Source organism: Ctenopharyngodon idella, chromosome 22 (assembly GCF_019924925.1).
Source record: "Ctenopharyngodon idella isolate HZGC_01 chromosome 22, HZGC01, whole genome shotgun sequence".
Lineage (NCBI taxonomy): Eukaryota > Metazoa > Chordata > Actinopteri > Cypriniformes > Xenocyprididae > Ctenopharyngodon > Ctenopharyngodon idella.
Genome location: NC_067241.1, coordinates 22,040,742 through 22,145,750, shown reverse-complemented (window position 1 = coordinate 22,145,750; position 105,009 = coordinate 22,040,742). Strand labels below are relative to the sequence as shown.

Sequence of the window (105,009 nt, the reverse complement as noted above, 5' to 3'; positions counted from 1 at the left end):
ATTGTTGGCGTGAACTGTTCTTAACTGATGACTCTAGAACTTAATGTGAAAACATCCGAGAGACAGATTTCTACAACTGCTTCAGTATTTGGGCTCAATAAAATTGCATGTTACTTAATGCAATCTACATAAGCAAGACATGGTTCCTGGAGCAACATCCTTTGTTGGTCATTCTTATAAACCAATGAGAGCCCTCTGATTTTAGAGAAAAGTTCTGAGTTTAGAGGAAAGGTCGGATTTTAAATGTTTCAGACTCACCATTACTATGCTCAATGGACAAAACTTTTGGATTTAAAATGTTAAGAAAATCTCATCCATACGTATTTGTATACTATTGATCCTGCATAAGGGGTACAAGTTTTGTTCCTAGAGTTCAGAAGTAGAATTTGTGCATTTGGCTCTGGATCTCAGACTTAATGACAAATTACTTTTCTATCCAAAGCCACACTGAGGCTTTAATTATGTTATAACCAACGGTAACCAGCTTTAGAGAACAATCATCAACCGAGCATGTCTAATCAAGTATCAAAGCACATCTGATTCCTCAAACACCAACCGTTTACCAAGAACCAAATGTTTATAATTAACTAAAGCAAATGTGATCAGGGCAGAAGCACTGTCGACTGTATCCCATAGAGCACTGCAACATGTATCCTGCAGATGGACAGGACAGGGTCGGGAAAAAAGTTTATTGACCTAAAAAAACAAAACAAAAACAGACCGACCAGATTAGTAGTATCAGCTATTCAATCGTTCATTCAACCAAATGAAATCCAAACTTTCCAACTTAGAATCGCAAGATGTTAATCTGACAGTCAAACACAAACCTCATTTGAACCTGAACGCTGAAAATATAAAATGATAAATATTGAATAATACAGTTAAATGCAAACAACATTTGAAATCAATGAACTTTACTCTCAACAAGGTTGTAGAAAATTGGCACATAATGTTCTTTGGTCACGCAACATCGCTCAACAATTGTGAGAAATCTGAAACAACTGATACTGACATACAAAAGGACAAACATCTACAGAAAAAGGATCAATATGATGGATATACTTTGTTCACGAAGCTCTTTACAATTGCACATTTTCATGCTTTCCTCCAATCTAATCCTGATTTGCAGCCATGATTAAATGCCATTTAATCAGACTGATCAGTCTTGTGATAACGTGTTAAATGTCTGAAGGAAATAAACTGGTTCTGGACATGTAGATAGGACAGATCTTTGGCCACTCAAAGTACACCAATGCTTGTGAAAAAGTGTGTTGTATATACCCTGTGTATGTATGCATCCTTTTTATACATGGTTTTATACATGGCTTGTATGAATATGTGTATATGTATAGTTGTAGTGTATGACTGTCTATCCCTCCGTCTCTCCGTGGACGTTCTCCATATGGACTTTGAGGTAGTCGTTGCGGGTGAACTTCTTGTGGCACAGAGAGCATTCAGCCATGGGTCTGTTGGGATTATGGGTCAGTTTGTGTCTGATCAACATCTTCTTCAAACTAAAGGACAGGTCACACACCTAGAAACACACAAAGAACACAATTTCAACCCATTAAGAAAACATGATGTAGTTTTTTCGATGTTTAATATCTATATCCCAGTTTGAAGTCAACATGAAATGGATTCTTGGAGAGTAAATAGATATTTTCCTACTGTCCAGGATTCATCGGTGCATGTTATTCTAAAGAAAATGAATGTTTTGGGGGTTTTTCTTAATTTTTCATTTATACTCTGACATTTTGTCCCTCAGGCCATGTGGGCTATTGGATAATATTGAATGTGAATATTATCACATTCAGGTCTGATTGGGATGTTATCGTCCTGACTAGCTAGTTATTTCTATAAGGATGTATTGTACTATGGTGGCTAAGCAATGAGTTATGTCGTTGTATGGGAAATGCACCCCAGAACACCTTAGAAACCATCCAGAAACCAACTAGCAACATGATAAAAAAAATGCTTTAGCCACTGAATAAGCAAAGGCCTGGCAAACCTACATTGTGGCTGTGACTTTTGTAGACTTTTTTCCAGGACAGGACATAATAAATTAGTCTAGTAGCCATAAGTGGATTTATGTTACATAACCCATAAAAAAAGACCCATGAGAGGAAGGTTTTTATTTTGGAATTCACATTTAGTGAAGCGGCGCTTGTTTACAGACTTGATTCTGTAATGTTTTGTGTGTTAGTATGACTTCATGCCCTGTGACCGCAGAGAGGAAGTGAAGGCAACGCTCAATACATCAGACCAGACACACAAACAACCAATAACTGAATGAATAAAAACACAACCAAAGAACTGCAAGCCAGGGTCAAATCTTCTAACTATGCCATATGCTATTGGTTGAGACCCACACACACACACACCAGGACCATTGGAAATAACACTGCCAACAAAACACGCACTCAAAAACAGCCAGTTTGCAAACCGAAGCCAAACCGAGCAGTAAATCGTATTCAGTTAAATCCTGCAGTCAGAGCAGCGGCCTGGTGCCATGACACACACACACACACACACACACACACACACACACACACACACACACACACAAAAATCAGATATACATCACCGATAGAACACAAATCCATTTCACATGATAAATCAACATTATCTTCTCAAGAACACTCAATATTCTTTATCTCCATGAAGAGACAGTGAGAGATATTGCAGCTGTCACTTTCTTCATAAAATGAATGTAATTTTTTGTTTAAACAGCATGAAAATACATTTAACGCCTTGATAGACGACTTATTAGTCTCAGTCTCTCACATGAACTGCAGATATTAATGACTGTGGGCACATGGTGTCAGAATGTTGTATGCTGGCCATGTGGAAATGTATCAACCGTTAGAGATTCTGCTAAACCTCCATGGCACGATTAAAAAAACACTAAGCAGAAAACTATAGAATACTCTGGAAGAGTGAATCACGGCGTTTGAAGTGTAGAAGTTCTTTACGGTTGAAATACTGCAGCTTGGTTGCCAGGCAATGTAACAACTTTATTTTTTAAATTACAAATAACCTTAATATTGGTTTGTATTCCAAAAATAATAATAATAATAATAATAATTTCACATGAAAAAGATTTGAAAAGAGGAAGTAATTGACTGGATTTGTAGTACTTTATTAGTAATGTTGTGATATATTAATACAATGTAAAATATCTGTTGTCTATGTGAATATACAGTAAACTGTAATTTATTCCTGTGATCAAAGCTGAATTTACAGCATCATTACTCCAGTCTTCAGTGTCACATGATCCTTCACAAATCATTCTAATATATTATGAATTTAAAAGAACAACAGTTATTTGAAGTAGAAATCTTTTGTAGCATTATAAATGTCTTTACTGTCACTTTTGATCAATTTAATGCATCCTTGATGAATAAAATAATTCATTTTGAAAAAATCCTACTGACCACAAACTTTTAAATGGTAGTGTAAAATTTATAAATCATTTTGGGGTGAATTTTCAGATAAAAAGAACCACTTTATACTGTAATATATTGTTACTGTGACAAAATTAATCAAACTGTCATATAAGATTTTGGTCATACCGCCCATCCCTACATGCAGGCTCATGTTTGTGTACTGTATCGCTTTTACTCATTCTTTAGACTAATTCTTTAGACAGATGAGATGATGTGAATGAGAAATGAAAAAGCTAGCAAAACTCCACATTAACAGTGTAAAAAAAACATTATTTTTATTTTATTTTGTGTGTTATTCAGTCAGCTTGTGGCCAACACTTGCATTCATTTCAGGGGTCTCAGAGCATGAATTTTGGCCCATGTGTGAAAACGCTAAACAAACCCAGACCCTCTCAGATGTCCACAGCACACAGTGTGGTTCGCTTGTAAAGTTCTGTGTGAACACATCATGCTCAAGTTTCACTTTACTGTCACATTTGTTTAATTCCATTACACAATAGCTATTGCAGGACACCATACAAAAATAATTAAACACAATACACTGGAATGCAGTTTGAGGAAAGAGTAGTCAGCATATAGAACAAGCAAACACCCAAAAAATCGACAAGTGTTACAAAATTGTTACTATGTTGTACATTTTAGTACTGAAACACTGTATTGACTAATCAGAAGTCAGGACTAGATCTATCTCTTGTGAAAAAGAAGTGTGCTTAAATGTATCGGAAGTGCACTTGTAGTGTAAAATATAGTTAAAATATAGTTTAAAAAACTGTATTTACAGATACTATATTAATAAACTACTTCTGTACTTAAAGAGAGCACACTTTCATGACTATGTATAAAAGTGTCCTTCACCATAATTAAAAAGTCACTTTAACTCTTTCAGAGCCTCTGCTTTTAAACAGGAAATAAATAAATAAATAAAAATATTCTAGCTTCATGCATTCTTTTTTAATGAAACTTGAATGTGGGTAAGTTTCATGAAAAAAGCAACATTTTGAACAAAAAGCTGAGAAAAATCAGGTTTTTTTTTCAAAGACTACGTCTGGAGTAGATCGCATCCATCAAAACCCCTGAAGCTTCAAAGTCCTGGGTCGACATTTCATTTGGTAACGTTAATCAGTTTTGATTTATATGCTGTTCAGGGTTTTATGATAGCATTATTTTACATGTGCATAAGAAATGCTTCTGTTGCTTGTTTCTGATTTTTTTGCCTGTGTTTTGAACAGGAGATGCATAATAGCGCCCCCTACCGTATAACAGTGGAAACACGGATTGCCAGCAGGGAAGCATTGTCTTATAAATGATGGAAAATTCTGTCAATGGTGTGGAAAGTGTTAAAGCACATTTTAAATCATTACATTTTAATCTTTTGACATACTTTAAAGAAGTACACATATTTTGATGTGTTGACGAACATACTAGAGCACATGTAAAGTACTATAACTATAATAAGATTATAATTGTAACTGTAGTATGTTATTCGATGTTAAATTTAAAGTTAATATATTTTAAATGTACTAAATTGCACTTATCATTACAAATGTGTAATTACAGATATACTGTACGTATATCTGATTACTGTAAGTACACTTTAACCATATTTCAAAGACAACAGAATTATGAAATTACAAATAAAGAAGTACTTAAGTGTGTCAAAAAAGCACTCTACAGTTCAGCTAAATGCATATAATATAAATTTAAACTAATATATTTTGTTTAATTGTAATTAACATCCATTAAGTGTCTGAAAACATTACAATCAGTTCACACTTTAGAATATTCTTTTAAATATATTATTTCTGTAATAGGTACTTTTTAAAAGTATGCTAAAATGTACTTATTTTTCACAAGGGATTCCATTTTGTATGGAAACACAACAGAATAACGAGATCTAAGCCAATAAAGTTCCTTTAGAGCAGAAGTGCAGCAATAACCGTTAAAGTGTTTCAAAATGTTCAAATCGTCTTTTTGACATTTCACAAAATAACACCACAAAGTTCCTTTCCTTTAACTTCAACAGGAGCCGTGAAAGACAGATGTGACCACCCCACAAACCACTTCAAATGCAGTCAAATGCTCAGAGAAAGTGAGTCAATAATAAATGAATTTGGAGTATAAATGTTTTCTGGCACGTTGAACTTCAAAAATTCTGCGCATGAAAGAAGTGCCGGAATAATTTGCCGTCATCAATGGAAGCCATTCTAACAACCGTCATCAGAGCGCCAGATTTCAGACCAAATCAGTCCAGGCTTAAAAGACTTGTCACGTCAAATGCAGAGAGAAAAAGCAAGGAAACAGCCAATTTCATTCTCTTATGGTCTTTAAAAAAGTCAAAACTTCGAAAGACATACTTGCAGCTTGCCATATAAATCAAATAAATACACGGGAATGTTTCTCATTTACTTTGGTGAAATGTATGTGTAGAGACTCTCTCTCTCTCTCTCTCTCTCTCTCCGTGTGTGTGTGTGTGTGTGTGTTTAGATTCCTCAAGAGTCTCCTGCAGAGTGTGTTCATTGCTGGCAAAGTGTTTCAGACAGAAAGGAAACTGTTCATGTGTGTGTATCTTTATATCGCTCTCTGATTCACGTGCTGCCTAAAAGAGAACAATATTAAAGCATTCAATTGTAAGTCTAATGGTGAAGAATAGTAACAGCACACATCTCCTCAACATGCTATGGGATTTGAGGAATCATTCTTGTCTGTAGCACAATCAAATCATGCAGCTTTTTTACACTGTAAGTGAGCACATTTACAATTTGCATATGATAGATATAGAAGGGTTCGACATTAACACTTGTCCGGGACAAGTGGATTTTTTGAAGGGGCAACTGAAAGAGAATTTTACTTGCCTGACTGAGTCTGATTAAAACATCAATAACAAAAATAAATAAATAAATAAATAAATAAATGAAAGAGTGCTGTTTTCCATAACGATTGAAAATGTGACACTGATTTCATACAGCTGTTCAATAAACAAGTAGTTAATATTAAGTCGCTTACATTTTAGACGCAATATTGACTGTTTTTGTTCTGTTTCAGCAGTGAAAACAGCTCTAAACAAAGCCATGTTTTCATTACTGAATGAATCAGAGTTTTGAACGAATCGGTTGAGTCAAAGATTCAATGACCCATTCATAAATAGCTTCATTCTTTAATGAATCAGCCATTTGACCAAATCGTTTGAATTAATGATTCAATGACTCACTCATTAAGACGGTCACTTGCTGCCACCTACTGGCGATTTAGTTTCATGTTTAAAATACTGATATAAATGTTACACATATGATGGTAACACTTTACAATCAGCTCCCATTAGTTGATGCATTAACTAACATTGACTATGCATTAACAGTGGGCAGTACATTTGTTACAGTATTTATTAATTAATGTAAAAAAAAAAAAAAAAAAAAAAAAACTGTTCATTGTTAGTTCATGGTCCATTAAATAACATAAACAGACCTTTTGATTTTAAAAATTCATTAGTAAATGTTGAAATTAACATTAACTAAAATTAATATATGCTTTGTAAGCATTTTTCATTGTTAGTTCATGTTAACTAATGCAGTTAACAAATGGAAACTTTTTGTAAAGTGTTACCCATATGATAACATTGCAAATATCTGATTGGCTCTCCAACCAAGTAGGTGGCAGTATTGCACCTTAACGCTGACTGACACATGTCATTTTGGGGTAATGGGCGGGGTTCTGACGTTGGCGATGACGTAACGCAAAGTATCCCCAGCTAGAATAAAAATAAGTGGGCCATTCACGTATTTGTCGGATTGTGAGCAAACCTGTCGCTACTACAACTATGAAACTAAAAGCTACTGAGCAAACAGAAAGAGGAATCAATTCGGTGTTCGAGCGCTGTCTGAAACGTGCTTCTCTCTCTCTCTCTCTCTCTCTCTCTCTCTGCGTGCGGGCGCTTCGGGTGTGGCACAGATTACAGCTCGCGAGTCCCGATTTTCGCCTCTTCTTCCGCTTTTAAAAAAATTCCTGCAAAATTTAGATTTTTGTTTAAAATAGTCTAGTGCCAGTGTGGGAGTCTTTTGGATTCAAATGAATAATGCTCAGTAAGATCAGTGGCCGGTCGCATAAATGCTAATCTCACAAGTTATTTTCTTCAAGACTTGTCATATTTTTTAAGTCATTTACATAAAAAAGTATTGGTCTAAATTGATTTAAAAAAAAGTAAGACTGATTAGCCCTAACTGCTAGTTGGTCAGATTAGTTCTTAAGACTCTATCTTAAGAAGGTTATCAGTGAGGAATGACTTCATTTTAGGTCTGTTCCTCACAAAATGCCATATGACTTTAGAAGACTTGGATACATAATTTTTATGTAAACTGATTGGCTGTTTGGCTGGACTGAGACTGTGACGCAGAATGGACACAAATGCCTTTTCAGGGATGGTGAGAAGATAAGAGGAGCTCACAACTGGTGTGTTTTGGAGCGGGCCGGTCTGATTGTGTGTGTCTTAAGGCGCTGAAAGGTCAGAGATGGGTCAGTTTGTGCAGGGCGGTTTCGTCCTTGTGTCCGCCTGGCAGGACGTCCTCCTACTGTGGCTTTGACACCACAGTAACACCCTCACACACACACATGCAGACAGACAGCTTGAGTGTGTGCTGGTTTATGTGGCGCGCAGCAACGAGGGCGTTCTGTTCGGTGGTCTGATGCGCGTCACGGTGCTGATTATGTGGACTTGGCGTGGGCCGCAGGGTTAAACTCAAGCCCGGCTTTAGCTCTTCCAGCGGTCTTAGACTAAACCCCGCTGAACGTCACACACTACCCACAAGCCACCTCTCTCTCTCTGCTCTTCCACTGGGATGTGGCTGCGGTGTGTTGAGAGCGGTTGTGTGATAGTCAGCCAGAATCAGACATAAAAAGAGCCTGTGTTTGTGTGTCAGAATGCAACATTATGCAATGCGGTTTGTGTGTGTAACTCACGTCGCACTGGAAGGGCTTCTCTCCGGTGTGTGTGCGCATGTGTTCATCCAGACCGCGCTTCTGACTGAAGGCCTTGTTGCACTCGCTGCATTTATATGGCTTCTCCTGTAAGAGAGAGAACAGTAAACATACAGAAATACTCGTTTTTGTGTAATTATAAGATGAGTGCAAATGTTGTAATTACCAGTGGAGAAACTTCTGAGTTGGGGGCTTGTCAATTAAAAAATCATGGCAAAAGTTACATACTAATAATTCATTACTAAAGGTGACGTGTGTAATTATTTTAATTCTTAAAGGATTAGTTCACTTCAGAATTAAAATTTCCTGATAATTTACTCACCCCCATGTCATCCAAGATGTTTATGTCTTTCTTTCTTCAGTCGAAAAGAAATGAAGGTTTTTGAGGAAAAAAAAAAAACAGGATTTTTCTCCATATAGTGGACTTCAGTGGGGTTCAATGGGTTGAAGGTCCAAATGTCAGTTTCAGTGCAGCTTCAAAGGGCTCTGCACGATCCCAGACAAGGAATAAGGGTCTTATCTAGAGAAACCATTGGTCATTCATTGGTCATTCAACCTTCAACCCGTTGAACCCCAGTGAAGTCCACTATATGGAGAAAAATCCTGGAATGTTTTCCTCAAAAACCTTACTTTCTTTTCGACTGAAGAAAGAAAGACATAAACATCACACCAACATCGGCTCAAATAATTGCTTGATGATGTGACAGGTTTGTCCAACAAAACTACATTAAAATTTCCCATCATTCATGTTCCAGCATTCTCTGCATTCTCATTTTTTTAGTACAGAGCCCCAGACATGACAAAAAAAAATAATATATAGATATCATGGCCACAAATTAAGATTTCATTCCTACAACTTAATAATTAATTTTCTCGTTTTAGTTAAATCATGGCTATGTACTAATTGGTGTCCTCATTTTAATTTATTAAGATTTTGACCATCAACAAATTAATGAATTATGGGAACAAATTAGTACAATGTGGCAATGATTTAGCTTAAATGACGGAACTAATTAATAAATCATGGGAACAAATTTATAAATTGTGTATAAATTCATGTCCACATTTTTAGTTCTGTATACAGTATGACATGCAGAGAAACACGCACACACACACACACACACACACACACACACACACAAAGATATACAAAAATTTATAACAATATTAAAATGAATGAATCAAACGTATAAGTCGTGGGAACAAATTCTTAATTCGTGACCACAATATCTTTTTTTTTTTTTTTTTTTTCTCACAGGCCATGATAGCTCATGTTAGGCTCTGTAGCTTTATGATTTTGTCACCAGGTGAAAATAGAAAAGCATATGAAATTGGCCTACATATCAAACTCATTCCTCCGAAATAGGGCGTTTGATATTAAGTCATAAACATAACATGGAAGTAGTCTAATCAAAACAAAAGAATTATATTGTGAACTATAACATTTGATGTAGGATTTACTTTGAAATTGCTAGTAAATTTCACAAATAATTAAAGAAATTTTGAAGTAGAAAGACTAAAATACTTTTTTCTTGTAAAACGTACTCCAATGAACGGTTTTATTTACACCTTCGAAAAATCTTTTCTTCACTACAACTGAATTTAAAATGATGAAAAATTAATTTCTACTTATTTTCACATGGTATCAGAACTAAATGTGAATCAAGCCATGAAAGTTGAGTGATTAACACCATTCACTACAGACTTGCTTTCCACTTGCTGATCAATATATATAAATTACACATATACTACATAATATTCTATAGCTATATTACAGATCAGAGTTTCTGCAATGTTTCAAATCGACACGCCCCTTCCAAAATCACAACTCATGTATCATCTAGATCATCTCTCTTTATTACATACTATTACAAAATCTTTTCGACTCCACTTGAAGGGCACATATACTCTACGGGAAGGTGGTCCTTTTAGGAGCAGGATTGGACACTCATGTAGGACTTTCCTGATTAGGACCTGAAAAAACCATGTGAGTGTGTAATACAAAGAGATGCTGGAGGGACTGCCTATAGTTATTGTGTTTTTGAAGAGACTAATGAAGAGCTGATACATTCAGAGAGAGACAGAATAATCCCTCAGGCATGAACATACATCTATATGTTTGCAGAAACTAGAGATCCCTATCTCTCTCTCACACACACACACACACACACACACACACACACACACACACACACACACACACACACACACACACACTGAAGATGGTCTGGGATAAACAAATTAAGTGCCTTTCATGTGTTACACACCTGGAACTCATTTCACATGGACACACGCATACATTTACTTATATAACACACTGAAAAAACACCACAAGTACATACACACTTACTGAATAAAACACACCTGGACATAATAACATACACACACTTTTGATGTCCTCCCTGTGTTGAGTCTTTTTTTCCCCCTTTTTTTTCATGATTTACTGTTTTTAATGTTTCTAAAAGAAGCTCACCTTTTAATCAAAAATACAGAAAACAGTAATATTGTGAATTATTATCAATTTTAATAAAACTTATTTTAATAAAATAAAAAATATTGATGAATAGAAAGTTCAAAAGAACTAATTATTTGAAACAATATTCTGTAACATTATTAATGTCTTTACTGTTACTTTTGATCACTTTAATCCATTTTTGCTTTATAAAAGTATTACTTTCTTTAAAAAGCCTTTGAATGGAAGTGTATATATTACATAATTAATATGATTTGTTTGTATATGAACCAGTTTTCCAAATGTGGATGTGCCCATTGTCAGATTATCTTCACAATCAGCTGAGTGAAAACACACAAGAAGTGTGTGCAAGCAGATGTGTGTATTAGAGACAGATAAGGTTTGTGTGTTTGTGTGTGGTTCAGGTAAACCCTACACTACGGGGACAAAATGTCCTCACAAGGATGGCAATACCAGAAATCTTTGTCATTGTAGGGACATTTTTTTGGTTCCCATGAGGAAAACGGCTTATAAATGTAAAAATGCAGAAAGTTTTCTGTGATGGGTAGGTTTGGGGTTAGGGGAGAGAATGTACAGTTTGTACAGTATAAAAACCATTATGTCTATAAAACATGGAAACCCAACATGCGTGTGTGTTGAGCAGTGTGGTGAACATGTGTATATATTGATAGTCCACTCACACTTCCAACACCCAGTTATCACGGGAATGGGTGGACACGGGAAGAGAGAATCCTGGGAAATGGAGCAGGGTAAGGTGTGGTCACACCACACAGGATATGCAAGGTGCTGAGGATCAAGTGTGTGTGTGTTTGTCAGAGACGTAATGGATATGGGCCTGGGCCAGAGTGGACACGTGTGTTTGAGTAAGAGAGGCAAAAAGATTTAGTGTAAGATGAGAGTTTTGGCGATTATAGAGCATAATACATCCAGCGTGTAGCTGTGAGGCTCCCTTGCTGAATCAGATCAGCAGTAAAACCGTCAGCTGGGACTATCAGCAACATGACCCCCACAAAAATACGTCAAGGTCAAGAGTCACAGACTACGACATACATTAGATACTTACAATACTTGAATGTTTTGCTCTACAACATTCATGCGAATTTTGAAGCTGTTATGTTAATTTAAGGAGGATGTTGTGCTGAAATACAGGTCTATAAAGTGGGCAGCACTTTTACTGTGTGTCATGCAGGCCTAAACAGAAAGAAATATCTGTCACTTAAGAGGATTAGCACAGTTCTGTCACTGCTTGTTCTCATTACAGCATCACGACTGCTTTGTTTTCATATGATGTCTTAATGGCTGTGTTTCTGTGCTGTGTCAGTCCACAGCTCATATGTTATGCTGCAGAATTACAGGATCACGGTCCATATTTGGCAAAGAGATCTAATGATGTGCTGCATCTGTTCTGTTTTCTTAGGTTTTCTTGGATTAACGCTGATGTTGCCACTCTGTCTGTGTTATAAATCTGAGAGACAATGCTATTCTAAAAGACTGGGGGAAAGATGGGAGAAGTGATACAGTTCTTTCAGGAAATGATGTCATAAACAACCACGCCATCCATCATCAGAGATCAGCTTTCCAAAATTATTTCTCAGATTCTATTTAAAGCATTTCTTAGCTCCCACTATGCAATTTTTCCATTCAATCATTGTTAGACTCATTTACATAACACTCTGAAATCTAGTTGGTGTGTGGTTACAGGTAAATGCTAACAGCCATACCGACTCAAATCCCTGCTGTGTTAATGATATTACAATCTCTGTGAACAATACATAGTTTCAAAGTGGGGCAGCTCTCATGGTCTTGGCACTGACCAGTGTATTCTTTCTCACCTTCAATTCACACTGACGAACTCATATACTGACAATTTTGGCACTTCTTCTTCACGTTGATTTGCCAAAATGAAGTGCTATAATATGTGAAGGGGTCACCCCTATTTTGGATCATGGGCATTTGGATTTTACGGTAATAACAGGGATGTAAATGTTTAAAAACTCTCACATCTGTTAAATAAGGGGTGCAATAACGAGCTTCCAGCATGACAGCCATACACATTTGACGTGTAGTACATCATGTCATTGTGTAGAACGTTTTGTCATTGTGTACTACGTCACGGAAGTTAACACTTTTTGGATGTACGTCGAATGCGTATGGCTGTAACGCTGGAAGCTAGTTATTTTACTTTATAAAATTTTAAATAAGGATACTTATCTTACACAATTGCATCGATTCGCTTAAGAAAGCCTTTATTAAACCCCTGGAGTTGTATGGATTCATTTTTTTTATGGATGTATGCTTTTTTTTTTTTTTTTTTTTGTCTTCAGAATTTGGGCCCCCATTCACAACCATTATAAACCTTGGATACCGTTATAATCTAAGGATGCTTTTAAATATATCTTCGATTGTGTTTGTCTGAAAGAAGATAGTCATTTACACCTAGGATGGCTTGAGGGTGAGTAAATAATTGGATAATTTTTCATTTTTGGGTGAACTATCCCTTTAAGACCTTACTCTGATTATGAGAAATAACTGCATTATTGGTGCACATGTAAATGTAGTCACTGAAAACACCAGATTGTGAGACAAAGTGCTGTGCTTCACAACTCAAATTGCATGGTTTTGTGAAATAAGAAGAACTTTCACATACATGCACACGCAGAGCAATGCAATGGCAATGAAAACAGTGAGAGAGAGATGGGGAGGTGGATGAACAGTACATTTATAAGTAAATGTGTGCATGTATGTGCGTAGTCTTACCCGAGTATGTGTACGTATGTGCATTTTAAGGCCGTCGTTCTTGCTGAAGGCCTTGTCACAGTATGGACACTGATACGGCCGCTCACCTGAAGTCAAACAAGGACAAACAAACATCAGACTTCCAGAAAACAATGAAATGACAGCAGGTAAGAAAGCATCTGATCATAGCCATGAATATATGTTTGCATAAACTAATTGAAAACAATTAGAAGTACTTCAGTTTCTACTATAAAGCGGCTCTCCAGTGTGTTCATGTTTTTACTCAAGGATGTCTGACCTTGATGGACTGAACAGAACAGAAAGAAGGCAGAGCAGCAGAGCCACACCTACCTATTACAAAATCACCATGGACCAATGGGAGTTCTAAAGTGTTTACCAGCTGGAGATTTGGCCATAGACTGTATAAAACATGTATGTAGTGTCTGTGACGTCACCCGTAGGTTTCTGAAGTGCGTATTTGAAGCCTAAAGTGGGCAGAGCTGGCTGTCGCCATCTTGGCAGCGCGTCACCGCTAGTCACTCCCGGATAACTGAAAATGGGCAAAGAGGCGGGATGTGGGTGGAGCTGAGGTGCCGGGTTGCTGAAATCACGCTCGCCTAGCTTAATGTGATCAAGTTAGCTCAGGCTAAAGAGCTATCTATCTATCTTAGATACTATCTAAAATATTAATAGAGATAACAAATTATACATCATTTGAAAGTTCTAAAGGTTTACTGCTAATCTACTGTACGGTGTGTTTTAGGATATAGATGCTACAGCAACAGTAATATTGTAATTTGACAACACGCAAAATCAAAACGGGACCTTTGTAATGAAATAGCAACCGCGACATGAATCCAATCCGTCGAACTTGGGTAAAATGTCCATTATAAGCGTCCACTGAAAAACATTTTTCAATGAAAAACATTGAAAAAGCACTTTTTGTCCACAAAAATCCATGAAATATTGATATATTGTCCATTGTTTGTGTCATATTTCTCCTGAACGAACTGCTCTCCATCATCGTTCTTCAAGAAATTATGCAATCTGAGCAGCGTTTATGTTGTAAAACTGTATATGATAGTATACATTAGACTCTCACAAAATGAGCCCATGTCCAAAGTGCTGTCAGATTTTGTGGTGTCTTAAGAGGCATATTGTCCAGCCATTGTCACTGTAGTAAATCTGACAGAAAAAACTTTTAGCCAATGTTAAGACGATCCAACAACATGTGTTCTGTTTATCTTCCGATGCCAAGTTCAGCGGCTGGAATTAGCTGAGGTGACGTGATGGCTAGCAATCCACCTGTCACTCAAGTGGCCACACCCTTAATGCACCCTTATGCAGAACTTTATGACTTAATATAAACAGATGAGTTATAAAAAAAATTCACCCCCCCTCACAGTTGTAATAAAAAGCTAAATTAGCTATATAGACCAAAACCATTTTTTGTACCAGGCTGTAAACATTTCTTTTTTTTTCTGCTGTAAAGTTGGGCATTTTAACATGGGGGGTCTATGGGATTGACTTCCTTTTGGAGCCTGTCTCTAGCGGCCAGTCATTGAATTGCAGTTTAAGTCACTTCCGGGTTGGTTTCAAGAGAGAGACCGGAAGGTTGCTGCTTGGATTTGGCAAGCTGTTTTGAACTTCCAAAATGAACAAACATCATTGTGGCCTCGTATAGTAGTATATCGTAGTATATTGGTAGGCCTGTAGTATATCGGTGCCTTAATTCAGTTACTTGGATGCTAGAATATGTTCTCAGAATAAGACTCATAAACACAGACCATGATGTGGCATGATTCTTTTTGGGGTGTTTTTTAGTAACACAGTCAGTTACGTCATTGTTTAAGTCAGTTGGTTTTAACTCCACAGATCTCCATCTGAGCAAGAGTGCCAACAGTCTAATTGATGATCAAGGCACATAATGGCATCACGATCACTCCTAACGTTCTGCACCACTAGAATCAAAGCTTGGAAAAAAACTGGAATCTTCTGCCTTTTTGGATTGAGAATGTTTTGATGCCAGGCATAATTCGGGTTTGGAATGGGAAACTTGGCACAGAACTTCGGAATCTGCACAATATTAAAGGCTCCAATATGTTGTGGGATTCAGTGCAGAAAGTGTATTCAGCACAGAACCAGCAAAATAATACATATTTGATGACTGACTTTGAGGGTATAAATGCTGCACCTTAAGGCTGGATAACTTTTGTAAAAAAAAATCGTTCCTTGTTTTTGATCACAAATACCTTTTTTAGCCCAAGATCAAGTACAGCTTGACTGGATACATGGATACAGCAGATTTATGCAAAACAGAATAGGCTTTAATCTTTATGAATGGGAATATATATGCGATTTGGTCCAAAGAGGGTCTAGATATATGCTGTCTGATCTTTGACTACATGAAGTCTGGAATAATGTGTCCACAAGGAATATAAAATATAAAACAGGATTTCCAAATCAATACTTCATGTGTCTTTAGATTACCAGTCTTCCTCTACAGAAATGTAAAACCAAACACACAGGGTTTTTGTGTCTCTATCTCCACCATCTTGAACCGCAGAGACCTGAAGTGGGTGGAGCCGGTTAAGCCACGCCCCTCTGTGGATCAAAGCGTTGCTGAGCTGAATGGGAGAGATGCTATCTGAGCGCGCTCAGTATCACCACAAAGGAGGAGTGACAAGCTGTCAATCAGAGAGTGGACAAACACGTGGGTCTGCTTTAGATAAAGCTGATCCAGGTTTCAGATAGCAGAGCAGTTATGATTGCCGCTCTACAATCCTGCAGTGTGAGGTAGCAAATACCGCATCACTGGAAGCTTTCAGTACTTCTGAATTTGCTTAGTCAAAAAAAAATGCTACTAATTAACTTAATCGGAAAATTGCATTCCAAGGTGAATGCTATAAATAGTAGGGATGTCACGAGCCGATCTCAAGGATGGTAGTAGGTGTACGATCTCAGTAGGTGGCGATATGCACCCTCAAGGGGGTTTGCCAATCGCCGACTGCCATTAAAAGGAAAAGAAGAAGCTCAGATATGCGTGCGTGTTTCAAGCTTCCGTGTTTAGCATATTTGTGTGCATAGATGTGTGTGTACGCTTATAAATATAATTACTGTAGAATCACTCCATAGTGATAGATGCCCTTTTTTTACATTTGAGCCCCTGCCCCAGAGAAACTCTATGCATGGACCTGTGTACATTGGATTGATTTTAATAACTTTAATGTACTTGAAGTGTGCACCAAGCATGAGGAAAATACAAGTACTGGATCGGGACTCTGTATCAGCAAATACTCAATATTCAATGACTGATCGGATCAGAGGCACATAAAACCTGTTTGGGACATCCCTAATGAATATTACACATTACTATAATTTATTACAGTAAATCACTGTTGTCATTTAGGTAATTAAAACTAAATATATTAAAAAAAAAAAATCCTTAAAAGTTGACAATTTATTTTCTTATTTATGGATAGTTGCTTTAATTATTTATATACACATTCAAAGCCATTCCACACAATTCCACTGATTTTTGCCACATATTCAGTGCAGAAAATGCAAAAAAAAAAAAAAAAAAAAAAAAAAAAAAAAGAGATTTTATGTGGGCCTACTCATTTCATGAGTGTAATTACAACATGGACACTAAAATGTAAAGTGTGATCAGACAGTGTCAGACTTTAAATAATGTGGTTACATTTGCAATAAATGAAAATGGGACATCTCTCCACAGATTAAGGCTTGTTTCACACGGGTGTCTGCAGCATGTGTGTAAGTGAAGTGTAATTCATTTCAGTGCCCATATTAGCAGGATACAGTATTCACACTGCACACATAAGCAGCTCAATATGGCATCGCAGAAACATTGCAGGGGTTAAACTGCAAATAAGAGTTTCAGTGCTGAAAGCTATTTACAGTGTCACATCCTGACTTAAATGAAAATAAATACAATGTAAAAAAACAATACAAATCTCTTTACTGACACAGTCTTTTGTAATATATTGTATTGTGTATAATTAGTTTTGGATCCTAATGCAGACAAATTAGATTTCATGATAATCAAGTAAGTAAAAATTATTAATGGCCCATTCCTGATTACCATGTTAAAACTGTTACACTGGGGGAAAAATAAAAATAAATAAATAAATAATAATAAACAATAATAAATAATACGTAGAAAGACTGAAATATATAAAAAAAAAAAAATTAAAAATAAATTTTCTTGTATAAAATAAGTATTTTCTTGTAGAACACACTCAAATAATCTTTGTTTTATTTACAACTTTGAAAACCTTTGCAGTGTATTACTGTTTATAACTTTATTTTCTTTATACAGCCACAGGTACAGGCAATATTTGACTTGACAAAAAAACAACAACAACAACAAAAAACTTTCCGTAGAAGAGGATACTTTACGCTAATGCCCCCTATAGTGCCCATTACAACTAAGTAGAGTATACTGTGCAATATATATTGCAGTTTGATAGATTTATTATTAAAAAAAGGGAATATGCAACATACAAATTAAGCTTTCCATGATGTCAGCAAAAATATTTCCCCAAATAAGGCACAGAGTTAAAGATAAAAGTTAGCTCATTGGCACAGCTTCTGTTGCTCTGGCATGTTTTGTAGGAATTATTTAGAGAGTTTCGGAAAATACGTAAAATATCAAGCTCACATAACCGTGAGATCCAGCTGTCACTAGCAGGAAGCAGAGAGAAAGCCAGGCACGTGAAACAAAGCTCTATTCTCATTACGGGCCTTTCTGGGCTAATGAAATAAGGGTTTTCTGGATGGAGAATGGCTCCCTTTGGAATAGGTAATGCGTCTGGCAATTGGGGCAGCCCCACAGAGAAACGTGAAATGGCAAAACATAACTTAATAAGACACTGCCTTCAGAGAGATGCCAAGTGCTGTGTTCCTGTGTGTGTCCTGATTGTGCAACAATCCAGTTTCTAATTCGCTTTCTTGTTAATGCAATCTCAGGGGAATAATTGTTGAATTCAAAAAAAACTTGCGTAGATTAATTAGATAAACGAAGAGATTGGCGAGAAAAACTTTTTTGCTGCCCTTTGAATAATAAGGTTAATTAGCTGAGCTTCAGGGGGAATGCACATGTAAGATGTTCATTAAACATGAGACCGCTCTCCAAACGAGTCTGCCGAGACATTACAAATGATCCGTTATGGTGCTGATTTGATGGTGACAAGCTTCCCTTGTACTTCCAAAATCTGGATGTAATGCACAACGCAAAAACCAATGCGATCCACTTAGCAAAGTCCTTCATAATGGAAAAAACGCGCCTTCCATATACTACAAAAGCATCTTCCTGATGGAGCCACCAACCCTCATCTATGTGACTGGCATTAGGACAACATGCAAACTAAACAACCTTATACAACTTTATACGTGATGACATATTTTTCGCATGTGCATCTTGAAACGGGTCTTCACCAGCCACATCTTAAAACACATTTAACATCCCCGAATATCTCTCAAGATTAAGTGGTTTCCTGCTTTGGTTTTGGTCTGTATTTTGGTGTGTATTTCTGCCATCAGGAAACGTCCTCACCCTATAAAGCTATTCATCACCACTGCGTCCGTTGCAGTCATGTTGATTTGTCTTGCATGTTTTGATGCTAATTTGCAACTTTCATTGAGAATGTCAGTGTTGGTTTACAGGTCAGCATGTTGACAAACAAGAAAATGTACTTCACAGATGTGCTTGGGTGCATCAAGACTGATCTGTCATTGATGTAACAAGTGGGGTATTGGGTTAGACCTTGTCTTAGCCTGAAGGACCTCTGTAGAAGACATTAGAAGAGGGATCCAACAAGATAGGGTTCAACCCCAGACCCTGGGTCGAGGGATTTGAGCATCTGTCAGGTCTGTAAAACAAGGATTATGTCAGGACAAAAAGAGCCTGTGCTTTCATGAGCAGATGGTATTGAGGAGGACCGTTCCTGGCTGAAGTTCTGCCGCTTCTTCCACAGTCTGATGGACTATTGTCTTATAATAGGAGTCTCTAATATGCGGAGACATATCATTGTTCCTTCCCTTTAGGATATTGGTCTACACTGAGTGCTTGGTTCAAATCTGATGCGAGAGCAGCATCTAGCTCCACACAACATTATATAGGGGCGTTCATTCAGCTTTTGAAGAGACACCTCAAACACCCTTCATTCTGTTCACTTTGCTCTCTAGTTGTCTTTGAACATAAGAACGTGTCCTGTGTGAAAGGTCCCTAATGCCTAGTTCATACTACAGGACTTTAAACGTTGGCAGATCGCTGTGCTGTTCAGACTACATGACTCTACGTAAATGATCCACAACAGGGGGTTACACACAACACACGACAACAACTCTGTCTCGACTTTATCCGGTCCCCAAACCACATTTCATCTCAAAAGCACATGCGAGAAGTGGAACCCCCCGACAAAAACACACGCGCACCGAAACAAACTTGCAAATACATGACCAACCAAATATAAAACACATTTTTATTCAGTTTCCATGAGCAAATTATAACTGAAATACACATATGCAAGTGACCCTTGAAAACATTTTAACATTCTAATTTTTTTCCGTTCAATGATGCGCTTGATGAATTAATTAGCTACACAAAAGTTATTCGTGTTTCGCAAAGAGTCACAGACAGACTGCAAATACATTACCAATCAAACAACAACACACTCCATTCATGAGCATTGTAGGGAGTCGTGCTCACGATGATATCTGATGATCAGTAGTGGTTCACTAAATAATTTAATTCATTAAATACCTATTTACAATAATAAAATAACTAGAGAACTGAATGATTAAAATCAGCTTGAAAATGCTATCTCATGAAACAAAGGAGAATTTAAAGGTAGCCTATACTGTGTTATTTCATCACTCAATCGTGAAAGTCTGGTGGTTGAAAGCCGATCACCCGCTGATTTGCCCCCGATCATAGCCAGACCTGATGGTGAGCACACTAACTTAGGCTTAAAATCCTGTAGTGTGAACTTGGCATAAGAGAGTGTGTTGTCTTGATAGTTGTTGGATTTAGTACTAAAAGTAAAAGTCTTTTAGTAGAAGTAGGGGCCGAACTGATATTGAAATTCTAGCCGATAACGATAAGCTGCTAATTATTTTTATGTTATGGCTAATGACAGGCAAATGGCTAATATTCAATTTCTTTAGTATTTTGCTAGTATTTTGTTTAATATATATTACTAACACATTCCTAATTTAAAGGGAAATATTAAAGAGATATACATCACCCAATAATAAAAATTCTAGAATCAATTTACTCCCACTGAAGTTGTTCAAAAACTGTATGACTTGTATATTTTTCGACCATACAATGGGAGTTCAAACAAAGGGGCTCTAGTGTTGTTTGTTTCCCAGCATTCTTCAAAATATCTTGTTCTGCTGAAATTCATACAGATTTGGAGCGACATGAAGGTGAGTAAACGATAACATGGTCTCTTTTGACTTGGGCCAGTGAGTATCCACATAGTAGCATGCTAAAAAAACTACTCAACACTGTAGTATTGTGGTGGTGTAGGCAAACATCACTCATATTTTCTTCCAAAACTGTGAAAATCTACTTGTTATTTTGATTTATCCAGTGGATCACTATCTGAGACCCTAGTGTGTGTGTATGTGCGGAAAGGGGGCTAACTGATTTAGCATGTGTTGTAATGCGACACCCTCTTTGTGTGACCCGAGTGTCTCTGCTCTCTTTCCAGATCCCCGGCGGTCCCCTGTGGCCCCAGACACCCCTGTCTGCTAATCGATCCGTTTGGCACCCCCCTCATGTGAGAGTGTGTGTGTCTGGTGAACAGATGGTTGTCCCTGTCACATGCCGAGCATTGTGCTGGTGTTTCAGGGAGATCTTTGTAGCTCAGGGCCTTCAGTATGAAAGACATTAGGCCTGTCCATCACACACTCCATCCTGGCTTCCTTATTTCATTCCAACATCCAAAACAGACTCACCCATGCAGGTTAACACATTCACACACACAAGGATTGTAAATGTAGGCTTGAATGCCGTCGGGTATGGACCGGCAGACTGGAATGGTGCAGTAATACAATATTGATGGGTTTTGACCGATAAGGGATTGACTTTGATCAGTCACAGACACACCCAATCACTTCATACTTGACCTGGTGATTACTGACAGACCTCCACAGCTAATGCTGCGGCCGCCACACATGCTTAAATGTTACCATGTATGCGCTGTGTTCAGTACATGCAGTCTTACACACACTGCCGCCCAGAACTGCCGTTTGACGACTCAGTGAATAGTGACTTTTTTTTGCTGATGGTGTTTTAAATGACAAAGTGTTTTGATTTATTGCCTGAAGTTTTCATGTGCTGACAGTCTGAAGGCCTGTTTACACCACCATGAATGTACGCCACAAAAATTTGGTCCGGTTTGGATAAGCAATTTGGACCAATATGGAAAAAAATGGCAGACATGATGAATAAAGATGCAAAGTCTCTTTGAAAGTAGCAAGTATGCGAGGGCTTAGGGTCCATTTGGGACAGGGCCAGTGACAAGAGTGCCTGTTCTGGATACTTTGCTTAGAAAAATATTCTGTTTGTGAGCACCACCAAATTGTAGATCATAGAACAGCAGGTCAGTGACCAAAAGCTTGAATTTTATTGGATGACCTGCTTTTTTTGCAATGCGATGTCAAAAAAAAAAAAAAAAAAATCGGTCGCACTGACGCCATGTTTGTGCTGGTCTGCAACGTGTCATTAAAATGCTTAAATCGCACCGAATTTTCACGCAGAACATTCATCTAAAGGTCTTTGCAATTCGTGTCTGAAATTTTCGCACGTTAAAAAATAAATACGACCTCACATTGTGTTAATCGTGTTTTACACACTGCCTCCGAAACTTTCGTCCATCATAAAAAAATTCAGATCAAGTTCGATTTTCTGCATTTATTTTGAGAGATGTTTTGACAATTCAGAGCCACCGTACAAGCGAACGCCAAAATCCCGAATGCCATCTGACAAGTTGATCCACGTAGTCTACAGCACAAAGCAGTAGCACTGTATGACAAACAAAGCGCGGAATACAAAGAGACAAACTGTGTCAGTAGCAAAGCATCAAACTGAGCCACTGACATCCTGATGTAAACTTTAAAACGCTCGGGATAACCACGCAGCTCCTTGATGAAGTGGAACTCTCCTTTCTCTCTAAGTAATCTCGGGATTGGATGGACCTAATATTTCCTCTTTCTTTTTCTTTTTAAGAAGAGAGAGGACAACTAAATCATGTTCACTGCTTGAAGACTCCATTTTGTATTGTTTTGGGAATTTTTTGGCAACGGATTCATTAATACGCATCGGACTCAGTGTGCAACGTCTCTGTGCTTGACGAATTTTTAGGATCACGAATACAAAAAAACGCATACGAAAATTTCGGACTCAGCGTGCAAAGGCCTTTAGTGTGAACAGACCTTACAGGTACAGTTGCATTGTTGACATGTTGAAACCCTCTCAAAAAAGTTACGTCTCTAAATCTGTAGTCGCTTTGAAGCACTGCAACTGCAGACATTAAAGGGTTAGTTCACCCAAAAATGAAAATTCTGTCATTAATTACTCACCCTCATTACTCACCCTAAGACCTTTGTTCATCTTCAGAACACTAATTAAGATATTTTTGATGAAATCTGATGGCTCAGTGAGGCCTGCATTGCTAGCAAGACAATAAAAACTTTCAATGCCCAGAAAGCTACTAAAGATGTATTTAAAACAGTTAATTTGACTACAGTGGTTCAACCTTAATGTTATGAAGCGACAAGAATACTTTTTGTGTGTCAAAAAACAACAACAAAATGACAACTTTATTCAGCGATTTCAAAACACTGCTTCATGAAGCTTCGAAGCTTTACGAATCTTTTGTTTCGAATCAGTGGTTCAGAGTGCATATTAAACTGCAAAAGTCATTACGTCATCAAAACATTAATGACGTAAATGACATGAAATGTCTATGGTGGACATGATCCTAAATCAGCTGAATTACACATTGATCAGTTTGACGAATCCTTCTGATGAATCCTGAATTCTGTCTTCAACATATGACTCATTCACTGAACTTCAAGTTCCATGTCAATGTATCATTACAGTAATTCAATAATGTCATTAGACTGCTTATACTTGCTATGCCACAAGAAAGCAAAAATATATTCTTTTTCACAGTCATGTCTTTGGTCATGGTTACCCTCATATTTTAGCTTACAATAAGACCTATTGTTATGCAGTGAAATTTAGAAGTAGGCCTACCCAGTATAATTCTATTAGAAGGAAATATTTATAATTAATAAAGGAAATATATCGTACTTTACGTTTTTAGTGGGTTTTGAGATTGAACGTTATTTTTTCCTAGCATGAAAAACTTTGGGAGCCCCTAATTCAAACAACCCTCCAACTAATCAGCATAGTCCTACTCCCAATGTTGTCATCAAATCCATCAACAGTGGCAGCTACAGTAAATGAAGAAAAATATTTCCCAAACACATCTTGAATCTGAATTCATTCAAGTGGAAAAAGCTGTTCTGTTGTTTGGATCCAGTAGTAGGCAGTTCAGTAGAGATGTTTATATCACACACATACTTAGTTTTACTGGACTGGATGGATTTCACTTTCCAGATGTGGATGGACAGTGTGTGTGTGATTGTCTAAGTGAGCACCGTTAGACTACTGTGAGGACATAGGCTCCTGCAGCGATAACATCCTAAAGAATTACCCATCACTACACACACACACACACACGGCTTCCTTTAGCATTACAAGATACATGTGCAGAACTTCCTACAGCTGTGCCGTAACATTTCATACTGCTATCCTTCCACATCTGAGCACCATAAACATGTCACTCCAGCCCTGAGATAATACGACTTTGTCTCCTCAAAGTTTAATTGTTGTGTGAAATCACTTATCGGATTTAAATCAAGTAAAACCCTGTCTTAAATCAAGCTTTTGATTGATATAAAGTCTGGTCCAAAGAACCGTCCACTTTGACATAAAGAGACCGTCTGACTGACCAGGGATGCCATAAGTATGGTTAGCCAACTATGGTCGCAATTTCCGTTGTTACCAACATACTTCCACGATTTGATGTTTCCTGACAGCTCCAACGAACATTCTCAAACAGCATCACAAAGTTGTGTGGCTGGAACTACAGATCTGGACCATTGGCGAGAAGCATAATTTCTTGATAGTATATGGATTTAAATCGATCATGCTCTTGAGCAAAATAAGCTAACATGCAGTATAATCTATATATTTAATTTCATATAGACACACATTTTGTTCAGTGTCTTTTAGTTTGTCAGAGAATAAAAGCACCATTTTTGAAGACTGCGCATGTATGAATCTGAACCCTGGAGTATGACATAAGAGGGAACCCATGACTGAACCAGATATCTGGAAATAAAGCAAAACAACAGAGAATAAAAATATGGAAGGGTCCACAGGGTCCATGTTCGTTATTTAGAGCAATAATCTGACATTCTGACAATCTAATTAAATTTCAGACCAATTAACTGGCAGCAGTTATTACTTTACCACAACAGTTCTACTGTTGAACTGCTGGTTTCAACGACGAATGTGCAAAAATTTGAACAAGCTACTCACAGCTGTTTCCTGAAACCATACCTAATTATAACCTAATTTCTCCAACAATGCATCCTACACTGATAAAAATTAATCATTGAGACTGTAAGTGTAACATAAATAAATCATTATTTTTTACAAATAAATATTTGTTTGTTAATTTACTTGGATAACTTGAGTAGCTCACTTAATTTGGATTTGTAGCAAAAACATATTTTGGATAATTATATATTGCACGTCTTATCTTGAGTAATCTAGACAAGGCTTTGTAAACGTGCATTTCCAACATGCTATTTAAGTAACATTTACTTAATATATTTACTGCTGGATTTGGCTGATGCAACGAACCCTTTTCACATGGTGACAACATTTTTTTTTTATATATTGAAACATAAATCTAGCAACTTTTCTAATATTTCATATTTTAGGGTAATCTTTTAACAGCGTTGTCAACAACAGCCGTGACCGTTGTTGTTTTGCGCCGCACCGCAACAGCTTGAAGCAGTCATCAGTCCATACACTGCGACGCATCAATGGGAACTTTACAAATCCTGACCACTGTTGGAAGCTTCGGAACCACGTGCATTACCTCAGGTATACAGGGCATTCGTTTACTGTCTTATCACGCTGCACTGCATCATATAGTTCACTGATTGTAATGGTTTCTTGCTTTTGACGCGTCACGATGTGCTGCTCGCATCTTGCTGTAATCTAGTCATGGATTTTTTTTTAGTTTTGCTGCTGAAATCTAAGCACTCACTCAAAACGAGGATGTTTGTTTGTTCTATATTTTATTTAAATGAACGTTTATTGTGTATAATCTACTTACTGGGGGTAAGGAGATTTCTAGTTCCCAGAATGCTTTGCATTGGATTTAATTTGAAGATAAAATGTTGAATTTGTTTATCTTCATGTGTTTTTAAGCAAGATAAATAAGTAGAAGACTTGTTATTATTGTTTAATGTTCTATTAAGGTGGGATTTAAAAAGGTTTTTGTCATGTTGGGAGTTTTGGGGGTTACCGTCGTGGTGACGAGTGGAGCTTGACGTTAGGTTGACAACAGGTTAGTGTAGCGCGTTATAAGAAACACGTTACTCAGTGAGTGATTGTTAGCAGTGCTATAATTTCTACAGCATATTGTTAACATGTGTGCATGGTAAAACGAAGTCAGTTTACTGCAGTTATTATGGATGTATTGGTGTATACTCAGTCAAATTTTGTTTCTGCAACACAAATTATTTGAATTATTTTTATGAGGAAAATTGAGTAGACATTACTTAAGGGTGCATGCTGAAGACTTGTAAAAACCAATTGGTCAAACACAAATTAGATGAGTTCAAAATACTTGGAAGTCTGATGCAAATAGTTGTCTCAATTTTTTTTAGTAAAACCAAGGCGATATTTTTTACAGTGTGCTAGTTATGCAGAGAGAGATGTTGTTGTACATGACACACATCCCAGTAAGTTTTGTTTTTAAGTGTTATTTAGGGGTTTGTTTATCGGATACAATTGATACCACAATAACACACATTGCAAAACAAATCAATAAATTATAGCATTGAGTCTCAGACTATGCACAACATTGAAGAAATTAACAGAAACTTTCTAAACTGTGCAGTAAGAATTTCCATCCGTCAGGAAGAAATAAGCACTGACTACTTTATGGACATACAATATGTCTGACAACATGGAATATGTTGTGCGACTAAAGCCATAGTAACCTTTCAGCGATTTCATGCAATGAACCTTGCAAACCCTGACAAATCCAGAGATCCGTTCATCCTGAGAAATGCTCATTCTAAGACCAGTATCCTGTAAACATTACTTTGTTTTCCAGTGGACTGATTAAAAGCTGTGCATAGTGCACCCTGATTCCCGGAAATTATGAAAAGCCAGCCCATTAGATTAGAATCAGACGGGATTTTAAGAATGCTATTGGCATTATTGTGTGTAACATCCATCAAGCATTCAGTGAGAGGTCCATGGGCGTTTGAGGCTAAGACTAGTGAAACTCCTGCTGTTTTAGATAGACTGTAATAAATTTATAAATACCAACCTTATTTGTGTTCGACCTCCCTGATTCAGTTCTCTAATAAAGAAGAACATGATACAGATTTTTGTAGAAAAGAAATGTTGATAAGGAATATTGCTTAGACACTAGTCAAGCTGGCCTGTATATGTAGGTTCATGTCCACCAGACACTGGACATTTCTTCTGTGTATTAAGTGAATTATGAAAATATTGTTCATAGTCTGACAGAAATTGACTACAGATAGTGACCATAGAGAGCATAGTGATACAATTTACTGTCCAACAGAGGGGGTTTTCAAAATAGGGTCTGAGGGTGTCCATGAAAAACTTACAAGATTGTATTTTTAGAACTATCAAAGGTAATGTGTTAACTTTATATCTTAAAGCTGCAGTTCAGTTGTTGTGTTTATGAGTGAATTGTATTATTGACTACTATTTGGAAAAGTGTTGTGTATGATGTAATGTGTATGGAGAATGGAAGTGAAAAGAGTAAAACAGGATGGATAAGGTTCGCTAAGCCTGTCTCGTGTGCTTTATTGTCGCTAACTAACAGATACCAACAATCAATTTGGCCCTTTAGCGGTTAAGGCGTAAAACAGCAAGTTACTCAGGAAGGAACATTGTTCTGATAAGTACGTGAGTTGGGCATCGCTCTGAAAGGAAGAATATGATGTTTTAAGGTGTACTGGTGTAGGTATCATTTTATAAGACACTTGACCCTTCGCAAAGACCCTTCACTTTTTTTAAGAAATTCTAACAATAAAAAAACATTTTGTGGCTCTTTAATGTGTCGTGACAGATCGCTGTAGCGCCTCAGCTCAAGCAGCTCGTGAACCGATCATCTCTTCCTACTAGTTAATTTATAGCATCAAATAAACATGAATGAACATGAGAAGGAATGTTGTTTCAAATGTGGAAAGATGTCAGTGCCCACCATTTTTCAAGTTCAAGTCCACCGAGGTTAATCATCTTATTGGTTAAATCGCTTGTCAATAAAACTCCCAGCGAAGGGTCAATTGACAGTAACAATGTCAAAAATACCACCCTTCTAAAAGAAAAGACACAACGTAAAAAATAAATGAGTACCTGTACATAACAAATATCCGTAACTTTCTGATTCATTGAAAATGTTATAAAATCATAAATATTAGATGAAAAACAAAGTAAACAAAAAATTTGATTATTTGGCTAATCAAAAAAACACCAAAATATGCTATGGCATGCTACAATCAATACAACAAAATTAGCAACACAGAGGTAGCCAGAAAGTAGGTGGTAAACAAAACCAAACAGGACGTAGGATAGACTGGACGTAGGACTTTTCTAGTTAATGTTAGAGAAGTTTGTTCAGATCATGGCTAATGTTTTGTGTCACTTTCACCAACGACCATCAATAACATGAGCACTGACCTCATGGCTGAACTACTTTCACTGATGAGGGCACTAGACTAATGTGGCTTGATCTGTCCTGAGGGCAAACACATAGGCTTTTCCACACACGCACACCTTACACATGGCGACTCTACAATGGCTCTTTTCAGTTTCACGTAAATGAGATGTAAAACCAGGGCAACTTTAGCTTGTCCCAGGCCTTGACACCTCACATGATGTCATTCAGCCCTTCACATTCCATAAGTGTTTCCTTTAGGTCCTCCTGCATTCCGGCTGCCAACGGCACCACGCTAACCCAGCAGAGTGTGCAAACTAAGACACACGCAAACATGCAGACAGAACATCCATTCACGTCGGGGACCTTGGATCTGTTTGGATTGTGTTTTTAGTTTGACCTTTAAAGAGAAACACCCATTCCATCTTAAAACAGCCCAGTCTCTGTCGACTTTGAAGTTCTGTACTGTATTTGGCAATCTTAATGCTGTGACGCACCAAGCCGATGGTCGGCCCATGTCGGGCTGTCATTGAGTGTCTGTAGGCCTAGTTTCTGCAGTGCATTTTGCACCAGTGGCACTAGTCGGACTCTCATCGGCAGCTTTCCGTCCGATTGAGCATGTGGAAGTGCCGACGGTAAGAGAGATCACTCTGATTGGCTGTTTAGCTTAGAAAGCAATGTACTAAAGGATAAATAAAAGTGACTAAAGCAAGCAAATGACAAAGTCAATAGGGCAAACATAGAAGGCTCAGGAGAAAGTGTGAAATATGTCTATAAAAATTTTAAACATGGATACTTTATTCTGTATATGAGCTATGAGCCACGTGGCTAGTGTTGTTAAACTCATCGCCGAGCTCCGCGCCGAAACCGATCATATGCGTGCTCCGCGTGTAACAATTGCATTTTTCATGTGTTCGTATTCAAACTCCAGTTGTGACGGGCATCACGGGCAAAATACAAACAACACTCAGGTGCTGCTGTGCTGAGGGAAACATACACAAGGCTCGCGTGTCCGAACGCATAGGTGAATGAACAGCACTTTTGTGACATTTGAATTCTCCACTGTAATGCGATCTCATGCAAACATATTTTCCATTTGTGCTGGTGGACAACAGCAAAACAAACTACATGCACCCAAACTTCTGCTCTAGTCGCGTTGCAGGAAAAAGCATTTTTGTGTTGTAGCACTGAGGAAACAAGCACCTACGACCCATGTCTCTGAATGACAACAGAGACAGAGGCAAGAGAAGTGATACTTCCTCATGCATATTACCGCAATTATAATCTTATGCATACTACAGCGCAGTGATTGGATTGAATGAGCTTTATGTCATGAATAAATGCAGAGAAGCATCAGAAACGGTTGACGTCAGCATGTTCGACCAGCCCATACTGGAGCCAATCAGCACTACCGGATCTTGCCGGTAGTACACGATGACGTCAGATTTTGTAACGTTGCTCCGACTTTGCTTTTCAAACCGGAAGACAGAAATCGCTCTGAATAATGCAAAAATAACTAATTTCAACTTTTAAATAAAATTAATGAGTACCTTCAGTGTTTTCAATTATGTGCAGCCTATACATATCTGTTCACAGCTCAAAAAATGTGTTCTGGGGTTTCATGACCATTTACATTAGCAAAACTGTCTGTTGTAGTAGTGTAGTGATGTATGAAGCTCCACTCATACAGAAGTCACTTTTAAACCAAGCAACTTTCTGTTGGACAATGTGGTGAATTCAAGAGACCAACTTGAAAATTAGCAAAATCTGTGTGGGGAACTTTTTCGTCCCTCACTAAATTGACAATGACAAAATTTTGCAGAGCAATGGTAAATGTGACCGCACCTTCATTCCTAACCTGGCTGTATGGTGTTATTTTTTATTCTTTGGAATGCAGAATTGATTAGAATTTTACAGCTTTGATGGAGGGAAGGATTTATCAGTGAAAATGACTTAAATTATAGACTACTGTTCACACAAAACTATTACATGGTTTCAGAAGATTTGGAATATAGTGCGCAAGTTATATGGATTTCTTTTATGGTACTTTTAGGGTGCTTATACAATAAAATCATTCATAGAGCTGTTTGGCAGTACAGTTGTGACGTTATAAAATGGAAATTAGGTGAGGTTATGTTTTTAAAGGTAGTTTTTGTATACCGCGCTGGCTAACAAGCGGAATCCCATGTGGCGCCTGAGGATGACCTCATCAACACGTTGAGCTCAGTAAAGCTCACGCCAGTCTGGCTGTTGGAGAATAATGCAAATCCCCCTGTTCTGTGCCCTGTCAACTCCTAACCCGGCATTACCAAATAAACAGCCTTGATCACACGTATAGCACATTCAGCTTTGTCTGAAAAGGCTGTGTTGTCACCACAGAAATGAAAAAGAGTTAAAATCACAGCTTTGCGGATGTTAATGTGCGGGTGGAATGAAAGTGTTGTGTTTAGCTGAGCTTAAATGCGGATCTGAGAAACAGATGGTTGGGTTTATGATTAGGTTTAGATGTTTTAATTAGGTATGATTTCATTTATAGGAAGTACTGGGTTGAGTTTAACTTTGGCAAAAGACTCTGAATCAAGCTTCTAATCAAGCAGGTTAACCAAACAAACAATCATGAGATTAACCCTTTGAACCAGCAGAGAGACTGTCAGCACTGGGTTTTAACCCCGTCGAGCAGAGGTGAGCTGGGGGAAGGACAGAGGAAGACACAACTGCAACAGAAATCAGTTGCCCTGCTAAATCCATTGCTGATTTCTTCAGTGGTTTTATCTTTCAACACATATAATCCTATGGTGACCTAAACCACACAAATTTCACTGAAGTTCTGGTTTTGTTGTGTGGTAATTACCAAAATATTGGTTGATGTACTGAACAATCATGATGCAATCACAACAAAGTTGTCTGCAATATAAAAACTAAGCCACTGAGTCATTTTCATGTTTTCATATGCAAATATGAGATGGTTATTATAATAGCATCTCTGCCACATCAAAACAGCAAAAGTGGCCTCAGAGATGAAAAAGTTAAAGTTCAGTTAGTTTCTCGGAAATTGTTTTGTGTAAACAATTTTGTAGTTACATTGTAGTTAATTTTGTAGTTAAACAAATTTGTAATTACACATTTGTAATGAAGTTGCAATTTAGTGCATTTTAAATATATTAACTACAGTTATAATTATAATCAAGTATTTCACATAGCAAAATAAGTGTACTTTTTTTAAAGCACAACAAAATATTATCAAAACATGATTTAAAACGTACTTTGACAATTATTAATTTGACAATCAATTATATAAGTGCCTTTTTCAAAAGTGTATTTAAGTATTTAAGTGTACTCTTTTTACAATGAGTGACCATTTTTTCATTAATATAATATCAGGAAGCTTTTTTTTTTTTTTTAAATATACCTTTAAGAATTGAAGTACACTACAAGTGCACATTCAATACAATTAAGTGCACTTCTTTCTCATAAGGGAAGTAAAGCTCTAGGCAGTCATGCAAGTACAGCTCATATCTACTTGAACCATTTTCCAAGCTTATGTTGTATTATCATGTCAAATCAGAAATAAAATTTGGAAACAACAGCTAAATTTAGCTTTTGTGCTCAAATGAATCAATTACATGTGAATGATCTGCCATTACAGTGGCGTCAAGACCAGGTACAAAGATACCAAACTGATGTTTTTGAGCATGTGGCTCTTTAAAAGAAGAAGTGCAAATAATACAAGTCCAGCTGAAAGAAAGGAAAGTCGGATTTACAGGCAGCAGAGGTCAGAGGTCACAATGCTGGATGCCTACAAAGAGTGTTCTTTTCTTTCAGGCGCATCACTCACTCTCACCATGTCTACAGCATTCCAACAGACTCATACAATGTTTCTACTCCACTGGGCATGTTTTGGCCTTGTCGAACTATGTGTGTATGTGTATGTGTATGAGTGTGTGTGTGTGGGGTAAGGTGCTCGTATGTGGGTGTGTGTGTTGTAGTCTGTTGTTATGGCCGCACACAGGAATGTCGAGCTCTCCACTATAAAGGCTCCTTAATGAACATGCTCTCTGTCACCATGTCCATACTGATATTTCACAAAGAGAAAGACAGAGCAAGATATGTGCTGTTGTGGGTGGCATACTATGTACACTTCTGGATAAGTCAAAGTCTGTTGTTATGCCACAAAACAAGTATCTAAAGGTTTAATATTTTAATAAAGTATCTATTGTTTTTACATATACTTAGCCAACCTCTGAAGATAGATAAGCTCAGGATGAATAATAGATCAGCAAACAGTGTAAGTGTGACTGGTGAGGAGGCACTGACCTGTGTGGCTGCGGATGTGCACTCTCAGAGTGCCGTTACTGGCAAACTTCTGGCCGCAGTACGGACAGATCTTCTCCTTTTCTCCTGTATGGGTCTAAAAGAGTACGAGAAACAGTAAAACAGAGTATTAACATTTAAGAACGATCCTCTAACTTATCTGTGTTTGAAAACTGATGAACTAAAGTGATCCAAACTGACCCAATCTGATGTGATTCAAACTGAGCTGATTTATACTAAGGTGATATGAATGAATTTGAACTGATCTGAACTGTGGTGTTTTGAACTGAGCTTATGTGATCAGAACTGAAATGAAATTATCTAAACTGAGTTGATCTGAACTAACCTGGTATTATATGATCTGAACAGAGGTGATCTGACCTGAACTGATACGAACTGAGGTGATTTGAAGTAAGGTGATTTGGAAATGAGGTGATCTAAACTGATCCGAACTCAAATTATCTGAACTAAACTGATCTGAACAGATCTGAACTGAGGGGATCTAGTCTTAACTGAAGTAATCCAATCTGGTGTGTACTGAAATGAAATGATCCAAACTGAAGTGATCCAAAGTGATCTGAACTGTTCTGAAATGACTTGATTTAAACTGAATTATTATATGTTAACTTGAACTCTTCCTCTATAAACGAATTGCAGGACTTACATTTTGGATTTTTTCTCATGCAAAGCTACTGTATGGCTTTAAAAGTCCTGAAATAAATTAATAAATCTGAGGATCAGTAAATGATAACGCCATTTTCACAGCCATGGTCACTATAAAAGTTGTGTGGTTGTGTTGTTAATTTTTGAAAAGAAAGTCATACCCAGTTTAGACTGACATCAACTGGTATGACTTTTGTAAAATGACAGGATTTTCATATATGGGTAAACTAAGTCCTTCAATCACTTATGTAAAACGCAGAGCATGTATGTTCTCATGCAGATCTTTATTCATAGTGATGACATGAGCGCTATTGTTAAAGTTTAAGGGAAACATATGAATCATATCATTTTTGGGCTGTATTCCCATAAAGCTGATGTAAACAGGGCTTATCTCAGAGCGCTGGAGGGAATAGCTGCACCAGCTCCTCCACCTCCTGCTATTTTATCCATCTCTTTATCTTTTTCCTCTTTTCCTCCCTTTTCCCTCTCACTTCCTTTCCCGCCTCTTATCTCTCCCCTCCCATCTCCACTTCCTCACCTCCATCACTTCCTCTCCTCTCCCTCTTTCTGCACATACTCAAAGTGTGGAAAGACAGTTTAAAATACCATTACTCTTTCTGTCTAATGCCTTAAAACGCTCCCTGTGATGTTGTATAAAAACCTGTACACGCACGCGGATGCTCACACGTGTCCACCAGATGCGTCTGTATACCATTAGTTTGGGGTTTGTTTGTGTCACGGAGCTGGACACGGCATTTAACATTTTGTAAAATACTTAAACAGTCAATTTTATGACTATAATATGACTGAATGCCTGAATATCGCACGGCTTCCTTGAAAAACATTAATCACAATTTCCACAAACATTTGAAGCAGCACAACTGTTTTCAACACACACATATATAGTCAAACCAATAATTATTCAGACATTTTTGATATATTTTTACTAGTGGGTGCAGGACACTATAGATCATTTATATAAGTGAGGATAGCAAAATAAAGGAAACTGTGACATATTATACCCAAAAATTCTTCATACAGTGGACTACCAGTAAAATTGATAAAAATTTGGAACCAAAAATTATTCAGACACTTTGACCTGACCATGTTTTGCTTAAGTGTTATCTGACATAATTAAGATGAATTTAACTCTAAGATCTTGTCATATTTTATTACCAATTTTTTTTTTTTTTTTTTTTTAACTATAGTGAATAAACTGTATTAATGAATAAACTGTTCAAGTTGTCTGAATAAATTTTGGTTTGACTGTGTGTGTGTGTATATATATAATATATATATATATATATATATATATATATATACAGTTGTTAAGTAGCCTATTATTAATGTTAACTATATGTCAGGGTCCTGATCACCCTTTTGGGGGCTTATTTTTGCGATAATGACCAGTTGACTGCATATTATTGCTTACATAACCGTATTATACACACACTCTCGTCTTAGGTGGTGAGAACGGTCACACTCACTCATTCTCACATACGTAATCCCATAATAATACAGTAAAGTTTCAGTTGTCACAGAATCCATCAGGATAAAACAGCTTTTTTGCTCAAAATGTCAAGAAAAGAAAGCCCAGAATCCCTCTATCATGACAGTGCGAGTGTGTGTGTGTGTGTGTGTGTGTGTGTGTGTGTGTGTGTGTGTACGGTAATGTAAGACATTATTTCTACATCTCACACTGCAACAAACTAAGGACCAGCAAATAAATAAATAAATAAAAAAATAATAATTAAAGGAACAGATTAAAATGTTGTCACTGAGCTTGATACTGTCCATTTCCATTCATTCTTTGTGAGGAAAAGCACACTCAGGACATAAAGCAATTACTTATGTGGCCTTTAAAAGGGTTGAAATGACAAAACTCAATAAAGACTCAATAAATGATGGAATTTTCATTTTTGGTTGAACTTTTCTTTTAAAATACCATACTGTGATGTAAGTGAAATGTGTTTAGCTATGTTATTTTTTGTTTAAACATGTTTCCCACCCATGTGGTCTTAGTTATGCTAGCACAAAAATCATTACAGAGAGCCTGAAAGAAAGTTATATTTGTTTGAAAGATTATGAAAACTTTGCAATAATGGGCAGTGATGAATTATGCACAAAATGTAACTTTTAAACCAAGCAGCTTTCTATCTCGAACCCATTGTGAAACCTGTGTGGGGAAATCTTTTGCCCTCACACAAAATTCAGTATTGGGTGGATTCCTATTGAAATAACTGGATTTTGCCTGCAAAAATTTGCGGAACTACAGTAAAAATGATCGCACCTTTACACTCTTATTGGTAGCTGACAGTATTATAAAATATTTAATAAAGGGACAGGGCATATGTAGAACTTTATCAATAAATGGCATTCAGATTCTTTGGAAATTGCCAGAGCTTAAAAACTAGCATTTTTTTTTTATTTGGAATATTTTATTTGGACAATTATTATGAACGGTTTTGATTTCATGATCACAATAAGTACTGTTTAAGAGTGTCATATCAGTGATGGTGTATCTGACATGCAGCTGGGCTTCTGTCAGACAGTAATGGAATATGGTAAAGGTTCTTTACTCTTGTGCCAGCAGCAGGTCACATTTCAGTCCTGTCTGAAATTAGATGACACAATGTCAAACTCAGCCCAGGATATCTCTACTGTAATCACATACACTGCTTTAAAACTATACCGGAGTTTGGTGTCACTGTGCTACTGTTCATGTTAAGTGGTTTACCTGAAGTATAAATCTGAGATGAAATTGAATATGAAGTTGATGGTATGTGAATACAATCATCCTCTGTGTAGATGGGGCAATAAATCATGATAGAGCTGTGGTACGCTTTGATTGGAGGGAATGTGCAGGATATAAGATGATTATGGAATTGAGTTTCACCGTGTGGAAACACACATTGGAAACATTACCTTGCTGAAATATGTTTGAGCTAACTTCAAAAAAAGAATAAAAGTTTTTTTTTTTTTTTTTTTTTTTTAAATTAGAACTAAAAGTGCTCTTATTAGAAAACACAGATCATAACTGCATATTTTACATTAAAATAATTCCATTTCGGTTCAATAAAACACACACTGGGTAAACTTCACGAAATATGTCATATTTCACCTGATATTGAAGTAGAGGCCTATTGATCGCTCAGATCACTCTTTTGTAACATTGACCGACTGACTGTACATTATCATGCTTATTGTTTTTGACCGTAGGATGACAGAAGATTAAGATTTCAGGGTTAAAATCAAACAAAATCAACATGGAGCACATGCACTAACCACTGCACCAGTTCTGACCCTTGTCCAGTGTGGACAACAAGTCTAAAGTATTTACCCTCTCCATCATCACACATATGCAAACTCATGACCAGACCAAGACTGAATCTAAAGACATTTAAAAGTTGTAAAATGTGTTACACGGAGCTGAGAGTATTAAGAAGCGGTCACAGTAGCAAAAGATTTACTGTCTATTGTCCGCAGAGCTGGGTTGAATATATTGATTTTTCGATTTTAATTGATTCTCCGATATCGGTTCTTAAATCTCAAGAAATGTTTTTTTGGTCTCTGCTGTTTTCAGTTGATGCGTGAATAAACTACTGAACTGAATGAAAAACCTCCCATCCATCGCAATAAGTTTTGTGCTTTGTTACTTTTGATATGTCTCAGCTTCCAACACTCTTTAAACTAAAGCGACAGATCACAAGTGGAGGGTGAAGCAATCATCTCTTCCTCTTTACTTCTAGTTACAGCATGAAATAAACATATATGAACATCAGAACTAATGTTCTGTCTCGAGTAATCACTTAATCAGCGTTTCAACCACCAAAAGACGTCAATAAAACAGCTGGAAAACAATTATGTCACGTAATGTCACATTTACCTTAGTTATTCAGTGACCATAAACTCATTAGTCAGCTAGAAAAAAAATAAAAATAACTACAGTGAGGAGCATTATATGCCACATATTATATATTCATTACATTTTAATTTAATCTGTGCTTCAATACAATATGAAAAAAGTCTGCCATGAAAGCAAATTTGTTTATAAAAGCCACCATTTAAAAAAAAAAAATCTAATTGGAGTAGAAACATAATTATGTTTCTACTCCAAATACGTACCAACTGACAGGGTTCCTGTATGGTTTACAGCGTTAGTTGAGAAAGATTTTGGCATGTACTATATCTAATATATATCCAAATGAATCAATATCAAATTGAATCGAGATCGGAACTGGATCGAATCGAAAGTTTGTGAATTGGAATCAGATTGAATCCTGAAACTGGTGTCAATGCCCAGCCCTATAGTCAGTAGTGTTGTTAGAACACGCAAAATTCTGGATCGCATGATTTTCTATTGAAATGACTGGATTTTACCCATGAAAATTCGCAGACTAATGGTAAATGTGACCTTTACGCACTTAATAGTAGCTGACAGCATTGTTAAATCAGCCAAAAAGTATTAAATAAACAAGCACACAAAGTGGCAGAGCATATGTAGCACTTGAATAAACAGCATTCAAATTATTCGTAAATCAGCTGAGCTTTTTGCAGAGTTACAGATTCTGTGTTTTACACTGTAAAACTGAACAGTGAAATTAATTAAATGGAATTAGTTTGTTTCACTCAAATAATAAAGAAAGTTCATTGTACTTAATAGAAAAAAGTTGCGTGAAATCAAAATTTCATTGTAGTAAACTGAACTTAATATGATCGAGTTGAGTTGCAGCAGATTTCTAATTCCCAGCATGCTTTGCATGACTGTATAAATGACTGTATAAATAAAAGCTGAAATTAAGTGTTATTTTGTGTGTTTTTGCACAAGATTAACATAGGGCGACATAAGTTAGTATTTAATGGTTAGTATTTAATAGTATTTAATTTAAGTTCTACTAACTTAAAAAACAAGTTAGTTTACGTTTTGAGGTAACAAGTTTCCTCAAATGTTTTGAGTATCCTGAACTTATTGAGTTTTACAGTGTACGACACTGATGAGATCTTGGATTATTCAGTTCTTTAGTACATTATGTCTGTGAATATGAAATCACCTTCTTGTGGCTCTTGAGCACAGATGGCGTGACAAAGGCCTTCTCACACAGGTCACACTTGTACTTCTTGTGGCCATCATGTACGACCTGAATGTGCACATTGAGCGTGTCCTTACGCTTAAAGGTGGCGTCGCACTGGTCACACTTAAACGTTCTCTCACCTGGACAGAGAAGAGCAGAAAATAGCAGTCAGTGGCATGGTAAACATCGCTTTATAACTTCACACCCAGACTCCCTGTGAGACACTAAACTTCAGAACAATGTTGACAGCCATTGTTCCACATTTGAAAGCATGTCACTCAATCGTAGCTTTACAGGAACTCTCTTTGTGTCCGAATCCACTTTGCTGCCCTTTTTTTGTCCCATTATCCTTTTATGAGCCACTTTTTTCTTTAGAAAAAAGGATGTCAGCCCTGTATATCCAGTTGTTTTGGAAGATGGAAGGGTATAAAGAAGAACGATAAATGATCAGGTAGAAAAAGCGAGGAGCTGTTCATCTCTCAGAGGAGGTCACAATTCTTTTCAGAAGATGGCACTCTGTTCGTCTTCCAAAGCTTTCTTTAAATCCCGCAAAATTGTAGACGCCAGGAAACGTAAATATGTGCTGTGAAAACATCTATAGAGGCTCTTGTGCTCAAACAATGCCTTCTGTAACAAACACACAGAGTCTGTGCCAAAACTCTTTAAATGGTTGAACAGAGTCCAACACGTCACCGCATCTAATCACCAGCAGAACAGACTGAATGCTGGGTTATAAAAACCCGGACTATGAACAATGTCTTTAAATTAATGGGCACGCAAGGCGGCTGTCATCACATGAGATGCTGATCTTCCTGTGTTTCCGTACCAGTGAATCTCTCTATTCATGAGGTGGTTTTGTTGGCATCTGAACACATGTCAGAGCCCATAAGTTGGTGTGCTGTGTTCTGGAAAGAAACTGGGAATGACGTACTGTGACTCCATCTTTGATCACACATGATTGGAATTACTAGTCATGTAAGCAGGTCGTGTCAGGTCAGCAACTGGTTCACAATCCACAATGGCTGTAATGTGAGAGATTGCTGATGTGTTTGTAAATTCAGTCGGTAACAAAACACATGCAAGATTTCATTTCAGATTTTGATGACATGGGAATTCTGGTGATGGAGGTATTTGCTCTCCTGGTACTGAAAGACTAACGTGTCCTACGAGCACCAACAGCATTCTGCATCACAACATTTTGGGTAGTCGGTCCAAAATCACTTAGTAATTTGTGTTTTGTTACTTTGTGCAGCATTTTGCTTCAATGGAAAATCATTTAGGAGTTTGAGTCAACATGAAATGGCGAACATTTGGCGAACATGGCCGATTTCAAAACACTGCTTTGGAGCATTACAAATCTTTTGTGTCAAATCAGTGATTCGGATCGCATATCAAACTGCCAAACTGCTGAAATCATGTGACGTTGGCACTCTGAACCACTGATTCGATTCGTAAAGCTCCGAAGCTTCATGAAGCAGTGTTTTGAAATCAGCCATCACTAGATATTGTTAAAAAGTCATTATTTGGGTTTTTTTTTTGGCACACAAAAAAATATTCTCGTCACTTTATAATATTAAGGTAGAACCACTGTACTCTCATGAACTGATTTAAATATGTTTTTAGTACCTTTATGGATCTTGAGAGAGGAAGTACCATTGCTGTCTATGCAGGCTTCACTGAGCCATTGGATTTCAACACAAATATCTTAATTTGTGTTCCAAAGATGAACGAAGGTCTTACGGGTGTAGAACGACATGAGGGTGAGTAATAAATGACATTATTTTCATTTTTGGGTGAACTAACCCTTTAACATGACAGGTGAGCAGAAAAGTCATGTGACTGAAACAGATGAATGTAATGCTGATGTACATTACCCTTCAAAAGTTCTGTAAGGGTAAAAGTCTCTTCTGCTCAAAGCTGCATTTATTTGATCAAATATATAGTAAAAACAGTAATATTGTGAAATATTATTACAATATAAAATGTTTTCTATGTGAATATATAGTAATGTGTAATTTATTCCTGTGATCAAAGCTGAATTTTCAGCATCATTACTTCAGTCTTCAGTGTCACATGATCCTTCAGAAATCATTCTAATATGTTTTGATGCTCAAGAAACATTCATTATCAATGTTGAAAACAGTTGTGCTGCTTCATATTTTTGTGGAAATTGTGATGCTTTTTTTCCAAAATACTTTGATAACTAGAAAGTTTAAAAGAACAGCATTTACTTGAAATAGAAATCTTTTTCAATCAATTTAATGCATCCTTCTTAAATAAATATATTAATTTCTTTGAACAGAAAATCTTACGAACCCAAAACCTGTGAACGATAGTGTATATGTGATATAAGCTAAACTTTTTATTTATAGCAATTGCAATATGAACAATGAAAAATAACATACAGCAATTACTCTACAATTTGCAAAACATATTTGGAAACAGAAATGGTGACTTCTGGTAATCGCTCAGACGGTCAAGCACAATGCCAATAATAGCAAAATATTGGTTGATTTGTCCATAGCTTCTGCACTGTAAATATTGAACTTTGCTAAAGTGTAAAAGACACTGCGCCAAAAGACCCCGATTAAGATCTAAACCACACACACACACACACACACACACACACACACACACACACACACACACACACACACAGGGGGGTGTTTGTGAAATATTTGTGAAGGACTTACCCCACTGAGCCACTCGGGCCTTTTAAAATGATAATGTGTGTTTAATAGATGGTCACAAAAACAGCTTTATTTCATAACCAAATATTGACACAGATGGATCAGATTATGTCACAGTGGGCCACACACACACGCACACGCACACGCACACACACACACACACACTGTAAATACAGCACACATCAGAGTAACCACACACAAATCCAATCCCGGACAACACTTTGTTTCTCTCTGTGCACGTCCTCTCCACCAGATACATAAAAGTGCGTTAGTCCACTAGTTCTCAGTGATGTGTGTGTGTGTGTGTGTGTGTGTGTGTGTGTGTGTGAGAGAGAGTCTCTGGGGAGGACAGCAGGAAATTCCTCTAGCTCAATAATCTCAGTGTGATCAGTCTAGACTGGGCAGAGCAGCGCTGAGATCCATCCTGCCCGGACCAGTCGGCTCCATGAGCCCCTGCACCCGCAGACACAGAGCCCAGGGTTCAGGGGGGTGCTGGGGGCTGATGGAGAGGCTCGGGTCAGTTTAAGCTGAAGCCTGGACACATTTACTCTTGAGTATTCACACAAACACAGAGCACTCGTGTCTGATCACACACACTTACTGTTATGAATGAGGAGGTGGCGCTGTAGTGAGAACGGGGTGCGGAATAGGGCCTTACACTCCTCACACTGGAAAGGCCTCTCCTCTGAATGAGTCTACAGACAGAAGAGCAGGGCAGACAACTGATTTAGTTTTTTATTAACGGGTCAAAAACAACATATATAAGGGACTTGAGAGTGACTGACTGACTTGGACTTGAACCACCCAGAACACCCTAGAAACCACAAACACCAAAGACTAGTGTGTGCATGGGAACTTTTTTCAAAGTAAATGTTCACTTAAGATATTAAATATATTAAACATAATTGTATTGAACATACAGTACAATTTCATCCTGCTGGTCAATACAAATCATGGGATTAATTGTGATTATTTTATTCTATAGACAGCACTAGCTATTAAACAAAAAGTACCCCAAAAAGTAATAATAATAATAATATTAATAAAGATTTGTCCATATTCTGGACACAATTTTTAATGTTTTTGAAAGAAGTCTCTTCTGCTCACCAAGTCTGCATTTATTTAATCAAAAATACAGTAAAAATAGTGAAATATTACTGAAATTTAAAATATCTGTTTTCTATGTGAATATATAGTAAAGTGTAATTTATTCCTGTGATCAAAGCTGAATTTTCAGCATCATTACTCCAGTCTTCAGTGTCACATGATCTTTCAGAAATCATTCTAATATGATGATTTGTTGCTCAAGAAACATTTATTATTATCATCAATGTTGAAAACAGTTGTGCTGCTTTTTTTGTGTGGAAACATTTCATGTAAGAATGATGTAAAAATCATGTAGAAATGAAGTGAATGTTTCATTTCCTAAATCAGATCAGCAGAAAAGTCTTTGCAAATCAGCCATTGTCACTGCAAAGTTATTACATTTTATGTATGTTTTTTCTTTATTACTAATTATAGTCATTTATTGAGAAAGTAAATGTTGTCTTATTATCAATCTAGATCTGAATGTTTCTTTCTGTGCTCTTTTCTCTATTTCACACACTCTCTGTTCGGAGCGTTGTGGGGTTTGGGCTTAATGTTATCTGCAGGGTGTAAAGGTCAGGGGTTGTGTGGGGTCATTACAGGTCAGGGTTAGGCTGAAGGTTTTGATTAGGCTCCACAGTGGCTGATTGGGCTCCAAGATCTCCATTTAGATAAGATGCCAACAGTTTATTTGGCCAAAAATCTGTCAGATTAATCCATCGGTCTCTCTGTCCGTCCAGCCATCTGTCTTTCCTGTTTAATTCTGCCTCTCTGCCTGATTTTAAACTGGAAGATCGGACACACAGGACAAACACACAAGCTGATCAGTACCTTTTTATGGTTTTTGTAGACATTGCGGTGAGCGAACTCCTTCCAGCACAGCTTACACTTGTACGGTTTATCTTCACTGTGGATGATCTTATGAGCAGTGGCCTGATCCAGACGCTTAAAGCTTCGGCTGCAGATATCACAGGTGTACGGACGCTTTTCTACAGACACAAAGACAACGCAACACCAACATCATGTTCTGCTCATGTGTTGTTTGTATATTATTTGTATGCATGTGAGTGTTTGTTATTTACCAGAGTGTGAGATCATGTGTCGCTTCAACTGATTCATAGAGATGAACTTTTTATCACAGGCAGTGCAGTCAAAAACTTCATGAACCTGAAATACACCAAAATTATAAGATGTAAGAACTGTAATCCACACACATACAACAATTCATACAAAACAATACTTAAAAGGATGTTTCATCCAAAAATGAAAATTCTGTCTTCAATTTTTCATCCTCATGTCGCTTCAGACCTGTATGACTTTACTTCTTGTGCGAAATACAAAAGATATTTTGAAGAATTTTGTTGACAGTTTTGGTCACCATATACTTCCACTGTATGGACAAAAAATATCTCTGTTTCACAGAAGAAAGAAAGTCATACTGGTTTGAAACCTCATGAGGGCCCTTTAAGAGTAAAACAATAACTTTCAAACGCTGAACTTTCAGTGTCACAAATTGTGTTTAGTAACCACAAAGTAAAAAACACTGACAGACCAGACCAGAACCGAATGCTCAGTGTATGAATGTAATGACCAGAACACATCTGAGGTCTTTTAACGGACCGTTGAGGGTGATTGCTGAACTCTTGGGTGGGATTTAGTTGCCTGTTCTTGTTGTGTGACCTTGAAAATATCCTTAACCCAACTCTCTCTCTCTCTCTCTCTCTCTCTCACACTCACACACACACACACACACACAGATGGAAATGTAATTATACTTCTGAGCGGTTTTGAATAGCTCCTCTGCTAAACACAATTCTGCTCAATGGGAAGAGTGCTTCGGCTGAAAAATGTTCACATTTCAGTCTGTCTGAACACTTCAGTCAGATTTCTCACAAGGAATCGGGAGGTACAAATTACTGTGAACCCTAGCCAGTCAGTTTCCGTTGAAAATTACAAACGGTCAATAATAAAACTGTCAAATTTTCTCTGCTACTTCATCCAATATGATGAAAACAAGGCGCCACATGTGTACATGACGTAAAACCAGCGTTGAGGTACTTTGTAACACTATCTTTGCGAGCTACAAGCTACTAATAATTTAAAGTAGTTAAACTACAGTCAAGTTACTCTTCTGAAAAAGTAGTGTTTGCTACAAAGCAAGCAACTAACAAAGTATCACCTACATTGAAGCTACTTAAAGTGGCAATGTCTTTTTAATTGCATGACTTCTTTTATATAGTATTCATACAGTATTTATTTCTCCCAACAACTTCAAGTCTGATCATTAATCTTTTTAAATGAAATACAAATCATAAAAATAATAATATAACCGAGTCTTTATATGCTGTACCACTAGTTCTATCAAACAGGTTGTTGCTGGAAAAGCATCTGAGCTACTGTCATGCTAGTGACATCAGTAGTATTGCAGTTCCACAACACTGTATAAAAGAAGATTGCACGTAATCGTCAAATTAAGCACTCGTTGAAGTTTTATACGACAGTGGATAAGTCATTGATGTAAAAAAAACTGCCACAACTATAAATCTGAGGGATTTTTCCAGTGGTATTTTATTGCCCTTCAACAAGGCCTTTTTGCAGCAATGCTTCCTTATAATTCTGTTTTGTTAATATTTTAAGGTGTCAAGTACATGTTGTGTTTAAAAATCGTCTGTGTGAGAACCTATAAAGACTTATACAGGGCATACAGTATACAGGATGGGGTAAGCTGAATCACAAATTGCAGAAGTCCACTGGACTCTGTGACGTCATATTTATAAAGGTATAGTTCACTCACAAATTAAACTTCTGTCATTGTTTACTTTCCCCGATATCATTCCAGACTTATAAGTCATTCGATCATCTCATGAAACAAACAACAGAGTTGGAGGCACGTTGATATTTTTAAAAAATATAATCCTATGACAACAAAAATCTTACCATTAGTCTTATGCATTTGGAACGACATAAGGGCGAGTAAATGATGACAAAAATTTTTAGGCAAATTAACTCTTTCAGTAAAAACTGACCCATCTTACTCCACTCTCCTCTCCTCTCCTCTGTGAATATATCTGCTTTTGTATGGTCATTTAATGTGAAATGTCACTATTACAGCACTGAAACTCTTGAAACTCTCTTCTCTTAGTGTCTTTAAATATTAAGAGCAGAGCTACAGCTCAATTTATAGCTCTAGCAGCTTAGTTTTCTGTGAAACGCTTGGCACTTGTAATCTTCTCATGCCAGTTTGTGAACATATAGAGAAATTGTCTGCATGTAGAAGTGACTCTAAAGAAAGACATTGAGCTTCCACCCTCACACAGCAAATCATATTTGCAGGCTTTCCAAATGACATGGCTGGTACGAATGAACTGCAGTCAGATGGACATGGTCTAGTGCAAAAAGAAAGGTTGGACATCTATTACTCAGACAAAGATGGAGAGGGATGGAAAGCCAGGAAAAAGGTCCGTGACCAAACTGTGTGTTTGTATAACAGGCAGCCCAGGAAATCAAGTAAGGCCGCAGAGATTTAAACTTCATTCTGCTGAAATTAAACTTAAATTCATCATGCAGTGGGGGAGTTTCATTTTTTCCTAACCTACATAATGCCAAAATTCCTCCATCAATGAGTTGAGACGCATTAGTTGTGCATAAATTAACTAAAATGTTAAAAGAATAGCTTCCTACTAAACATCCTTTTAGCTAGACAGACCTTCTTTACAAACATTATAAACAGCAACTTAAACAACACACGCACTCTTTTTTCTACTGTAGAGACTAACAAACCCCCCAAGTCAGATTCCCAGTGAACTGCTCTCCAAAAGCAAATGCAATGAGTTTGTTTCCTTTTTTCTGAGAAAATCAGTAATATCAGAAAGGGGATCAGCACATCCTTGTGTTGCTCTGAGGTCAGAAAGACTTGACCACAACTTCAGAAATTAGTCATCATGTCTGATTTTGAGGCAATTGAAGGTAAAATCTTGGAAGAAAATGAACAGCATCTTAAAACATCAACCTGCTCCCTTGACACATCCCCACTTCTTTTTTTTTTTTTTCAAAAGTGTGTTTAAGAAGCAGATTTCCTAGAAGTGGTAAACACCTCACATCTTTCTGGGACTTTTTCCAAAGTACCTGAAAACTGCAGTTGTTAAACCCCTCCTGAAAAAGAGCAAGTTTTCAACAAATTCTTAAGCTCAAATGGACACTTGGACAATTATCAATCTAGTTTCCAACCGCATCATAGGCCATGTTTACAGCTTTTAGTAGACAAGGGAAAAACATTCCTGTTTACACCTGGTGTTTTAATCCATTTCTTTTGTCCTTTTTCCAACCACTTCTGTCCTAATTTCTTTGAGCAGAGGGTCTATGGGTGGGTAAATGTATGGGTAAATGTTGGGTGGGTAAATGTTTTTTCAGATCTTTAGATGTAATGGATGAAATAAACTCACACAAACATATAAACATGGAAGGAGACAACAGAAAAACATAAGGAGAGCATCAGCTTTTGTTTCTGCTCTGACAGCCGCAAGACCAGCCGAACACTGTGAGTGTGTGTTAGAAATCAGGAATGGTGAGAGAACATTGTGCTTGGTACGTTTTTCATCTTCAAACCAAACTTGGGTCTTCAGCCGACAAAGTTTAAATCCCATCTGCCTAGAGTGCTTCCCATAATATTTATGCATTAGGTCAGTAGGTGGAGAGTCTTTTGTGTCTGTTTGAACACATTCAACCACATGAGAGTTTACACAACAAAAGCAATCCGGTCAAAGGTGTTTTCAACTACCTCTGGAAGTGGTCGAAAGTGAACAAGCTCAAAAAGTTTTACAGCCCGTTTACATCTGTATGTAGCGTTGTCCACTTGTGTTTGGATTGACCAAAATGCTTCTTAATACCAGGTGTAAACAGGGCCATATTACAGAGACAGTGCTCATAAATATAATAAATGATATTCGCTTAAATACTGATACAGGCAAAATATCAGTGCTGGTACTACTTGATCTCAGTGCTACATTCAACACTGTCGATCACAACATACTTCTTGACAGGTTGGAAAACTGGGTTGGGCTTTCTGGGATGGTCCTCCAATGGTTCAGGTCTTACTTAGAAGGGAGAGGTTATTATGTGAGTATCAGTTACCATAAGTCTGAGTGGACATCCATGACATGCGGAGTCCCTCAAGGCTCAATACTTGCACCGCTTCTGTTCAACCTATATATGCTGCCACTGAGCCAAATAATGAGAAACAACCAAACTGCATATCACAGCTATGCAGATGACACCCAGATATACCCAGATATATATCGCCAAATGACTACAGCCCCATTGACTCCCTGTGCCAATGCACTGATGAAATTAAAAATTGGATGTCCCAAAGCTTCCTTCAGTTAAACAAAGACAAAACTGAAGTCATTGCATTTGGAAACAAAAATGAAATTCTCAAGGTGAACGCATACTTTCACTCTAGGGGTTAAACAACTAAAAATCAAGTCAGGAATATTGGTGTGATTTTGGAGTCAGACCTTAGTTTCAGTAGTCATGTAAAAGCAATATCTTGCATATTATCATCTCAAACAAATTGCAAGAATTAGATGCTTTGTCTCCAGGCAAAACTTGTTCATGCTTTCATCACCAGCAGGGTGGATTATTGTAATGGACTCCTTACTGGCCTTCCCAAAAAGACCATTAGACAGCTGCAGCTCATACAGAACGCTGCTGCCAGGATTCTGAGCAGAACCAGAAAATATGAACATATCACACCAGTCCTCAGGTCCTTGCACTGGCTTACAGTTGCATTATTACTTGTTTATAAATCACTCAATGGCCTAGGACCTCAATACATTGCAGATATGCTCATTGAATATAAACAGATCACTCAGATCATTAGGACCAAATCACTTAGAAATACCAAGGGTTCACTCAAAGCAAGGAGAGTCTCCTTTTAGCTTTTAGCTTCCAGAAGCGATCGGATGTGCTCCAATAGTAGCCACATTCAAATCCAGACTATATCTATCTTATCTATGTATCCTTCTCTTTTTAGCACTGTTTTAAAGGGGACCTATTGTGTCTGTGAAGTTTCAGCTCAAAATACCCCTCAGATCATTTATTATAGCTTGTCAAATTTGCCCCTATTTGGGTGTGAACAAAAACACGCCATTTCTGTGTGTGTCCCTTTAAATGCAAATGAGCTGCTACTCCTGGCCCACTTTCCAGAAGAGGGCGGAGCTTTAACAGCTCGCGCTTCGGTTGTTCAACAACAACAAAGCTGAAGAATCTCACGCAGCCAAAATGAGGACTGTCAGTAACGGTGTTCAGCCTTACATTGTTCAAACCGGAGTCGGACACTGATGGAGAGACTCAGGAAGATGTTACAACTTTTAGAATGCAACTGGACGTTTCTGAATGGTTAATCGACTAGCATGTACCGTCTTGTTAATCTTTTGCGCAAAACCCGTATGGACAGCCACTATACATAGCATACCTGTTTGCCAAACAGAGCCATACACACCAGGCTAACGTTTATGATTGCTATCAAATGCTGTGAATGGTCTAATATTTTTTCCAAAACATCGCTTGGACAGAAACGCTCCTTTTTTAGCAAGCTTGCCAGGGACAACTTGCAGGCTATCCAAGCTAACGAGACTCTATATAGTGTTCTGTGCTCATCTGTCCAACCAACGACAGAACAGTTAGCATGCTTTGCTCGAACTTTTGCTCGAAACAAAATGGCGGCGCCATGGGTGGAAACGTGCAGATTAAGTGGTGGTAATATTATAATGAGATCTCCTTTCTACATTACAAGGGGAGCGAAATCTGAGCGGCTCATTTTTCCACATGCTTGCAGAAAAAAGGCTTACCAAAACAAAGTTACTGGGGTGTCCTTTTGCACGTTTTCTGGGTTGGTAGATGCACTGGGGACCGATTACAGCACTTAAACATGAAAAATTCAGATTTTCATATGTCTCCATTAAATACATTGTAAATCAATTTGTTATATATATTATATATATATATATATATATATATATATATATATATATATATTATTCTTTGCTTTTAATGTTATTTTTATTTCTTATGCATCTGTTTTGATTATTTTTTGATTATTATTTTTTTTTTTTTTTATGTAAAGCACTTTGAAATGCCATTGTGTATAAAATGTGTTATATAAATAAATTTGCCTTGCCTTTTGATATAGAATAAATGTTTGACTAAACAGATAGATGTAAATCTTAATTCAACATACTGCAACTGTAGTATATCACTAGTAAATATTCTAAATATTATAATATTACAACATAATATTAATTCATTTAAATGTATCTTTGTTTAAGAGCGAGTAAGTGTCCAATAAAACAAAAGGACATAGAAGCGCCAAACAGGTTTGGATTTAACACTACCTGTGGGACGAATTTTACAGAAACATTAGCATTTCCTCTCTAGAGAGACTGACCGCTGCCGCACAATCAGAAACACACACCAGAGCAGCAAATGCAGATGATGCTGGTGCAGGTTGAAGCCAAATACAGACAGCTGTGACTGGAACGGCTCGCTCTCACAACGGCTGCACTGATAACTGCTGATGAGTGAACGCTGACAGGAGGAAGTGCCTGTGTTACGTCAAGTTTAGGCAAAGAGAGTGACGATAGCATTCTCCAGGCCAAAACAGAAAGGGATGTTGGTTTGGTGGAGCAGTGGAAGCTCGGGATGCATTCCAATCATAAGAACATTAAACCTGCTTTGTGGTTCTTCACCTACCTCCTTCAGTCAGAAAATCAAATTACCTTCATTTGTCCTTCTCAACTCACTCTGCCAAGGTTTAGCATTGCGGTTTCATTTAAAAGCATCTAAAAAGTGGTATATATTTTGAAAAGGATGCCCACACACCAAACCATGAATATTCCCAAGAGAAAATGGACCAGGAACAGTCAAGAGAAGCTCAGAGCTCTGATTTTTGTGGTGATTTTGGAAATGACGATGATGATGAAGTCAGCGAAGCTGTTTGTCTGATATTTCTCAGGTCTTTTTGCAGAAGGAACCCTGACGCCAGCAGGAAGGCCGGGCAGTCTGGTCTCCCAGCTCTTAAATTTCACAAGGGCCACAGGGATGAGCTTGTGAAACAAAAGACGACCTTTCTGTACACACTCACACCAGTGGAAAACCTTACAACATCAACATGAAGCCCACCTCCTACTGAGAGACAGACGGCATACAAGAGTGAACCAGAGTCTAAGATGGCCAAATTTCATTTGTTCATTTTTTTTGTTTGTTTTTTGAGCTTTTCAAAAACAATGAAACAGATGAGGAGAAATTATGTACATGGATCATACAGCAACCAAAGAAAGAGAAAAAGAGGAAGTCAAGAACACAAGCGGGACATGAGAGATGGACAGATAGAGGCCTTGTCCTAAATGGCACACTTGACATGGATTTATCATGTAGTGACCTTCAATTGTGACTGTAAGATGTCCCATTTGGCATTTTAGTGTGATGTTTTAGTCATATTTAAATGTGAATTTAATATTGATTTGAATAATTGTATTTTTGTGATTATGCAGTTGCAGCGACAGATGTTATGTTTGTGTATGTGGCAGACATGTTCACAAGTCCCTAAAGGCCAAGTCCAAGTCAAGCCTCAAGACTTTGTTCTATTTTTAGCAATAGTTCTTTCAGCTAATTATTGTAATTAACAGTATTTTGAAGTATCAACTTAAATTTATATAGAATTATAGATTTAGAATTGTTTTTTATTCACAAAGGTCAGCGGTATTTGCCTATCACAATTAACACTGAGGTATTACCGCTGACCGTAAACTAAATATTGAAATTTAAAGAGCCGACTCAGGTGTCCTGATCACAATGGTGGATTGGTGAATGATGTACGGCCCAGGTAAAGTATGTCAGATTGTGGTTGTCTAACTGCATCCTTCAGATCCAGCCTGCAAGATGGGGAACTGCCTGGTGCAAAGCGTTTTCAGCATTACATTTTTGAGCATATTCATTCATTCCATTACCTGATTTGCATAATTCCTTTAGTGAATCGAATGGTAGAAGCATGAACTCAAAGTATGGAGAAGTACAAGGGCTGAGGGTGCCATTTAAGACAGGGCCAGAGAAAGGGCAGATGGATAGATGGCATGACAGAGGAGAAAGATTAAAGACAAAATAGACAAGCGAAAGGTAAGAAATATGAAGAGATGGACTGGATGAACGATAAGAGGAGATTTATGGAGGGATGATCTGACCTTGCGGTGCTCCTGCAGGTTGAGTGAGGATGAGCACTTCTTACTACAGATGGTGCATACCAACTTCCTGCGAGCACTCCCTACACACACACACATACACACACACACAGACAGATCATACATCACATGAGCAGTGGGACACATCCTGATGGCATGAGGAGATGCTAATGGAGACACTGCATCAGTTCAAACTGTCTTTCAAATAAACATCAGGAAGTCCTTAAATAAATCAGTTCCTGGTTCAGCATAAAGTACACCACCAAGACAAAAGCAAAAACAACTCTACTTAACAGGGGTGAAAGGTCAGCTAACATGTAGTAAGTGGATACAAGATACCTCAATAACAGTTCTTAAAGCACTGGTATTTTAAAAGGCTTTAAAATGCCATATTCTACACTCTGTAGAATCAACTTTCTATTATAAATCCACTTTAATGTCAGTCAAGGTTTCTTGCTGTAAAAACAGCTGTAATTTAGGGTACGTTTACATGACAACAGTGTACTAAAATGGAAATGTTTTTCCTTTGTGTTTTTTGAAAAGTTTCACACACAGATGACAACATTATCAAAATGATCAGTGAAAACGACTAAAACACTGTACTCTGCTGCCAGAACAGTAGTTGGCAATGTCACTTTGTAAAGAAACACTACCCGTCTGCACACATATGCATTCCTCTACGTATGTTTTTTTACAAATTCACATTTTTGTAGTTTATACGGAGACGATACCAGTATCGTTTTACAAAAATCTGCACTTTAAAACCCCGTTTCAAAAGTCTGCATTTTCAGGCCCCCAAAACATCGTGTAAATGAACGGCCAAAATACATCAAATGTTTTCCGTTTTCAGTTGTCGTGTAAATGCCCCCTTGGTGTTTTAGTTATTTTCCACCCTCTCACTGATCCTTTTACTTTTTTTTTTTTTTTTGGTACTGTATCTTTAAAATTTCAATATGTAAATGACCTCTCTTGTGATTGGTTAATTACAGCATACCGGCAAGCTGTTGAAATTTAATAAGTGTTGCTATGTAACTGTGGCCTATCACATGTTAATGAGGTAATGATTGTGATGTCATATCTAATCTTGATCATTTTGTTCACAAGTGTTAAGGCGGGGTCACATTAGCGAAATTAGGTCAAATTTTGTGGGCAAAGAAGGTCCGTTATCAATAGTGTTTCAAACTAAGCAGCATTATATTGTTCAACACAGCGAATTCAGACTTAAATGTCATGCAAAATCTGCATGGGAAACTTCCAGATAGCATGGATTCCTATTAAAATAACTGAATTTCACCAATGGAATTTCAGCGTACAGAGGTAAACACAACCGCAACCTTACATCGTGTCCTAACCAGCTGCGACGGCGATACACGATATCCTATTTTAGAAACGGTTTTTATTTCTGTGACGTCATGGCTGGAATAACAACATGAAAATGATGACAATGATAATCTAAGATACTGATTATGTGCTTTATTTAACGTTAAAAGAATTTGATGTGAGTTTGAATATAATTTTGCGTGACCTTTATAGCCATACTGAAAGGGACAATGATTCACCTCAAACTGTGAACTCAGTGTGAACAAACAAGTATATTCTATGACAAAGATTATTTCAGTCACTCAGTATTTATTTTTACATTTGATTATGTACTTAACCATTTTGTTGTGAGTGCAGTGTGCTTGCGAAGAGACTCCGCCCACACGCTCTTCTGATTGGCTGTGATTTTTGACTGATTTTGTGACATTTTGTGGTGTGAACAGACAAACTGCTAGTTGCTGGAATCTTATCGTATGTTACTTGTGGTTTTGAGAATATTTTAACATCTGGAGTGATTCATCATCTTCGAGTTGGCTTTGATGTGAACATCAGAAATTATTTAAATAAATAACAAATTATTTAAATAAATAACAAATAAAAATCAGGGTTCAAGCGCTTTAAGACCTTTAAGCACATGCATAAAAAGGTATTATGTTTTATTTAGCAAGCCTGTAACTATCTCGATCATCGATGGAAAAGACCATTTACAGCCAATACAGGCAATTTACTATAGGAAATATGTTTTTTAAAGCTTAGTTATCGAGGTTGTTCCAAAAAACTAGGACTAGCTCGCCAAAGTTGGTTTTTGAAATAATCTCCAATATTTAACAAACGATTCGATGGACAGAGGCAGTCCTTAAAAGTAATCAGTGTGCCTCAGAATGAGGCGTTCTACCATGTGGTAATGCATGTGAAAAATGCGAAGGCAACCCCGGAGGCCGATTTCTTTCAAATTTCTCACAGGCCTCTAGGGCTATGAGTCAAACAAGCTCAGCGAGTTTTGTTCCGATCGGCCTCCGTTAACCTTGTCTGATAGCTGCTCAAGCTTCATTGGCTGATGGCGGACATGTTTTTGAGATGCGTCAATGTCCTCATAGACAATCCTGGCACTTCAGACAAAGACACTGCATGCCAATTTTCAGGATGATCAGACTAACGGTGAAGAAGTTATAGCCATTTTCATGTTGTTTTTGCTGTTATAGCGCCACCAAGTGGCCAGTCACTGCGTCCTTTTTTTACGCGACCGCAGAAAGGGCTCTTGTATAGGTGTGCTGAGCTTGGTGAAAAAAATCTCATTCCGTTCACGAGTTCCGTTCATTTTAGTAAAAGTGGCTCCTCCCACTTCAAATGTTTTAGTGGCCCTTAGGGACTGTGAATCGAAATTTCAACTTTTTTTTGATAATTATTGACAATCAGACTCCAGAGACAAAAAAAAAACTAGGACTAGTTCACAAAAGTAGGTTTTTCAAAAAATCCAAAGTACCTAAAAATTTCACCAGGCGATGATGCATCTTGTCCGACTTGAGCCAAGGATACTGTATAAGACACTTGAGCCTACGGTTCAGGAGTTATGAGCCATTTTGTACTTTTGACCGCTGTAGCACCCCCGTCAGGCCGATCAAGGGCGAGCCTTGGTGACGTTATAGACGGTGTGAGTACTACCAGCCCTCAAAGTTTCAAGTCTCTACGACTTACGGTTTGGTCTGCCAGATCACTTTTAGGGGAGAACGCTGATCCTTGGAAGTTTTAACAATTACAATAGAGTTTCAGCACTACACACTCGAACCCCTAATTCATAGCAAACCATTCACGCAAATTATATTTGTAATTTTTTTTTTTTTTTTTTTACTGCAAATGAGAACAAAATAAAATAAAGTGTCTAGAGTAGCTGTACAGTGTAAAAAAATAAATAAATAGAAGGTGGTGTCCGTCAACTAAATATGTGCTGCATGTTGTCGGCATGCAAAGCTTAGAAAAATGTGTTAATTATAATATAGTAATAATAATATAGATATCTAGTTTTGTACCAGCTTGTTTAATTTTTTTTTTTTTTTTTTTTTTTTTGAACTCTGAAAGCTTGACATGGTGACGGCACTATCACATCCCTCAGCGCATTTGAGGAGCCGATTCAAAGCCAATATTTTCAGCCCAGAATAGAAAAGACTAGTGAGAGAGTTTGCATTGTCAATGTTTACGTCTACATAGTACACCAAAACATTAAAAAAATTCTGCTTTCCATGTCAACTTTAAAGGCTCTTATTATACCAAAACACGCACAATCATTTATGTAGCTATAAGCACTTCCACAAGCACTCAGTAAATCGTTCAGCTTTATACAGTTTGGATTCATTTGCAAATGACTGATTCACTTGCATGTGGTCAAACTGTCCAATTATAAATACTGACAATAATATTGAAAACATCCTTTCATCAGGCGATTAGGGGTCTTTGACTAATTTTCTCAGATGTCTGTGCTTCTGGCAGAGAGACAGACGCTCTGAGAGTCTGGTGAAAAGATGAGTGCAGAGAGGGAGGGAGCACTGAACGTTTATCTGACAGACAGAGGGGATGAAGAGCGGATCAGAAACCCAGAGATTAATGAAGATGTTAAACAGCCGCTGATTAGACTCTCATTACTGACGGGTAATTTCACACTCGCCTCAGTCTCTAGTCTGTGTGTGTGTGTGACCAACCTGTGTGGACGTTGGCTTTGTGTTTCTTCAGGGCGTCTTTACTCTTGAATCTCTTCCCACAGCTCTCCGCCTTACAGATGAACCGACCATCTCCTTTACACGCCTCTTTATGCTGCTCAAAACTGTCACACACAAACACAATTTTACTTTAAAATCAACATAAAACAGTCTCCAACCCATATTGCTCCTGTAATGTGATGTATTTCCAAGTGAAACAGGATATAGGGATTGTGAAAAGTGGGCATTGCGCAGTAGAATAGAAACAGGTGACATATAGCTGGTATGGTATGGTACGGTACCTGGACTCTGAACAGAAGCTGCTGTGACACAGGACACACTGATGAACTTTTGAAGGGTCTTCTGATGAAGCTGAGCTCTCTGTACAGTGAAGAACACTACAAATAAACAGGATGTGAGCATTATGAGACACTGATATGCTGTATACTGTGAGTGCGAGTGTGTGTATGGTACTGACTGGCGCTGCAGGGCCTGTTTAACAGGAAACTCTTTCCCGCAGGAGCTACATTTAAACTCTTTGTCCTCGGTCCTTCCTCTCTGATGAAGACTCTGAAGATGCTCCGCTAACACGTCTTCACTGGGGAAGTTGCTCTCACACAGCAGACACGGGTAATCTTCATTCTTAATCACCAGATCTACACACACACACACACACACATCTATCAACTACTGCTCGACTGATATGAGTTTTGCAATGGCATATATGAAACTGCCATATTAATCATAAAACATAATGAGAGCAGTGGATTCAAGGCACAATATTAAGCACATTTTTGTTATATAATAAATAATAAATCTTTTTTTTCTTGCAAATAATATTTCAATGTCTGATTTTTGAAAGTGTAGATTAGAAAAATTCAGGCAGAAACGTGTATCTTTATAATATCTGACTGATGACTGATCATGTTTGTTTAGCCCTATAAAACCTACTTTATCTTTATCGTATTTGATACACAAATTTCTAAGGCCTCTAAATTATCAACATGATCAAAACTTTGCTGAAAAACCTAGAGTAAACACAAGAATAACTTATATTAAATTAATATTATACTAAATGCTATATTAAACCCTTTTTAGAGAGACAGTAAACACACACCTGTTTCTGTGCTGAGGTGTTTGCTCTCTTTACTGGTCTCATCTTCATCTTTGATGTCCTGATCTTCCTTCAGGTCCTCCTCTTCCTCCTCCATGTCACTGTCCAGGTAACCAATCAGAAGCTCTGTATCCGTCTCGATGTCATCAACAGCAAGATAGAAGATATTTTCTCCATCCTGTTAAAAGAAAGAGTGTCAGATACTTCATTCAAGGATGCACGAAACTGGTAACAAAGATTTATATTTAAAAAAAAAAAAAAAAAAAAACTGTTCTTTTGAACTTTCTATTCATTAGTTTGGTGGTTTCTTTGTCCCCATAAAACAATATTGAATATTTCACATAAAATTTTAATAAACTTTCATGGTCTTTCATGCATAGATGTACCCCAATGAACATAAATTCATAATGATTAGACTTAGCACCTAAGAATATGTATTAAAAAAAAAAAACATTTTGAAGCACTTGACAAATTCCCATGTCCCTGATCATATATATTTCCAAATTAGCAATTTTATAGTAATATACATACATATTTACTTTTCTCTTTGACATAAAATACAAATTATTTTGATTGTGATTGGACAATTTATTTTTTTTACTGTGAAAAAACGTTAAATTAGTTTATGTCCCTCAAACTCCAGTCCACCCTTTTACATTGGTGCTAATTGCCCTTTAAAATCTTAAGCATATTCCCTAAATCACATGACATGCTAGATGTGACATAATTTCCTTAGAGGGAAGAAACTCCAAGAACAAAGTATTTGTTATAAACTTTTCTCTCTGTTCCTCGTTTTTAGGTGACTTATCTAATAGCGTAAAACATAACATGTCCACCCTGTTGTGTAAGTTTATACTGGACATGAAAATGTTTGTTTATTTTATAAAACAGATTTTAAATATCTACTAAAATTCTTCTTGTTAATCTTCTGCTAGCATGTTGTTCTTTCTTAGCTAGTAATGGCCTTTATTATCTTGAAACGTCCACCCTGTTACACACTGCATTGTAAATATGTCATGTAACAGGGTAGACAAACGCCACAGAATGTGAAATTTGAAATATTTGTTTAGGATTATTAAGTTATAATAGCCTCAGCTTGACTACGATATTTTTGTGACAGACATTTTCTCCCTCTGACAAGACTAAAAAAAATAATGTAATCTTAAAAAAATTTTTTCAACAAACCTCCTCAGTTCAAAATCTGTAGGAACTGTATGAATGACCAAACAAACATAAACATCAGCTCTTGGTATCAGACAAATTTCTTTATCAGAATCTGTAACATACCTTTTGAATTTTTAAATTGCTGATGATTACTGGATATGGATTTTTTTTTTTTTTTTTTTACTGTGATCTTGAAAAGAAAGACATTCGATTTGTAGACGTCAGTCGTCTTGAAGTTAGATTTAAATGACCCTATTAAATGTGTCCAGTAAGATTAAAAATGCCCTCAGTTATAAATGCAGCTCAAAGGATTCAGCTTTGTGTGGCCCACGTGTGCTCAGAAATTATGACTTTTCCATTACTTTTAACATTTTTGTATTAATTTCCAGGCTTTTGAAATCACCTTATTTTTCCAGGTTTTCCATGACCATAGGAAACCCGTGTTAGTGAACGCCTACACTTTATTAACTTGAGTTAAAGCAGTCAGCAAAGTTTGACAGGTTCATTTTCAATATATAAAAAAACACTACTAGCATCAATTGTGTAAATCAAATGTGTCTTATTACAAATGGAATAAACTGAATTAGACGTTGAAAAGCAAAGATCCAGGTGTCAGCTGACACTGAACAGACAACACAACAGAGAGCTGCTGAGAGGAGTAATCAAACATTCACACGAGGGGAAGCGTAAGATCAACAGAGCTTCCTGATTAAGGTCAAAGGGCAAACACTTGAACCCCTGTTTAATGGCTTTATCAGACCTTCATTTCCTAAAAGGTCATGCAGAAATAAGCACAGTTGCTGTACATTATGTTAAAAATGCAGCCACAGATTTATCCACAGGGAGATGGTGAGAGAGGTGTCATTTGTGATGAAACACAGACTCAGCTCTCTTGATTTGGCTGTAATGGCCATCAGATCATCAACATCTCAAACTTACCAGAGACCACAACTGGTAAAAACTGATTCACAAATCCTGTGATGCTTTTACAAATGATTCTGCATCCATCTATGCAAAAAAAATAAATAAAATAATCATAATTGTCAGTGTAACCATTATCATGCAACCCTAGGAACACGTCTAACTTGTGGAATCATACCGCACTGTTTTTGTTGCAATCAGTTCTACAGTGATCTCTCCAGTGAGCTATTGCACGTTTTAGCGTAAAAGAATCCCATCTTGACATGTTGAGATGAATCGTGAAATCACTGTGCAATCACAGCACTATTCTCATAATTGCATTTGAGGTGCTAAAAGTGCATTAACACTGACTGGAGATTGCCAGGTCATCGCACTATTAGTAGCTCCTCAACTGTCGTATCCAACTCATGTCACCTCAAATGTTTATGCCTACATGTGTATGCCCACATGTCTGTGTGTGCGTGTGTGTGTTATTCATCTAAGGCTCATTGCACTTCTCTTATCTCCGTACTCTTTGGTGTTTTTAGATCTCTGGCACTGAGAACGCACATCAGCACCGCTAGACATAACAAACAACTCACTCCATCTCATTCCCTCTGCTGTCTGCTTGTGTTTCAAAGCCTTATGCAAAGCTGCTGTCACACTCTGTGACTCTGGTCTAAAGCCTAATGAGTGCCCTACGTAGGCAGCATTTTAAGCAATCACAGGTGTGCTCCTTATGCGAAGGCTGTTGCAAAAGGCAGGCGTTCTATAATTTGAAGGCTGCATCGCATGTGTTCTTCACAGAAAAGGCAATCTTAGTGGAAAAATCCATCTAAAATGTCAGAAGTGAGTAACAAATGACAAACTAATAATGAAAAATATAGACAAAAAAATTTCAATCTAATTTTTTTAATCAATGCGAAGAAATCGCATGACCAACTTGAACTCGTTGCAAAATATGCGTGGGGAAATCTTTCGTCTTTACGCAAAATTCACAATCACAAAATCTTCGTGGAGAAATCTTTTGTCCTCACATAAAGTTCACAATCACAAAATCTGTGTGGGGAAATCTTTCGTCCTTACGCAAAATTCACAATTACAAAATCTTCGTGAAGAAATCTTTCATCCTCACGCAAAATTCATAATCACGTAATCTGCGTGGGGAAATCTTTCGTCCTCATGTGAAATTCACAATCACGAAATCTGTGTGAGGAAATCCTTTGTCCTCACGCAAAATTCACAATCACGAAACCTTCGTGGAGAAATCTTTTGTCCTCATGCAAAATTCACAATCATGAAATCTGCGTGGGGAAATCTTTCATCCAAGTGTAAAATTCACAGTCATGAAATCTGCATGGGGAAATCTTTCGTCCTTGCGCAAAATTCACAATCACGCAATCTTTGTGGAGAAATCTTTCATTTTCACGCAAAATTTACAATCACAAAATCTTCGTAGAGAAATCTTTCATCCTCACGCAAAATTCACAATCACGAAATCCGTGCTTCCTGCTTCTCGGCTGGCCAATCAATGTTAAATTTGGCCACGGCACGAGTCACAACCTCCACCAGATCCTCTGCCTTGATGCTGACAATATCCACCTTCTCAGAGCTAGATAAAGTCAACATCGGGCCTTCACTCAAGATGGAAGAAGCCGCTGAGCAGACTTTCGGATCCTAAGTGACAGCACTGGAGCCCACAGCTGAGAGCTGAGAAAGGGACGGGACCGTCCCTTTCAAGGTCCTTTGCAAGCTTCATCCTGACCGCTCTCATCAAAGAGGGCCAGGCAGGAGTGGAGCATTCTCAGCGGTAGCTGATCACAATGAGCACAGTCAGTCCCCTCGAGAGCTGACTGTGCAAGCTCCACTCCCAGGCAGCTCACACATAGATCTAAATTGCTTATTTTCCATTTTATAGAGCTAATGTAGATAAATATAGCCTTATGGGACAAACAGACACCAAATAAGACAGACATTATTCAAAGAGGGCTTGCTAAAGACACAGAAACTAACGCTGTCCTGGGTATCCTTTATAGCTTCCGCAGTACGTCGTCACATGTCACAGGGTGACATAGAGCCAATCAGAATTGGAATAGTTGCACACATGCTTCAGACGCAGTCATGCTGAGGTGTTTCCCATAGCGTAGTCATTGGACGCAACATGGAGCTCCCTCGAAAGGGAACCGTCATCCTCACGCAAAATTCACAATACATGGGGAAATCTTTCGTCCTAACGTGAAATTCACAATCACAAAATCCCAAAACAAAATTCCCAGTGTGGATTCTTATTGAAATTATTATATTTTGCTCACAAAATTCGCCGAACAATGGTAAATGTGACTGCATCTTTAGAGGTGGAGTCCAACTCTACTGAAATCAATTACGAGTCAAGACTTTACACTGACATACTTTGATGCACACACTTTTTGTGTATGTAGAGTGTTCCAAATAAGTCACTCAAATAAAGTTCCTTAGTAGGCAGTACACAGTGTATTTGAGACAGTGTAAAGAGATCTCTGTGGTTATCAGGTTGTGGCATCTTGTCATACCTGAATGGCGGCCAGGTTCTTCTGATCCTGTGAAGGGGCCTGATGAACAAAGCGAAGCCAGTTAGCATGACGAGGGTTACTAGCATCCAGGATATACAGCACGTCACCTTTATTCCCTCGAACCTGCAGAAGCACACATATTCAAAGGTTACACACAGGTTAACTCACAATATTAGATTTTTTAATATATATATTAAGTTGATATTAGATATTAAATTTTTTTTATTTATTTTTTTTATTTTTACTTTTTCTTTTAGTGTGTAATATAGCTGTTCGTACATGCAAACAATCTGCAGTTACAAAGCACAAAGTCCACACCAAAGGGAGTTTCTCTTCAACAGAGAAACACCTGCCTGAAACGGCCCGTTTGTAGTTCTGCCATTATTTCTGTGACATAGCTACACCACCATGTAACACATTTGCATAATGGCCACCTACTGGCTACTTTGGTCCGCCCTCAAAAAACAGCTGGTTTTGTGGAGATTGTGGTTTTTTTTCCGCTACAAAGGCTTCCAATACTGACGGCATATATTATATATATATATAATACTGTTTACAGCAGCTCATTAAGCCTCGGGAGCTGAAAACCTATTATGGTAAAGGGTGCTACATTTCTGACACACATTCTAACCAATCACAATAAACTGGGCCAGCTGACCAATCAGAGCAGACTGTGCTTTTTGGAAAGAATCTGCCATTTATCACCTATTAGCCATAACATAAACAATCAGCCAGAATTTTAGTATTAAATCCCTACTTATCATGCAGGTACAATTACATTCTTTATGTATACAACCAGGTCGACAAGTCTATCCAGTGACAATGTATTTTGACGTACCTACACAGCAATCAAGCACTTTTTTTTTTTACTAACAAATTTACAAAAAGCAGTATTAAATGGAGAGTATCTGTTGCTGCAGTGTACACAAGTTCTTTCAACATCTGTAGCAACAGCCCAGCTGCCATGTGTCCACTGTATCATATTCTCAAACAGGACATGTTTTCTTCATATATGTCTAAAACTCCAGTGGGGTCTTAAATCTGGAACATCGCTCTCTTCCCACAGGCATGCTCTTCACCCAAATCTGATGAATACCTACATTCCACTGTTTTTGGATACAAATTATTATTTTGAGACATTTCTCGGTCTTAACGTAGTTAAACGCCAGCTAATAGCGACTTATTCTGACTAATCTTGAAAGGTAAATTCCCTGAAATTGCCTGCATCATAACACACGAGCAGCATGAAAGAGCGGCACAGTGAAGGATTGCATACTAACATGATATATCATAATAATTATATGCACAAGTGTGTAATTTAAGAGTTAGGCTCACTATACTTTGGGCAGAAAAGTGTCATCAGGGCAGGCAGATCAGTAAATCACAGCTCTAATGTGGCTGAACACGACCTGATCTGCACTATAATTAAAACTTTAATGCAGCTGAAAATAAACTCAAATGTTTCAAGAGCAGATATTTGATGGGATATTAGATACGGCATGCACTGGGAGGCGCGTCTTGTTCCCGTAGTTCTGTCTGGCCTGGGAGAGTCAGTGTGAGTCGAGTTCATGCTGGCATGTCTCGTCCAATTAATGGTTGCCTGGAGATGAGCAGTGATGCGTCTGTCTGAACAAGAGGGGCAACAACTTCTCCAAGACGGTTAAAATTCAGTCAGACCTCAAAGATCTCTGTTTGACAAACATCACTTAGTGATCTGAGTAAATCTCTTACCCAAAGTATTAAACTTTGGTGTGTAATGCATCCCACACTGTTCGTGCTACAGACATCAATACCTCAATTCATGTGACATGATGATGAGAGGAGTTTTTTGTCTGGTGAACACTTGCCATTGCCAGTAAAATGGGTGAAAACATCCCATAGATTTAAAACAAAGGAGAGAATTGAGGATTAATGGATACTGAATGAAAACAAACATAACACATAAAATGGTGTTGAACTTTATTACAAAAATTGAAAAACAGTGCTGAACCATGACAAAGTACTGTATTTTTAAACATAAAAAATAATTCATATATTAATTATATCTTGATCATTCATAGTGCACTGACTAATGTTAAGAGATACAACTTTAAAATGTAAAAATGTATTAGTAAATGTTGAAATTAACAATGAATCTTTTATTAACCTTAGTGTTACAGACGGACTCTTATTGTAAAGTGTTTCCATTTCATATAAATCCAAACAGTCATGCTTAAAGATGGCCATTTTTAAATATCAACACAAACACCATAGCATTGAAATTAGACACATGTAAATTGTGTACTCTCACACTTCATTTCCTTCTATTTTAGAACACTTGATGATTATCTAATCAAAATAACAAAATATGTATTACAGTGACCATAAAAAAGAACTGAAAGCATTCAAACTTTCTGATTTGTTTATATGTTTCTGTCGGTTGCACAACGATACTATTGACACTCGTTAAATTTCTAGAAAAAAAAGTAAAAATACAATGTCGAAAATAAAAACATTAAATTCTGAGAAAAAGTCGAAATAAAATATTGAGAATAAACACGCATTCAATCAGTCACTGCTGATAGAGGACATGACAGAGTTAGATCACTTAGTCAAGCTATATTTTAGGCTTTCTTTCAATAACAATTCTCGATTCCAACTTTGGCCATACTTTTATGTGTATTTGTTCGTTCAAGCTCAAGAACAGCAGGCCTATTTGTGCGCTCTCTGCATGCACACTATGGATGAAGCGCTGTATGCCTCACACCAGACGTTGCACATTCTCAAGTTCAGGGCGGCAGTCCAAAACAGTGAATCTAATCACCATACAGGCAAAAAGTTCACTTCAAGAATGAAAAAAGTGGCATTGATGTGTTTTACTGTAAACGTGCAAACGGAAACAGAAAGGACAATATATATTATATCTAATATATATTATATATCAGACTTAAATTTGCACCACTTCTGATGCGTGTGCAAAGTTTCATGAGTTTTCGAGCATGTTTGGGCCCTCAAAAATGTGATTCATTTTGGAGAAGAAGAATTGTCTGAGCAATTACAATAGGGTTCTCACACCATCAGTGCTCGGGCCCTAATAAAGTACTTTACATGTGCTTTAGTATGTTAGTCAACACATCAAAATAAGTGTATTTCTTTAAAGCACGACAAGTGCACAATCAGTACAATTAAGCACACTTATTAGCTACTACTAGCTACTACCTAGCAAACCATACATCAGCACATTTAAAACCACTCAGGACACCTTAGCAACTGAATATCACCCTCTTAACAACAACTCCCAGCAGCCTAGCATGGTCGCGGTGAGTTTTGTGCAACCACTCACATTCTCTTCAGAAGAACATCAATGTTACACAGTCATAAAACAGCCAAGACATAAACTAGCATCTAGCATTTTAAAGAAGTTTTATCAGATATGAGTTGCCTTTGAAGTGCTCCCAAGTGACACAAAAACAAAAAGCTTTGTGGCGACACATAGCAAATGCATTGTGGGTAAAGCAATGGAATCATTGTTGAGTCTAGTCACCCACCTCCCACATCAGTCGTGGATCCATGCTTTCATCCAAGTCACTCAGCATCCGCTTTTCACCTGCAAACGGCCCAAATTTCTCGCCCTGTGAAAGAAGAGCAAGAGTGTGTGAGAGTGTGTTGTAGGATTGGGCTTTGATGTCACATCCAGCAGTCTGTGTGGGATCTGAACATGATCAACTCAGAGCGTCACACATTTAGGCTGTGTTCACACTTGTACTTCGGTTCTCTATTGGTCCGGACAAAAAAGAAAACGATACATTTAGCCCTGTTTCACTTAGAATTCACAGTGTCACTTCGACCAATGAACCTAAAGATACAAATCAGCTTTTATGACATATATTTTGAGACTGAATTGAACCAAGAAGAAAATGCAACATTGTAACAAATCAAGTTTCCTGTTTCGGAACAAAGCAAACAAGTCTCAAATGCCCTGTTTCCACCTGGTACTGAGATGCGTTTTGGTCGATCGAATCAGAAGTATACGAGGGAGACACATTCCCGTTTACACCTCGTATTTTAATCCGTCTCTTTCGCCCACTTTCAACCACTTCTGTCATGATTTCTTCGAGGGGAGGGTCTATGGGTGGGTAAATGTATGGGGATTTTTTTCCAGATCTTTCGATCTAAAGGATGAAATAAGCTCACAAAATTTACATATGAATGAGACCGGAGATGACAGAAAAACATACGGAGAGCATCAGCTTTAGTTTTACACCCCATTTACACCTGTATTTAGTGTCATCAACTTGTGATCCGATCGACCAAAACACATTTTGTCTAACAAGTTTACACAGTTCTTCCTCTCCTATAGCAGCGAATGAAGGAAAAATTCCATTCATTCGTTGCTATAGGAAAGGAAGAATTGTCTAAACTTGTTAAATCATCAAAATCAACAACATGTATGTTAGACCCTATACCGACTAAGCTATTAAAAGAGATGCTTCCAGAGGTCATAGATCCTCTTCTTAATATCGTTAATTCATCTTTATTACTAAGATACGTACCGAAAACTTTTAAGCTGGCTATTATTAAACCTCTTATTAAAAAACCACAACTTGATCATAGAGAGTCAATTACAGGCCGATCTCGAATCTTTTCTGTCAAAAATACTAGAAAAGGCAGTATCGTCACAACTACGTTCCTTCTTGGAAAGAAATGGTATCTGTGCAGATTTCCAGTCAGGATTTAGACCGTACCATAGTACTGAGACTGCTCTCATTAGAGTTACAAATGATTTGCTCTTATCATCAGATCGTGGTTGTATCTATTAGTGTTACTAGATCTCAGTGCTGCTTTTGACAATATCGATCATAATATTCTTCTGAATAGACCCGATAATTATGTTGGCATTAGTGGAATTGCATTGTCATGGTTCAAATCATACTTATCTGACTGTTATCAGTTCATAGTAGTAAACGAAGAGATGTCATATCGATCACAAGTTCAATATGGAGTACCGCAAGGCTCAGTACTAGGAGAGTTGCTTTTCACTCTGTACATGCTACCCTTGGGAGATATCATTAGGAAGCATGGCGTTAATTTTCACTGTTACGCTGATGATACTCAGCTCTATATTTCTTCGCGCCCTGACGAAACTTACCAATTAATAAAATTAACAGAATGCATAGCTGATATAAAAAAATTGGATGACTAGTAATTTCCTACTACTAAATTCAGAAAAAACAGAGATTCTAATTATTGGACCAAAAACTTCTGCACATAATAACCTAGAATCCTGTCTAACACTTGATGGCTGCTCTGTTAAGTCTTCGTTGTCAGTTAGGAACCTGGATGTGCTCATTGATACCAATCTTTCATTTGAAAGCCACATTTCTAGCATCTGTAAAACCGCATTCTTCCATCTTAAAAATATATCTAAAATACGACATATGCACTCAATGAAAAACGCGGAACAGTTAGTTCATGCGTTCATGACCTCAAGGTTAGATTACTGTAACGCTCTACTGGGTGGTTGCCCTGCTCGTCTGATAAACAAACTACAGCTGGTCCAAAACGCAGCAGCTAGAGTTCTTACTAGAACCAGGAAGTATGCCCGGTTCTGTCAACACTGCATTGGCTCCCTATTAAACATTGTACAGATTTAAAAATCTTGCTAATTACTTACAAAGCACTAAATGGTTTAGCTCCCCAGTACCTGAGTGAGCTCTTAATGCATTATAGTCCTTCATGTCTATTGCGATCTCAGAATTTAGGTGAGTTGATAATACCTAGAATATCAAAATCAAACACAGGTGGTAGATCCTTTTCCTTTTTAGCACCTAAACTTTGGAACAGTCTTCCTAGCATTGTTCAGGAAGCTGACACACTCCGTCAGTTTAAATCTAGACTAAAAACATCTCTTTAACCTGGCATACACATAACACACTATCTACTTCTATAATTTAAATCATGTAAATTGTTAGGCTGCATAAATTAGGTCAGCCGGAACCGGAAACACTTCCCATAACACCTGATGTACTCGCTACATCATAAGAAGAATGGCGTCTACACTAATATTAGTCTCTCTATGTTTATCCCGAGGTTTGCCGTAGTCTGTCAGAGCCAGGCCATATCCAGATGAGATGAAGGACCTGCGCCTAGACACGACGAAAACGCATCTCTGAAGTGTCAACTAACTATCCCCTGCAAAGGCCTCCTTCCCTTTCCTTTCCCTATGTATAGATAAAACATTATCAAAATGATTCCAGTCCGCATAGATCCACGGACACACCAAATTTTTCTGTATTATGCGGACCAGACAAGTAGTTTGGCAATATCACTTTGTAAAAAAGACCAAGCATCTGAGCACATACACATTCAAATGTGCAAACCTATAGATTAAACACGTAAATGAACGGCAAGAATGCATTAAAGGTATTCGGTTTTCAGTGGGAAAGGTGTCATTTAAGCGGCCCCTAAGTTAATAATTAACAATTTTTACAACGGAAGTGATTCAATCAAAACCTACTTTAGCTCGATAATAATATTTTCTTAGAGCTGCTGTAAAGCCAAAACAATCTCTGTCAATTAATTTTCCTATTATCACTGTGAAGCTGCTTTGAAACAATCTGTATTGTGAAAAGCGCTATATATATGAAGATGACTTGAGTTGACATCTTAATACCAGGTGGAAACAGGGTGTAAAAAGATGCATCTCAGAATACAGTTTCAGAACATGCAATATGAATACAAAAATGGTCTGAAGTCTTGAGATGGCATTTCCTAAAGCTTGTGTAGATGTTTTCAATGCTTTTGGTGATTTGACCCAATTAAAATCTGGCAAATCGAAAAATCAAAACAATCAAAGAAAATGGAACAGGAGATACATGGTTGAAACTCATGAAGAAATGTACAGGTTATATTTCATGTTTCGTACATAGCCTTGTGAAAAAGAAGTGTGCTTCAGTGTAGTGAATGTCCACTTGTAGTGTACCTCATATCTTAAAAGTTATATGTTTAAAGAAAAAACTGTACTTGCAGATAATATAAAATTAAAGAGAGCATACTTTCATGACTGTTTCTTAAGACTTTTTGCACTTTGTAATAATATCAAATAAAACGTTTTACTTGAAAGTACATTTTAAATCATTGTTTTAATAATCTTTTGTCATATTTTAATGAAGTGCTCTTATTTTGATGTGTTGACTAACATACTAAAGTACATGTGAAGTACATGATTATAATTTTGCATGTACTGTGTAAAAAAAAAATGTAAAAAATATTTATTTTATATATTTTTTATTTTTTTTTAAATCATGAAACTTCACATTTTCATGTCACTACCGAAACAGTGTATGTTTTAGTCCATTGGCTGAGACTGATTTTAACCACACTTCTACATTTTTGATCAGGAAATATTCCTGTGTCCCTCCCTCTCATAGCCTCTCTTTCATTGTAGATAGGTACCATTATTTTGAGTTAAATGTGTTCAAAAGTCTGAAAATCTGTGTGTAACTTTAAGGAACATCACTACCAAATACCTTTTTTTCTGCAATTAAGCAAACTTTTTTGGGTGTTATTCCATAAAATTTGGATTTTATGTGTGTACAAATGTTCAGAACAGTGCTAGCTAACCATGTGCTGATTAGCATCTTTGAGCTAGGCTCTAAAGTGTCTAAAATTGTCACTACCAAAACAGTCACGGCCAAAACATGTGGTGAAGTTTAGGTAGTGAGAAAAGGAAACACATAATCATTTATTTGGGGGAAATAAACAAAAATTAATTACAAAGAGACTTCACATTAGTATTTTAATTTGGTTTAGTAGTGTTTTAGTATGAGTTAATGTTTTGTAGTGTGATGTGGTCACTACCAACACATTACTGTCACTACCGAAATGTGAAGTCACGACCTATACATGGGATGTTTTGTCAAAAATAAAGTATATTGAATTATCAACTAAGATGTTATTGTAGTGTTTAATTCAATGTATATTCAAACTAATGAATCCTTCACTTTGAAATCAGTATGACAAACTTTATGCCTTTGACAAAGAAAGATTGGATTCAAAATACAACAAATCTCATAAATTACACTTGAAATATTGTTAAAATTGTAATTGTTATCAATTTACCTGTGAAAACGTTTTTTAAAAAATTGCAAAAAAATATATTTACAAGGTCAACGTAACCGTTCTTATTAAATTATTTATTATTGTGTTTCGGTAGTGACAAATTTGGGGAGAGGAAAAATATTCCAAAACTTTCTGAAAATACAATATGAAAATTAACTGCACAATTACTAGAAATGTGTACCTTGGATATTATACAATTTGCATACAAAATTTGTGGAAAAATACATTTTTTTTCAAGACGTTTCCAACTCCAACTTTGAACCAATTCTGTAGAATGGCCCATATATACATATATCTATATATATATATATATATATATATATATATATATATATATATATATATATATATATACATATGGGCCATATCATTCATTCAAAGTTTAGTGTATTTTCTTTGGTTGGTGTGAAATATGATCTTGCAGGTTTTGCGATGTTCACACATTTCATCTTTTAGCTGCAGAGGGTAAAAGAGGGTAAAAGTCTTGTAAACAGATATAGACCCCTTACAGACAATTACCACAGTAAACACAGTCACAGCCAAATACCATAGTAACTATATTTATTGCTTTTGCTGGAAAGTCATAATAACTTAATATCAAATCTCTTTCTAACAGTGTAAAAACTATTTCTGGTATTAGTTTCATTTACTTTAAATGGTAGAGGAGGCTAATATCACGTAACCGTGACTGTACTGTATTAACAACAATAACTATAGTAAATTTATGGCGGAAACGGTGGCTGGCATGGTGATTTTTTGGCGGAAACGATGGTTACCATGGTGATTGTTTGTAAGGGACGTGGCAGCACACGTAAGCACATATACACAGAGGAATGCAGCTAAAACCAGGCGTTTATACTTCATACACTATGAGCAAAGTGAAGATATTGATAAAAGAAGCATTTTTCCAGAAGTTACCACTTTATCTCTCATGCTGAGGTTTGTTTTATACACACGAACCTTCTTGACTGCTCTGGAAGTGTACAGCCCCATCCCGTCCTGAACTTTAGAGGACTTCAGCACGAATCTGTCCGGCACGTACATGCCCAACATTCTCATTACTTCAGAAAGACGCCTTTCTTCGGAACAAGACAGAGGAAACGCGCTCGGACACACGGTTAGGGGCTGGTTTGATGTTCTCAGCTCGCCGTGTTTGTAAATCTCAGTCCAGTCTGATCTTCCATGTTACTGTCCGTACAGGAGAGGGGCACTGCGTTCCGATTGGCTCCTGGCCGTACAGGGAATGCGATTCTGCGCTCTGATTGGTGGAAAGTTTATGAACGTTCACGTTAGTATCAGTAACAGAGAGAGTTTATGCGATCTGATTAGTGAGATGTTTGTCACCCCGAGCTACATATTTTACTTTCCCGGGGAAATTAAATATTTCATACTAAATAAAATAAATAAAACTAAAATCACGAATAATAATACTACAAATAATGATAATATCAACAACAATAATGGTGGTGTTAATAATAATAACAATGATAATACATGATGTGCAATAGTACATTTTGAAGTAATTGTTTGTGTTAGTTTATGTTTGTGGGGGACAACCAGTCCCTGTGACAAGGAGGGCTATTAAGTACCTCAGAATTTAAGCAATGTTCCAGATTTAAACATATAACAGCATTAAATTAAATAAAGGGGTCATGAACTGCGTTGTTTTATTGTTTTATGTTTCCTGGGTTGCACTTAATGTTAGTATGGTTTTTACATCCAAAATCATTATAATTTAGAAATAAATTTTTTTTTCCTACCCTGATTTTAGCCCTCTGATTTGAACGCTCTGTTTTAAGGGGCGTGTCTGCTGTGAGACTTCAGTGTAAACGCCCACTGCTGTGATTGGCTAACATCTTTCTATTTGAAATAGTTAACTATTACAGCTTTCAAGGTTAACTAATCGTGAAAAGTGCTGATTATAGCATTACATTTAGATCTTATATTTAGATCGTGGCATGAAAGGTTGCAGTGATGAACACTGTAGCCGATCAGACATGTTGTTGAGCGCATGAAATCTCACAGTGATCTCGTCATTGCAACTCAATTTCTGCAAATTAATGAATGCTTTCATCATAACTAACAATGAAAATGCAATAAAACTAAGATATTCGTTGAATAAAACAGGAGTTTTGTCGCGAGTCCAGAAAAACTCACGCTGTTTGATTGACAGCTCCAGTGATTGTAAAGAGAGCATTCTTTGATCACTTTCTATATATAATTTAATCACCGTTTAAATAACAGATTATTTTCATGCTGCTAAGAGAAACAACATGAAATTGAGTGTTTAGTCACTGGTTTTATTTACTGACACATAGACAAAGAACATCTGACTGTACATGAATCATTACATATCGGATCAGGCATTAGAATTAACACAATTACTTACATGTTGTTGCATTACTGTCAAATCCATATCGTAAAAGTCTGTTTCAAAGCCTGCGCCGAAATGCAATTGATTTACCAAAGAATCCACAGTGAAACGTACCAAATACAAATAAATAAAGCTCAACTGAGACATTCACATTGTTGAAAATAAATAACCATATTCCTAGCATTAGGATCCTTTGAAAGGTAATTTTATTTTTAGTCCTGTATCTCTCTTCTCTCCTCCTCATCTCACTAACACACCAGTGGGTGGGGCTAACGTTGTAATGATGAAGTAGGCGTTGATTTCTTCTGCGGAGGCGGCATTTCACCTACCTATGTCATACATTCCAGGATCAGTCGTTCGCTGGGCCTGGTGTCAATAAAAGCTTTTATTGGACTAACAAGCAAGTTTTTAGTTCTGAAACTTACAGGATATTCTTCTAGCACAGCGACCTCTTATATATCAAAAGCTCAAGGAAAAGTTGATTTCTCAATTCATGACCCCTTTAACATTACCATTTTACTGACATGTTATATTTACATCTGACATCCAAACAGAGCTAATGCACCTCAGTATGAACATCAGCCTCTGCTCTGACTGTGTGGTCTCTGTTTCATGTACACATTGTGTTTTCTTTAATTGATTTTCAAAGCCATTTGATTTAATGCTCTATAAACAAGGTGGTCGCACAATCAGCTACAGTAATGGAGGATAGATGTGCATATTAGTTGCCGTTAACAATCGCGGCTCTGTGTTTGTGTGTCACATGTTTAGATGCTGTTTACTGGCCCTTCATCAGTACCTACCCACATCTATTAAAGACAGGTTTCTGCAGAAAGCAACTGAGGGAAATGGGCATACAGACAGCAATGGATGATCAGATCTAGATGAGAGCGGATACGAATACAATCACAGACACATAGGGCTTTTAAGGCCAGGCCCATTAGACTAAAACCACTGTGGGTAATTCGTACAATCACTTAGTACATTTTATAGGGTTTGTACAATTGTGAGTTGTGTATATACAGACCGGTCATATCCACAACCACATTACTAAAGGAATTTCAACCTTCTGCATGATCTGTTATGAAAACCAATGGAGTTTGGCAGTAAGATGAAGATTGTCAAAACATCTCTTTTTGTGGCTGATGCAGAAAATAAAGGCTGGAATACACACGACTTTTCAAATCGAAACCGATTTTAAAACACTTTAATACACTTTCCAACATTGTAAATGGTTACAAAACTGGGCATTATACACTAAATGACCGAGGATCACACACTAACACGCTTGAACACAACAAACCCACACAGAAACTTGTGGATCTTTGCTAGAAGATGCATGACAATTGATAATAATGCGTTCTAAAATTGGATCAAAATATCAAACTGTTACTGCTGATTGGACGGATTCACAGTCTGAAACTAAAAAATATGTGTCCGTCATGGCCAATATCTGAAGACTGACTTTTGGCACCTTGCATCGACTCTGTCAGACTGGAGGAGGCAAAAAAAAAAAATCATTGTGCAGTTTATTCTATTTAGTTATTTTGGTTTGGAACAACATGAGTATGAGTAAATTATGACAGAAATGTTATTTTTGGCTAGTTTTTTTTTTTCTTTTCTTTTTTAATATGTCTCAGAAAAAGAGAGATGTTCTCAGAATGGTCATGTGCTGTTCACTCATTTTACTGCAATGGTTTAGTTTAACAGGATCATCTGACTGTCTCTATCGAATTAGGAAGTCCATCATTTCATGCAAAACATTGCTTAGAATATGGTTAGTATATTATATTTGAATATGGCTATTTTGAAATGGGGAACCATCAATGTGGATACATGATTTTTTCCATCATAACAGTGTAGTTACTGCATCTGCCAGCAGGGGAGACAGTAACAAATTAATTTCTGATCAACTGTTACCTGTTCGTAAGAAAGTTCTTAAGCAAGCTTGTTTATTTGAGACTTTGGTAAACTGGCATAAACATGAAATCCTTTTCTAGTCATGTGTAGCCATGGAGAAATATCCACCAAAAAAGTTTGTGGTTTAGTGTAAGGGAGAACAGAGCTTTATAGAAGTATTTTTTCATTGAATATCTGACTTTTTTTTTTTTTTTAATCAGTGACACAAACAATACAAAACATTTTTAAAGTGCCCCATTATGCTTTTTCAAATATTACCTTTCATGTAGTGTGTAATAGAGCTGTTTGTGAATGTAAAAGCTCTGCAAAGTTTTAATGATCAAAGTTAATGACAAATAAAGTTATTGTCTCATTAAAACAAAGAATGGATTCTGAACTTCTGAAATGAGTCGTCAGCAATTCCAGTCTCACTTCCTGTTACATACTTTAACAATGTAACACATTCGCATAATGCCAGTCTATGGTCTTCATTGGTTGCCCATGAAAAATGTCTACTTTGCCCTGCCCTCAAACACTGTAGAAGAGTTTGGTTCGTGTTGTCAATAAAGAAAGCTGTTTTCAGCACTGCAAGAGGACTCGCGCTAGAATTGAATTAAATCCGTTGATTTTAATTAAAACCAACGTCATTGTTACTGTTCTTATCACTGTGTATTAAGCGCTGACGAAGCTGAAATTCAGATATTCTAATGGATGTTTGGTTTCTGACACATGCTGTAAGAGGTAGACCAATCACAAAAGACTGGGTCATCTGACCAATCAGAGCAGAGTAGACCAATCACAACAGACTGGGTCATCAGACCAATCAGAGCAGAGTAGACCAATCACAACAGACTGGGTCATCTGAGCAATCAGAGCAGAGTAGACCAATCACAACAGACTGGACCATCTGACCAATCAGAGCAGAGTAGGCTCTCGGAATGGAGGGGTTTAGAGAGACTCTTTTAGCCCCTTTCCACCAGCACGAACCGGGTGTTAGTTCAGAGCTAGTGCCAGTTCAGAGTTGGTTCAACTGACGAGCCTTCTAAGAACCGGTTTGCCTTTCCACGGGCTAGAGAGCCAGCACAGAGCCAGGTTTTACGTCACTGTATACATCTCATATTTCACAGCAAAGCTAGCGCCAAACACAAACACACCAAGCTTGTTCGAGATGCATCGGCTTTCCGCAGAGTGATCGGCACATGACATCAAAGCACCGCGAGAACGATCCAAAATGTCGTATGCTCTACAAAGGCTCCCGCGGACCTGGGGCACTCCGATGTCACCTGCCGATCGGTCCGCGCTGCTCCGATGTATCTCGTACAAGCTTTCCATCAACAATGGCGGACGCTTCGCTACTATTGATGCTCATGGCTTTGCAAACCTACATCGGTATCCGAACACGGCTCGCCGTAATTTGTATATAGACGGAGATTACAATCGAGCTGCTATTAGCTCGATTAGCTGCTATTTCAAAAATGGCGGTCACAAGTTTCTTGTTGGTCACGGTAACCCCGCCCAAGCCCCTGACGCAAGCGGTTCTTACTTCTAGCCCAGCAATGTTTTGGTGCTACTTACGAACCACTTTTCCTGGTTCGGAGCTGGTGCTTTGGGTGTTGAAAGACAAAGAACTGATTTGAAACTAGGCTTTGGCTCCGAACCAGCACTCAAACTGCCTTGGTGGAAAAGGGGTATTTGATGAATAAGGTGAGGCTGCAATGTTTATTATGAGAAAATGAAAGTGTTTTCTGACCTTGGATGCATGTAAACCTATTGTAGGAGACTCCAAATCAAAATTAGGAACCTAAAAGCACTTTATATATCCCAATAAATCGTTTTAGTGCTTTTTAGTCCATATCTTGATTGTTTGAGATATGATAAACGAACTTTTAGATACACATTTATCTTATTCTCTTTTAAGAAAACAGAACAGTGATGTTTTACTGTTCAAACAGAAAAATAATGATGAAAAATTTTGATTAAAAAAATCCAGTGTTCCAAGCCATTTCATAGTATAGTTTACTCCATTTTTCCTCATTACAAACTGTGCAGCTTTGATATTTGTATTTTTGAATTATCTCCCACTTGTGGATGCACATTAATGGAAGTGAATAGAACACAAAGTCTAATATGAAGGGCCTAGTCCCACCCGACTTCCTGTTTCAATAGGAAATACGTCAACAAAGGGAAGAAAACTGGGCTTTTCCGACCATTTCCTGGAGTCTTTGGAGGCTGCTGAATGCATGTGTTGAAGAGTCTGAAAGTGATCTCTGTGTGGCCCATCTTTTTCGATCCCCTGACCCCCAGTGACCTCTGGGACCTTGCTGACCCCTGTTGTCAGAGTGCCTGCAGTGAGGACTGTGAGGATGGAGAGTTGCAGCGATTAGGACTCAGTGACCCTTGACCTGACCCTACACACACTCACACACACACTTGAGCATCAACTTTTACTCTCTCAGCTAGAGTCACTGATCACAGACTAACACTGACCACACACACACATTTCAACTGAACTAAAAGTTTGCATGAAATGCTTTAATGAAAACAGTTTTCTTATTTGTATTGACGTATTTCCTTTTGAAACATAGTGGAGGCAAAAACCTTGTCTTTTTGTAAATAGCCAATAGCCATTAGTTTATAACATAGCTCAGCAAAATCACGACTTGCTATCGGTAGTCAATGACAGGTGGCTTGGGGGAGGGACATCCTTACGGAGTATTTGATTGGACAAACAAAATGATTCATTTAAAGCAATTAATATTTTCAGTTTTCCCAGAATTTATGCATAAAGATGATTAATTTACATCAGAATTTGTTGGAGTTACCATAATTAATAGAATTTCTTAGAGCTTATTAGCATTTTAATAAAGTTTCTGTTTTGTAACCAGAGTTGGAAATATGCAGTTTTCAGAGTTTTTTTTTTTTGAATGGCCCTCTAAAATCTCAAAAATGAGATCTCTGTAACATTTTCAACAGTTTCTCCTAGTCGTAAATAAGGTTAACATCCATCAAATAGAGACTTTTAAGTCTCCTGCTTCACACTTGTCTCCTGAGACAAAAACTAACATTCTCATATTTGTCTCCTCTAAAGATTCAGAAAAGATCTCAACAACATCACACACTGTGCTCAGATTTTAGAAGTGGATAGAGCTGTATAGTTTGTGTACATAGGGCACATCATTTGTTCTCGGAAATATTACCTGATGTACCTAATGCCTTTATCAAAACTGATTTAGGCTACAGACGTCTTATTACAGGAACAGCAACCCTGGAGCTTTCTTTACCGAAAGGCACATTGAATTGCTTTTGACTCAAGCCTTGACTAATTTGATTATTAATATATATATATATATATTACATGGTAGAAATGTTTGAATACATATTGAGACATTTGAATTGGTACATACTTTTTACATTTACATTTATTTACATTTATTCATTTTGCAGACGCTTTTATCCAAAGCGACTTAAAAGTGAGGAATACAGCAAGCGATTCATCGTGAAGAGGCAAATAGACATAAGAAGTGCACACAATACAAGTTTCAGACATTGCTTAGAGTAGCATAAGCTAGATTAGGGAGGGATTAAAAGAAAGTGAATGCATAGATTTTTTTTGTGATGAGGTTAAGTGCTCACGACAGAGATGAGTTTTCAGCTGTCTTTTGAATATTGAATATTGGCGGGGAGATCATTCCACCAGCAAGGAACAGTGAACAAAAATGTTCTGGAGAGTGATTTTGTGCCTCTCTGTGATGGTACCATGAGCCTTCGCTCATTTAGCGATCACAGGCTTCTGGTAGGGATGTAGACTCGTAAGAGTGAGTGGAAGTAGGAGGGTGCTGAGCCTGTGGTAGATCTGTAAGCAAGCGTCAATGACTTGAGCAGCAAGTGGTAGCAAGTGCAGAGAGATGAAGAGAGGTGTGTCATGGGTCCTTTTGGGCTCATTAAAGACAAGACGTGCTGCAGCGTTCTGAATCATTTGTAGAGGTTTGATTGTGCATGATGGCAGTGCAGCCAGAAGAGCATTGCAATAATGAAGCCTAGAAATGACCAGGGCCTGGACGAGAAATTGTGTTGCATGTTCTGTTAGAAAAGGCCTGATTTTCCTGATGTTGTGTAGTGCAAATCTGCATGACTGAGCTGTCATTACAATGTGTTCTTTGAAGGTCAGCTGCAAAGATTACTCCAAGATTTCTGTCCGACCTTGATGGGGTAATCGATGATGTACCTAGATGGATGGTGAAATCGTGCTGAAGAGTCGGATTGGCATTGAAGACGAGAAGCTCAGTCTTTGCCAGGTTGAGCTGCAGGTGATGTTCTTTCATCCATGCCAAGATGTCAGCCAGACAGCTTGAGATTCGTGCCGCTACTGTGGGATCATCTGGATGGAATGAAAGGAAGAGCTGCATGTCGTCAGCATAGCAATGGTAGGAGAAACCATGTGCCTGTATGATGGGATCCAGTGATGTAGTGTATATGGAGAAGAGGAGGGTCCAAGCACTGAACCCTGAGGAACCCCCGTGATCAGTTGATGAGCTTTGGATACCTCCCCTCTCCAGGCAACCTTGAAAAACCTACCTGTGACATAGGATTCAAATCAGTGAAGTGGAGTTCCTGTGATGCCCAGTGAGAAGAGGGTGGACAGAAGGATATGATGATTCATGGTGTCAAAGGCAGCAGATAGATCCAGCAGAATGAGAACTGATGATCTGGAATCAGCCTTCACAATCAGCAGGGTTTCAGTGACTACAGTAGTGCAGTCTCGGTTGAATGGCCACTCTTGAAACCAGATTGTTCTTGAGATCACTTCTAAACTTTAGATGAGACAAATATGAGAGAAATTCAGAGTTTCTAGTGTAGGAGAAAAATCTGAGCATGGTGAGTGATGTTGTTGAGATCTCTTCTAAAACTTTAGAAGAGACAAATGTGAGACTGTTAGAGTGTCTCAGGAGACACGTGTGAAAAGCAGGAGACTCAAGCAAAAGTCTACATTTGACGTTAAACTGAGATAAAAATAAAAATGAGATCTCTTTAACACCACAAAGGTTTCTGCTAGAAACCTTTGTGGTGTTAAAGAGATCTCAATTTTATTTTTCTCATTCATCCACACCATTTCAATCAAACACAATACATGCATTGTCATATTTTAAGTCGTTCAGTGTAGACAGTGTTTTACTACATGCTGATTTAATAGAGGAAATCATGACAAAATCAGTGCTAAACAAAGAAAAAAAGGTTATGCAGCAAGTATGAGACATACACTAGTGTTACATTTGATACATTTGGAAAATGTGCTGCATATACAATGCTGGGCATTGAAGACTAAAATTTAAACTAGTAGCCCTTAATATTCTGAAATGTATAATGGTATTTAAATGATAGATTTAGTATTTACATATTAGGAATATGTTAAATGTAAAATGTAACATGTTTCTCCTAAAATAAAATTGATAACAAGATATTACAACCAGACAATAAAGAGATCTCCCATGTTTCTCATTTCAAATTCTCATTTTGGACTTTGAACTTTCTCATGTCTCAGTTGTATCTACTCCTACATCTGAGACACTGTTGATACTACTGTGAGAGATATATGAGAATCACAACTAAGTCCCCTGAGCTTAGAAAGAGCAACCTCTGAGCAATAAAATACTACTATAATGGAGTCTTAAAAGAGATTGCAGCAAGACAATAAAGAGAGTCTGAGTCGAGGATGTAAACAGTTCAGAATAGCACTAGATCCCAATGTAACAACAATTGCGACACGACAGGACTACAGAAAAATCTGATTGAAGTTTGAATATGAAGAGTTATGAATATTTCAATATTAGAGCTATGGTGGGAGGCAAGATTTTCAGTAAAAACATTTTGAGTTTTTCTTACACAAAGCTATCATATGGCTTCAGAAGACATGGAATATTGCACACAAGCTTTTATAATTCTTTTATGTCCTTTTTTGAAGTGTAACAGCTCCTCGTCAACGGCTGCTGCCTGGACAATCTTCAAAAATCTTCTTGTGTGATCCACTGAAGAAAACATCATATGGGTTTGAGGGTGACTGATGATGACATATCTTTATTTTGGAGTGAACCATTCCTCTAAAGTGCTTTAGTCATTGTAAATGGATCCACAGCAGTCCATCCTAACTTTGCACTGTTGTCAGTAACACTGAACTATTGGAGCTGGTGTAATTCAGCATCTCATTCTGACTCTAGAACCCACGAGCAGTCAGACTGAGGCTGGTACCAGATCCGAACAGAAGTACAGACCATTGAGTACCGCCAAGAAAAAAAGAGTTCTCCCTTTCTCTCTCACTCCTCAGGGTCTCTATTTCTTTGCACAAATATTTTCTCTGCAGACAAACCTCATTTTGGCAGTCCACACCACCGCTTTCATGGAGGATTTTCCCCAGCGCTTTACCATATTTCAGAAACACTTCTGAAAACTTGATACTGAGAGATCTCTTCAAACTCGAGGTGTCTCCATCATCCAAACCTCACTCCAAACCAACCCTCAGTCTCTCCAACGTCCCAATGAATGCTATTTCTGGCTTGTCCTGCGCTGCTGACGTTACTATATACACTGTGTTTTACTTTGTCAAGCCCCCGCTGGTTCTTGAGGGCCACCAGGATGGGAAGCGTTGATAGAGAGAGTATGAGAGGGTGGGCAGAGAAATAGTCCTGAGAGACAGAGAGATTACAGTGAAGATAAAGCGTGAGAAAATGACTGCCACTAACAACAGACATCTGATGAAGGACAACACAGACACCAGACCACCCTTTATGAGGGCGTAACAAAACTCTGTCTCCATTTTGTTCATCTTTACTCCCTTTATGCAGACGGAGACAATAATACCTTGTATAAACTCTTAAAAATAAAGATTCTTCAATGGCTCCTAGGTTCAGAAAAGCCCAGAACTGCGCGGTTACTGAAGTGCTACTAGATCTTGATGATTCATTAGAAAACAAGTGAAGATTTTACCTTTATTGATACACAGTTTGTCACTGGGGAAGTACTGTTACACGGACACATCTGTACCTTATCTACCCTTAAAAGAAGCATTTTTTAGTACCTTGGAGTAGTAACATGTACACTTAAGGTACTACTTTAAACTTTTTAGGGGTAAGTAAGGTACAAAGATGCCACTTTAAGGGTATTGGCCAAGTGACGAACTGTTGTACCTCTAAAGGAACCATTTTTGCACTTTTTTTTTTTGAGAATAAATTGGTGAGATCACATCGGCCAGTTGCATAAACATAGCCACTGTGTTAAGACTGTGGCCCTGTTTCCACCTGGTATTAAGATGTCTTTTGGTCGATCAGATCACAAGTGGACGACACTAAATACAGGTGCAAACGGGCTCTAAAACCTTTTGAGCTTGTCCACTTTCGACCTCTTCCAGAGGTAGTTGAAAACGCATTTGACTGGATTGCTTTCGTAATGTAGACACTCATGTGGTCGAATGTGTTAAAACAGCCACTAAAGACCATCTACTCTCCTCCTACTGACCTAACGCGTAAACATTATGGGAAGCGCTCAAGCCAGATGGGATTTAAACTTCGTTGGCTGTAGACCCAAGTTTGGTTTGAAGATGAAAAATGTACCAAGCACAATGGTCTCTCACCATTCCTGATTTCTAACAGCGTTCGGCTGGTCTTGCAGCTGTCAGAGCAGAAACGAAAGCTAATGCTCTCCGTATGTATTTCCGTTGTCTCTGGGTGTGTTCATATATAAATTGATGAGCTCATTTTGTCCATTAGATCGAAAGATCTGAAAAAACCCTTACATTTACCCGCCCATAGACCCTCCCTTCGAAGAAATCAGAAGTGGTTGAAAGTGGACAAAAGAGACAGATTAAAACACCAGGTGTACACGGGAATGTGTCTCCCTCATCTACTTGTGATCCGATTGACCAAAACGTATCTTAATACCAGGTGAAAACAGGGCTTGTGTTTTAAGAACTAGTCTGACTACCCTGCTGAAAAATACATTATTGCTGGTCACCGGTATAAGGCATGTTTTGCATACTGGGATCAGCATATGATGCTTGTTGCTGGTTTGCTGGTCTCCATCATACGATCAGCTACACCAGCTCAGTTTTGCTCGAGAACTGCATGACTATGCTGGTCCACCAGCTATACAAGCTCTAACCAGCATAAACCAGCCTGGACCAACATGGGATTCATGCTGGTTTATGCTGTTTTTTCAGCAGAGCAACTTAAGGGTTACTCAAGGGGTAATCAGTCTTACTTTTCAGATTCAAATTAGACCAATCTACTTTGTTATGTAACTGGCATTAAAAAAGTTGACAAACTTGAAACACTAGAAAGCTGTTTATGCAACCCTTTTTGCTAATTGGAACCTTTACTGTTAAGGTGGCATTAAAATCTTGACTTTTTTTTGAACGACTATTTATGAAACCAAGTCTACATTGTTAAATGTATCATAAGTCTTCTAAAACAGTGTGACTTGAGGAATACACAAAGTTCAAGTTATTTCTCTCCACCTCAGCTCTTAAATGTCATTCTCATTTTCGTGTACCACTTACCATGTCACATTTAGTCACATAACACATGGGAACCAATGATGTTTGAGATCACTGGCAACAGATCTGACACAAAATGTGGCAGTAAATCAGTAAAATACATTCTAAACCTTCTGGAGCTGGATTTAATTGGAACCTCTATTTTTAGGAGTTATAGCTACAGTATGTACATTGACTTACCTTGAAAGATTATTTATGATACCGAGAAATCAGGTCTGCTTAAAGTCATTAGAAACCACCCTACCTTCACCTAGGAAAAGAGACCTTGGGAAGCGTTGTGTGAAACCAGCAGGATTTATTGTTGTTCATGATGATGAACCACATTGGACCACACATTAGAAGGAGTTTTTGATCCATGTGAGGAGGTCTTTAGGTACAGATGGTCTGACCTTAGAGGAACTGCCAGGACTGCGGTTTGTGAGATCTTTTGATAGTATCAGCATTTCTGTCTTACGAACACCATCACACACAAGTGTCATAACCGGAGCTTGTATGTGGATGTTTGTGTGTGTGAAAGAGTTATTTCAGAGTCCTTCTTCACAAACTATCTTCAAAAGTGTCAGAGCTCTAAGGAACTGGGATTCAAGCTATGCATATAAATGCAAGCACAGACACACGCATGCCAGAAATCAGATAAGAGAGGAACAAAGTTCAGCGCTAAAAGCTGAAACCCATCACTCTGAGTCGTGGCTTCCATCCCTCTATATTTATTTCATTCACTGTTTTCTCTGGCTGTATATCTCTCACTCTTTCCCCTAACAACCACATCTCTCTCCTTTTATAGTCCCCGAAGAGCAGGCGGCCAGCACGAGACCGTTTATTCTGTGTATTTGAGTATTTTCCTCTTTTACGACACCAATGTGAACTGCTTTTACAGAGAGAAGACCTGTTTTGATAGTGCTGTTATCATCTTACTCTGAGTGAGTGTTGGCGGCGACTGCAGCAACTGTGGCTCAGAAGAATTCCACAATAGAGGATACAGCGAGGTGAATGGAGTGAGTGTGTGTGTAAAGACTGTGTATATATGAGTGGGATGGAAAGATACAGAAGTTCAAAAGATAAACATAAGCTCTGTTCCAAAGTCTAATGAGCTGCCCTGGATGGCGTGCAACCAATGCCAAGGCTCTTCACAAACGTAGGCAGTACAGTTATGCTGCTTTTTAAGACACCTGTTTTGACCAAAATCTAAAGCAGTACACCACTTACCCTTTGAGAAATAAAGCCATCCCAGAAAAGCATTGCGAAATCAGGTCCTCCTTCAAAATTGGGTATCCAACTATCAGTTATACTAAGTACACACAAAAGACATACATTTAAAATATGTGTTGCTTACTATATAGTACAATAAAACAAACTGGACATAATGTAATTTCTGATTGTTGTGTATAGAGTAGTGCAAATGTGTATTAGGCTAATTGGGTATATGTATTCCATGCTATGTATACATAGTTCAAACAACATATAAAAAAAAGCTTAGACGGTGACTTGTTGTCTCACTACCTTATCAGGCAATGACTCTGCAGGCAGCGTTTGTACATGAAGGTCCCTCACGAAACTGATTTCAGACAGACTTCTGAGCTAGTGTAATGGTTTAATGATTTACAGCAAAATAGAGAAAGCTTTGGTGAAAACTAAGTGAATATTTAATTACTATAATAGGAATTTCTCACTATACATCAAAAGTGGAAAGCGTTGGTGAAAAATCTTTATTTTTTAGCTCAACTGTCACAGAATGGAACACACAGGATTGTGGGATATCAAAGGCAGCGAAGAATACATCTATGCTGCCTTCAAAAATTGATCAGATGAAGGGATCTCAAGAGACAGGAAGTGAAGCTAGCACTGGATTCAGTATGCATTGGAATACCTTGGAATGGATTCTCCGAAGGCAGCATTTTTAAAGGGGTGATTGATTATGATTTGACTTTTTTAACGTTAGTTAGTGTGTAATGTTGCTGTTTGAGCATAAACAACATCTGCAAAGTTACGACGCTCAAAAGTTCAATGCAAAGGGAGATATTTTCTTTTAAAGAATTCTCTGTTTAAAGACTACAACAAACGGCTGGTAGGGACTATAATGAGCTTCTTCCCGGGTTAGTGACATCACTAACCCTCAAATTTACATAAACCCCGCCCCCGAGAACACACAACAAAGGGGGTGAGGCCATGTTGGGCTGCTTTAGAGAAGAGGAAGAGTTGTTGTAGTAGAGTGTTTTTACCATGCCGTCATTTTATGCCGGACTGCTTCACAAACGAGGGTCAATTCAATGCTGGATTTGCACAAAAGATGAACATGACGGCACATGCTAGTCGATGAGTTGAATCAACTCCACAGCAACTACATAAATTTATTCACTAACCGTTGAGAAACGTCCAGTTGCATTTTAAAAGTTGTAACTTCTTCCTGAGTCTCTCCATCAGTGTCCGACTCCGGTTTGAACAATGTAAGGCTGAACACCGTTACTGACAATCCTCATTTTGGCTGCGTGAGATTTTCCAGCTTTGTTGTTGTTGAGCAACTGAAGTGTGAGCTGTTTGCTTTAAAGGGACACACAAAAACGATGTGTTTTTGCTCACACCCAAATAGCGGCATATTTGACAAGCTATAATAAATGATCTATGGGGTATTTTGAGCTGAAACTTCACAGATACATTCTAGGGACACAAGAGACTTATATTACATCTTGTGAAAGGGCCATAATAGGTCCCCTTTAAGATTTCGGATGCAGCTATGATGTGATTTTGTATAAATTGTAATCAGGCACTGAAGAGAGTATCCATTAAGCACAAAGGGGGCTATCGCAGATATTGACATAAACTGTCTATGCACAGTTTTTCCTTTCAAGTGTGTTTCTGTCATGGCTGAGCAACAGTTTGAAGAGAATCTTGATGAGCAGGTTAGTTCAAGTTTGTGAAAACATATAATTTGCTACAAGATTAAAAAAACATCCAGTTTAATGACACAGTCATGTGTTGGTAACCACACAGAAACGCAAGATAAGTATTTACAACGAACGTTAAAGGATTAGTTCACTTCAGAATTAAAATTTCCTGAAGATTTACTCACCCCCATGTCATCCAAGATGTTCATGTCTTTCTTTCTTCAGTCGAAAAGAAATGAAGGTTTTTGAGGAAAACATTCCAGGATTTTTCTCCATATAGTGGACTTCACTGGGGTTCAACGGGTTGAAGGTTCAAATGTCAGTTTCAGTGCAGCTTCAAAGGGCTCTACACGATCCCAGACGAGGAATAAGAGTCTTATCTAGAGAAACCATCAGCCATTTTAAAAAAATAAAAAATGATATACTTTTTAAGCACAAATGCTCGTCTTGCACTACCCTGCGATGCACCATGCATTACATTAAAAAGAACACACATGACGGAGGTGGAAGTACCGCGGTAAGGCGAAAAACTCCATCTCTTTTTCTCCTCCAACTTCAAAATCGTCTGACATCATTGTTTTACTTTTTTTTTGTAAAGGGCGTTTGACTTAGTCTTTGCACTTTCGTTTTTTAAACACTTGTTCGGTACTTCTGCCTATGTCATGCGTGACCTTTCCAATATGATTACATAATGCATGGAGCATCGCAGGACAGTGCAAGAAGAGCATTTGTGGTTAAAAAGTATATAATTTTTATGGCCAAAAATGGCCGATAGTTTCTCTACATAAGACCGTTATTCCTCGCCTGGGATCGAGTAGAGCCCTTTGAAGCTGCACTGAAACTGACATTTGGACCTTCAACCCGTTGAACCCCAGTGAAGTCCACTATATGGAGAAAAATCCTGGAATGTTTTCTCAAAAACCTTAATTTCTTTTCAAATGAAGAAAGAAAGACATAAACATCTTGGTTGACATGGGGTGAGTAAATTATCAGGAAATTTTCATTCAGAAGTGAACTAATCCTTCAAGTATGTATATGCATGAATGCACAATGCACTGACCAAACACTTGCACCTGCCTTTATTTACTTTTGTGGTAGAATTTGCCGAAATATGCTAACTTAAAGCTCTCAAATAAAAAATGACATTGATTGTGAGTTGAGTCTCTGGTGTAGTTTATGTGAGGATGTCTCCATGTGCTTCACTATTTGTGTGATGCAAAGTGTTGCTGCCAATGTAGTGTTCTAAATTATAAGGGTTTATTTCAGATTTCTACCTTAGAAGGCAAATAGCTATGTAGACTTTAGTGAGCAAGGGTGTTCACTATAGTTTGGAAAAGAAAAGAAAAGAAAAGAAAAGAAAAGAAAAGAAAAGAAAAGAAAAGAAAAAAATATTTGGCCTCTTCTTTTGATTGTCTTGGGATCCAGAGAATTTTGGTTTTATTAAAAACACATTCACTCTCCAACTGACCCTCTTTCTGTCAGTTTTGCAGCTTTCCCTGCTGACCATTCTCATTAGCCTCTCTGTAAAGAGATGTCCATGGCATTCCCAAACCACTGCCTCAAGCATTCCCAAACCATTTCCACACCATTCCCAAAGCTCTTCCTCATTATTGCAGGGCAGAAATGAGGCTAATTTAAGAGGGGCAAGGTTCTGCCATGTCTGTAGTGATTGACAGGCTATGAAGGGAGCTCAAATCATGCTCCTCAGGAAAGACACTCGACTGACAGTGAGAAGTAGAGTTTTGTTTGAGCATCATGCACAAATTCTCCTGTGTGTACAAGTGTCTGTGAAGGAGAAAGAAAAACAGTGATAAAGATTATGGGTATCTGTACTTGTGTAATATATTGTGTAAATATGCTTTTGCAAGCAGTTGTATTAGTTTATATTGATTGTTAGAGAACACTATTTTGCATACTTTGCAAACCTGGTGATTATTGGATGAGATCAAATAGTCAAATAAACTAGTGATCAAATAATCAACAATGACTTTCATGCCTCATTATTATCTGTTTCTATAGGCTGCTATACGTAAGCTGTCCACCATATTAGAACAGTCAAATTCGGTGTGTGACACAGAGCAAGTTGACTGTGCTTCTGCAACCTAGTTATTCACATGTATGAATATCTATATCGGCAATAGACATTAACAAATTATTTTCACAGCATTTCGCTTATCATTAATGTTATTCTGCATAAGGATATTGCATATTGTGTTGTAAAAACACAAACCAACACATTCTCACCTCTGAAAGACTGTCCTCTATCCGTCTGGAATTTATAGCTTGGTGATTTTTACAGCCTTAGGCTGCACAATGCTGTGAAATTTTCAATGAAAATTCATTGATTTGTTAGTGTGAGTGATGGATGGCGTCATGTTAACTGTTCCAAGATGGTGGACGCGGTGACGTGTCTGAAGCGGTTGAATGTGACATCTAAGTATACATATCTATGATGAGTCATGTGAAAGATCATTTACTTCATAGAAGAACATAAACCTCATTCATGGTGGTATTTTCAAGCATGTATATCACACTGGCAGAGAAACACAGATCCGCTGGGATTACAGATGTCTATATTTAGTGTTTTATGTACATGAATATTGGCAGAGAAAATCTGTACATGTGACACAGAGGTGAGACACATTTACACACACCAGATTCACAAACTGAGATTATACACACACAAACTGACAGTGGGGAAACGCTTCAACAACGTTGACTTTCATATAGATTTAAAACACATTTTCATCACTAATAATTGTTGTCAATAACAAAAAAATAACAGTTAAAAAAATAAACATTAAGAAGTATGAAATAATTTAAAAAAGTCTTCTAAACCATGTTTTTAATACAGGGCAGGAGAGCGGAGAGAAGGAGTCATGGAGCTACCTCTGCAATGGCTGGCGTAATGAACGAACCAATAGAACGTAGACATAAGGCAGACAAATGGTGCATGCAGTGGCTAAAAGAGAACTGCATCTCCTCCAAACTCCCATTTCCATGGCATTGAGGATGCAGTACAGGGACTCTTTGCATTGCAACAGCGATGGCACCCCCTGAGAACAAACCTTCAGGTGCCTAGGGTCGCCTGAGAGCGCCTGACTCGACTTGACTCGGTAATGTAAACATAAATACAGAGGTTGATATCTCACTCTACAGGCAGTTCAGTAACTGCGACACATGCAGCGTTAGCATTAGCATTGTGCGCAAGTAGTCAGTCTGCAAAACTCTCCTTAGTAGAATATCACTTCGAGTTAAATAAACTTCTTTTTTCTCATTATATATATAATATATTTACTTCTGTGCAGAGTCTGTGCTTCTGAGTCTTTTTTTAACAGTACTTCCTTGTTTTCACCAGTTTACTCTGGTACTTGACTGAGTGCCCACTGTGTCCCACCACATAAACATCCAGGAGGTAGCTCTTTCCCGCCTCCAGGCCTGTTATGGTCTCTGTGGTGACGGCCTTCTGCAGGTTGGCGCTGTGGAAGTACTTGCAAAGCACTTTCTCAGACTTGCGACGGCTCTCTGGTCCAGCGCACTGGTTCTGCTCTCGGCGCCGGTGCTCTTCTCCGTAACTTTCGGAGACTTCACGTCTGTAAACACAGTACTTGTTGCGCTCCTGTGTGCCAAGCCAAGCCACGGTGACGGAAGAACAGGTGCGCAACTTATCGAAAGCCTTGATGCGGGTGTCCTCGGGAAGGGCAGGGAAAGGTTGCTTTCCTCCGGCACGTGTGCTAGCCAGTACTTTCAAGGTGGAGGCACCCTTGCGGGACCCCCGCAGACGAATCAGATACTTGGCTTTGGGCTTTCCACGGAGCTGGAACTGACGGACACCCTCCACATTCTGAGAGAGGACAAGTTTCCCATCACGCCGCACCTGAACTTGCACCGCATCCAGACAGGCGTGCACAAAGAGCGTGACACGCTGGTGAGAGGAGACCGGTGCAAAACGGAGGAATTTGCTGCCTTTCCTCTTAATGAAGACATCGGATACTTTCCCATCCTTGAGCTCCACTGTCTTCTGCTTGGCCTCTTCCTTGGTGCGGGCAAAAGTGCCCACGTACGCAGTGCTCATGTTGGTGCCTGTGTTGACGGCGAACACATCAAAGTAAAACTGCGTGTCTGGCTTTAGGTCTGTCACGGTAAAAATATTCTTGTTGCCTATGCAGATTTTCTGTATGTCTGCCACTTTTGGCTTGGGGATATATGTGCGACTCATCTTGTTGCTCAGAGCTCTGTTGGTGGTGAGGGAACGGTCTTTGTGGAAATCATTCTCAGATGGGATGAAACCAAAATGAGCAAAGTCAAAGGGGCTGAAGTCCCGGCCGGGTTTTGGAGCAATCATGAAGGCATCATCCAAGCTCATCTTGGCCTCTGCTGCACATAAGCTCTTGAAATTGTGCTCCTTGTTGATAACCACACAGTACTGGATCGGCTGGCCCATTACGGAGCCAGTAGGAGTGGGCTTCCAAGCTAGTGTGACAGTGGTGCGACCCAGCGCGGTAACATCAACCCTGGGGTCGTAAGGGAGTTCAGGGTATGGCTGGTCAGACTCGGGAGTTGTGGTTGAGTAAATCTTGAAGTTGCTGTCCTTTTCGGTGGAGATGATTTCCAGCTGGTACAAGCCTGAAGGGGAGCTGGTAGAGATGAATGACTCGACATCGTTTCCTTTGTAGGTAAAGAGTTCGGTACCCTCATTGGCTGTGACCTGCTGTTTCTGTTGTTCCAGAGGTTCTGGCTCACCTGAGACACAAGAAAAGACACACAAAAGATTCACTAAATTAGACCTTGGGAAACAAGCACAATAAATCAAGAGATGATGAGGAAATGAGTCTCCCCACAGAACAAACCACAAACATCAAAAACATGGCCCATTCTGTTGGGGTACAACGGCAATTTGGAGACTTGTTTAAACCACACACAAACACAAGCCACACAAACTGTCGAACAAATGGATGTACACACTTAAGCTCTCTCTGAACATCAATGACTGAGACGTTTAACAGTAACTGCCACATAATGACGCATTTCCCTCACCACTCTGAATCCTCTCATAGTTGTTTACTTTCCACTTCCTCCCCACACCCCAATTAACACCACTGGAAAAAGAAGCAGCAATTTCCATCTTAACAGAAAGAGCATCGTTTAATGTGTTAATCCTGGTGAGGTCATTGGAGCTACCTGATGTGATGGATAGTTAGCCACTCGTCTGATGTGTTTTGTATCCAAACAACCCTGCACATCAGAGTGTGACTTTAACTTTACTTTCCCCGGGTGCTCTAAGCTACACAGAGATGCCTTGTGGCCTCACTGTTCCTTGAGTTCCTTTCCAAGCCCTCTCCGTTGAGCTGAGCGAGAAAACATAATATTATGTTTGTCAACCAGAGAACGAAATGAACACGAGTTGCACTCAAAGACCGGCTCCCAGTGGATATATTCCGCAAACATGGGAAAAGACTTGTGCATGAGTATATATTTACTGTGACTGCTGTACTGTAAAAAAAATAAAACACTTCCATGTCCTTGTTTACACTTCATTTATAATGTAGTCCTGCAATCACCCAGAGAAAACGTGAATTGCACAGATGTTGCTCTGTCGTAGCTCAGGAGACTAAATCGAGTTCTCAGTTATGTTTTAATGTCACAGATGTATCTCCTGAAATTCCTTAGGGAAAAAAAACGGAGACAATTATTGACATTCATCAAGCATTAATGCAGCTCAAACAGTGGAGCATGGTACTAGCAACGCCAACATCATGGGTTCGATTCCCAGTCAATGCAAGGACTGATAGAAATGTATAAACTTTGAATGCCAAGTTGCTTTGGATCAAAGTATCTGCAAATGTCAGTGTTTAGAGATGTAAAATCAATGTGGATAACACAGTTCAAGAAGATCTGATCTATTCTGAAACTCTCAGGAGCAGGAGACAGAAAGACCCTAGGAAAAGGCATATAGGTGGTCTCATTTTCTTTCCGTTTGATCTAATTGCTGTCTTGAAACAAATGAGATAAAGAAATCTTATTTGAAATGTTCTTTCTTATAGTCCAGTCCCACCAGTGTGTGTGTATGTGTATTTGATTTATTGCAGTTGTGAATGAGTGAATGGGTACATGAGTGAGGAAATGAGGCTGAAGGCGGATATCATCAACTGTGACTGATTTGTCTTTCAGGATCTCCCAATCACAGCCAAGTCACGCCTTCAGCTGAAGCAAGACGATCATTTTTTTAAAAAAATCTAAATCCTTTGCATAAATCCCAAAGGTACAGCAGTGAATGATGGGGGTCTCTGCATTTCATCAGCCAGGACAACCAACCAAATTGGGCCACAGACCGAGAGGAAGAGGGAAACCCAGGGCCTGGGAGTCATTACTGCACAAAAAGTCAGAGATGATCAGAGAAGCTTGTCATCTCACAGGGAGACACTCATGTCTTTATGTGAGCTCACACATGGACATGTTCTGTGCACTTCTGCCTGGTTTCGGTCCTATACATTAGGTTTCACAGACACGTGGACAGATGCACTCTAACTGAAACAGCTACGCTGCTCCATGTGTCTGGAATGAAATACAAGGGTGTTTTGTGGAACTTTATTGATTTCTTTTTTAGGATACTGTCCAGATGGAAAAATAGAGATGTAGAGAGAGGGTGATGGGGAGAAAAGAGAAGAAACGAGAAAAGTACTAGGAGGGAGAGCAAAAGAGGTGGGAGTACAGCTGAGAGAGAGAGGACGAGAGTACGAGCGAGAATCTTGCTTTGAAGAAATGTGCCGGTCACAACCTTTTGAGTTGATGGAAACAGTGGGAGGAATCCTACAGCTGTGATTGAAAGCATGTCTAGGTCACATCTTGCTACAAAATTAAATAAAAAAAAGAGAAATTATATTTTACGTTAAGAAAATGAAGTCTAATTTTATGATAATTACAATTTGTTTCATTATTTGCTTAACGATATAGTGGTGCAGGTCTGACGTCAGAACCCAGAAGTCTAATTCACTGCTGGTTCCTTCGAGATTTTCCTATGGGATTTTTTAGAACAAAACGTGAAAGTATCATCAAGTTATGTTTACCACAGGCTTTATTTTACACAAAATCTCAAAGGAACCAGCGCTAAATTAGTCTTCCGGGTTTTGACGTCATGACTGTAGCACTCTATTAAGCACGTAATTCACAGAATGAGAACAGCTTGGAGGAAATGTGCTTAATCATGGTGAAAATGTCACAAAGCAAAAACGTTTATAGGTCATGAATATAGAGACAGGGATAGCTGCAGGTTTGGAGTAATGGGCATGCTGAAAGGTAGGGTCATGCCAAAAGGTACACAATGCTACGACAGAAACAAACCCCACACCTTAAATGATTAGTTTACTTCAGAATGAAAATTTCCTGATAATTTACTCACCCCCATGTCATCCAAGATGTTCATGTCTTTCTTTCTTCAGTTGAAATGAAACTCAGGTTTTTGAGGTAAACATTCCAGGATTTTTCTCCATATAGTGGACTTCACTGGGGTTCAACGGGTTGAAGGTTTAAATTGCAGTTTCAGTGCAGCTTCAAAGGGCTCTACACGATCCCAGATAAGGAATGTAGCGAAACGATCAGTCATTTTCTAAAAAAAATATATATACTTTTTAACCACAAATGCTCATCTTGCACTGCTCTGCGATGCGCCACGCATTACTTAATCACGTCAGAAAGATCACGCGTGATGTAGGTGAAAGTACCGATCCAGTGTTTACAAAGCGAACATGCAAAGACTAAGTCAAATGCCTTTTACAAAAAAAAGGAAAACAAGATGTTGGACGATTTTGAAGTTGGAGGAGAAAATGAGTGTTTTTCGCCCTACCGCGGTACTTCCGACGTGATTACATAATGCGTGGCGCATCACAGAGCAGTGCAAGATGAGCATTTGTGGTTAAAAAGTATATCATTTTTATTTTTTTTAGAAAATGGACAATTGTTTCTCTAGATAAGACCCTTATTCCTCGTCTGGGATCGTGTAGAGCCTTTTGAAGCTGCACTGAAACTGACATTTGGACCTTCAACCTGTTGAATGTTTTCATCAAAAATCTTAATTTCTTTTCGACTGAAGAAAGAAAGACATGAACATCTTGGATGACATGGTGGTGAGTAAATTATCAGGAAATTTTTATTCTGAAGTGAACTAATCCTTTAACAGGGTGCTTTCATGACCAATTGTAAAGACCTTTCGGCTCACCCATTACTCTGACCTTCTAATACCCACACTTGTAAATATAGACTTAATTTTCTTTAAGTAAATATAATGTTTTGTCTTTTCATTTTGGGGTCACTTGGACATTCTTGACAGGTTTTGTGAGATTAACCCCTATATATCCCTATACAAGATTTTTCTCTTTTTCATTCTTGCTGCAGACATCAGATGCAGTCCATCAGTACACAGGTGCGGTCACACTGGGCCCAAATCCACACGTGCTCACAAACACGCACTGACGCAGAAGTGTACACTAACAGCGCTAATGATTGACCACGCTGGAAAACACTGACCCACACTGGACACGCTCCACAGTACTTCACAGAAAACACATATTTACCTGCAGCCGTGTTGCTTTGCTATTTCAGCAGAAAACTTTCCAAGGGGGCCTCTATGGGACACTCATTTTGACCTTTTTGTTTGGTTAAATCAGTCTGAAACCTTGCAAACATTAATACTCAGCCTTGCTGTCTATTCCCTACATAGGCAGCATCTTAACTGAAAGGTAACCTCATAATACAAATAGTGCTCCTCAAACGGGTATACGGGAGACTCAACTCACTATTCTTTTCAATAAGTATATTTTAGACATTTCTCTTGCCTTATCCTCATCTTTTGTCACAGTGCATTCTTGGATGCCTTTCTCTGTAGAGGCCAGAATTATAATTTTAGGACAGCCTTAACATTGGGAGATTAAAACACTGTCTATGGAGGTTGCGCACTAGGTTTTGGAACAGAGCCACTGCACTTAGTATTTCTTATTTTACAGTTTTCTTTAATCCTTTCAGTTTGTCTTATATTTTAGTTGAAAAGAATTCCTAATCCTCTAGGAATGAAATGATTCCTAATTTAGGAATGACTTCCTTCCTAACGAGGTTTAATCCTATGGAGATAAATGGAAGGAGATACCACTGCCTACTTTAATCCTTAAGCTGTATGGAATGGCTATGGGAGACGTTCTCTTGTTCCACAGATCTAAGGAAAGTTTTTCTAATAATAGTTTAGAACGTTTACATGGAAAACAAGTCTTAAATTACTGCAGAGCTGCAACATCGATTGGGAGATTTAATTCGGATACCTGATCCTTCCCCACTGCGGTCCTCTGGGAGCTCCTGCAACGTCAATCTCCACTCCAGAGGAGCGTCGCAAGGTGTCACCGTCACCAACAGAGGAGTGTTGTCTTCCTCCACCACAAAATAGTACCTGCAAAAGTGAGGAAAGTTAGCATGCACTCTGAAAATGACTACAACATAGGAATTATGCAGGAAATGAAACATGACTCATTGTATGTTGTAGCAGATGTGCTTTTGTTTGGACTAAATCAGTTTTGATGACTGTGTGAAAACTGGCCATCTGTATGCATTTATATTTTTAGGTTTTAGGTGCACTTTTAGCATAAAAATTACATAAAAAGGCATACAGCAATACTTTCCGCAACTCCCTAGGTATGAGACTTCCATTTTAGCAAGGTTATTCATAATGGTGTTGCTGATTTAGCCCGTCTGATTGCAGTCATGTTACGTCTTTAAAAGTACTTGAGATATATTAAAACCCGTCCCAAGACACAATGAGCTGAAATTAGAACTAGCTGGCCTTTCAGAGACCGCTGCCGAATTAGGACCATATTCCCTAAACACAACGCTGCTACATTGGCTTTGCTGTCTCAACACATTTCTGCTGTCTTTGTTAGCGTTTTTAGCACTGTGTTGCCTCTGAATTAGCGTGCTTTTGACAACGCATTGCACATGGGAGGTGTCTTATAAAAAGCATACCAAACACGGCTAGAATATTTCAGCTGTAAACTATTTCTAATGCCATCTTCGGAGTGGAGTAGTAGCCTACTACTTAGTGCAGAGTATAGACTGAACACTGCCTACATTTTTTTTTTTTTTTTTAAAAATAGTATGTGAAACAGAAAAGAATCGTGCAATTATAAACATTTCAATTAAAATGACTTCCATGACCACATTACGTATGTTGAATTGGAACTACATCATTAATTTGTTTTCGTACGATCTGTTTATGCCCCATTAATGTTACCTTTAGGGGTGGACCAACATATGTTTCCATACAAATCACATGGTACAAATTTATACAAAATCACCATCTTTGAAAATAGTTTTCTCATGAGATTGGATTGGCACATTTATAGGAAATAAAAAAGCTTTTAAACTGTAATATAATAATAAAACAATCTTTTCTGTGAGCAGAAACACCTTACAACTCTAATAATTATGACAGATGTATGGTTGACTTCAGTGTAATCAGCTATATTTGAGAACACTGCAATTCATTAGCAGGACACGACATTGACAGAATCATTGGCGTGGACATCAGATGGAAAACGTAGAGATTCGTTGTTACTATAGAGCGTTTTTAAATTGCGAATAGCTCAGCATGCGACCATCTGTGGTATGTTCGTTCTGATTAATTCATCCAGGATCCGCAGCAAAAATAACCCTGTAGCCTTTTGCTAAGACCTCGCATGTGGTACAGTTTGATAGACGTGGTGAACATGGTTGATATTCTTCCATTTGAGTCCACCTGCTACTCAAAACAGTACTTCATCAAACACACACACACACATACACGTTTCCAGCATCTCATTCATAATACATGTCTTACCCTCATCTAATGCATTGTGGCTATAATAGATTCCATATTTCTTCTTCCCACAGACAAAGACATCCACAAATGCATATGATCATACAAAACCCTTCTGTCCCAGGATGTTCAAACATAAAAATTTGGGGCATGTGGGGACATCCAGAATAAAATCAATCATGAATTTTAATAGGTGTATATATATAAATATACAAAACAGTTCTTTCTGGTTCTCGAATCTGATTGGCTGAGAGCCGTGTGATATTCTAGTGATAACAGCACTACCTTTTCACTGTTTGTATCACTCCGCTTGAAGTGACAGTAATGGCGGCAGAGCAAATCCACTGTATTTTTTTTTTTTTACAAATACTACACTTGTTGTACCACGAACTGTAGTTTTAAGAGTTTTTTAGGTGAGAATGTAGTTGTTTAGACCTGAAATATGTAACTTACATTTAATCATAGCGCCTATTTTACAATTTGTTTTGTCGTTTTTGGAGATGCGAGCTCCAGGCCTTCAGCGGCTGTTCAGTGCTCGTGTACCCGCCAAGAACAGCTTCATCTCAGCCAGTGCTTCGGGGACTTGCCGCTGTGTCTTATAGTGGTTAAACATGAGATATAATTCATTTTGGGTACATAAAATGGGCAATCTTTGGTCTTATTAATCTATTACTTGTTCCTGAGCAAATAGAATTGGGCTATGTTAAATTTAATAATTTAATATTAAGGCTATATTTAACTTACATCCTGTAGAGCACTGCTATTGTACGTTTGACTGAATTGTACAATTGTGTTTATTTCCTATTGGCAATTATAATGACTATTGTTGTTAGTTTAAATATTGTTGTTCAATAAATATTATTTTATATAAATAATATGTTGTATTTGGTATTGAGAAAGGGTCCATTAGTGCACAATATGGATTTACGAGTGAATGAGTCAGGGTTAGGGTTCCTCAGCGGACATTCAAAACAGATTTTTATAATGGATATAATATTATGGACACTGATCTGAAGAATGAATGTTATATCAGACACAGGTAATGCTTACTCAGGCAATCTCTCTCTCTCTCTCTAATACCATACAAAATACAATGAGTTTCAATGGAGGGACTCAACATTCCTTCACTACTAGTTCTGAAGTGATGTTTTAGAATTAGTAATGGAGACTTGGTCAAACTGTCAACTTGAGATTTGAATCCGTGGCGGAAGGAAGTAGTTCTGCACAAAAGAGGGTTTTAAAGACAATCCGTTGTTGTTTCTTATTTATTTACACACTCGTGTATATATATATATATATGTGTATATATATATGTATATGTATATATATATATGTGTGTGTGTATATATATATATATATATATATATATATATATGTGTGTGTGTATATATATATATATATATATATATATATATATATATAGGCTGATCGGTCCTTTACATGAACCCCTCCACCTCCCCAGCTCCACCTGCCTAGATCTGCTACAGGAGTTATGTATGCCTATTTATGCAGCAACATTTTTTTAAAAATATAAAATTAGGATTGTGTTAATCTGTAATATATAGTAATTATACTTTATTTTATAGAAATGCAAATAGCTAAGTAAAAGTATGTGTATGTCTGTTACATGTATGTGATGTATGATCCCACCTTTTCGGTGTATCCCTGAACAGGTACCCGCTGATCTCAGCTCCATCTGGCATGACAGAAGAGTCATGAAACAGAGCTTTATCCCTGATCTGCATCTGAAAGAGGCCTTCATCACGCGTGGGCAGTTTCTGTCCCATCACCCCCAACACCAGCAACACCAAACCATAACATCCACACATCCACGCCATCCTAAAGAGAGAGAGAGAGAGAGAGAGAGAGAAAGAGAGAGAGAGGCATTGACAGTGAATAAATAAGACAATGGGATTTCATTCTGATTTACTGTTAATATTTTTATTGTTAATGAGCTACGTAATAGCTTTGGATTGGACTTCACTATTCTTTTATAAAATTAGAACAATTATTAAAACTTTATAATTATCCTTATAGTCGTTCTTGGTGTGAATGGGCCTTAAGTTACTAATTCTAAAACATCACATGATTTGCTACTTGGGGGAGGGGCCATACAAGAGAGCATTTGATTGGACAAAAATCTGTGTAGTGCAGGATGACTCATCAATATTCTTGCTCTGTTTTCTTAAAAGAGAAAAACTTTTTAAATATGCCGAAATGTAATGTGCAGAAAGTTAATTTTTTAATTTAGGAGTGCAATATTGATGACCGCAAAGCTAACACACATGAACTAAAGCAATTAAACCTAAATTTTTATTTCATGTAGTCTTTAAAGCCAGAGAAATCAATACAGTGTGTCTGTGATGGAGCAGATTAAAAACAGTTAAACCATCAGAAGCAGTCAATGACTATTTAAAAACCCTAATGGAGGACATTAGTAAATCATTTTATGATGTACTTTTTCTAAAAGAACATCAAATTCTTCTTAACATTTAGTTAAATGCCTGGATTGCACCATCACACTACAAGAAGCAAACCAAACTGCAGCTGATTTGGGATGAAGAATTCAAATGAATGTCTTTACTGACCACCTTTGAAGTTTTTTTTAACCAGAGGGGCGGCACAGCTGGGCTAAAAGACGGGTATGCGGTGGTTGATACTGCACGCAAACAACATTCAAACAACTCATGAGAACATCCAGGCACTCGGAGACACTCACAGATGCACACATCTGCTCTGTGTGTGTGCTCAGTGAAAACACACACATACACACGTTTTCTCACTAATCACTGTTTGAATGCCTGTGTAGAGTGTCCGAGCTCACAGTACAAAATATCCATGTCTGGTTGGTGTTAAACACCTGCTTATAACTATTCACAGATTCTCTTTCTCGACGATCTGCTGCATCTGTCCTGTGCACTTTTCATTGACTAGGTTTATGTATGCTGTGCTGAAGTAGACTGTGCTGGGGTGGGTAAAACCGCACAAATCTGTAGGCTAAACTGGACTACGTTCTTGTATGCTGTGCTGAAGTAGACTGCGCTGCAGTGAAGAAGAAGAGCTGAACTTGGTTCATCTGTGTTGGGCTACAGTCTAGGCTGGATTTGGCTTTGCCCGGATCACATGACATCCTCTTTCTATTGATTTGGTGCCATTGATTGGAGCTGAAGGCAAAGGCCAATCCCCCCTGATATAATCAGGCTAATGATGGCAGATTAGAGTGATACTCCAGTGTCATTAACAGCAAGTGAGTGCTTGTCCTCTTAATGACCTCTCCAGGAATCCCTCCCCTCCTGCTGCCTTTATTCCTGCTTTTCTTGACCTCCTTCACTCACTCTTTATTTGCCAATCTCAGATAGTACTCTCTCTTTCTCCTCCACCACTTTCATCCATTGTTTTTGTCTTTATGTGGCTTCCTCTTGCCTTTCTTTTAAAGTTGCACATTCTCACTCCCGCCTCCTTTACACTTGGGCTTTTCACTTTGGTCAGTCACAAAATCTACTTAACTGCATTTGCACACAAAGCACTGCTTTTATCATGCATTACATTTCCTCTTTTCTATCTCTCACAACAAGAGTGCTGCTTTCTCTCGGGCTGTGATTGTGTAATAGGATATTCTCACACAGGAAAGAGATGCTCTCTCTTAAAGACTCATCTAAATATGTATATGGGGATGCATATATACTAATGCTGGATACGTTTGTTTCAGACCCAAGTCTGTTTGACTTTTGGTTCATTCGGCTGTGGTAAAATTGTGGTGCGCAACAGTAGTTTGGTCTGGGGTACTCGGGAGTATGTGAAATTTAGTATGTTTCGCAACTGGAATGAAAGTAATCCATCTTAAATCACAGTCATGAACTGCTATTAATGATACACAAGGACATCTTCTAACGTAACATCTACTCAGAGAAATCCAGTCCAGGCTCGCAGAAAATAAGACTGTGTTCATTGAAGAACTTTGAAATGAATTAGGAAAACAAATTAGCTAGATGGTCGTTGTCTGGGACTGGGAAGACATTGTATGATAGCCGACATCATCAGCAGATGATATTTGGGTAGGAATTATAATACTGTATGTCTTTGGGTGTGAATGTAGAACACTGCCTCTAATTCCAGTACAGAACCAAGAGAAGAAAGCAAAGAAACAGGAACATGGATTTCCGATTTCCTCTACAACTCCGCCAGGTTTGGATGCAGTTGTGTTTCCCAGAGCAGAAAGGGTTCTCTTTCTAAAATAAAACTTCAAAACAAAGCCCCATCTGGAACAAATAAAAGCTAATGTTTAATTAGAGCTGAGGAGAATGTCTGATCGTAATTTGGGGGAGGATAATTTGAAGGCAGAGTCGGCCGCAATCGTGTCAACTTTGTTTTGCTCCTTTTTATTTTTTCTACATTCATTTGTTTTTACCAAACTTTTTTTTTTTCTGACAGGAACGGGTTTGTTCGGGTCCTGAATCACTTATGGACCATGTACAAATCTGAGATGTGTGATGAATTTTGGTGGTTTCGGGAGAGAGTTGTGTTGTGGGAAGGTCGTAGGGTCAAGTTCATAATGTTAAACAACTTAAACCCTTTGAACACAACAAGCTGTAATGTTTGAATTATCATCCTCAAAATGCTCCTAATCACTTCAAGTGCAAGTAAAACAACTCATTTAAATGTAATAGTGCTTTTTAAACAGTTTACTCTTTAACTTTAAGTAATTTACCTCATTTTAACCTCCTTGATTATCGTTCTATGATCTAAAGAGTCATTAAAGATAATTCTGCATTATAAGAATCCTGTGTCAGGTGTTTCAGAAACATCTGGCTGCATTCCACTCTGAATAACACAATTTCCTTTCGTTACATTTCTTCTAATTATCTCTCTGGAGACAGAAATGTCATTCTCTTCAACATATGTGTATCCAAATCAGATAAAATGACCATTCATCTCCACTGGGAGTCTTTATGCAACAGCAAAGTCTGACTGATTGATCAACAATTAGGAGCAGATAATTCTATCAGTCTGTCATTAAATGATTCAATCAGTCAAATAATAGACTGATTAATTGCCACAGGAAGTGTTAACATGCAATTCACCAAGGTGAGACAGGGACTAACAGGCTCAACACACACACACAGATGAGTAACACATGTACGGTGCATGAAAAGCAGCATACTGACAGGGTGAAAACACACATCGCACCAGAGCAGCTACCACCTGTCAATCAAACTGCAACGGTCCGGGCCACAAACAGCGGAGAGCCATCATTACCGCACTAACCTGTGTGGAGATGTCACTTGTTTCTCGCTTGCTTTTTAATCATGTATGACTGCAGGTTTACACACACACACATGCTGCTTCCATACAGCCTCTCCTCCCTATAGAGCTCAGTGTTACATACGTGAACTCTCTCCACCAGAGGTGCAAAAGCCTTCATTTCCACAGAGATAAGGGAAACATTTCAGATTCTGTTTCAACAGAAGCATGACGCCCTGAAACTGGAGAATGGGTGAGTTTCCCTCAGCTTCTGTCAGCGCTTCCCGAAACCTCTGAACAGACATTTACTGTGAGCTTCGTCCCCTGGGCTCCTCATGGCCCTGTCATGCATACATACGGAGCCAAGCCGGAGTTGGGAAGCTAAAGAAGGGGGAAAAGAAACCAACCTCAACAGTACACAAGAGCACAATGAGGACAATGTTGGATAATGTAGGGCAGTTTTATTCCGAGAGTCAGTGGTTGACAATCCCGGTGTCCTGCCGCACTAAGAGGTGTCCAAAACCATAATTTTTTTTTGGTAAAGCTCACTCATATATGATATTCACAAACCTGACTCAAAACCACATTCAATTAGAAACTATTTCATCTATTCTATCTATTTTAGTTTGACCACTAAAGCCCTGTTTCCATCTGGTATTAAGATGCATCTTGGTCGATCAGATCACAAGTGGACGACGCTAAATACAGGTGTAAACGGGGTGTAAAACATTTTGAGCTTGTTCACTTTCGACCACTTCCAGAGGTAGATGAAAACACATTCGACCGGATTGCTTTCATAGTGTAGACGCTCATGTGGTTCGAACAGCCACAAAAGACCATCTACTCTCCGTCTACTGACCTAATGTGTAAACATTATGTGAAGCGCTCTAGCCAGATAGGATTTAAACTTTGTTGGCTGAAGAAGTTTGGTTTGAAGAAAAAATGTACCAAGCTCAATGTTCTCTAACCATTTCATAGTGTTCGGCTGGTCTTGCGACTGTCAGAGCAGAAATTAAAGCTGATGCTCTCCGTATGTTTTTCCGTTGTCTCCGGTCATGTTCATATGTAAATTGCACGAGCTTGTTTCGAGCCATTAGGTCGAAACATCTGAAAAAAACCATACATTTGCCAACCCATAGACCCTCCATTTGAAGAAATCAGGACAGAAGTGGTTGAAAGTGGACAAAAGTGGATTAAAATACCAGGTGGAAACAGGAATGTGTCTCCCTCATCTACTTGTGATCCGATCGACCAAACACATCTTAATACCAGGTGGAAACAGAGACTGTGATTGGATTTTTTTTCCCCACCATTCGGGATGTGACGTCCAATACTGCTACAGGAGGGCCACTATCCTGCAGAGTTTGGTTACAATCTTTATCGAACACGTTAACCAGCTAATCCAAGTCTTTAGAATTGCTAGAAACTTTCAGGTTGTGTCCAAAATCGCCCCTTATATATTGCACTATTTGAGGGGACAGCCATTTATAGTGGTGTCCGAATCCATAATGCAGTGTTTCCCAACCTTATTGCTGGAGGCACACCAACAGTACACATTTTGGATGTTTCCCCTACCTGACCCATCCATTTCGGGCCTTGGAGTCTTTACTAATGAGATGATGAGTTGAATCAGGTGTGTTTGATTAGGAAGAGTTTGAAAATGTGCACTATAGGTGTGCCTCCAGGAACAGGGTAGGCAAACACTTCCCTAGTGGACATTATTGACTGCACTCATTCGATCTCATAATACACCACAATAATGAGTGTACAGCCGCCACTAGAAAACTGCGAGAGTCACACCGAATGGATTCCTGTGTCTCACCAGAAGATCGCGTCCAGAGCACTTCCGGTGCACTCAGTGTCCGAATATGCTTACTCGTTTACATTCACTCATTCTGTGGACTATATTAGAGGAGCAAGGTAGGGCAGTGGTTTTTGATCCTGGTCCGCCCTGCACAATTTGTATGTCTCCCTTATTTATCACACCTGATTCAGATCTTCAGCTCATTATTTGAGAGCTCCTCTAACTGAACTGAGTGTGTCAGATAAGAGAGACGTACAAAATGTGCAGAGCATTGGGTCCCCAGGACCAGGACTGAAAGTCACTGATGTAGGGAATAGTGAATGAGGGTATGGGGTGATTTTGGATACACCCATAGGCAAGTGTGTCGGGGCAGGTTGGATCTAAACCTTGCAAGACATTGCCCCTTTAGGAGCAGGACTGGACATACACAGTAGTGTCTCAATTCCCTCATTATGTGGTATTTGATTTGTATTGATAAGTGAATGAGTGTGCAAGTGAACAGCCACTGTATTTCTCACCTTAAATTTTATGATTTCTTAGAAATGAGATCAGCATTTTAAAGCTGAGGATGTTTCTTTATGCCAACCCTGCGCTGTGCTGGTGCTCTTGAACAGCCAAATGGCACAATGACTAATTGTTAGAGGCCGGTTTTGAGAGCTGAGGTCCAGCACTCCACAGTGGACACTTGGCTGTCCGCTGCTTGTTTACTTTGGCAAGGACCCAGAACAGAGTTTGTTGAGTAAAATCTTTGAAGATATTTGTGTGTTTGAGGCAAATTTGAGAGTGTGTGAACGTGAGTACTGGCTACACACAAAGAATCTGAGGAGTGTAATGTCTCCAAGCGATTTGAAAATCATTAAAGGATTAGTTCACTTCAGAACTAAAATTTCCTGATAATTTACTCACCCCCATGTCATCTAAGATGTTTATGTCTTTCTTTCTTCAGTCGTAAAGAAATGAAGGTTTTTGAGGAAAACATTCCAGGATTATTTTCCATATAGTGGACTTCACTGAGGTTCAATAGGTTGAAGTGGGTTGTCCAAACTGCAATTTCAGTGCAGCTTCAAAGGGCTCTACGCAATCCCAGACGAGGAATAAGGGTCTTATCTAGAGAAACCATCAGTCATTTTCTAAAAAACAAAATAAAAATTATATACTTTTTAACCACAAATGCTCGTCTTGCACTGCTCTGCAATGAGCCACGCATTATGTAATCACGTTGGAAAGGTCACGTGTGACATAGGCGGAAGTACCACGGTAGGGCGAAGAACTCCATCTTATTTTCTCCTCCAACTTCAAAATCATCCGACATCGTTGTTTTACCTTTTTTTGTAAAGGCCGTTTGACTTAGTCACGTTCACTTTGTAAACACTGGATCGGCACTTCCACCTACGTCACGTGTGACCCTTCCAACGTAATGCGTGGAGCATCGCAGAGCAGTGCAAGACGAGCATTTGTGGGTAAAAAGTATATACATTTTTATTTTTTTTAGAAAATGAGCAATGGTTTCTCTAGATAAGACGCTTATTCCTCGTCTGAGATCATGTAGAGCCCTTTGAAGCTGCACTGAAACTGCAATTTGGACCTTCAACCCGTTGAACCCCAGTGAAGTCCACTATATTGAGAAAAATCCTGGAATGTTTTCCTCAAAAACCTTACTTTCTTTTTGACTGAAGAAAGAAAGACATGAACATCTTGAATGACACGGGGGTGAGTAAATTATTAGGAAATTTTAATTCTGAAGTGAACTAATCCTTTAATAAAGTCAAAGCCACTCTAGAGTGTCCTGACTGGGATGTCCCATTCGAGGCTCTAAGTATCGTCACATAAGATCTTATCTCAGGAGTCCCAATTAGTACGGCGTTTGCGAATGTTCA

The 105,009-nt window shown here is 38.1% G+C and overlaps 2 protein-coding genes across 2 annotated transcripts in view; both read right to left on the bottom strand.

The window, feature by feature from the left end:
- Positions 1 to 670: 670 nt before the first annotated feature.
- Positions 671 to 70,776, bottom strand: prdm5 (PR domain containing 5). Its single transcript, XM_051880696.1, has 16 exons — positions 70,517 to 70,776; positions 64,984 to 65,067; positions 61,457 to 61,579; positions 56,847 to 57,021; positions 56,208 to 56,385; positions 56,032 to 56,127; positions 55,733 to 55,854; positions 51,723 to 51,802; positions 43,569 to 43,653; positions 43,318 to 43,475; positions 42,002 to 42,095; positions 38,690 to 38,850; positions 32,979 to 33,072; positions 13,645 to 13,730; positions 8,397 to 8,501; positions 671 to 1,534 (listed from the first exon to the last, which is right to left on the bottom strand). Exons 1-16 carry the CDS (start codon positions 70,613 to 70,615, stop codon positions 1,370 to 1,372), a joined length of 1,905 nt encoding a protein of 634 aa, XP_051736656.1. The 5' UTR covers positions 70,616 to 70,776; the 3' UTR covers positions 671 to 1,369.
- A 17,033-nt stretch (positions 70,777 to 87,809) lies between these two features.
- The window catches only part of ndnf (neuron-derived neurotrophic factor), a 19,645-nt gene continuing 2,445 nt past the window's right edge, over positions 87,810 to 105,009 (bottom strand). Inside the window, exons 2-4 of the mRNA XM_051880476.1 lie at positions 97,738 to 97,926; positions 94,562 to 94,686; positions 87,810 to 89,996 (exon numbers count right to left, since the gene is read on the bottom strand). Coding sequence (XP_051736436.1) covers positions 88,585 to 89,996; positions 94,562 to 94,686; positions 97,738 to 97,925 — 1,725 coding nt within the window. The 5' untranslated portion in view covers position 97,926 and the 3' untranslated portion in view covers positions 87,810 to 88,584. The remainder of the gene's footprint in view (positions 89,997 to 94,561; positions 94,687 to 97,737; positions 97,927 to 105,009) is intronic.

Excerpts from the sequence above, each read along its gene's own strand:
- prdm5 (XM_051880696.1), bottom strand. The coding sequence starts at position 70,615 with ATGAGAATGTTGGGCATGTACGTGCCGGACAGATTCGTGCTGAAGTCC. Across the intron at positions 56,386-56,846 it reads ACACCTCAGCACAGAAACAG|ATCTGGTGATTAAGAATGAA; the intron begins GTGTGTGTTTAC and ends GTGTGTGTGTAG. Across the intron at positions 43,654-51,722 it reads ACCTGCAGGAGCACCGCAAG|GTTCATGAAGTTTTTGACTG; the intron begins GTCAGATCATCC and ends GGTGTATTTCAG.